General features: G+C 47.0%; 5 protein-coding genes across 9 annotated transcripts; 2 read left to right on the forward strand and 3 right to left on the reverse strand.

The window, feature by feature from the left end:
* Positions 1–533: 533 nt before the first annotated feature.
* On the forward strand, positions 534–20,826 carry RAMP1 (receptor activity modifying protein 1). Its single transcript, XM_021536106.2, has 3 exons — positions 534–614; positions 12,120–12,258; positions 20,034–20,826. Exons 1-3 carry the CDS (start codon positions 575–577, stop codon positions 20,287–20,289), a joined length of 435 nt encoding a protein of 144 aa, XP_021391781.1. The 5' UTR covers positions 534–574; the 3' UTR covers positions 20,290–20,826.
* A 1,316-nt stretch (positions 20,827–22,142) lies between these two features.
* On the reverse strand, positions 22,143–77,030 carry UBE2F (ubiquitin conjugating enzyme E2 F (putative)). Its single transcript, XM_021536107.3, has 10 exons — positions 76,905–77,030; positions 74,566–74,699; positions 65,916–65,945; positions 64,942–65,007; positions 59,846–59,913; positions 56,332–56,402; positions 52,370–52,427; positions 43,536–43,568; positions 41,496–41,558; positions 22,143–23,434 (listed from the first exon to the last, which is right to left on the reverse strand). Exons 2-10 carry the CDS (start codon positions 74,681–74,683, stop codon positions 23,384–23,386), a joined length of 558 nt encoding a protein of 185 aa, XP_021391782.1. The 5' UTR covers positions 74,684–74,699; positions 76,905–77,030; the 3' UTR covers positions 22,143–23,383.
* A 2,828-nt stretch (positions 77,031–79,858) lies between these two features.
* Positions 79,859–81,049, reverse strand: LOC110473502 (interferon lambda-3-like). Its single transcript, XM_077785231.1, has 5 exons — positions 80,891–81,049; positions 80,561–80,623; positions 80,266–80,415; positions 80,090–80,161; positions 79,859–80,007 (listed from the first exon to the last, which is right to left on the reverse strand). The coding sequence occupies exons 1-5, from the start codon at positions 81,047–81,049 to the stop codon at positions 79,885–79,887; spliced, it is 567 nt and encodes a 188-aa protein (XP_077641357.1). The 3' UTR covers positions 79,859–79,884.
* Positions 81,050–86,302: 5,253 nt separating this feature from the next.
* LOC110473509 (putative methyltransferase DDB_G0268948) lies at positions 86,303–91,502 on the reverse strand. 5 transcript variants are annotated; one of them, XM_021536085.1, is made up of 8 exons: positions 91,280–91,502; positions 89,863–89,991; positions 89,457–89,617; positions 89,008–89,221; positions 87,781–87,881; positions 87,524–87,661; positions 86,578–86,714; positions 86,303–86,477 (listed from the first exon to the last, which is right to left on the reverse strand). In XM_021536085.1, the coding sequence occupies exons 2-7, from the start codon at positions 89,971–89,973 to the stop codon at positions 86,624–86,626; spliced, it is 816 nt and encodes a 271-aa protein (XP_021391760.1). In that variant the 5' UTR covers positions 89,974–89,991; positions 91,280–91,502; the 3' UTR covers positions 86,303–86,477; positions 86,578–86,623. The 5 variants fall into 5 exon arrangements, with proteins under 5 accessions (XP_021391760.1, XP_021391755.1, XP_021391756.1 ...); XM_021536080.1 differs by having other exon boundaries at positions 86,303–86,714; XM_021536081.1 differs by lacking the exon at positions 91,280–91,502 and adding an exon at positions 90,942–90,965 and having other exon boundaries at positions 86,303–86,714.
* A 3,653-nt stretch (positions 91,503–95,155) lies between these two features.
* On the forward strand, positions 95,156–108,847 carry MREG (melanoregulin). The gene is made up of 5 exons (XM_021536076.2): positions 95,156–95,257; positions 98,416–98,575; positions 106,082–106,172; positions 107,749–107,912; positions 108,716–108,847. Exons 1-5 carry the CDS (start codon positions 95,169–95,171, stop codon positions 108,845–108,847), a joined length of 636 nt encoding a protein of 211 aa, XP_021391751.1. The 5' UTR covers positions 95,156–95,168.
* The last annotated feature ends 32,312 nt before the right edge of the window (positions 108,848–141,159 follow it).

The raw sequence follows: 141,159 nt of genomic DNA on the forward strand, positions 1-141,159 counted from the left end.
TCAGGCGTGAGAGAAGCGAGCTGTGGGGCAGTGACCCCGCTGCAGCAGAGTCCTGCCCTGCTGCACGGGCGTATCCCGATCCGGAGCACCTGAGGCTCTGCTGCTGGGGCACAGCTCCGCAGCGAGCTGCAGGTGGAGCTGTAGGAGCTCGGGAGCGGTGCTACACTCCAATAAACATTAAAGCGGAAACCACAAAACATTCCTCCTTAAAATCGCCTTCCATGTGTATGTTCAGCCCTAGAAAGGGGGAGAAGGCAGGATGTTTTAGCTAGGGAGAAATCCCCTCGCTGGAGGTGGAACCGGGGTTGAGGAAGGCGGGCTGCTCCGTGCTTTCCTTCGGAACTGTTCGCCCGTGGGCTGCGAGGGGGAGAGGGCGATAAGGAGAGCCCGGGCTCCATCTCCGTCCCGCTGTCCCCGCGGGAGCGCTCCCGCTCCTGCGGCCCGCGCTGCCGCCGGGAGAGCGGAGCGGAGCCGGGCGGGGCCGCGGCCGCCCCGGGCCCGCCCTCCCTCCGGCAGCGCCGCGGGCGCGGAGCCCGCCCGGCCCCGGCAGCGGAGCCGCGGCTGCCGTGGGGCCATGGCCCTGCTCCCGCGGCGCTTCCTCTGCTTCGTGCTGGGTAAGTGCGGCCGCCGCGGCACAACTTCCCCGGGGCCGCCGCGCCAGGCTCCCCGGGACTCCCTCTGCGCCGGGCGCGGGCGTGCATCCCCGGCCGCCTCCTCCGCGCTCCCACCGCTCTCCCTGAAGCCCGGCCAGGCTCCAGCCTGGCTTCGCTGGCGACACAGCAGTAGGGAAAGGAAAAGGAGAAATTATTCCAGGGCGCTTGGCCTCGGGAGCAGTGAGGTGGTGATGCTGTGGGACGCAGCCTGCTTTGTAGGGGGATTCTCTGCTTGCTAGGCGAGCTGGACCGAGGCGGGTTCTGTCTCTGGTCCGTGCCTTTTGTTGGAAATGTTTAATTACTGCCTTTTGTAGTCTGTCTTCCCATTCCTGAGCCGCAGGGAAGAGGAGGTAGCCAGAAGTGCCTCTTCAAAGAGCTGAGGTCGGATGTTCTGGGGTTTACGGGTGGAGGGCTTGGAAACGCTGGAGTTGTGTGCTTGTTTCCATGGGATGCCTCGGTTTCTTCGCTGCTCCTAGCATTTCAGTGCAACAGGTAAAGACTTGTGCCGTGCTTGTCACCTGTGTGCCCTCAACAAAAGCTCGGAGGGGTGGTGATGGTGTTGGTGCTGTGTAAAAGTGTGTTTATTTAAGGTGCTCCAAAGGGAAACCGCACCCCCTCATCTTAAGCTGATCTTCCACAAAAGGTGCTCCTGAGGCAGCACAAATTTTTCCTTCTTTCCCTTCCTTCCCCTGTGCTGGTTTTTTCCCCCCAAACCCTGGGGAGTAACGCAGTGAGCCGTGCTACACATGATGTGCTGATCTGTACCATGTAATTAACTATTTACTACTGTAATTAACTATTTACTACTCCTCAGCTGTGCAGGGCAGGAGCAGCCCGTGCCCTTGGACGAGGCACATTTTCCTGCGGGGTTGCAGGGAAAAGCTGCACAGCCCTGTGCAGAGAGCGCTATCTCCTGCTAGCTAGGATTTCTCTCTGCTCTTTTTTCCCTGCCCCGTCTCCTTTTCCTGACTCTCCCTTCTCTTTGCTGGGGAGCTGTAACTTTTAAAAGTACTCCAGGCTGCTCCTTTCCATCTCCAGTGGGCTCAGGAGCAGGAAGATGCTGCCTCTTGTGTGAACCAGGTGCCCAGTGACAGCTCATCTTGGTGCTGTAGATGTTTTTCACTACATTCTCCTCCTGGGATTTTGTATTTTGAGCACATTTAACAAAAAGACCCACTTACTCTTTTTACACCTTTCTGCTTTTACGGCCCTGCACACAGTCAGGGCTGCCCTGAAATTGCAAGTGGCAACTGAGTGCTCAGAAATCAAGGTGATTTGCACCAATGCAGGTATTTTAAAATGAGATTTTTTTTAAAAAAAAGAGAAGGGTCTGAGAGAAAAACCTTTCTTTTAAAGCTTGAGCTTTAAGAAATTTCACCACTGGCTGCAGTCTTTAAAAAGCAATGGCAGCCAGGGAATCAGTCATCCTAAAAGTCTCATTCAGCAGGCCAGGGATCCAGCTGTACCCCGAGGTAACCACTTCCACTGGGGCTTTTTCTGGGTTTTGACTGCAGCTTCCTGCAGAGGCTGCTCAGGGAGGAGGGGATGAGGCAGGCTCTTGCTGTTACTGGGGCAGTGATGATTGGCACCACACACAGCTCTGTGCTGGGCTGCTTGGATTTTTTCTGGGTGTAGATAACTATTACTGTGAGAGGTAAGAGGCAGTTGCAAATAAGGTTGGTAAAACATTAATACCTTCTTGATTCCCTGCATCTTTTCTCTGTGCTGTACAGCACTGTGTTTGCATAGTCTATAGAAAACGATGCTTTCTTAAAAACAAAACTTCTAGGCAGTGTGTATGACCTTTCCTGGAAAACAGGAATTAAAGTGCTTTGTGTCTTCTCTCAGGCCAAAGCACACTCGGTAATGCCTGCCACTGATTGCAGTTTGAGTGCCTCCTTAATCAAAAGCTAAAGCTCCCTTTAAACTCGAACTTAAGGCTGCTGCCTCTCTGAGAAAATCCCCAATATTTACAGAATGCCTCGTTAGAAATCCCTGACAATAAAGTAAAACATTCCTCCTCCTTTGAGAGCATCTCTGGCATGGAGAGGACTCAAAACTTCCTATGCATCAAAAGAGAAGCACGTGAATAGGAACAACAAAATTGCCTCCACCCTGTAATTCCTTGTACTGCTCCCATAGGTGCCAGTTGTTTTGCTGCAGGAACCAGTGGCAGGTGGGTTTGGTGGGCTGGCTGGAGGCTGTGTGATGTTGTCAGGAAGCCTCTTGGCTTTGAGGAATAGGGTTGCATTTATTAGCTCTGAAACGATGCTGAGTTTAAGTGAAGCACTGGCACAGCAGCCTCCTGCAGTAATGCAAATACAAATGCCATGGCCTGGATGGAATGAAATGAGACCTCATAATGGGTAAAGATGGGCTTGGCATCTTTTACCTTTCCACAGGGCTAGAAATCAACGTTGGGGTTGTGGCAGAGTTGAGGGATGTCTTGGAAAGCCGTGGGTGGGAGTCTGGAGTTGCTGCTCTGCTCTGGCAGCTTTGTTCTGCCTCCCTGACTGGATGCAGAGTCTGGCTCTGTCATTTTTTGGGGGGAAGTTCAGGGCAGATTTGTGCCCCAAGTCCGTGGCTGTGGTCAGAGCCCTTCCCAGCACGGTGCCTGCACCAAGCCAGGACCTAAAGCACCACTGGGTTGGAGCAAGAGGAGCATTAAAAACCCATTAGAGGGGAAATGCAGCATTTTAGCTCACTCAGATAGCTAAATGCCTTTTGCTGCTCTAAAATACAGCCACGGCTGGGGTTTGCCAGGTCAGTTCCTCTATGGATGGGTGATTACCAGGGAATCTTCATCCCTATCTGCCATTACACTGCCTGCAGAGCTGGGTGCTTTTAATCATCAAATCCTCTAATGAAGCTGCTTCATGGTTTCAGTCCCTTGTCTCTGTGCTTCTACAGCATGAGCTTTTGGGGATCTGAAAACACATCCTGACACCTCAGAGAAGCACTCCAGTGGGGAGGCAGGCAGCAGTCTGTGTGAAAACCCCCCAGTTTCAGCCAAGGGTGACCCCCCTGGGCATCCTTGTATCCTTTAGGTGCTGTTTGCTGGGAAAGCAGCAGCGCTGTGTGGGGGGGGAGTTGCAGAGAGGTGCAAAATCTCTGTGTGCTCTTCAGCTGAAAGGGAGGAAAACCACATCGAGAAGTCTCTGTTGAAAAGGAAAACAAATGATTCTGGTGATTCCCAGGCTGTTCATGTGGCTCAGCTGCAGATTTCAGTCTGGAAACTCTGTGCTGAAAGTATTTCATGAAGCTGCTGTCGTGTGCAGCCTGTGATGGGTGCACCAAGGTGACAGTGAGGTTATTTTGGTTTTCTCCCTAACAGATTTTTGTATTTACTCAATATGTGCTTCTTCATGGGAGATCTGTTAGATTGCCCAGACAGTGATTTTTTTATCTTGAAGGTAATTCAATAAAATGTTTGCTAGTCCCACGTAGCAGAAAATCTGTGTTTAACACACGTTGAAACCTGAACCAGCAGGATCACAGTGTGTTGTCTCCAAACCAATGCCAAGCACTTTTAACCTTGGTGTTACTTTTCCCTGTTCTTATTTTAGCCTCAATCAACTGAAATAGCTGAAGGAAAAAATAATCCTGGGGGTGGAAGGAGAGTACATTTGCCTTTAGCACATTCCTGAGGTCTGGAGTGTGGTGGCTGCTCCTTTCTCCCTGGCTTTGTGACCGAAGCGATATCTCTGGCATCCAGTGCTTTGTTGATGATTTAAAAATAACTCTGAACCCGGCTCTAACGTTGGGTTAAGGTGCTGGGATGGCATTGTAGGACACCACAATTCTCCCTGGGAAGGCAGGAGGGATGTGGCTGGTTCCCCTCAGCCCCTGGGTTTGGGTGCACAGAATCCAGTGGGGATCTCTCCTTGCTTCCACCCTGCTCTTGTGAGCAGGGGTTTGATGGTGGCCACGGCCAGAGATGATTTGAGCTCAGGGTGGGCAAAGTCAGTGCTGTACAGACATTGCCATTGCCTGTCTGAAGCCTGTGGTTTGCCTCCATTAATTCAATCAAGAAGAACTATTTTCCAGAAGACCCCGCTGTTCATCAAGGATATAATTATCTTTATAACTAGCAGCTCATGGCACATTTTTCCCTCCCCTGTTGCGCAGTCAGCCAGTGGTTGGGTTTTAGCATGCCTGGCTTGTGATTTCCTTTCTCCTTCCTCCCTTCTCGGCTGCTTTTGATTTTATTTTACCTGGTGAGTGACTTTTGGTGGGCAAATAAAATTGTCATTCTGTCCTCTGCAGAAACAAGTCTAGGGACATGTAAGAAAAATTCCTGGAAATATGCTTGGCAGCCTCTGATGGATAACAAGGCTAAGACATAACTTGTGCTAAGGCAAGTGGGAAACTGAGGCAAGGAGGGATAGACCCTCATCCAGTTCCTTGGAGCAGCCTATTTCAGTGTATTTAATGGTTAATATTTTAACAGCAATGCTGTATGGCAAAAAGTCAACGTGACCCAGCTAAGCAGGACTGCCCTGCACTGGGCTACACAGTGCAAATCCTGATTTTGCATTTTCATTTCAGTCCCATATTCTGCATCTTACAGGAGCTGTTACATGGAGTCTTGCATGGATTGGAATTAAAATTATATTTCCTTTGGGGATGAATTGGATCTTGTAGGTGCTTCATGAAATACTGGACTTGAAAGAGGGGTGACACAGTGCAGTGGTATCTCTGAGCCCCCAAAAGCCCCAGACAGGCTTTGCTTTCAGGCAGCTGGCTCCTACCTCTACTTCCAACTAATAATTCCCTGGCAGTTATTTTTAGGCAGTTTATTTTGTGCCCTCTTATAATGCTTGGAGTAGCTATAGAATGGCAACAAAAACTCAAGTATCCCAAATCCAGCAAAAAGTAAATGCCTACAAATCATCCAAGTACCAGTTTGAGGGATAAATCGGTTCCTTCCTTTGCAGGCACAACAGGATTTGTGCCAAATTTAAAACCTGGGAGATCCTTTTGGGTTTCATGATGATGTTCAGCTGTATGCAAAATACCTCATTAATGCTGGCTGGGAAAAAAAGCAGCTTTCTCTGTATTTTGCTTAGTGTCATAAAATGAAGGGAATAACCGTTCCAGGAGAAGGGATGAAGTCCCCCTTTGCTACACTGAGTTCATAAATCAGATTAAAGGCCTTTAGTTTGTGGGTGCGCTTCCCCTAAACGTGAAAAACTTGTGGGGTGGGCCCCAGAGGGTTCTCCAGGCCCAGCACATCTTGTCCTGCATTCCCTAAGAGGGGGAAACCTTTGGCCCCTTTGGAGGTTTTCCACAAAGCAGGTCCCTAAGAGGGGCCTGTCCCCAGCTTGGCTGAGCAGGGAGTGACTTTCTCTGCTGCCTCTGGATCCGGTGTCCATTGTCTCTGAGGATGTACTTCCACCATGGGCTGTAGCCTAGCTCTGCCTCTTTCCATTTCAAGTTTTTCCCCTGCCATAAGACTTGGTTCCCCTCTCAGCTTGAGTGGCTTCTCTCCCATCCCGCTTTCCTTGAGTCCTTTTGTGGCTTTGTGGCAGTGAAGCTGTTGGACAGGCAGAATTTGGGATGAGCTTTCCATCTGCAGAGCTCCCAGGGGAGCTCCCTGTGTCCGTGCCCTGTTCAAGCAGGAGCTCTGTGCTTTCCTTCTGCTGCTCCATCTGCAGCCCCCCGGAGCAGAGGGCAGGCAGGGAGGGGGGATCCTCCTCTGGGGCTTTCCCAAGTGAGCCTTGGCAGCTTGTCCAAGAAATCCTGGGATCAGCCTTCCCAGTGCTTGGAGATGGGCAGGTCTCCCCTACTCCCAGCATCTGCTCTGCCTCCAGAATCCTCAGTGTGTTGGAAAATCCCCATTCCCTTTCAGCACGTAAAAGCCCCCAGATGCCATGAATTCCCTTCTAATTCACATCCTGAGTGGCTGCCCTGGGAGACAGAGTCCTGCAGGTCAAGGCACCGTGCCACAGCCTGGCAGGGGAGGCAGAGCTGCCTGCTTTGGGGACCTGAGGGTGCTCCTGAAGCCTCCATGAGCAGATTGGGAATGGGATGAGCCCGTGCAGGTCTCTGTCTCCCCCAGGATCCCCCTCAGGGCTCAGACCCCCTCGTCCAGCTCCATTCCTAGGCTGCTGCACACCCCTGGAGCTGCTGCTGCATCCCAGCCCTGTCCTGAGCCAGCTGGGCAGGGAGGAGAGGCTGGAAAACTCCATTCCCTGTGCAAATCCTGGATGGAAATAGCCCTGCCTGGGCTGGCAGGGAGGGCACAGTGCTGGGCCACCCCCCTGCTGTCCCCAGCCCCAACACCTGCAATTTTCTGTCCCAAAAGTGTTATAGCTGAGCACCAGCTTAGTTTATTCCTGGTAAACCAAGAGTTGTTTGCAGGCTCTGAAGCCTCTGCTGAGCTGGTGGCTGCCAGAAGCAGCCCCAGTGGAAGGAATTTTTTAAAACAGAGGGTACCAGACCCTTCTTAGGTTTCTGCAGATGCTGAAAGGGCCAGTTTTTCCATTTTTGTGGCTGCAAACTGTGCTGTTTTTCACGCTCATCTTCTACCTCCTGCCCCATGTCCTCTCCCCACACTCCTGTGAGTGTTTTATTCTGCAGTCAGCTCCAGAGCACAAGGCTTGTTCTGAATAAAACGGCAAAACCACCACCTTGAAGAGGAGAGGAAAACAGCCTGTTTCCATTTGGGGCTTGTTGGGAGCACTGAACATTTCACAGGGGAGCTCTGAGAATTTGGGAGAAGCCCAGGAGAAGATACTGGGCTGTTTGTTCTCAGAGCCCAGAGCTTTGCTGGTGCCACATGTGCCAGTGCCAGCCCTGCTGTCAGTGAAGCCCTGAACAGTTTCCCCCCAAAAATCCCAACAGTCCAGCTGGTGAATTCTCTGCAGGTGTTGTCAAACAGTTTCATCGTTCACCCAGCACCATCAGGGGTACTTGGAGAAGTGCCTGGGAAATGGGAACATCCCTGTGCCAGTGTGAAATCCCCAAATCTGTTCTCAGGCTCCACAGTCCTCCCTGTGGGGTTGGTTGCACATCCCAGCAAGAGAAGCTCAAGAATTCCCAGAATTCCTGGAACACTGAGGAGGGAAAGGCCTGAGAGCCAGGGTTTGTGGAGGAGGATACTGATGTGAAGTGCAGGATGTTTCTGACAGAGAAGGCTCAAGGATTTTTGCAGGTGAACCATCACAGTGACAGATGTGTGGGCTCACAGAGGGGTGGTGTCCCAAAGCTGTTTCTTGGAGGGGTGGCCCCGAGCTCTTGGTTCAGGCTCCAGCTCTGAGAAGTTCAGTGTAAGAAAGTCCAGTTGTTTTCCCTCTTCCTGAATTTTTTGTAACACTTCAGGACCATCACTGTTTTTCTGCTGAAATAAATGTGTGACAGGCTTTTTGCAGCTAACCCTCAGTATGCTGAGTCCTGGTGGATGCTTGCTGGGACTCTCCAGGACATCAATCCCAGGGCAATCGTGAGGATCTGGGATGCCTGCAAAAGCCCTCCCTCCAATCACCTCCTCACCACTGCTCTCCAGGTGTTTCCTGTGAGGAGGCAAACGAAGGGTCCTTAATATTGCATCTTTCACCAGGCAATCAGGGATTCTCTCAGCAGGGAGGGTTGTTCATCAACAATTCTCCTGACAGGAGAAGAGGGAATGGCTTCCCACTGCCAGAGGGCAGGGTTAGTGGGATATTGGGGAGGAATTCTTCCCTGTCAGGGTGGGCAGGCCCTGGGAGTTTGGGAGAAGCCCAGGGAAAGATACTGGGCTGTTGGTTCTCAGAGCTCAGAACTTTGCTGGTGCCACACGTGCCAGTGCCAGCCCTGCTGTCAGTGTCACTTGGCAATTACCTGCCGTCCTTGGGGTTCAGCTTTTGGATGAGTATCTGCTTATTTCCACAGGTGCCCAGAGAAGCTGAGGCTGCTTCTGGATCCCTGAAGTGTCCAAGGCCAGGTTGCATGGGACTTGGAGCACCCTGGGACAGTGGAATGTGTCCCTGGCCATGGCAGGGGTGGCACTGGATAAATGTGAAGGTCCTTTCTGACCCAAACCACTCCAGGGTTCTGTAATTCCCCCTGTCCCTGTGGCACCTAAAGACCAAGCTGGGCTGTGGAGGTGCTGTATGGCTGCAGTGGGATGCTCCCAGAGGAGCACTGCATCCCTGCAGCTCTCAGTGCCATTGTTCCTGAGGGAATGGCAGTGATAGGGCCCATGAGAGGGGAGGCAGCTCAGCCTTGGTCCAGTTGAGTTTTGGAGCTCAGTGTTTCAGCAACTCCTTGCATCCTTCACAGATGGATGCTGCTGAGTGCAGAGCTGTGACTGCTCTGGAGCTGAGTTATTTACAGCTCACTGCAGCTGACTTACACCATCTCCATCAGCAGGGCTGAGGGCAGAAGGAAAACCTTCTGGAATGAGAGCCAGGAGATACAAAAATCCCTCCTTGTTTTTTCCCCCCGCTATTGTTACAAACCCTGAGCCTGAAGTCTGAAGTGGGGTTGGGGGAAAATCTGTGAAGCAGCAGGGATCTGTGGGGTGAGGTGGGCACCATGTGGAAACTTCTCACTTTGACCTTAAATTGTGCAATTACAGCTAAAGTCAGTTCTCCTGGTCAGCTGGAAACAAAAGAGGTTTTCTGCTTCCCTGTGCCCATCTCCATCCTCACAGCACAGACAAAACAGACCCTGCTGGACGTGAAACAAAAGAGCCTTTCACCATGTCCAAAATCCAGTGTCCTTGGGAAAGGACACTGGCTGATGGCTCTGGTTTCCCCAGTCCCTGGGGCAGAGGGATTTGCACAGCCCACCAAAGGGATTTGAGAGCAGTGCATGTTGCCTGCCCAGACTTTGGTGAGGTTTTTGGCACTGTCTCCTGTATAGGTCTGGGAGATGCAGTGGGAGAGGCATCTTCAGGAGCAGGTCCTGGTGGGGCAGGCAGAGCTCCTGGGGAGCACTGAGGAGCTGCCAGGGGGGACAGCAAGGTGCTCACCTGCCTCTGAAGGACCTCCAGAGCTGCATCTTCTGACCTGCTGTGGTTGGCACCTGCTTAAAGCTCCCCAGGGTTTGGGTTTCACTTGGTTTTGGGTTAGTTTTTTTTTTTTTCTTTTAATAGTAGGGTTGATTTTCATGCTGGCTACCAGCTAGCATGCTTGCAGCCAGGTTGTGGTTGCTTCTGCCCCATTGTCTGTTCAGTGTTCCACCTTCTCCACTCAAGGTTAAAGGTGTTCTTGTTGAATTTCCTCAAGTGGCTTCCTATTCCTCATTTTCTCTCTGTGCTTTGTGTGTCTCACTCATTCCTTCCTTCTCTGTTTCCTCCTGTGCTCCTCAATCCCCTTTGCTGCTCATCTTTCTGCTTTTTAATCCCTTCTCCTCCCCTGCTCTCCCTTGTCCTTTTGCTGTGCTCTGCTCTGCACCCGACACATTCCCCAGCAGCATTTTCTCTGCAAGCTGCTTGTCCAGACAAGTGATGGCTGTGGTATTTACATGTCCCTCACAGTCCAGTGCACGGATGTCACCGAGGGGTGACCCCTGGGGTGACTCCTAAGCCTCCTTTGCATGCTGGTGCTCACTCAGCCGTGTCACTCCTTCCCTTGGCTCATCCAGATTGGAAAGGATGGGAAGGGGAGAAAAGGCTCTTGGCCATCCGTCACCCTTGAGCCTGCCTGGACTGAGATTTGCAGTCCATAGATCATTTATGTTTGCCTCATGTAGCAGTACTGCACATTCCTTCTTCTTTCTTCTTCCTTCTTCTTTCTTCTTCTGCTTCTTCTTCTGCTGCTTCTGCTTCCTCTTCTGCTTCTTCTACTTCTTCTGCTTCTGCTTTTTATCTTGGTTCTTTGCTTCATGATGTCAAGCCCTCCCATCTGGGAGCAGGGCTTATCCCTGGCTGAGTCTGTGCTCCTGGCTGGTATCAGCTAGGCAGAGCTTGAGATTTTGATAAACTTAATTTTATTATTGCAACAGTGAGGGTTTAATGCTCTTTTACTTCTCTTGGCTCAGTAACTCCCATGGTTTTATGGGAGTCAGGCCAAAGTGGCTGCTGCTGTCAGAGGCAGCATGGGAGCCCTGCACCCATCCAGGAACATCAGCCAAGGCTCTGGGGGCCCTTCCCACCCAAATTCCCACCAGCTCCTGACTTCCCACCCATTGCCATAGGATGCTGGTACCAAAGTGCTCTAAGGATTTTGGAGGCTGCAGAGGGATGGTGTCCCTTGGTGATGTCCCTTGGCCACTAAATAAGCAGCTCAATTCTGTTGTGTTAAAAAAATCAGATAAAAATAAAGCAGAGAGTTATTCGCACGTAGCAAAAAATAGATGTGGTATGTGGTGCCTGCCTGCAGTGCACTCCAGGAGCTGCAAAGGCACTAGCTGGCACTTTGGCACCAAGGGAAAGCTATTATTTATAGCCAGGCTCACTAAACCATTCCCCCAAAGGATTTTTTTCCCTTCCCTTTGTAGGGAAGCACTGTCCTTATAGCATCACTGTCCTTTCCCTTTCCCCTCACCAGCAACACTGTACTGATTGTGCATGAGGCTGTAAGCAGCACCATTTTCATCCCTGTTTTTAAAGCAGTTGCAGGGACATGTTCCCAGGAGGGAATTCAGTCAGCACTGTGCAGCCAGGGATGGATTTGATGGATTTCCCTGTGTCTGTCCCTGTGCTCCATCAGAGGTAGATGTTTGTTCCCAAGTGTGGCACTGTGCAGATAATTTTTCAGGGGTCAGCAGCAGGCTTCTGTTATCCCCCAGCTTCCCCCACACCCTGAAAACACTTGTGTTTTAAGCCCACAACATGAACATTTGAAGTCCAAAGACAGTAGAGAATAAATCCACATCCTTACTAATTTATGAGTTACCCAACATGTCTTGAATAACTGATTTATCAGCACCAGGCTCTCAGGGCTGTGAGAAGGAGGTTTTGGAGAGCTGGTGTTGCTCTGGTGTCAGTGCTTTGGCAGAAACCTCTGTGTGAGGAGAGGGGCTGTGGTGAGGCTGTTGATACCTTGAGAGGCTGACCTAGAACAGAGGCCAGGCAGAGTTACAGAATAAAGCAGGGATTTATTAAAAGGATCTCCTCCATGGATCCACCTTGGGCAGCACAAGAGCCCAGCCAGGGCTGCACCCAAGATGAACCAAAATGGTCACAAAATGGACAACTGGTCATGGGGTCTCTCACTTTTATAAGTTCTGCTCCATTTGCATATTGGAGTTAATTGTCCAGTTACAGCTTTAGGTTGTGAAGTCCCATCCTGCTTGTTTTGCTCTTTTCAATTCACTATTGTTTGTACTTTTGGGCCTGAGATTCGGATCATTTGTCCTTGGTGCCCAGCTGGAGAAGGAATTGCTCTGTCTCCCTGCTCTGTGCAGAGAGCTCACCATCCCCTAATAGGAAGCCCAGACCCACCCACTAAAGCAGCCCAGAGTGTGAAAAATAGGAAAGCCAAACCTGAGACATGAGTGTGAGCCCAGCAGAGCCTGACAGGCTGGCCTGTCTTGCAGCCCAGCACTTCATCGCGGCCACGGCGTGCCAGGAGGCCGACTACGGCTGGATGATCCGCCACTACTGCCTCAAGGACTTCCAGGACAGCATGGAGGGCATCGGCCAGCGCCTCTGGTGTGACTGGGGCGAGACCATGGGGTAAGTGAGCTCCCTTTGCTCCTCCCTCTCGTCCAGCTGGGATTTTGGGGCGCGGGGGTGTCGGCGCTGGGGTTTGTTTCACTGGGGGGAACACCCTGATGTCACTGTGCTTGGCTGCTGGTGCTGCCCTGCCTCTGTCCATGCTGGGCCCCCGAGGGTTTCTCCAGCCTGGTCACACGTGGAGGGCCTGGAGGGGAGAGCAGTGGATGTTGTTTGCCCAGACTCTGGTGAGGTTTTTGGCACTGCCTGTGTGTGAAGCTGGGGAAGGTGGGCTGGGAACTGCTGGAACAGTCAGGCCTGGGGGTTTTGATTGTTGGCCCAAGCACTGGTTGCAGCACTCAGGGGTCACCACTGCCCTCCTTGATCTCTCTGTGGGTGATGGGACCTAGGGTAACCCCAGCACCTCAGGTGGCACCAAACCAGGAGGGCTGGGTGAAACACCAGAGGGTTGTGCTGCTATCCATGGGGACCTCAGCAAGCTGGGAACCTCCTCGAGTTCAGCAAGGGGAAGGGCAAAGTCCAGCCCCAGGCACCAGGATGTGCTGGGGCTGCCCAGAGAGAAACCAGAAAGGGATCTGGGGGTTCTGGTGGGCACCAGGTTGAACATGAGCCAGGAGAGTGTCCTGGTGGGAAAGCGTGGGCAGAAACTGAGGCATAGGAGGTCCCCTCTGGACACCAGGAAATGTGTTTTCACTGTGAGGGTGGCCAAACACTGGCACAGATCTCCCAGGAAGGATGTGGAATCTCCATCCTCGGAGATACTAAAAAACCAGCTGAACATGGTCGTGAGCAACCAGCTGCATGAGCAGGGGTGTTTGGACAAGGTGAAGTGGGTCTCCAGGGGTCATCTCCAGCCTCAGCCATTCTGGGGTTGAAGGATTTTTTCAAGGACCCCAGCCTGAGCAGGGTTTGGAAGTCAGGGTGGTGGTCATGCTTCACCACACGGCAGTGGAGCTCCAGTAGAAGACCATGGCTCTGCTGTGTGCTGGAAATTGATGGGTTAATGAAGAGGCAGATTGGGATCCCCATCACGGGGGCTTCTGGTGCCTCACAGCTGGATGGCCATATTTCCCAGGAGGTTTTTCATTTTTCCTCAGCACTCTGCTTCTCCAGACAGTTCAAAACTCCCTAGCTCAGCATGAAAACCCCATAACCCACCGAGATGTCCTCAGAGCCTCGCTGTGAGAAAATCCCAAACTGCCCCACCAGAGCTGCTGGCTCAGCCCCTGCTTCCAGAAGCTGTGTGTTGATTTTTCCAAGCAACTAGAGGGAGAGGCTGGAATGGTATGGCAATGGCAGCTGCCTGCTAAGCCTCCTGTTTGTAATCAGTGTCAGGGTGTCAGCTGTGATTTACGACTTGGGAGCAGCAGAGATGCAGCCTTGCTTCCCTGGTGGAATGCTTGGGAGCATCTCTGTGGGATGAGGAGGGTGGAAGGGGATCCCTGCTCAGATTCCACCAGGGAGACTGGGGGGTCACCCCACACACGTGGGGAATGTGCTGCACTGCAGGGGTTTGTTGCATTTTTGGGGGGGAATTTCCTCTGGTTTTATTTTTATTTTTATTGCAAACAGTGCTTTCTTTGGATTAGTTCTTTCCTATTTATAGTCAGCAGAGCTGAATCTTTTGGTACCACCACAGTGTAAATCTGCTGAGAGGGTTTTGAGAGAAGTTGAAAGACAGGTCAGGAGTGGCTGTGTGTTGGTGTGAGGGCTTGAGGGAATAAGCCCCCTCTTTCCCTCTTCTGCTGAATTTCCATGTTGTGCCTTTCCGTGGCCTTTCCCTGGGAAAATGAAGCAGCGGAACAAAAACAAGCTCATGTGACACCAGTAGGGATGGGGGTCAGCTGGAAACAGGGAGCAGATGGTGCTGTATGCCATGAGTATTTTGCACAAAAATTAAGAGGTTTTGTGAGATTTCTGTGGTTTCCTGCTTTGTGGCCCTTTCTTCTGAGTGAAATTAAAACCTACACACGTTTGTGTGTGCATCTTTTGCTCAAAGATTGGGCTCCGGGATCTTGGAGGTCTTTTCCAATCTTAATTATTGGATGATTCTGAGACTGTAAACACTCTGTTGGGTTTTCCTTCCCCTTGATCTGTGGTAGAATGGAGAGGAAGAAAAGAGCTGAAAGACTGTGGGAGGTTTCTGGTCTTGAGAGGTCTCATCTGGTGCTCAAAAACACCCAGGGCTGCTGATGTTGTTCCAGCCCTCAACATCTTGTTCTTTATCTCACATGTCCTGTTTGTCTCCTAAATAGCTTCAGCTGAACTCCTTACCCTTGAGGCACTTGGAGGAAATGTTGATAAGCTTGCAGGGTTTAATTTGATTGCCTGAGTCCCTTTGCTCCGTGCAAACACATGGCTCAGGGTTATTTGAGAGATGACATTCCTCTGATCCTCTTGTGCCCTCAGGACAGTGGAAGAATTGGGTAGAAATTGTTCAGTTACTGCAGTAAATCAGCTGCAAGGATATGGGATTTGGGTGGGCTCAACACCTTGCTCCCTGGATGTGTGGGAATCACCATCCCCTTTTTAGGGAAAGAGATGTCCGAGCAGGAGTGGGCAGGGGGTGGCATAGCTGGCTGGTCACCCCTCCGGCCCTAGGGAAAGGATTTTGTCTTCCACCAGGTGTGAGACAAAGAAATGGAAATAAAGCACCTGCCTAGAGCCTGTTTTCTCCAGATCTTCCCCCAGACCAAGGCATTTTGTTGCTTGAAACCTGTCTGAAAGGAGGAGGAATGTTGGGAGCTTCTGCCTCTGTGCCACCCGCAGCAGCATCGTGTTTGGAGCTCTGATTTCCTGGATGCAGCATTTAGCAGGGAAATGCCCCTAAACTGCATAATTTCCTGCTCAATTGAGGCTGGCACGATGGGAACATCTGGATAAATGAATTGTCTCAGCAGAGTCTGTAATCCTGGGTCACTGGTCCTATTTATAGGCAGTACATGCTGCTCTGTGGATTTAGTAGTTGGTGTGTAGGTTAAACAACTGAGTTAACAGAAGAAGAAACTGATAAAACAAAGAAAGTAAAGAAGTTTTCTCCCTGTAAGATAAAAAGTTAACATATAAACTGCTTTGTCTAATCTTACCTAGGGGGTTTCTCCTTATGCTGCTCCCATCTCGCCTTCAGTGGCATCAGCTGAGCTCCTGCACCACTGCTCCTGTTCTAATGCAACCAGGGGCTCTTTCTGGGGAGGTTTTTCCACCCCTTGAGCTCTGCTGGCTTTCTTAGCATTGCTTATTTAGGGAAAATGGGTGGATTTTGATATACAAGTTCTTCTCATGGACTGAGGGAACTTGTGTGAGCTGTTGCCCACTCCGGCTGCATCTTGGGATCTTTGGTGTCGAGGGCTCCTCCCTTCCGTGCTGGCGACCAAGCTGCTTTGGCCAGGAGCTCAGCTGTGCCCGATGAATTATCCCAAAGAGCAGCTTGGCTATTTTGATTCCAGCTTCATTGGCGTGCTGGCTGAGCCAGGGGGATTAGCTGTGGTCTCCCTTGAGGCAGCTATTTCAGGGATGTGGGGGCTGGGGTGCCACTGCCCAGCCCCAGTGCGTCAGCGGGTGCTGATGACTTGGGGATATTTGTCCTGCTGGGTTTGGCTGGAGGGCTCTGCCAGGGAATGGATTTGCAGGAGGGTTTGTGCACAGGGGGATGCTCAGGGTGCTGAGCGTTGCCACAGCTGCGGGTGTCACTCCGGCCCAGCCAGGCATCTTCATCCCAAATATATCCACGCTGTGGCATTCCTGAAAATCTCCATGGAATGCTTTCCCCTGTTCTGCAGGAAGGAGCTCACCAGGGGGATCATGGTGCTGCTCTCACAGCTGCAGCCAGAGATGGAGCTGCTCTCCCAGCTGTCAGCACACTCACACTGTCTTCAGGTTATTTCTCCATTATTTACAGAAAGCAGATTGATCCATTCTCTTATTATCTCATTATCTACTTATTTATCTTCAGCTTGCCAGGTCCCTTCTGGATACCCCTTTAGCCTGGCTCCAGGCTCACCCTGCAGAGGAGGAAATCAATGTTTTCTTTTAATTTGCAAAGCAGAAGTGAAGCCTTGTGGTGTTCTCTTTTTTCCCTTCTGAAGCAAGGAATTGAGGGAGGACAGGAAATACTGGGATACTCGTGGTGAAAGAGAGAGCTGTCAATCCTGTGAAGCCCAGTCCTAGTGCAACACCATCCACATCCAAGTGCTGTCTAGGAATAAATGCCAGAGCCAACTCCAGTCTTCGCTGCAGTGGTAAAAAACCCCAGAGGAATTCCTTGGGATTTATAGCAGTATAAGCATTCAGATGCCATCAAACCCTAAATCATTCTTTGACTCCTTCCCAGCAGTGGCCCAGCCCATCCCCATCCTGCCTGCCCTTCATCCCCACACAGTCCATCCACAGCATCCTTTAAATCCAACCCATTTCCATGGTGACAGGGACAACAGTTGTAACTGCAGTTCACATTGGGTAGGGAAAAAATATTCCAAAGCACAGCCAAGATTTTCAGGGCCAGGTGTCTGTCTCCTGGCAGTGGTGGGATTGTTTGGGAAAACCTGCTCTCCTCCCAGCGCTATCCTAGAGCGGCTGCTTAGTATTTTTCTGGAGGAGATGGTGTTTGGGAGGTGGAGGCTTTGCAAACAAGCTGTGGGCCTGTCTGAAAGCCAAAAGCTTGACTCCAGGCTTGCTACAGGCAGAATGGAAGCTTGGAACAAAGTTTGTTAGGGAGGTCCTGCTGTTGAGTCAGGAGATGAAGAAAGGACCCCCTAGCTTCCTCTGTTTCCTGGGGTGGGGTCTGGGTATGGCTGCATCCAATTATTTCCTACATAGCATAGAAAGTTATATATATTGCCCTGTTTATTGAAACAATATTGAAGCAAAGCTGTTAAAATGAGCAAAATAATTATTGACTAGAGATTGCTGTTACCCGTGTGGGCAAATCATAACGCCCCCCTTCTCCATCCATGCATGGGAACTTTCACAAACAGGGTAAAGTTCAAGCTGGTTTATCCCTACTTGGGCAGAGCATTCTCTCTCCAGAGAGTTCTAACTCTGTGCCTCAGGATCATGCTTGCAGCCTGAGGGGCTTGGCTCAGCTTTGCCCTGTTCAGCCTGGTGGGTGTGGGGGGAACACGGCGCTCTGGGGCTGGGCTGGGGGGCGGCAGAGCTGCGCAGGAAAACAACCCCCCCTCCTGAGGTATTTCACCACCAGCCCAGGCTGAATTCCCAGTGGGAGCAGGCTGGCCTGGAGCTGTCACAGGAACGTGGCCCTGCTCATGAGCAGAGAGAGAAGCAGATGCTCTTTTGGAGAGGCAGTGGGACACACGTTCACTGCTGTGGCAGGGAAGAGCACACTCAGGCCCAGGCATCAACACTGCTGCTCTCCTGATCCTGATCCTGTCTGACAGGGCAGCGTGAGCAGCCTGGATCCCATGGTTAACCCTGGTTATCCCTTCCCAGCCAAAGGATCCTGCTGGTATCCTGCTGTGACAGGAGAAGGCCCCAGTGCCCCGTGACTGGTGCATTTGGGATGGACAGGAGATGATGGAATCTCACAGGGCCGTTTGGGGGTCTGTGAGGTGCAGTGGAAGAAATGAGAGCAGTTGGGCGTAGCTGAGAGCTCAGCTTGGCTTTTAGCTCTTTGTGGATGAAGTGTGATGGTCAGATGTGCTCTGTGTAAGCCAAGGGCAGAGATCAGCTCCTCAACAGCACCCAGCCTTGCTCTCCCCTGGCCAAGAGCTCAGCAGCCCTCAGTGTCACTTCTGCACTTGGACCTGTTCCTGAAAACAGTTTATTTCCCTCCCACTCACTCCCCACTGGTCTTTGGGGCGTGTGGGGCCAGAGGCTGAGAGTGCCCATGATGCCCCTGCTCCTGCTGAGCATGCATTTGGAGCAGGGGGACTTCAATGAAAACAGCAGAAATAGAAGGGACAAGAGACTTAGGGTGTCTCAAGACACCCCATTAAGGTGGAGGGACCTCCCTCCAGTCAGAGCCCCACGGTCACCTCCCTGTCCCCCAACACTGCCCGTGGGGCTGTGGCTGCCCAGCTCCTCTCATCGGGTCCCTCCTCATGTCCAGTGGTGGCTGAGTGCTGGAATTTGGCTGGAAAGGGCAGTGACAGTTTGGATAGAATTTGGCTGGAATTTGGCTGGAAAGGGCAGTGACAGTTTGGCTAGAATTTGGCTGGAATTTGGCTGGAAAGGGCAGTGACAGTTTATCTCTCATTTGCTGGCACTGCTGCTTTGGTTCCTTGCATGCCTTCCCATGCAGTGATGGGAGCAGTGATTTATCCCCACGGAAGTGCAGCTGGAGCCAGGGAAGGGCTAAGCCAGCTGCACTATGGCCCTTCAGCTTTAAAAATAGCTTTTATTCGCCTGCTAACACTTTTCCTCTGGCTCCTGAAGATGCTGCAGCTCCCAAGATCTCCTAAGGATGCTAATGAACGGGAAATGGTAATTTTGCACATCGGGATGCCAAGCAGAAGCTGCTTTTAGCAGCTGCAGGCTCTGTTAATTAAATCTCTGGCTGTGTGAGCACAGCCTGCCCCAAAACCCCAAACCCCAGCTGAGGAGCTGTGCTGGGGCTGTGCAGAGGGGCTGGGAAGCTGCTTGTAAAGTATTTCTTCCCCCAGGCAGGTTTCTAATTGGAGAGCCGGGGGTTTGCTTTGCCTTGCTTCTCTAGGATTAGACAGTGACTAATTGGGATGGTGGGGGAAATTGTATCTTTGTTTTTATGCATGGCCAGTTTTAAAGCAGGGAGGGTTTAGCTGTCATTTTTAAAGCAGGGGGAATTTAGCTGTCATTCCAGAGGATGGCTGGATGACCTGACACAAGGACAGTGGCTCTGGCTCAGGGCTGCTCCTGCTTTTCCAGGTATTTTTTTAAAAAATGGAAAAATGGACTTGCTGGTCCTAGAGGGGTGGGCCTGCCCAACTGGTTTCTATGCAACTTCCTCAGTTTTGGGCAAATTAAAGGAGATTTAAAGTAGGTTCAGTGTACTTTTTTCTGTCCTCCTTGGACTGAACTCACACAGGCTGGAGGATGGTGCTCTGAAGGCCGAGTTGGGATGGGTTTCCTGAAGGTCTGCTTAAAATGTGGGTCTGCCCTGTATGTTCTAATAGCACCAGTATGGCCAGGAAATTCTGCAAAAATTAATGCAATACAAACAAAAAAACCCTCCAAACTTGCTTCTTGGTGTTCCTGCAACTACTATTTCTGTTTTCATTTCCTTCCATAAATTAAACCACCACCACCGCGTAATTCATAAATGAAAACTGCTTTTGGCTGTGAGTGAGACTTGAAAGTTGCCATCCAAGTGTCAAAACTGGTGGGAATTTAAAACACCCTTTTACCTTTTTAACTCTCTACCTGTGAACTCAAAACCCCATATATTTTTATAGGTTACGTAAATTTCCAAAAACCTGCTATATATTTTTATAGGGCTAGGCATATCTAGCTGCAAACTCAAAAGAATAGCTAAAAAATGTAAGAACACTTATCTGTAGTACAATCTCAAGTACACACCTCTGTAATAGAATATTATTAGAATATTATTGTACAGGGAGGGATGTATTGTAGTAATGATACTATATTTAATATATATATTGGGTATAGGATATATATGATGTATATATGTATGGGATGTATATTGATATTATAGTAATTATAAATTATGTAGTATCTATTTTGTATTTTATATACGGTATATATAATGGATCCTGCTGTACGGGGAGAAGGTGCCGTGGCCGTGGCCGGGCGCTGGTGTCAGCCGCTGTCCCTGTGTTTTGCAGCACCTACGGGGAGCTCACCAACTGCACGGCGCTGATCGCCGAGAAGCTCGACTGCTACTGGCCCAACCGGCTGGTGGACGAGTTCTTCGTGGCCGTGCACAGGCAATACTTCAGGAACTGCTCGCCGTCGGGCCGGGCGCTGCACGACCCCCCGAACGGCGTGCTGTGCCCCTTCATCGTGCTGCCCGTGCTGGTGACGCTGCTGATGACGGCGCTGGTGGTGTGGCGGAGCAAACGCAGCGAGGGCATCGTGTAGGGGCGGCGCGGCCGGCAGGGGAGGGGCGGGCGGGACTCCCCTGGAGCTCGGGAGGAGCCGGCCGGAGGAGCAGCGCCGAGCCCCGGGGCAGGGACGGCGCCGCCGCCGCTGCTCCTCCGCCCGTGTGCCCGCCGGTCCCGCTCAGTGGCCCTGAAGCGGCGGTGCTGGCGGAGCGCCGCTCGCCCCGCGCCGGCCCGGCTCTGCTCCGCCGCTCCCCTCCCGGCAGCGAGCGCCGAGCAGGGGAATTTCGAAGGGAAAAAACCGCAGGGGCGTGTGGGGAGCTGAAATCCTGCCAGCCCCGCGGCGCCAGCGTGGCATCGACAGCGTGAGACCAGCGGGTCTGGGTGTGCCTGAACATCCTCGGCTTCCCCCACGCGTGGAAAGGCATCTTCTCCCCCCGCCACAAGGACCGCGTTCTGCCTGGGAGGTGGGGAACAACGTGGGGAGGAGTGGCGCCGCTGCTGCCCTGGGGCTACTAACAAGGAATGGGAATAAGGTGCTTTTCCTACCTAAATAAATAAACACGAATAAACGAGGTGAAGCGTCCCCCTCAGTGCCCTCATTCTGTGATGCCAGAGACTCCCAGTAGTCCTGAGCCCACCCCACGAGCCCTGGGTGGGCACTGGGGAGGTCCCTGGTGTGGGTGGGCAGGTCGGGGCTCCAGGAGCAGGGTCAGCTCCAGTGCAGGGAGGCTGGGCAGCACCTGGGATGGGGACCCCAACCCCACCCTGAGAGCTCTGGCCACTCCAGACCCCTTCAGTGCCTTGCTGGCTCAGGAAGGGCTTCCCTGGGGACACCCAGCCCACCCAGCCCAGGCCCCCTCTAACCCAAACCAGTCTAGGATTCTGGCAGAAGCGTAAGTTAGCTGCACCTATACAAATACACGCAAAAACACATATAAACAAATATATATTCATGTAAATATGTAACCCTCCCCCCCTCCCCAAATCTCCTTGCCTTCAGGAAAAACTCAGTTTATTTTCCTGACTGTGAGGTGATGAGATCTAGGATCCTCCCCATCGTGTCCTGAATGAGCACAAACCAATGCTCAGACTTTCTTGTACAGTATTTAAGAGTATCCAAACTTTATTATTTTGCTCATCTCCTCCAGGCAAGCAACAATACAGGGAAGGGGTGAGACAGGATTTTTCTGGGAGGCAGGGATGGCTTTGATGGCTGCAGCTCTGTGCTCACAGGGCTGCCTGGCTCCCCTGAGCAGCACCCCGGCTTTGCTCTTCCCTGGGCAGCTTCCTGGCATGAGTGGGGAGCCATCCATGGTGACATCCCAAGAAATGGGGGCTGTGACCCCTCCTCGTGAAGGATGGGACAGTACCAGGGTGCCTCTACAGTAAGAACTACTTTGTTACACCAACCTGATTGAGGTTTTGACTCAAGAATAAGAGAATCCTTTGAATGTCATAGGTAAAATCCAGATGTATTTCCAACCTCGCCATTTCTGTGAGCGTTTTACCCCCTACCTTTGCTGACACATCTGTTTTGGCAGCAGAGATCTCTCACTGCAGGTGCTTGCTTAAAAGACTGGGCTGATCCGTGTTTCCCTGTGAACAGTGCCTGCAGGTGCAGCTCTCCTCCTGCATGCCAGCCCCTGCATTTCACCTCCCTGCTTTCCCAGACCTCCAGCAACAGCTACAGGAGCTGGTGCAGCTGCAAAGAAAAAGGCACAGGGAAACTCAACACACAAGTTTCATGCTTACAGTTTGCACCCAGCTCTGCTGTGCTCTTAAGGAGATTGTTTACATTTCCTCCAGCATCTGCAGCAGAGGAACAGCAGGAGAGAATGGAGGGGCAATAAAACCCAACAGTCAATGCCCAAGTGTCACACACACGCTTGCTCTGCATGAAAGCACACAAACATTTATTTCCTGGTTTGTAAAGCTCAGCTGGGCTCCATCAGCTCCTCTGTGTGATCCCAGTCCTGGAGGATGCTGAGGGAACTCTGGCACATGGGCTGAAGCCTCTCCTCAGCAGGCTCTCAGAGCCACCCAGCTCCTTACAGAAAAGGCAACTGAGGATCACATCCTCCCAAATCAAGAAAGCCAAAGTGTGCACCAGGGGGGGAAATGTGTTGTGGTTCCAGCTGTGTCATTCCCTTTCAGTGCAGGAATCTGGAGAACACAATTAGGTGCTCTCCAGGCAACAGTGCCTATATTTACCTTCATAAGATCAAACAGCATCTGATGCTCCCTCACCAGATCCAGACTGGAAAGCCAAAAGCAGATTTCTTTTTAAAAAAATCTCCCTTTCATTAATTTTTTCACAGAAATATATAATATATATTTTATATATATATATATCATTTCACTAATACTAAACATGTACTTAAGTTACATATTAGCATGTATTTCTTTTAACTACTTCACACAATTAATAGAAACAAAAAAAAACCCAAAAAGCCTGTAGCCCAAATAGAGCCTAAATTAACAATGTAATAATTCCAAACTGTGACAAAAACATACTTACATGAAACAGCATTGAGAACTTCAATACCAGAAGTAGAATCTCATTTTGCACTTCCACTCTGGCAAGCTCTAAGCCTCAGCTGAGTGACTCTTAGAAAAAGCTCATATTGTTTCTGCTCATCAAAGGCAACAGTTTTGTGATTTGGTTCACAGGAGACCATTTATTGCCAACTCAAATTGTTCCAAAAACACACCACCTTTTCTGCTTGGGTTGTTTGGGTTTTGGTTTTTTTTTTTTTTTTTTCTTTTTTTCTTTTTTTTTTTTTTTCCTTTTCCTTCCCTCCCTCCAGATTAGGCAAGTGTTTAAAAAAAAGTGTAATTACAATTTCAATAGTGACTTCTTTTAACTTCTCAAGCATATCTCATCAACAGGATATACAGTACAGTTCAGAAGAGTAAACATTTGTAAAGGAAGCAGACAACTTTTTCAACCAACAGACACAATTTCTTGCTGTATTTATGCTGAACTCTCCTTTGAACATGGACAGGTTATGAAGTTAGTTTTCTTCTTCGGTACAACATGGACACAGGACTGGTACAACCCGGGCTGGTTTGGCTGCTGTTGGAGCTAAGGACAGCTCTGGAGCCGTGGTCCTGCCATCCATCCCCCTTCATCATCTCGCGTAGCGCTTAATGTAATCTTCAACTTTATTGCGAAAGTCCTCCTGGAGGGAAGCACAGCAGGGTTACCCGGGCACAGCAGGGATGGGCTCCCAGGGCAGCGAGCTGCTGGAGCCCCACGCTGCCTCTGCCAGCTGCCCCCAGCTCTCCCCAAGTCCTTACAGTGAGTGCTCCACAGAATCTCCACTGGGCAATGAAGTGGAAGAGTCTGTCTGCCATTACCAGCTACAGCTTAGGTGCACAAAGCCTGCCTGCTATTCCGTAACTTCTGTATCCTGGGAAAACCACAGAGTTCTGGTAGTTTGTGCTTATAAAGCACAGAGATGCTGAGCAAGAGAAATTCTGACATGGTGTGATCCCTGTGCAAGCAGGTCTGCCAGGCAGACACCACATTCCTGGCATGTTACTCTCCCAGCCTGGTATTAAATATGTTCGCCCCAAACACACCAAGGGGCCTGTGCTCCAGAGTGCATTCTGCTGCATTTCCAGCTCCCATTTTTGTGTGCTGCTAGAATATAAAGCAGGAAAACGTGGGAAGTTTATGTACTCACATCTGTTGAAAAAGAAAACAACTGAAAAAATGCACGCAGTAGATGAGGAGGTTATGAACACTGTCCTGGTACACTGGAGATGCCTGGAGAGCAGAGGCCATGGAAGCACTGAAATCTTCTACCAAGGCTCTGCTTTTACTAGGAAGGGCACAAAATCCCACTGCCACGACCCATAGGAGCACAGCAAGGCATGGTCCTGCTTCAAACAATGTCACTTGTCAGCTCCAGGTTTGCCAATACATAAAATGATGCCTTTCAAACACATCCCAAGTGTCTTGGCACAGACCACCCAGAGCTAGATATCACAGCACACCAGGAAGGGGCACTAATATGACCTCTGTGCCTCAGTCAAGCTTGAAACACAACAATATTTCCCTGGCTCCAACACCACGCTTCAAACACTTAAGATCAGCTCCCCCCTTGTGAAGGTTTGGCTTTCTGCTGTTGAGTTTTTCCACCAGTGAAGGGATAAAGGTTATCCCATGGTTAAAATCCAAAAGGATCAAAGAAAACCTATGACCCATGAGAAACTGTGATTTCATTTTCAGCTGATTTATGGACTTCTGTGATGCACTCAAAGTGCAAAGTGCTCAGAATCTCAATGGAACTTAAGGCCAGAAATATCCTATTACAAACAGGGCTGCAGAAATCCCAGTCCTCATTAGGAACAGGCTGCCTGCTCTTCTTTGGTCCAATATGGCAACTACTAATGGCAATAGTGTGTGTAGTGACTTTCCCACTCTGCTGCAAGCCCACCCGTTTCCACACTTATCCAGCTGTGTGCTATGTTAAAAACTGAACACTACAAAGCTAATGCCATCTTCAGCTGCAATAAAGTTCCCAAACCCAGGCAATTTCAATCCATAGATGCAGGTTATGATTGCTGTGGTGCAAACTGAATTCACTGAGGGCTTCTTGCACATTGTTTCCTGTGGGAAATGGATTTGTAGAGAATTCTCCAAGCCTGACAGAAGGCTCACAGATCTGTATGTAAACCTTGAGATAAGAAATGCTGACTTAGAAATGCCATGGAACAGGACAGACATTCTTGAGAGAGAAATGGAACTAGAAATGAGTTCAAAGGATGGCCTTGCAAATAAACTAGATGCTTTGGAGAAACAGAACTATGAAAGATGCACTGGAGTAGGACCCACGAGGGGTAATTTTAGATGATTGGCTTTAAGGCATCTACAGCGAGGTGTGGCAAAAGCTGATAGGCCAAGAAACACTTATAGGGTATTGTAATTAAAAAACAGCTTCTGATTGTCTTGGGTGAATTATAACATCTGTAATGTCTCACCCTTCTCATGAGACTGGAAATGGAATAAAAAGTTTTTAAAACACCTCTCAGTTGCCACATCTATGGTCAGGAAAGGGCATAATCTGAGTTTCCCACTCCTGTGTTTCTCCAAAAGAAGGATCACTACAAGGAACTGAGCATAGGGCTGGGAAACAGCACTGGACACACACACCTGTACAACATCCAAGACCAGGGCAGTGCAGACAGCTCAGAGCATCCTTGGCTTTTCCCTCTGTCCCTACTGAGTTATTTATTGCACAGGGAACTGGGCTCTCACAGTGCCTAAGAGAAGCAAGAGCTCAGTGAGGAAGGCAGAAGGCCCCAGGAAGGCCATTGTCACTCAGCAGCCCGGGCTGAAGGAGCTGTGCTGTTGGCAGGGATGCATTCACAGCGTGTGTGTGTGTGTGTATGAACAGGAGGGGCTCAGCCCAGAGCTGCAATATTCCATCCTCACCTGCCATATGGCTCCTGATTAATGGGGGACACTTCTCTCTGGGCACAGCTGCTTATGTGCAACACTGAATAATCAGAGGCAAAAAAAAATCAGCAGAGCAGGATGTACCCTGCATTATAAAGAGGCAAAATCCTGCTAGAAATGAGAAGGAAAAGGATTCCTCACATCCCTTCAAGGACATAACATGTCCCACAGAAAGTGTCCTCTGTGTTTAAACAAAGATGTTTGGTTTGTACAAAGAGGTTTAATAAATAACCTTTACATGAATAAACATACATAAAATAAACAGGACAGGGGACAATGATCTTAAATGGATAGAGAGAAGGTTTAGATGAGGTATTAAGGAAGGAATTCCTCCCTGAGAGGGTGGGCAGGCCCTGGCACAGGGTGCCCAGAGCAGCTGGGGCTGCCCCTGGATCCCTGGCAGTGCTCAAGGCCAGGCTGGATGGGCTGGGAACAGCCTGGGACAGTGGAAGGTGTCCCTGCCCATGGCAGGGGTGGGACTGGATGAGTTTTGGGGTCCCTTCCAACCCAAACCATTCTGGGGTTCTGTGATTGTATTTAAGAGCACTTGGGAGAGGATCTGTAGAGCCTCAACCCCAGAAGAGAATTCCATTCTACCCTCTCCAAAAGCATGTAGAAACACACACTCAAGAACTAGGCACTGTTTCAAAAACTGACATTTGACCTGATTTGGCAGCTCTGGGAGAGGAGACTTAATTTTTTTCAACTGTTTATACTGCACCAAGTTACGCTTATTAACTGCTTGTCTTTTATTAAGCTTTTAATTTGTAATTTGCTCAGTTATCCAAAGCAAACACAATATTTTGGTGACAGCTACAAGAGCAGTCTGGAAAAGTTCTGAGGGAAACTCCCTTGGGAATCTTTTTTATTTATTTAAAACAAATTATGTATAAGGATTACCCAAAAATAAAATTTAAAAATATGTATTATAAAAAAAAAGAACAAAAACAAAACCCCAAGCAAACTTAGCTCATTTATTACCCTTAACATACCCTCTACTGGTACTTCACACCCTGCACTATTTGGAAAGTCCCTGTAGGAAAATGTGCAGTTTAACACATCTGTCCCTCCACTATGGCTACAGCCAGCAGATACTGTGATGAACTTTCTGATCTACCTTCACATCCTTCAGATGCACAATCCTGCCAAATTCAAATGGAGATAGAAGAGGATCACAGATAACTGCTCCTGCCCTTCCCTCTCCTGTGCTAGTAACCCTAATAGTAGCAATTATTTTTTTAAAAGCAGCTCTATTTTAACAGAACACTATCTCAACATTTATTACCAAGGTTAAATTCCAAACAACTTCTGCTAGGACCTGACTTGTAGGTCTGAAGTCATTAGGAAAGAGGACTTCTGAGCAGCAGTAAAATGGCATTCATTACTCAGCTCAGCCAAGGCTTTAGGATTTAATAACCAGGTAGATCTACCCATTAGCTCTATAAATTATACTGAAAGCCACCTTTTCTTTCTTTTCCCCTTTGCATAAAATAATAAGTATTCACACCCATCAACCTCCACACATCCCCTCCCATTTAAGAAGGAGGTGAATGAAACCTTTGAGTAGTACAGAAATCTCAAGTATGAGGTGGTATTTTACAATTCTTGTTCCTGCCTTCCTCTCATTTTCCTCTCATTGTTTTGTTTAGCTCAGTCTCTACACAGTGTGAAGAGTTTCCCAAGCTCTGTAATTAAATTTTAGTTCTCAGAAGAAAGAGAAGAGTGGGGGTGAAAATCCTATACAAAGGTATCTCTGCTTAGCAGGTGCAGTCAAAGTCACATCCATTTTCATGGCCTGTGATCCCAACTGCAGATTTTTAAAATTCTCCTAGACACCAAGCAATTGTCATTTTGCAAAATGATGAGGAAATGCTTTAGCAGATTTCTTAGTAGCCAAGTCCTAAGGGGGGGGGGGGGAAAAGGTGAAATTTTTACTGCAGGAAAAAAAACAAACGACCAAAGCCAGAACACACCACTGCAGCTATTTGGAAAAGTGCACCATTGTGAGGAAGACAAGAAACACTAAGGTTTGGACTTTTTCTTTTTTTTTTTAAATATCTGCACACAGAGGTAGATTACAGAACTGGTGTGGGAAGCACTGACCTGCCTGCCAGGACAGAAAGAAGCTGAAGATGCCTTGCAGAGACACAGCAATTCATTGACACACTGAACACACTGCACTTGTTTAAGATTTCACATCTTAAGCAGGAACCATTTCCCTCATGCTTCCACAAGTTTTGTGCTGTCTGCCACTGGAGAAAGATAAAGGGAGACAAGGACTCTCTCAAGTTCCTAGATTAGATAAATACACCTAAATCCTGTTTGTGCAAAACCAAGAGAATTGAATCAGATGAAGAGAGCAAAGCAGCTTCCCAAAGAAAATGGTGCCCTGGATCAGATGCAATGTGAGTCCAAAACCCTGCGGGAGCTGGATGGAGATGGAGGCCTGGAGAGTCCTCTGGGGCCAAAGGGATTTGCCCACACTGCCACAGGTCTCTTATTGCCATTTAAGGTTTCACCTGGGCTGCTGAAAACAGAAAATGGGAATTAACCCAGGGAGCAGAGACTGCTGGGTGCCTCAGTCCAGGAGTCCCCTCTGCTCCTCCAAGGCTGGCCCAGGCAGTGATCACCTTGCCAACTATGGCAAAGGGTTACACAAAAGCCCTGCAGGAAAATTACCTGAATTATCCCCATTACTCTGAGGTCAACCTCCTCTGGGCTGCAAACACACTTCCACCCATGAGGATGCCACTCATTCCCAAGAGAGTCCTTGTCCTTGGGATGCAGATCTTGATGGATGAATCACAAGCACAGAGGAAATGGGAGCTGCCTGGCTCTGGCCGGAGGGTTTTGCAAGTCAGGCTCTACTCGAGGCAAATGATGTTCAAACTACCCTGGCAGGGCAGGTGAGGCATGTGGGGAACACAGTTCCAAGAGCTCCTATTCCCTGTGAACAGCCCTGCCATAGGTCCTCTTTCAAAAGCCATGGATGTCTCTGGAGGATGCAAAGCAAAAGCTTTCCTTTTGAGCCACTTAGCTGCCTGAAGCGTCTAAAACAAAAGCTTTCAAACATCTGCATTTCTTCCACATTACCTCAGCAAATCAAACCATCTGCAAAAGCTTAATCAACTTTGCTGAACCTGAGAGAGGCTCCTTCCATAATCAAAGTGTTATGGAAGATGGGTAATGGTTGCTATAAATACTTGCAGCATTAGAAAAGTAAAGGTTTTCCTATTTACATCTGTTAGCACAATTAGCAGCTGTGCTGTTGCTCATTTGCACATGCCATTTAATGCACTTTATGCTCGCTGGGAAAAGCTTTCAAAGGCTGTAACAAGGACACAGAACAAAAAATGGGGAGGCAATCCAAGAAAAACCCCAGTGCAGCTCTGTAAATGCAGAAATGCTGCAGAAAAACAAAGACGTATTCCACCACGGCTGCCACGGTTTCAGTGAGAACAACAAACACCAAACAGGGTTGTTGGGGGAGCAGAGGAAGTGAAGGATTTACTGCAATAAATATGGAGATAAATAAATGCAATGACTCACAGGGAGAATTGTTATGAAAAGATGTTTTTGGACTGGGATGGAACTGTTGTTCTTAATAAGCCATTAAGCTGTAATCAGAGAGCAATAAAAACCCCACAACAAAAGTTAAACAGCTTCCAAAAAACCACATCAAGCTTGAAAGCCTTTTGGGACTACATTCTTTTCCAGTGTGGTAAAAGCTTGGAAAGCTGAGGTTAGCCAAAGGTAAAGATCTACTTCAGTTCTTCAGATACACCTTGTGGGTGAATTTAATTAAAATAATTCTTCATTGTTTCATAACCCCTCTGGAAGAAATCTGGGAAGAGATACTTGATTCAGTAACCAAGAATAAAGCTGAGTTTCTTATTTCACCTGAAGAAGGTTAAAAGCACCATCACACTTTCATCACTGCAGTTTTGTATTGCTGTAAATAAAAAAGTCTTCACACAAATATCTGGAAATAGGAAGAGAGATTTCAGGATGTCAAGGGCTGGTGCAGGGCTAGCAGTTTAAACCAAGGGATGGGGTTAAGTGGAAAACCTCATGTTAGACCAAGGACAGAGACAGATCCCAGCCTAGAGGAAACAAGCACAGTAAGGCTGAGACCGTGTTGATTTAAGCAATAACATTAACTCAAATATTCTACAATGCAAACAACATAAAAAAGTTCCTGACAAAGCCAGCTTGAAGCAAACATAGTGAGAGCCAGCTCTGGGTGAGCTCTGTTGATGTCTGGGTATTGACCAGTATGAACAGCCCTTCTGCTCTCCCAGAGCCATCAACAAAAGTTTTTGACAAAGTCCTACACCAAACAGGGTGAAAATGAAAACATTAATTTGCAACCTACATTCCTGGACCCAGACCAAAATTCAAAAGCCTGAGAAGTTCCTGGTTTTAAACCAGTATTTTTTTACAGTTTCTATGGGTACAGAAGTAGTTGCACCACCCCAAACAGTTTTCTAACACAGCCATGGATCTCACGATAAACTCTCAGGAACTTCCCTTTTTTCACTGTAATTTCGCACTAGGAAAGACTGTGACCTCTCAGACTTCACATCAGAGTAATTCCAAAATCGTGTGGAGGAGTTGAAAATGAGAAATCCAGTTTGAAGATGAGCTGAAAACAACTAAAAATGGTAAGAGGTAATCCAAGGAAATGTTATGAAAAGCAGAGCAGAATGCATGCAAGCAGAGCAGTGTGACAAAGTACATAATTTTACCATGAATTTTACAATGTGACTCTTTCTGTATGCCTTGAGAATTAATAATTCACAATGAAGAAGCAGTACTTCAAAGACTTGATCTCCATTACTTCTTCAGCAATTTTAACAGCATATCTTGCTTTAATGTTGGGAGTAAGAGCCAACAGCAACGAAAATGAAAAAAAAAATGCACAAAATCCCCTAAAAATTCATACATGCAGCAATGTGCCCACTAATTACTTCAAATGCGGCTAAAAAGGGAAGAGGAAAAAAGGTAACTGCAAGTAAAAACATGCAGCTCTTGTGATCAGTAGGAAGCAATGAACACCCTGTGGTGTTTGAATAGCTTGTGGGGAGGTCTCTTTACCAAAATAAAACCTCAGTGTGCAAGAGTCTAGAGCCCTACAGCCAGGGAATGCCTAGCACATGCAAGAAAGGCCTTTATGAGACAAATTTAGCATGGAAAGACAGCAAAATGTGACTGCTCACAGATCTGCAGATCTCAGCACCACTCCCCTGGCACTTTTTACCACCTCAGCCTGAGCAGCAGCCAAGAGCAGAGCAAAGCCTGGGGTCTGCTCCAAGCTGGATGTTCCCACAGAGCCCACCTGGAGCTTTCCTGGAGGCTCCCTCCCAGCCCAGCCTCTCTGCTGGTGCCAGTTTTGGTGACAGCTACAGGAACTGGATGTAAAGACTCTGCTGCTCCGTCAAATCTGATGGAAATCCACGTGTGTGTTTAAAAGCTCCAGGGATTGATGGGGAGGCTAGACAGATGGACGGCATAACTGCGTAAGCCTTGTTCCTCTGCCAAAAACAAACACTACAAAGCAAAGCAATTGCCAAAGGTTCACTTCAGTGAAGCTCCAGGACAAAGTGATTCGGGAAGGATCAGGTGAAGGGGGAGTGGGGGAGTGAACCTGCTGAAAGGCCGAGCTCAGGGGGCCATGAGCAGTGGCAGAGTCACTGCCACCCCCAGAGGTGACTCTGTAAAATACCTCCTAGAAATATCTCAAAGATGAAGTGCTGGAAAAGCTACAGCTACAGAGCAAACACCCCCTCTAATGTGATTCAGAATCTCACTTGGTTCTGCTGGCCCTGAGCAAGAGAGAACAAAGATATGTTTCTATCACATCCTTTAACTTACATTACATTAAAACACAAGATTCTTTTCATACAACCTGACAGCTGCCTTGCCAAGTTTTCCAGAGGCTCCTTACTTTCATCATTATCCATAATTTTATATTTCTTCAAATTATTCTGCTGCTGTTACAAGACTATCAGACTGACAGACTCCAACTTTCATCAGAGAAGTGAAAGGATAGAAAACAGAGAAGCTTTAAAAGCAGCAGTGGCAGTGGGTTGACACATCTGTCCACAGGACAGTGATGTACCAAACACAAGAACATTTTGTTAAAAAGATAGTTTTTAGTCTTGGTGTATGGAGGAGGAAAACATCAGGCTCGTCAACTCAGTACTTCTTTCACCCTTAGCTCCACAGAAGTCCTGTTCTACACCTAATTGCTATTATCTTGTATTTCAGTATGTTCAAGACCACATAGTTTAGTTTATAATATATGGACGGATTCCTTTCCCTCCCCTAAGCAATTACATTTCTACAGTCTAGGAAACTTTAATCATAAATTTACTTTAAACCTGAAGTGCCTGCAGTTCTGAATCTCTCCACTCAAAATAATTGACATTAATCACAGTAAATCAATTGCTTCTATGGCTAAGGCATAACCTTTCTTTTCCTTTTCACCTATTTTAGCAACTATCTGTACTCTAATGCCTTGTTCAGTGTATAACCATCCTGAGCAAACCTTTGCTTCTATTTTTAACAAGATGGCCACGGACTTTAATCCCACATGAAAGAAAATTTCCTTTCAGCCCACGAATTATAGATGGGATTGCCAGTAGAATACAGCAAATAGATCATGGATGAGTGGCCACTCATCCTAAGCCACTGCCAACTGTGATGAGAGCTCCCCCTGAGCAGCACAAGGAGAATGGTTTCAAAAACCCTGGTGGAGCCTCTTTCTGTCAGTGTCAGGCAGTGCCAGAGGCTTCCCAGGAGAGGGAAGGCTTATCTACTCAATTGTGACACTGCCAGTGACTCAGACCTTGGTCTCACACTGAGCTCCTTGCCAAACATTCTTTACTCTCTTTAGCACAAGGCTGGAGGGCTGAAGTTTCCAAGACGTAGCAGAGAAAAGCCCTGGGATGAGAGTCTCAGCTGTGAGTGCAGACAGTGCAGTCCAGCACTGATTTAAGCCACAGCCCAACCTCAGTGCTGAGAACCAGAACAAGGATTTACTTTGCAGGCAGATTAAAAGAATAAAAAGTAGAATGTCAAGATTAAAAGGTGGTTACTTCTTCCCTTGTGCATTTTAGCTTATGTGGGCAATGGGAACCTTTGGCACCTGTGAGTACAAAGGGCAGCACAGCAGAGAAAAGTGGTCGCTACTTATTCCTTCAAAAGAGATCCTGTCAGAGCACAGATAAACAGGTGAGAGAGGCTGTCTGTGTAGGAACATCACAGCAAGACTGAGACATGCAAGGAAAGGGTAAGGAACAGAATGCAATTTAAATGTCAGGCTGTTAATCCAGGACTAAGATGATCCAAATGAATGCCCAGCCTCCCACTGCTCCATTGTCCTGCCCGGGATGAATCATTTCCCTCTGCACAGCACTCCAATTCTCATCAGCAAAGTACCAAGCACCACAACTGCTCTCCATCCTTTCAATTTAGTTTGGTTGCCCACCACTGCAATTTGTGGACATCAGATCCCATTCTATTCACACAAAAGTAAGTGTCAACCCTACAAATTCTAGACTAAACCAACTTTAACGACTTCATGATACTGAAAATAAAACAGACACCTATTTTTGTTTAAAGCTGCTTTTCAGTTTATAACAAAAGATATCTAAATGGAATCACAGTGACTACTGAACACTATAAGGAAAATCAGGACAAGGTGAAAAGCTTGGTTTGCATGTAGCCAATGAAGAAAAAACCCCAAATTTGCAGTGGTAAAACATCAATTTTCATTCCTGGCGAAGCAAATACGACCCTTAAACCAAAGGATCATATTTTTTTGCCACCTGTTACATCTTTCAGTGTTACCTACCTATTTAAACTTTGCTGGCAGACATCTGTGAATTTTCAGAGAATACAAAACCCAGAATATTCCAAGTTCACCCAGACCTGGTTTACTCTCTCCCCTACTAAATGAAATCCCCATTTCTTTTTCCAGAGGGATTTTAACCTAGGGGTTCATATGCTCAATATTACTGAAGAGTCCAAAGCAGCTGTTGTTTTCTGCACCGAGCCCTGGAAGGGCTGGGGGAGTTAAAAGGGCTGTTTTTGAATTGAGGGTTATGTTAATACCCCAGCAGGGTTAGATGGTGCAGGAATGTGAGAAACCCAGCTCCCTGAGCTCACATTTCACTTCTGGGGAGCACACACCCCAAGAGGCTCTTCTGGCCAGCAGCACCATTAAAACTTGTTTCTGTTGATGCAGTAAAAGCAGCTGCCCAATGCTGCAGGATAAAATCTCTGAAATCCAAGCACACAGAGGGCCTGACCAGGAGCTGACATGGTGGAGAGCTCTAACTAATCACAGGAGGGGTCGTGTGATAACCACCATCCTTATGGCATTCCAGATGAGGAAACCCAGGGGGATTCTGGATTAAAGGGCTCTGATCACACAGGACTGGTAAATTGTTCCTGCAGAACTTGTACAAAGTCTGATTTTTTTTTTCCCAGTGCTAAGACAAAATCTGCCAAAATGAATGTGGCTGCCCCATCCCTGGAAGTGTCCAAGGCCAGGCTGGACAAGGCTTGGAGCATCCTGGGATAGAGGAGGGTGACCTATGGCAAGAGGTGGCACTGGATGCTCTGGAAGGGTCCTTCCAAATCACACACATGGAAATTAATTCGGAGGTTACACGGTAAATGTTCTACTACTGAAATAAAGATCTTTCAAGACAGCAGGAAAAAAATATTCTGGCTTGGTAGCTTTTGTTACTGAATTATTCACACTCGTGACAAGGCAGGCAGAACATGATGACAAGCTGAATTTTCACACAGGTTCCTTTCATGTCTGCCAACACAGGGCTGGAGTCCATGCAAAAGCCCCACTCCCTGACAACACCTCACTTGGCAGCTGTAACCAATCCCCTTTTCTCCTGTCACTTTGTCAACATGAATGCAGGCCTAACCCAGCCAACCACCAGCACAGTGCCAGAAATAAATTCCAGAAATTTTTGTTCATTGCTGATTTCCCAACTCCTTTATGCCATGTTCAAGAGGTCCAACTTTGATACTTTGGGTTTTTTAACCCCTCAAAAATAATCCAGCTCAATCTGTTCATGTCTTATGAGAACCTTGTACACACCTCCAGCACCAGCTCAAACACAACAATAATAAAATACTTTAAAAGACAACATTCAAGTAAATGTTTTTGAAGTATTTTTTCTGTTCTAAAGCAAATTTTCCAGCTGCCTTTAGTCATCACTAAACTTTTGACACTTGAGCTTAAAAAATGGTAACAGTAATTATCAGAACTCTTCATATATCACTGTCACTGTTTGAATACAGAACTCTATAGGGATATGTTTGGAGAAAAATTCCAGCTGGCTGCGATGGGAAACCATTTGCAAGGGTGAAAAGCCTGACAAAGAGAACTGGGCTAAAAATAATGCATGAATTAATTAAATGAGCATTATTTCTTAAAAATTCCTTAAGAAAGGCATTAGAGAAAGAAGTTTGCCATTAAAAACCCTTGGAGTGCATTCCCTGGCTGTAATCCAATAAAGAAACATTCAGATAGAAACATGATATCAACTTGGGTCATAGAGGTATTTGACTTTTGAGCCACCCATGTGCTCTGGAATATTAGCAAAAGAAAAGCATTTCAAGTGTTCTGCTTCTTCAGGGACCACTACCCTCCACAATTATCTGGAAAATAAAATTCTTGTTTAGAGCAATTTGTAATGTTTTTTACCACAAATAACATCTCCTCTGAAATGCACAGTCACAGGATGCAGCATCCACAGTCCATGAAATTTTATTATACTTTATATTCTCTAAGTGTTTTATATAAAAATGTGTTTTAGAGAATCTTGGACAATTTTGGTGACTGCTATCCAAACAAGCTGTTTTGCACCCAAATTGGCCAACAATTACTACAGATCAGTGGATAATGTTTCTAATTCCCAGACAGATTTAAGCTTCAAGGAATTAAGCCAAAAATAAACTGGAAAAAAAAAACCCAGAATCTAAGCAGTTTGAAGGTAAGGAAGTGGCAAGGAAAAGACCTGATGTCTTCTGAACAAGAAGAACCCCTGCAGGAGCTAAATATTCAAATATGCCTTTGACATAAAAATTATAAAGATAAAGCAGGTACAACAGAGAAACAAAGAAGCTACTGTAAGATCACTTAAATAAATTATTTTTAAATCCGAGGAAGAAATGCAGAAAATTAATATTTCTTCCCCAAACTTCAGATTTGAATTTTGTGTTAGCTTGCCTGCTTAGAGGATCCTGTGGCACACTGGCATTTATAGCATGCTCTCCATTCAGATGTATCAAATAGCATTTCAAACAGACTGATCTCCTGAGATAAGAAATTACATTAGCAGAAGAAAACCAACTTCAACATGATCAATGATGAGATAAAATAGAATCCAAACATGAAGGCATTATTTAGTTTCAAATGCTTTTCTTCAGCTATACAGAAAAATGAAATTTGAATGAAGACTTAAATCTAAATGTAATTATGCCCTTATTATGTATGAGCACAGAAATAAAAACCCAGGAGAATGAAAGTACAGCTGGCCATGCCATTATTTTGGAGGAGTCTTTAGAAGGATCAGATCTGAAATGACACAGAGGCAGCGAGCTCTGGGACTCTTTAGCTGTCTGAAGGCATCAGCAGTGCAAGGACAAAATTACTCCAAACCTCAGCAGAGATGAAAGGTCCCAAATCTGCCAGCTCCTGTATTTAGCACCCTGGGGAATAACTCTAGAAGAGAGCACCAGGCTCTCAGATTGGTGTTTGATAAAACCTGAGGTGAGACATGAGGACAGGAACCCCTTTCCAGGCAAGAACAAACCAAGAATGAGGAAATCCCTCTTGGTGAAACAAGTTTTACAATCCCAACCTGCTGCTGGTTTCTGGTGGCTCCAGAACTGAGGCAGCTGTGCTGGGCAATGACAGCTTTTGATGCAAATGGAAATTCTGGGGGAGAATTCAACTCGGTGTGTTTCCAAAGGGATGCCTGGAGAGCCTCTACAGAATATCTATATTTATTTCTTACTTTCATTACTTACTTGCTGACAACCTTCTCTTGCCATGGCTCATCTGTTCTCAGGAGGTCCCTGGCCCAGGCCTTGACACTTTGTCAGGTGCTGCTGGTTCTTGCCCAGCTGTCCAGGGGTTTCATGGCATTCCACACTGGTTTGGGTTGGAAGTTCATCCCATTCCACCCTTGCCATGGGCTGGACACCTTCCACTATTCCCAGGCCTTGTTCAGTCTGGCCTTGGACACTTCCAGGGATCCAGGGGCAGCCACAGCTGCTCTGGGCAATGATTGAAAAATTAAGACTCTTCTATAAAAATTCTGAATTGTTTGCTGTTAAAGGACTCTAAAAAACTGCCTACAATTACGAAATGTTATAAAAATTCTTCAGTGAAATCTGTACTCAGCAACTGTTCCGAATTACCAATGGAATTTCTCGTGGAAGTAGCAGTGCTCTCACTAGTGAGGACAACACGACAGTCCTCAAGTAACTTCAGGAAAACGCTCACCCCACAAGACTCATTAGAACAACCTCCAAGGACCACAAGCAACTGAGAGGAGGGACTGGGTATTTTAAGCCAAGTTTCCTAAAGAACTGAGGCTGTGCAGGGCAATTACAATCCTGAGAGGAAACCTTAGGAGGCAGCTTCAGATTCCATAACACCATGAACTTCATAAATCCATCTCCACAGAAACAATCCTGAAATAAAAACTTCATTTTCTTTATCACCCAGAGAAACCTTTACTTAAAATTTAAAAATTATACAAAGAATTGCAGATGTCAATCCAGAGCCTAACTCCTCCACACAAACCTATGCAAAATAATTGAGCATTAAATGCTGCTTTCCAAAGAGGATGCAAATAAAATCAGGGCTCACTGAATTAAGTAAAAAATGTGTTTGAAGTGGGTCCTTGGCAAACACACACCTCTTCCCGTCAGATTTCTCAGCTCTGGCACTTCAGAGCTGCAGGTGAAGATGATAAACTGGATTTTCACAAGGAGGAAGAAAAATTCCCTGCCAAGTGCAATCTATTCCAGTCTTTCACAAGGACAGCACAAAGCACTGAATGCTGACTGATGGGTTCCACTGGGATGGAAAGATCATGCAGGAGGAAAACAACTCAGGGAGATGGAACTCAGCCTCTCCTACAGCTGAAACAACCCCAGCTCACAGGGATGAAAAATAAATGAGTGACTGCTAATCTACAGGATGACAGAAGTGTGCTTGAATTGCACAAATACAGGATAAATATAATTCAAATAGGACACAGCTTTAGGGTTCTTGACACAGCAGGCTTAGGTGAGGAACAAATCTAAGGAATACATGGAAAAACATTTCTACTTTAAACCACACAACTTGTGCAATGAACCTTCTGTTGTGTGTTACACAAATGGCTTTGAAATGGTTTTTTTTGGCAGAAGTGAACAAAACTAGAAAATGTAAAAGCTTTTACATTTTACACTGGGAAATCACAATGTCCTGAGGCAGCTCCCAAACCAGCCATGACAGACGCCATAGAGAAAGTATTTCCTTGATTTTAGCTAATATATCACAGACACAGCACCTCTGCATGAAGAATATCAAGTCCTGAAGAACTAAGCTCACTTGGTTTTTCATTGTTAAGCTCTTCCAGAGCTTGGATCTTCCAAAAGATCCCCATTCTTTCAGTATTCAACCTACCTGGCTGCCACAGAGCAGATCAGTCAAGCTCTGTGTACCTGCTGTATAAAAACCAGCAAATCCTACCATTTTTTAGCTCTCACCATTTTTAAGTGAGTAGTCATTAAAACTTAAACACTTGCTCATTGCTTTAGAATCCATGGAATTGATTGATAATTAATGGTTCTGGCTATCCATAACTACTGACTGACTTCTGTGCTAAATGCAGGGTGCTCCAAGCTCATTAATTAGTAAGAGCTTCTTTAAATTCAGCAAGAAAACTCTTATACCACCAAACTGCTGAGATTGTATCAGTGTGAGAAGACAATGCTGGGTAACTCCTTGCTTAGTTTACATAGAGACATCAACCATTTTTTTATTCTGATTTATTGAACTTTATACCAGGAGAGGATGCTTGTTTATCTTCCAGTGACTGTGACCCAACTGCAGAACAATGTGGGCACCAGGGATGCCCAGCATTTGGGAAAACAGATGTTGCCCAAATTTGTTGTACAGCCTGCCAAAAAATTACTGGCACCTAGTAAGGTGGGTGTGGGAGAAGTGTAGAATGAGTAAAGCTGCATAAACAAACATATTTATTTTTTAAAATAATTTGTAGAAGTGACTTGATACCCACTGACTGAAGGAAGTTGCAAAGGAACTGACAGCTCCTTCCTGGAGCTAAAGGAAGTCCTGAAGGGCTGGAAGCTGAAGCTTGCACTATCAAATATCTCAGGTAAAACAGGCTAATAAAACAATCAATTTATAGAACTTGAGCTCTGAATTTTGTATTATTTTACATCTTAGAACAAGGCTGCTTTTCCAAAAGCTGTGATTATGTGCTCAATTACACACCATAGATTTAATGCAAGAATGGAGAGGAAGGGATCATAAGTGCCCCTTCCACTCTAACACAAATATTCCCAGCACAGCTGTTTCCCAAGAATCAGCAAGAAGAATTTGCTACCTCTGATGTGATTTTTCCAGCATCTGCAAGGGAGGAGCCATTTGTGATGACCTGGAGCTGACCAAAGCCCAGCCTCAGTTCTCAAGAAGCACAAGCAAGGCCTGGGATTAGCTGTTACCCTCTGGGGCAGCCAGGCTCAGCGTGGAATATCAGCAGAGGAATGCCAGGATTTCAGATCTGAAGGGACATCAGTGAAATTCTGAGTCATCTCCCCTGAGAGAGGCACAGGGGACAGCCCTGGGTGCAGTGGTTTGGCTGTCACACTCCCAGGATTCCCCTGCACACAGATGTTTGTGTGCAGAACTGTTTCTGGATGGATGAATTTGCACATCTGTTCATACAGATACTGCACATGCAAACATGTATTACATATCCACTATTTGTATAATCCTATTACACATGCAAACAAGTCTCAGAGGAAAGAAAACTAATTAGCATTCCCATATTAATCCTATTGGGCATTGCAAGTATTTCTTAAGAGCCAGGATGGGACCACAGCAGTCTGACTCCACAACAAAGTGTTCCTATAAAATATGACCTCTCTGCCAGAGGGAAGCAAAAAAACAACTCAGGCTGCAAAGTGCAGCTTTTTCTCTCCGTTGCATTATTTATTCTCTCCACAAAGGCGTATTTGGGTTTTTCTCATATCACCACAAAACACACTACAGAAAATCCACTCCTACCTCATGCTATAAAAGACATATATTAAATTCAGATAAGCTAAAAAAAAAATTAAAATGACATAATATAAATTTTACAGGTACTTATGAAACCACTAGGAGTTTAGTAAACAAAATTGTTTGTTCCCCAAAAAATGGTGATTTAGAAGACTGAAAAAACAGCTCAATTTCATCTTCAACTTCTTCAAACAACTTCCATGCAATTAGTTAATTAGTGTAGCAGTACCTATTTCTGAGGGCTCACCTCTGGTTTTGATGGAGGTGTGTCTTTTAAATCAGGTAGCATTTTCCCTTCTGTGGATTTCCAAGATTTCCAATCTCTCAATGAGGCTGAGAGGTGCAGGACAGCAATTTTAACCACCCAGGCCATGGAGTGGGTTGGGCTTTAAAGTTCCTTCCAACCCAAACCATTCTGTGGTTCCATGCTAAAACAAAACCACCAAGACCCCTCTCTCCCAGAGGAGGTTTGTAGATAATTTTTTCCAGCTTTGCTGTATGTTCTCATCTCAGCCTGCAAACATGGATGAATACCAGAATAGCTACAAGATCTCATTAATGAAAAAATAGCTGGAAAGATGAATTTGCAATCTTGGTATTTCCTCTTGAAAAAATGAGATAAATTAGGTGCACTGCCTGACTGTACTTTCAATGAACTCTTCAAATCAACACTTGCTTACCTGGAAACTTCTGCAATCTTAAAGGTTAACTTTAACAAAAGTGTTGGAAGAGTTTAATTAGAACAAGATGTCTTGAACATACTAGGTGTGAGTTCCATGTGCTTGAGGAATACATCCATGACATGATGGAATTTTGGAGATGGATACAAAGGAGAAATTGGCACTTTTGCTCAGAGGTAAGCAGTACATCTCATTCATGTTCACCAGGCCATGTTCTGCTTTGCTCAGTCCATAATACACACACGAAAATTAAGATCAATAAAAAGAAAATATCAGTTTCCAATCCTGCTCTTTAAACTTGCCCAGATTTCTCCTGGCTTTATAAATACATGCAACATGGAATAGTTCTGAGTAAAAGAGCTGCCTTTGGAAAGATGCGGAGAAAGAGGAGATCTCTTCACAGATCTTCTAAGGCAAAGTTCACTCATGTCACCATGCCAAACCAACTCACCATCAGCATGCTTCACAGCACATGCACAACTATAGGGGAAGTCTCAGACACAAGAAGGGAAAGATTTTGTGGGCCCCCAGCCACATTATGGCCCACAGCCCCAGCACATGGTGACTAACACTGCTGTGTGGAGTTTGCTTTCCCAGAGAAAGCACTTTTTGTTTGAATAACTGGTTGCTGATACAATGAGTCACTCAACTACCTCAAGCAGCAGCTCCAGCACTCTAAAAGGACTGGCTGGGAACTGCTGAGTACAGAATGTGTGCTTGTTTAGGAACAACCTGCCTTAAATAAACCACTGACTCACCTTGTCACGCAAATGATGCTCTGCAGCCTCAATATTCAAAGGATCGTCAAAATTCAAAAGATCCTGGAAAAGAAAGAGAGAACATTGAGGGGCTCCCACTCACTGCATCACCAGGAGCCCAAAGCCTTCAGGAACAAGATAATGGAACAAAGCAAACAGGGCAGCAAGGGCAGTGCCATTTCATCATTGCCTCACTGCCTCACTGGTGCCTCTGCCAAAGGTAAATGCAAATGAGTCATTTGGTAATTGGAAACCAAATCACAGGACAATTAAATGATAACAGCATCAGGGCATTTAAGCCCTTCTGGTGTGGTTCTTATGACACTTCTATCTGGAAGTGAAAGCATTTCTATTGGAAAACTGAATTTTGGAGGAACAGCCAAACTTGCATGAGGCACAATTCCTGTTGATTTTTGTTAGAGGGCAAAGTAAACCCTGAAAAAAACTTCTGCAAATAGTGTGCTGATAAAGAAGGAGTTTCCTTAATTCCGCCTCCACAGAAAATCAATTCCACTCTCTCTTTGAAGAATCCATGTGACCTGGAGTCTGACAGGGAAGTTTCAGTGCTCTGGGAAAAACAAGAGCCTAGAGGAAAAGGAGTGCAAAGATCCTGAGAGCTAAGGACAAGGGGAGTCAGGGAGCAGAAATAGTCCTAACAAACCTCAGGCCTCCCAGTTTAATCTCAAATATTAACTTGGAAGTAGAAAGGGTCTAGGGTTAAAAACAATGGAGAAGAGTAATCATCATTAAAAATAACACAATCACAAGGCTCCTGTTCTGTCTGCAGCCCAGATCTTTCCCCAGTCTAAGGTCAGCCTGTGTGAAGAGTGAAAAACCACTGTCCCACAATGTGAAAGGCTCCTGGCAGTCCCCAGCTCATCTTCAAGCAGCAAAGCCCATGTTTCACTCTAATCAGGACACCAACCCACCTCATTTTCACTCACTTTCTTCAATAAACCCCCCAATGAATCAGCCAGATCAGTGGAATCCCATGCCAGCTTTTCAAAGCCTAATTATTGACAAGAGGCTGGGTTGAGGGGAATCCAGGAGGGAGGCAGAGCTCTCACCAGCCAGGACAAATCCCTGTGGTCCCCTAAGCAGGACCACCCCTCTCTGCAGCTCTTTCCCAATATTTTTATTTTAAGCAGCTCTGCCCCTGAGGATTTTGATCCTTCCACTTACTTGGCATGCACAGGGAGACTGACTGCAAAATGCAATTCACTTTTGCTGGAAAAGCAAATGCTCTCCAAACTCTTACATCAATTTACCAAAGAAGTGTTGAAAAAAAAAACAACTAAGACTTTGGATGCCAGGAAATCCAAGTTTCCTTCTACACTCTGGAGTGCTGGGTAGCCACCACCTTAATGCTGCTCTTTGCTTTCTCCTGACCCTCCCACCCAGCAGCAATGGCTGAGGACAGGAATCCCTAAAAAAAGGTAACTTTTGTAAAGACTTAGCTTCTCTCCACTTTTAGGGCAAAAGCAGCTGTTGCATCCTGCCCTCTCCTCCATTTTCAAGGTGCACCTGCAATTACAGGTTCCTTGCTCCCAAAAATCTTTAAATAAAAGGGGAAGAAATGGGATCCCTGAATAAAATCACATAAATTCTGTGACAAGTTAGGTTTTATGCTAACAAGGAATGAGACTGCAGGACAGTCACTAATTCCTAAATAGGATTTTTTAAAAAGACTAACACCAACACAGTTCTTTCTCAGAGCAGTATGTATTTCTATTTCCTGCAAATCAGCAGGAAGAGTTTCATACTGTGTGGAAGAGCCCAAATAATTTGTTATCAAAATATCCCCTAATATTTCTAACCAAAGCAAAATCCACATACAAAAAGGTGGCATTTCAGACAGTCTGGATGAGTTCCACAAACAAAAGCACAATTTGATTTCATACTTGTCTAACACCCACTGAAGCCAAGGGAAATAATGACCTAAAATTTTACAGGCAACACACAAGGTTGTCATTAGGTGATACTGAAACTAAACCAGGCAGGAAAAAGAAAAGGGAACATGCAAAGTATTCCTTTACTTACAGTAAATAAAGAGTTTAACCCCCAGACGATATCCTGCAAAGAAAAACACAGTTAGACAGGCATTTCAGGAGTTTTGAACAAGTTCACAAACTTTATTTTTCTATTAATCCATGAAATAACTGGGAAAAAAAATCTAGATTATGAGTAATGTTTTACTAATTTAAATCAAAATGTTGAAAAAGCTTTCCCATTTCATGGCCACTTGATATTTAGAAGTCACCAAAACCAAATACTGCATATTCAAACAGAAGTATTGTGTGTATTCCTGTTGCTCCTCCATTCAAGGAGAGGAGTGATTCCTTAGGATATGCCACCAGCTGAAAACTGCACTGCTTATTTTAAAGGCTGGGTAGTGAAAATTATTTTTAACAATAGATTGCTGAATTAAAGAGGGGTCAAACTTGAAACTGTCGAAATATCAGAGAAAAGAGGGTGAGCTGTAGTAGGAGTACAGAGAAATACTATTCTTACATAAGCATATGTCTCAAGTCATTCCACAGCTAAAATGCAAATTTACAATAAAGATAAAGCCTCAAAGTACCAAACTTCCTATGCACAGCAAAGAACTTCAATAAATGAGTGTATTTGAGCTTGCTTCCTGTTCTGGGCCCCGTGCTGAGAGTGTGGACCACAGAAATCCATATCCCTTAAGGACACTGTCCAATTATGCCCTAATGAACAAGACACGATGTCAGCATTCCGCAGCCAACAGCCTCTCATGATCCAATTTCCCTCTGCTCTTGCACAAACAACCCACTCACTTTATCCGCTTTTAAAACATCAAGCTGCCCAGCAGGGATGGCAATGTCAGCCCTTCCAGCCTCAGCACCTTCTCAAGTGTGGCAAAGACAGCAAGTTTCCAATGTGGCAGCACCAACACATAAACTGCACAAAAAGGGTGGCCCAGACATTTAATTCCAGTTATCTGTAAATTTTAAGACTCTAGTGCTAAGCAGTCATCCTCACTCCTAAAGAACAATTCTGCCAGTTCCCTGGCAAGCAGGAGAAATTGAACATTTCAATTTTAATTACTTTATTATTCAGTTATTTCAAAGAAGGGATAGAAATCATCGTTCCACACTTTAAGCTTCTTGCTTGTTCAACTGCTGGAACAGACACCAGGCACAGCAGAGCTCAGGAGAGCATGGTATTAAGAACACCTGTGTTAATTCTTGGGATAAATTATTAGTACAATGCAGTGATGTGCCAAAGTCACAGATTAAAGGAAGATTTGTTTGCATGGAGAGCAGCAAAAGGCAGGAAGGTCTCAATTTTCACTTGATTCTCCCACATCCAGGGATCAGAGGGTGCTCAGCAGTTCTGCGCAACCCCTCTGTGCCCAAAGGTCAGGATCCCATTCCACTGCTGCCCTCCAAGGCTGTGTTGTCCTTCAGGGAGGCAGAGTTGCAGGAAAAAATGACATTTTCAGAAGCTGCCTTCTACCTACACTATGGAACAGCAGGCTGCAGTTGCAGAATGTGCTGCAGAACCACAACACTGCATTCAAACCATCCTGAACAGGTATAAGGTCACCTGAGCACTCTGAGGGCTGGCCATTTCTAACTCCTGAATGCCAAACCTACATTCCCAGGGTTACAAACTCTCCACAGCTGTTCAAACACCTGCATGTCTGAGAAGGAACAAGCCAGGAGCAAGTCAGTGCCTTCCAAAATCCTCAGGAGCTCATCTTCTCCTTACTCTGAGCAGTGCTGACCCCCTGCTCTGACAGAAGCTCCCCAGACACCAGCAGAGCTCCCTGCACACAAAACTCCTTGTCCAATACAAGCTCAAATACTTCACACAAATAAATGCTGCAGCTCAAAAAGGAGAGGTGATATAATAGTTTTCCATTATATAATTAATTGTTCCGGAATTCTTATTTTCTGAACCCTGGTTTTAATGCTTTGGGGTGCTTGACTCATTTGGACTGGTCTTACAGAGTTCTATTAAAAAACAAAGAAGGAAATACCAAATAAAAAACCCAACACAAACTTTTGTACAGGCACAAGTTGTCAAAATGCTGTACATCTCCACTGCCATTCTAGACACGAAAAAGCATAACAATTATTATTATTACTGAATAATTTACTTGTGATAGTCTTAATGCCATTTTTGATGTTTCCATCTATTCAAGCTTTATGATTTGCTGGATTCATTTTATACCCTTGCATGGCTCCATAAGAAATAATGCTAAATTACTACCAGATGACAATTGCTTTTTGTAATGAGCTTGAGGCTAGCCTGGATTTAAATCTAGGATATTGAGAAAGGGAAGTGGGATGGAACAGATGAGCAAAAGTGAAGCAAGTATGTGGTATTTGAAAAACTCAACACTGTTGAACTGCAGAAATAATCACCCTGCACTGCTGACTTCAGCAGAGCTGTTGGCTGCATGCAGATAAGCAGCGGCCTAGGTGCTTGCTTTGGGTTTTCTCGAGGAACTAAAAGGATGTGCAAGCCACTGAAGATCTTGTCAGATTTAACAGCTCAGAAACTTCTGCCCCCCTTCAGTGTAATAAAGCATCAGGCCTGGGTACAAATATTTACTGAATTTGTGGCTTAAATAGCCAGAAAATGATGTTAAGCCCATGTGCAGGAGTTTTTAAAGATGATTTTCACAGGGACGAGTATGGCAGGTGGCCCTGAAAATGTTAATGGTGCACACCTTGACAGTGGTGCACTTCAGTAAGACCCTACTTGTACAAAATCAGACATCTGCACCTGACAAAGCTGCTTCCTTTACAAAGCTGCTTTTCTGAGACTTCTGCTCTGGGTTTAACATCAAAGTTACAGAGGACAAGGGCACCACTGCTGAGGGGCAGCCACAGAGCAAAGCCGAGAGCCTCTGCTATTGTACCAAACCTGCTTTTTGTGATGGACCTGCAGCCTGGGCTGCCAAATTCCTCGAGCTGCTTTATCTGGCTCCTGCTCCAGCCTGCCCAGACTGTCCCTGTGTGGTGCTCCAGAGGTTTGCCATCAGCTCAGATGTCACCTGTGGGTCAGAGTCCAAGGCAGGTCTTGGATATGCAAATGGCTTTAGCTCACATCTATTCTGTTGGCTCAGAGGAGGCAATGATGGTATCTGAAATCAGGAACTGGGGCTCTCAGGCACAGCAGCACCTGGTTAAATCCACAGTAGGTGAGGGGAATACAGAATAATGAGAGAAGCACACTCTGCTCCATGGCACTGCCACCATCCTGGGCTGGAGCATGGGGAAGTCAACACAAGCAAGTCAGAAGATCAACAGACTGCTGTAAACACTCCTTTATAATTGTCCCTTTTCATTCTGCACTATTTTTGTGCTGCATCTGAGTGAAAAGTTACACTAAACCCCTGCCCACAGATTTGTTTACAGCATGCCAAACGAGGAGAAAAAACCTGCTGCTGCAGCAGTGTCTGAAGTTCAAGAGCAGTAACTCAAAATCCTCAATGCAGCTTTTGAAACAGCCTCTCCTGAGGCCAGGGAGTCTCAAAGCTTTGCATTTCTAGGAGGTTCTAACTCAGTCATTGATCATGCCAAGTGACAGCTCTCAGAGCCACTTCACAAAAGCAATGCCCCTGAAACCATGCTACAGACAAGGGGTTCAGAAAGACAAACACAAGCACTTCTGAAGAGAGAGAAAACATGGAAACTGTAAATTAAGATTAAATTAACATTTTCCAGTTTACCTCAATGTTTTTGAGGTATGGAATTAATTAAGATTAAATTAATATTTTCCTTTAACAGGCAAAGTATATTTAATACATTAATTTAAGAAGAGTGCAGACCAGAAAAAAGCACCTAACTTCCAATCAAAGAAATTCCCTTAAGAGATCCAAGAAGCATTTCTGATCTAACAGACTGAATAAAACAAAGCTCATTGCTAAACCATTCTATATAAACAAACAACTTGATCCAGTCAGATGAACAAAAGGAGCAGCAGTCATTTATACAAACGTCTGAATCAATTTTTTTTTGCTTGTTTTAAAAAAGGCTGAAAATGGCCAAATCCTGGGGCAGCTCTCTGCTGTCATGTCTGCCTATTCACCACCTCAAGGTGGTTTTCCTCTTCCCTTCCCTTCTTCCACAATCTGTTAAAAACAAGCCCACCTTCATCTCTTCACTGCAGCCTAAAAAAACAAGCACATACATGCCACACCACGAAATAATCACTGGTCCTGTAGATCAAAAAAAAAAAAAAAATGTTTTCCTTCCAGAGATGGAGGCACTTTTTTAGCTTATGAAAATACTTCTCTCCTAAACTGTCTCCTCCCAAAAAAAATCTTTTCTATTTCGTCTCCTGCTCCTCTCTAATCTTGCCAAAGTTGAAAAACATTGTTTCCACATAGAATAAGGTGATAAAGTGAATGCCACCTTTCTTCAGCCACCCACAAAAGCCACCTCAGTTGTCATGTGTCTGTCATCCCTGCCTGTGCTTCCCACCCAAACACAACAGCAGCTCCCCACAGGGCTTTGAGTAACTCAAAAGGCATAAACTGCTCCAGTTAGCAAGCACAAAACAAGGAGGAAGGCTGGCAAACTATTTCTTTTGTACTTAAATATAGGAGGGGAAAGAAAACGGGACCAATTCCAGCCTGTTCGTGTCCCAGACCAAGGCAGCTGTGAAGTGCCAAGCATGCAGAGCACTCCTCTCCCATCCCTCACTTTGTCACTGACTCCTTGACATTTGTCCCCGTGGTTACTGCAGGGCAAGTGGATAATCCTGTGGAAATTGTTCCCTGGGGAATTCTCTGATAGCTTCTTCATGAACTACATCACAGTGATTAGAACACTGAAGCCATCACCCTCTGGAGACCAGTGTGTTCAGTGCATTAAAGCTGACACTGATTGAATATTCAGAAATCAACAGTTTGGGGAGAATAAGTAGTTTAATTACAATTACTGAAGTATCTCAGCTCTCCTCACTCACATGCTCATAAGAGCAGCTACTGTACCTAAACCAAAAATTTGATTTTGCCAGAGAACATTAAAGACAAAAAAATTAAAATTTTGCAAGTCTTTTTGGAAGCAAAAGCTATTAGAAGACACTGAGTTGTATATTTGCACCAGCCTGGGCATATATGGAGGAGAAAAATAAATCACATCTTACAAAACTGAGAAAGCAAATTTATAATGAAGTTAAAATACAACACAATATATCCTTGGAAAAATATTTCCTGAAGCTTATTTTAAGAAAAAAAAAGAATGTCAAATCTCCACAGAAGATTGTCTTCAGCAGTTTATACCTTCTCTTTTCAAATACTGGGTCTGAAGTTTTTGTCTGGGGCTTATTCAATTTTTAGAGGTGAGGAAGACACATAAAAAGACCAACTCCAAAAGAGAATTTGAATAAATCAATAGCTGCACAATGTTATCATAATGCTGAGAAAAACAGCCTGAGCAACAAGAATTAATGTAACATAAAGCATACAGGTTTCTTTTTTCCCTTCATCCTCAAGACAGTGACAGTTACTTTATTGTCTGTTTCAAACACTTCTCTACACTAATTACAGATGATTTTGACAGCAAACCATCTATTTTCCTTAAGATGATGGGTGAAATTTTGTACTCTCAGAACTCCTCAGGTTGATGCTTAAACATTGAGGTAAACTGGAAAAATGAAGTCAGGACCCTCTGATTTATTTCTCCAAGAGATGAGTTTGGCATTTGGATGATTCCAAATGAAGTCATTCCACTGCCTGAAGACAAGGGCAGAACCAGGGAACCAAACAGGATGAAGAGCTGCCATTTAGAATTAAAGCACTAATTAAATAAGCAAGGCTCCTAAGGATCAACTCCAAGTAGCAATAGTTTACTGGAAATGAGTCTTAATTCCTTTTAGATCAGGTAATCTAATAGCACAGACAGATATTTATTAACCTAAGATCTGGAGTTATGGGAGAGAAATTCCTGAAAAAACAGTGGTTTCCTTTAGGTGGGCATGAAAAGCTGTCTGCAGATCTGCAGTTTAAGACTTACCTGGATGTTTCCTGCTCCTGGCTCTCCTGAGAGCAATAAGACAAAAACGACAAAACCCAGCACTTGGAACTATCTCAGTGAAAAACTGAAGTGCACATACACCTAACAAACATGGAAAGCCTCCAGAAAACAGCCCAGCTAGCTGAGACCAGCTGGATCTCTGTGAGAACACAGCTAGAAAAAGAAGAAAAAAGGACAACTATTCCCTGGGAACATCCATCATACATTTTTAAACACTGGTTTTAATGTTCATATGCTCAGCCCTCCACAGAGTTGCCCAAGTGTGCTTTGATTATATTTCAGGTCCATCAATCAGCCACTGATTTATGAACCCATTTCCAGTTGCAGTGAGTTAGAGGTAACTGCAAAAGGAACCTGACTTTTAGAACCAGTCAGGCATTTAAAATACAGATCCACTTGTTCAGTTCTTAAAATCCATCACCTGATATGTTTTCAGAGCAAAATGAAAACAAGCATTTAGGACAAAGCTGAGGAAAATTAAGAACTATCTGAGCTAGGCAGATGATAACCCTGGCAAATAAGGTATATATTGAGGTTTAACAGGAGCTACTAAAGCACTTTGGATTTTGAAATTGAAATTACTGAAGGGTACAAAGCAGAGTAGCAGAGTAACAGCAACAGTGTGAAGTCATATGAGGTATTTAAAAGCTGCTACTTCCAGTGACATTAAAAAAACCTGAGAACAAAATGGAATTGAAGCCATCTATTTGCTTTCTGCCTGGGAAACTTTCATTTTGACCATCACACCTAAAAACAGGAGAAAACCAAGTTCAGACACTCTGAGCAGGGCCCAAAGTAACTGCAGCAGTTTCCAGCTTTGTGAATAAGCTGCTTTAGAGAGGAAAGTATGCAGTAAAATGATGCAGAATGTGACAGAATGGAGACTGAAAGGTAAATAAGCTTCTGTTGCTAACTCATGTTTAGCTACAAAGGAGCAGAAGGAACACAAAGATCAGCCAGAAAGCACTGCAGCAGTGTTCACACAATGCACAGCCTGGAAATCAACCACTAGCAGAAATTATCCAAGGGTTTGGGATTCTGGAGTGTTTCTATTAATAAAAGGAAGTGATTTTAAAAGTGCATATATAGACAGGCTGGCAGGCTAATGTTTTAAACCTGTTTCAGGGTACGAGCCCAACTCTGCTCAGAACCTGATTTCAAAAAAGCATCTAATGCAGGAATTCAGAAATAGAACTTTAGTGCCTTCACTCACACACAGGCTGCTCTTCACAGTGGTCCATGGAAACATGTTCCCAAGCACAAAGGGAAAAAAGATAAAGCTCAACACTTGGTAACCTGAAGAGAATTCAATCATGGATGAGATGACACCAAGCGCAAAAAAATGCCGGGAAACAAAACTTGAGTTAGGTCTTCCCCCCTCTGAAGAATCCTCCACACTGCTAAAAATACATTTTATCAGGTAAGTTTTCCAGACAATCTAGCAGATTTTCATTTTTATTTCAGAATGTTTCTTCATGTTTCTACCCATTTGATACTAAAAAAAAAAATATTGAAAAGATCACAGCAGTTTATTTTGAAGGATTTTTCATATAGCTCTGCTGTCACCACAACAATTCAAAAATGAGACACAATCAAAAATCTGGAACAGTTTTTGTGGCAGAAGGACATGCCCACTCCCAGTTTAATTCTTTAGGAGTAGTTCAGAGTGCTTTATTGGGCAGGTCTGCATGCTATTCCTCCAGAAAACCAGGCTGACTTCATGTTATTGACAAATTAAATACTGACTTTCAAGTCCATAACAGGCCAAGACTGGATTCCTGACCAAAGTGCTTCTGTGCAAATTCTCACTGTTCCCCTTGTGGTGATGAAAAGCTGTAAAAAGTGAGCTCACAACTGTGGTGCTTCAGTGTTAAAAAATTTAAAAATCCAAGGAGGACATGTGATTTTTCTCTTTTTGAAGTTAAGCTTCTAATTCCTTTTCTGTTGCTGAATCTTTCATTTAAACAACCACAGAAAAACCTCCTGTCTTTTGGGCTTCTTGTCCACTTGTACTATTTTTTTAATGGCTGAAGCTTAGAACTTTGTCTGAATGAATCCAAGGACAGGAACAGAACTAGTAATTTAACTAGTTACCTGGTTAAATTACTCGGTGCCTTGATTTAACCTGAGATGAAAAACAGAAACACACAAGGCAAAACAAAATCACACCAACGGATGAAAAAATTATAGGGAAAGACTGCTTAAGAAAATCCACAAAATAAAACACTCATTTTACGTCTAGAAAGTCACATGCTCACCTCAGGAGACATTTTACAGATGAAGAAAGTCACAGATCTCATTCATAGTGCCAAAGAACAAACCAAGAATCAGATAAAGGTCATTTTCAATTTGCTTTTTGAAAGAGACAAACACCTGATGTGTACCCTTTATCCACCTAATGCTGCTAAAGCTCTGCAAGAAACAATTCTGGCAGCATTCCTGGGAACAGCAACAGGAAGATAAATGCCCTGCTCAGTGCTCTGCACTGATTTTGTCAGGAGTATCAATCCCATGGAAATTACCAGGGTTATGGATTGCTGTTCACAGGATGCTCTTGTCTTTGCTGCCTGGGTGAAAACCAACACACCTTACAGAGTGTGGGTTCTAGAATCACACCAGCCTCCTAAACCTTGGATCTGAGAAGGCTGTGTGCAGCCACACCAGAACTCCCAACATTCCTACAATCAGCACTGTACCTGTTCCACTGCTGCCACCAACACTTGCTGAAAGACAAAAACCTCACCTCAAAAACCTGTTCTTGAGCAAACCACATGAGCTGTTTCTTTCCAAGGCCAGGAAAGGATTTTAAAAGATGTATTTAGTTTGATGGACTTTTCCAAAAGGAAACAGTACCTTTAAGGTTCTAGTTGGGGCCCAGCCAGTGCCATCAATTGAGTGTTCTCTCAACAAACTGGAAAAAAAAGACACACAGATTATACAGAGCAACTTCTGCTTCAACTGCCTTTGTCAGAAACCTGCTCAGAAAACATTAGGAAGTAATTGCAAGATCTGATTCTTGCACTATTTATACCCAGGTAATGGAATTTTAAACCCCAGGAGTTGGGATGTCTACCTAAAATTACCTTCTACACAGTGTCATTACAGAACTCCCCATCTGAGCTCAGCCTCTGTCAAAACATCTGAATTATTTTCCTCCAGCAGCACAAGTGTGACAGAAATGCTTGTGACAGGCTCAACACTGAACCCTTTATTTATTCCCCGATACATCATAGAATATGTTAATCCCTAGTGAAGAGACAGCCTTGCAGGATGACCCATCTCTCACCAAAACTGGCATAAACCAATCCAAAAAAGGGTGTTTTGGGGAGGGATATCTAATCAGCAAAGAGAGGATCATCATCCTCTATTGTGTGAAAGGACTTCAGCTTCCTACAGGTAAAAGATAAGAAAGTGAGAGAGTTTTAGTTTGTCTGCTCTGGAGGTAAAACTTATAAATTTTTATATAGCTATAGACATATATTTAGAGAAATATCTATAGATGGATATAGATAAATATATAGATATCAATATACAGATTATAAAATATAATTTTAATTTTAATATGAATACCAATATATAAAATATAGAATTTAATATAGAATTTCCTATATGCACACATCCAGTACAGATGAACCATATTACTGTACATATTAAGCCCAGTGAAGCTGCTGACCTATTTGCAAGTAGAAACCATTGAGGTGTTCAGGCATTTCTGGACCTTTCAGACACAAACCTCAGCAGTTATGAGAAGGAGATATACTGGGGATCAGAGCACAATTGAGATATAAGCTGAAGTCTTGCTCAGAAAAGTAATAATCTGAATGAAAAAAACTCTATAAAAACTCCTTGAAGCATTATTTTGGAATCACACCTTCCTCTGTAAGGAGTCGTCTAAAATAACTCACACAGCAAAGCACAAAAATTCACCACCAGCTGCAGCTTCTGCTACTGAAATGACAGGGTTAAAGTGAAATAGTCTTAAACTATAAGGTTCTAGCAATTTCCAGGCTGACAGGTGTTAAGTAATTTTTAAATTACAGTAGATGACTAGACCATACAGCTTATGTAGTTATCTAATGAACATGGCAAGTTTATATCCAAGGAAATTCAAATCCTTGTTCAGTGCAGAGATCCTAGGAACAGGATGATCGATCTGGACAAGCCCATTCCACCTTAAGTGTCTGTTCATCTTATTTCTGTGCCTTTCAAAAGATAAAATATGCCATTACCACTTGTGCAACATTCAAAATAATATCTTGTGGCTGCAGTTTGTCTCCATACGACAAAAGCAAAAGCAAAAAAAAGCTTGCTTTTTGTCTGTTCCTTATCAAACTGCATGCAGTGCTTCCATTTGCCTCTCCACACACCCACTGAGAAATTCCAAGTGAGAGGGAAGTTAACACACCAAATAAAATCATAAAAAATATTCAGTGACAGAGCACCTGAGCATGAGCTAAGCCTCATGGACAGCCCTGCAGCTTCCAGGCCTCAGAGCTCTCCTGGCACAGCTCCAGCTGGAACACTACAGCCAGGATTGAGGAGACACCTGCACCTCTCAGAGCACTCTGGCAGGAAAGCAGGGAAGCACAGAAGTGTCCCTTTGGCATGACACTCCTTATTTGCTGATAGAATTGGTTTTAGAGCAGCACCCTTTTTCTTCCAAAGATTGGGAATGACCTTTAAGCCCCTCAACAGAATATTTTCCCAGATCTAGGGAGACCTCCCAGCTATGATTACAATCATACATCAATCTGTGTTCCTATGGGCAGACTGAAAACCATTGCTTTTCAACTTTCAGTAACCAAAACAGCCCCTGATGTGACCAGTCAGCTGCTCAGATTTCATTTCAACAAATATCTCTCATTCTATAACTCCTGAATGCTTTGAGGATTTTTTTTCTTTTTAAATACACACATCCTAAAGAGATCTTTTAAAAAACATCCCCTGAAGTGGGAACTGCATGATTCCAGTAAGTGTAAAACCTTCTGAAACTCCAGCTGACCCAATGTGCAGCTTAAGTGACTACAATTTACTGTAAGGAGAAGATCAGTCTGCAGAAACCTCAATTTTTTCTATCCACATGTGCACCACAGGTGATATCCAGTACGGGCCAGACTTAAATAAGATCTGTCATTAATAATATGGCCCAGGGTAATACAGCACAGAAAAACACAATTTTTCCTGCCCAGAACTGTTACACTTGACCACAAGTTTAACTATTTAGAATGTTTTAATCCAGGGATGATTATCAAACCAACACATACCACAGCAGGAGGTATGTTGGGGGGGGAAAGCACTGATGATTTTCTGCTTTTAAAAATAACTGAAGCTATTTTAATGCAAAGACTCTTGTGTAAGTTGATTGCAGATGCTATACATAGAATGCATTCTCTGACAGGCATAAAGCAATTAAGTTATTTTAGTTTTTCCATCTAATGCCAGACATTTCCAAGGCTGAATATGTTGAGGAATCTGACAATCTAAACTGTTTCAGTGCAGATACTGAAAGAACACCTCCACTTCATTAGAATGATGATGCTCCAAACACCACATTCCTCTCTTTATAATTAAAACCATTTCAGGAGATGGAAAAGTGTGGCTGCCCCATCCCTGGAAGTGCTCCAGGCCAGGCTGGATGGGGCTTGCAGAAACCTGGGCTATTGGAAGGTGTCCCTGCCCAAGGCAGGGGGTGGATGCAGAGGAGTTTTAAGGTCCCTTCCAAGCCCAACCACTCTGGGATTTTATGAATGTGAACCTCAGAAGATGCTGTGCTACAGCTGGAGCTTCAGCTTTGGTTTGGTGCCTGGTATTTGTTCCTCCCTGGTTCAAACACCTCACCTGTTCATTCCTTTACCTGCACTCAGAACATTTAAGTTTCTTAATTCTGATGAGCATAACCTGCATAGGGAGGGCAATAAAAAACTTAATTTTCACCAGGACTTTCAACACAGCACTAAAATGACTTCTCCATCTAGAGGAAAAAATCAGCTTCTCTTTAAGCACTGATTTGCTACACATGGTGACAACCAGGCTGGATTTTCATAACAGCTTTCCATCTCACTTATGGGCTTTGCTTCTGCTTCATCTGCCTTTTCTTCTGTGTGCCAATAACTTGAAAAATGACAGGCAGGCTTCTCACTGCTGTTTCTGTTTGGTTTCTGGCCAATTTCACCATCAGGTATTGAGGATGAAATTGCAAAGTTTCACAGATTCATTTGGAAAAGGAAACATTTACTATCAAGGAAAACCATCCAGCAAGAGAAGCCTCTCTAGCAAGGTAAAGCTTTCAGGCTTCATATCCTGACCCCAACCCTGCTCTGTTATAACTGGCACATGTGTCTGATCAGTGGATATGAAATATTATAATTAACAAATGGCAAACAAAGAATAATTACTGTCTAAGTATAAGGAACACTTTTTCCCTTCCTTTTTGAAACAAAAAGAATTTTCAAGCTCTTAACACACAGGGGCATTAAAAGGTAAAGCCTCAAAGCCTCCCTCAGGGCCTGAGGATGATTCATTTATGAGGGAGGGAAGATAAAACCCAACTACATTTTGTTTAGGCTAGAGTTCACATTTTTACCCCATTTTTTGTTCTACAAGTAGAATAAAACTCTACGTCTGAACCTGAAAAGCCAGGCTCTCCATGATCCCTACAGCACAGCAAAGATGAGACTTTGAGTAGATTTTTATGCTCCTAAAAGTTACATGCAGAATCAGCACAAAAAAAATACTGTCATGACAGGTAGATCCAATATTTTATCAAACAGAGAAACCTCCAAGGTTAAAAACCTCCAACTGAACGTTGTTCCTACCTTAGGCAGATTTCTCCTGTCTCTGTAATGTTTGGGTGCCAGATTCTTGTCAAACATTTTACCTTTGGAGGCTGCCAGGAGACAAAACAAATTACTGTGTTATCCTTTAAGATAAAACCCTGTTATAACTCATAAGACAGAAAAAGGCAAATATATTTGATATTCACAGCATGGGTTTGTATGTTTAGGGCAATGATGCATTATCTACAAGAGCCAAAACAGACTTCTCTGCCCTTTTAGCTTTTCTAAACTCTGCATAAAAACCAGGCTGGTATGAGGCTTTTCCTTAGAAAAAATAACTTTTAAGAAAGCCAAGAAAATTTACTCCTTCAGGGAAAACAAAACACTCATTCAGTTTCTTCATACTTAATTATTAAGAAAATAATTTGAACAAAAAAAGAACTTCACCAAGGTTTGTCCAAATCAGAGATTTGTTAAAAACCAGCAGATGATGCAAAGATAACAAATAAATAATTAATAATAAGTAAATAACTTATTTTAAATACAGACCCTCCTGTTCACAACTGACCAGAAATGCATCAGCAGTGAATCTGAGGCACTAAAATGAAAAGCCACAGGCAAGATCATCAAACTTCTGAATGTCATAGTGGTGTGAAATACAGATTTTTAAAGTACAGTCTCCTTTGCTCTAGTTTTGTGAAGTAAATGAAGAGTGGCACATAAGAATTTCAGTAGCTTAGCAACAGCACGTTGCTCCATCCCTGCTCTCCCCATTAGGACTTGCAGCTTTCAATCAGGCAGATTATTTCTGATAGGAAGTGTCCTGGAATCCATCAGCACACACCAACACCTTGCAGAACTTCAATTAATACCCAGATTATAAATGTGGAGCCATCTCCCTCCACTTTTTCCAATGTCTTGAATCAAGAGGCAAAACAGCTCAAAGAGCTGTATTTGCATGGCAGTACCATGTGCTTTATCTCATCTTGTTCCCAACTTCCCAATTACCTTTTAAAGAAACTTTTTTTAATTAAGACTCCTTGGAAGAGGTAAGAAAATATGCATGACACTGAGTTACCAAAAACAGACCTAAAATGTTGTATAAAAAAAAACCACTCATCACCACAACAAATCTGGGATTGGTAGGGCAGATTTTGCCTTTCCCCCACTTCACTTCTGTGCAATAACTCAAGGGACATCAGGCATGGCATTATTGAAAATTAAGTGGCTCACAGAAAACAGTCTCAAACTTTCTGACCTCCAAAATACCTTAGAAGTTTTCTAACAGCACAAGCTTTTCATTAGCTACACTTTCACATTGTTTTGAAAGATGATGTCTAGTTTTCAAGCAAGGGAAAGCAGCAGAATTTATTCCATGCCATTAGATCACGATAAAAGAATAAATTTCTACCATATGCACCTTCAAACAGGGAATGTATTGATGAGTCAAAAAAAAGCTTTGTAGAAACTCTTTTTGAAAAATCTCCAAATCCTCACAGTGAACTAACTGGTATCTCCTTTTTTGTACTCTGGAAACAAAAGAATTCCTTTATCCTTTCAAAGTGATTTTCATTGCTAAAAGTTAGAAAAACCCACTCCTGACAGTAAGACAAAGGTTTTTCTCGGTCTCCTTTTTTCCTTTTAGACAGAAAGGACAACTGCAGCACCACCATAAAATTTATCTTCAGACAAAACTTCTCCTTGGAACTTGTTCCAAATCATTTTTGAACCCTCCCCAGACCAACAAATCCAGAGATTTCCTCAGGATGATGTTTCACCTAAGCATCTGTGACACTCTGCACAACAAAGCTCCTCAAATCCATTTATTTCCTTGCCCAAACTCATCCTTCCACCCTCAAACACCACCAGCTGCACAGGTAGATGCAGCCTCAGCTGGGGGCACAGCAGTGATCACATTCACTTTCTTCTCCATTTCCAAGTAGCCACTTCTGCTCAAGGGTCCCTCATTTAAAATTAGCGCTCTTAAAGGACAGGTGAACAAATAGATTTTGTATTTTTCAAAAAATTATGTATTATTTATGTATTTAATTCAGTCAGTATCCTGCAGATGTAACTCCTCACTAGTGAAGAAATTTACCTCAAGAAGGAATATGACTCCTAAGAGAAATCTGAAGTCAATGTTATTTGAAACGTTTTCTCTGGACACCAGCTAGTCCCAAAGCATTCCGCTAAAGCACCCTGCAACTGCAGCTCTTCCCTTTACAGTCTGTGGAAAACACCATTTCCCCCAGGAGGCCCTAGTGGGGATACCAGTCCCTGGGGTGAAGTTCACTGCAGCCCTGAGATATTTCTTGCCACCTTCCACCAGCAGTTTCTGGAGAACTTCTCAGACTGGCTGAAAGTGAACACTACACACAGTGAAGCACTGAGCAGTTTGGCTGAAGGCCACAATACCGAATCTTCCAAATTGTTCCTCTTTATTTATTTTATGCTCCTCCACTACCCCACAGTTCCACGTCCACTCCTTTTGCCAGTGCAGGTGTGTATCCCAGCCTTGCCTGTGGGCTGAGAGCCCTGGCAGGTCTGCAGAGCTCTCCTGAAAAGAGGCATCACTTGTGTCAGTCCCATTCTGCCTGGCAGGAAACCAACCTCAGCAGAATTCCCTCAATATTGGGATTAATACTGCATTAATAACCTGACCACAATCCAACACCCAACCTCCTGCATTGTTTCAAAACCTTTTATCTTTGTATTGGATAAGAGGTGCTCAAATTTAAAAATATTCAGTTAACATTTGCTGTAGATTCTCCTACTAGTGCGGAGCAGGGAACCACAACAAAACAGAATTTTTAATTATGGGAATTGAGAATCAAAAAACTCAGATCAACACTGAACTTCAGCTTTTCTGTTAACACACAGCAAACACTTTCCTGCAGCAGTGTTGTTTGGGTGAACAACTGGAATACAAAAATCAAAATTAATTAAATGAATACACAAAAGGTAGTGAGGGTGACCTTCATTTGTCACAGAATTACATTATTTGGTAAAGTTAAGGGGAACTTAAAACATCCCACAACCAAATCCACACAACTGCAAACACTACTTAGCTGTGACTGCAACTACTACACAGAGATAATGCTGAATTTAGGCTCAGCTGAACAGGAACCAAAGATCTTCCCTGAAACTCTTCCCCAGGATCCTCCCTTACAAATTCCTCAGCCTCTCTGCAACAACTCAACTGCCAACAGCAAAAGTAAGACACCAAAGCAGAAGAACGTGGGGGAAAGTTACACAACTGTCAACCTTTTTTCCTTTTGGTTCACTTGTTTCATTCTTAGATGTATAACTTTTTATGAGAATAATCATTAAATGCAGGTCTCATGAATAATGAACAGGAGAGAGCAGAACCTCAGCCAGAAGGGAGGACACTCAGCTTTGACTCATCTGCACTTCCGCCAGACAGTTCCACAGACTTATTTTATTAAGAGACAGAAGATCCTTTCTCAGTCTCAATGCCAAGTTCCTCCTGAAGTCCTGTTACATGCAAAGAAAATCTAAAATGACAACTATGAGACTAATGACAAATACTCACCACCATATTGTAGGCATCAGGAACTTCAGTTTCAAACTGAAACTTTCCCCCTTGGTAATAGCCCTCATCTAGAAAAGGGAAAACAAGGCAAATAGTTAAAAAAGAGAAAAGCACCGAGACTAAAACAACAGCACAGGGTTATCATCAAACACTTCAGCTGACTGCACCACCAGCTGCCACCTAATCCAAGGAGTGCAAGAGCACCGTGTCCTCCTGCACTCCCAGCATTTCTACAGCAGAAATTTGAAGTCAGAAGAGCCAAAAGTCCCAGAAAAATCCACCATCCTGATCACAGGAACAGGGACACCCAGCTAGAGGAACCATGCACTGAACTTCTCATTGTAGGAAGCAAATCCAGGCACGTGGCAGGCAGCACCACATCAGTGACCCTTGGAATGAGCCGGAGAAATCCTGCCCTTGCTAGATGCTGCTCCAGGACTGAGCAGATCTTCCCAAACTTGTGCTGGTTAGTAGTATGAATGATGTGTGCCAAGGGCATGTTTCAGAGTGTACTTCAAAAAGAGCAAGCAGGCTTTTTCTTGCAATTATCTTACTGTGATGTATCTGCTAGGAACACATCTGCCTCTCTGCCAACCTCTGTACTGATATTAAAATGGCTAAATTTTCAAATATGACATATTAAAATACCTACTTGCATTTAAGCAGGGCTAATAGAATGGGATGACAGCTTGCAACTCTTATAATAGCTTGCTTGGAAGCTGAAATGCTTACCAGTGATCTGATATGCACCTGGCATTGCCATTACTGAGGTCTTTTGTGAAAAAAAAAAAAAAAAAAAAAAAAAAAAAAAAAAAAAAAAAAAAACCACCAGGAAACTGGTACCCAGCCCACAGTGGGGTTTGAGACATCTGAGAGATGCTCTGGCTCAAAGCACCTTGAGCACCCCAGCCCCACTGAAGGCCAGGAGGGCGGTAAACCCTGCATCATTCAGTGTTATTGTTTCTTAAACCAACACTGCAAAGAAATATTCTGTGAAACAACCCATAGTTTACAGAAAGATTAAGAAGAAATTTTCTATTATCTAGCTTCTCCCAAACCACAAAAGAAACTAGCTTGTCAATTGTAAGTCATCAAAATCTTCCTTCAGATTGCTGTCTCCTGATCTGCTTTTCAAATCTATCCTCCATTCCCATTCCAATTCCATTCTGAAGTGTGCTGGATTTATTAAGCAAATTTAGGCATGCTATGCTTTACCAGAAAGTAAAGGGACATGCACTGATTTTTCTAGGAAAAAAAAAAAAGCAGGAGAAAAGCATTTTTCTCTTTTGTTTTTAAATATACAGAGGTAAAAATCAGTAAAGCAAGTCATTAGTGAAGAACAGGAAGTAAGAGGTGAGTTACCCTGATACCCTTTGGTGAAACTGTTCCCTGTCAAATGTGCAACACACTCAGAGCAAGACACTGTTCCAGAAAGGAGTCATTGGGAAAATGGTCTAATATCTCCCAGGAGCTCTAACACCACATTTATCCAACAGAACACAGCTGACTGCATTTTATCCACCATCTAGCACTATGATACATTTTAACCAAGTGTCAGGAATTATCACTTTTCCAAGTACAAAAGTTATTTTCCTTGGCTTAATTTCACTAGTTCCTTGATTTGCTGGACTTGGAGCAAAGCATGCAGCAGCTCTTCACATTCCACCCCTGCTAAAATTAAATAAATGCCTGCTGATGGATGTATCCACGTGTGTTTTATGTCAAAGAAAATCCCCAGATTTCATGAACACTCACTGCAATGGTTGTCCAACAGAAACACTCAAGAACTTTCAGATTAAGTCTTCCTCCAAGACAATTCAATATTCATCACTGCCTCACATTACAACTCATTTTATATTTTGGTTTTACCTTGTCACCAATCACTAATCAAAAACCACACTGGGTAATCTAAACCACACTGTCTCTGCTATCAAATAAGCAAGGACATGTTTACACAATTAGGAGGGCAAGACATCTTTCCTCCCCTCTTTTATACAATTCTGCCTCTGTGTTCCTAAAGCAACAATAAAGCTACTCATTACCAGTCACTCAAATATATATTAAAAATTCTGGAGAGCCTCGGTACCCAGCCAGAATTCTTGCACTGCATTAACAAGATAATTCACAATGAAGTCATCTTTCAGCATCTCAAGTAAATAGGTTCTCAGACTGGGAGAGAAATCCTCAATTTTTTAGGCTTGGAAAAGTGGTGGGAAAAAAAGTTGTGGCAGAGTTAACAGTGAGGAAAGAGCTATAAATAAACCCATCAAATCGAACAGCTTTAACACATAACTTAGGAAGTTGGCCACAGAGACACTTGCTAAAAAGGGAAGATGTCTGAGCCACAATTTTCCTCCTACTGTCTAAATTTATGTCTTCAAGCTGTATTAGCAGAGCAAGCATCCCTCCCACTTCAGTCTCAAGTTTCATTACCAACAACCTGACTAATCTTAGCTTGTGTTTGTAAGGTGTTTTAATGCCTGAAAGTGCTCTGGAAAACAACCAAATTACTTCCTCACTTTAGAAGAAAATGCAAGATAATTAGGACAGGCCACAAAGGATGCACTTTGCATAGCTGCTCCCTGAATCAGCCACGCTCACCAATATTTGTGGGCATTTCACCAGAAAACAGGGCCTTTATTAATCCCCCTAGAGTGGCACTCAAATATCCACACCAACCCCAGACTTGTCCAATAGCCTGGGAACTGCAGGGAAATTGCATTTACTCTTCTGGGTTTCTGCACATAAGCTACCTAAAGTCACCTCCTTTCTTTTTTCTCCAGGTCATTACCATGTTTGAATCCTCAGCTTCCAATTTTGTGCTCCAAATATCAGTGCAGCAAGCCTGGATTCTAAGCATCCATCTCCTTATTTTCCTTCAATTTTAATCCAATATGATATTGGTGCAAAAATAAGAACAGAGGCACACAAGGGTATTTTTCAAAGGCAGAAGTTTCAGATGACAAAAGGGAAGAGAAGCTTCAGACAGCAGAGAAAACCAGCAACATCTGCCTTGGGAACATGGAGTTTATCCACTGCAGCAGAAAAATCCAAGTGCTGCTAAATATCCACTGATGGTGCACTGCAGAAAACTGGAGCATACAGAGATTGGAATTTCTTCAATTATATGAAGCAGTCACCCTCATCAAGATTTTCTACAACATCATTTTAAATTAAAAACTTCCTGTCAGGATAATTTTGTGACATTACATATGGGCTGAGAAAGGTTTTTGTGAGAGGAGCTGAGCAAAGGACCTGAAAGGATTTCTCATTGGTGGTCAAGTTAATTTTCTTATTCAAATTAGTCTTTCTGTGAAAGCCTAAGGAAGCTTCTTTACTGTCCTTTCAAGAGCAGCCACGTTCAAAATGACTGCATAGAACGAAGTCAAGATTCATGCAACATTGTTCAGAAAATACAGAAAGAGTTGGCTCAAGCCTGCTTGAGACATAGAACTCCTATGACAACCATTCTGCTGCCTCAAGGAAAACTAAGATTTAGCATACACTAGAGAAAACTTCAGTACTGAATAGAGGCAGAAAACTACAAAGATTTTCTTGGTCTGTGCTGTGTTCTGCCTTTACAGTGCTAAACTATGGCTGATCACAAGATTCTACACCTGAATTATGCACAGCTGAAAATAGATGTTTACTTGGGTCAGGCTGCAACTGCAGAGACTTCAGCTGTGCAGCTATATTTAGAGTAACAAAATGTTAATTAAGATCATTGGCAAGATCATTGGCAGAAAACCCATGCTCTGCATTCAACAGCTGGTTTCTGCCTACAGCATCCTGCTGCACAGCAGAGAGCAGACAAAATACTTCCTGGGATTTAGACACCTTGGAGTTAGGACAGCTTTTTCACACATCGCTCATTTGCATAGTGATGCTCCTGTAAAGTCAACTCCTTTCCAAAATAAAATAAAGCAGCATCCTGTAAAGTGAAGGACATTTGGTGCAAGCAGAATTAACACCCACCAAGTAAACGTGAGCACAACTCCTACAGAGAATGACAGGGGTGAAGTTTTAGATTAGCTCTTGCATTTATTTTTAATTACACTGACAAGGCAGCCTCACTCATTTTTCCATCACAAAAGGGAGTCACATGAATGGACATGTTAACAGAGACCACCCAAAATTTCTGCTGGAGGAAGGGCCAGTTGGTTTGGGCTAACGAACAGCAACAGTGACACCTAGTGCTGCTCTGGATTACAGAAACATCCCAGGCACTCCATTAAGTGCACACCGCTGCTTCTCCAGGTCAACACCAGGGTGACTGACACACCTCACCCAAATTCTGCTGTCAGAAAGCATCTACAGAAAATGGGCACCTAGCAGAATGAGCAGGCAGAGGGACACTGATCCAGCACACCTAACTCAAATCACTCAGTGCACTGCACACAGCAATGTTCTCATTTGAGCAGCTGCAGTCTCAAACACAAGTGCATGTGAAGTTTATTTAAACTTCCATGCAAATTCATCAATAAAGCACACCATTCTGTTCTAAAATGCACAGAAGACACTAATTTCAGGTGGTTATTAAGAAACTTACATGGAAATGATAATTTATGGAAATGCTTTTATTGACCAGCCTGCCAGCAAGAGCTTCACAGGATACTCAAGTTGTGTTAATAATAAAAAATCTGATTTCACATATATTTGAGCAGTCAAAGACTCAGACATTCCTTCTTGTTGGGGAACTGCAGGCACACCTGGGTTTGAAGTTTTCCAGCTGTGTTACACTGGTAACCTCTCTCTACACCTCTGCAGAACCAAGCTATCAGTGCAGGGGAACACACAACCTAACAGGGATGTGATGCAAAAATAAACCAAGGTGGTTTGAAGTTGCTGAGAGGAAAAAAGTTCTCAAAGTAAATAAAAAAGATCTGAGTATTTCCTCACCCTACTCATTTTTTGAAGGCCTTTTTATTGGAATCTGGTTGTCAAAACTCAGCACAGTTTCTCCACCTCTGTAATGAAATAATCACTACTACAGCCAGACTTTCTTTGACTTGATGCTTTATTGGAATTCCTCTTGGAATTACATTTCCTAAACACCAACACACAGAAAAAAAAAGGAACATGTTGAAAAAAATTACCTGGGGTTACAGTTAGCTGAAAGTAATGGAGCTTGTTTGGGTCAGGAAAGTTCACTTTACATGTACCTGTGAAGCAGAATAATAATTTACATGAGAAATGAGTTCTCCACTGTTGTCTGGCATGAGGAGACAAGTCTATCATGGTTATTTTATCACCCATACTATGCAGTCTTTAGCTTCTTAACGCATCAAGCTGGCTGCTCCTTTTCTGTAGCCAAGGAGCTAAATGGTATCATCGTTATAAATCCTATTTGCCTGAAAAAACCTACCTAGAACTGTACACAAACCCTAGTAAAGCATTCACATTGTAGTAACTGAAAGTACACACTCTGGTATTTGTTACCCTCTAACAGAACCTACACTGAAAAAAGTTTACCTACAATTACTCTGTGTAAAATATCTTTAAAGAAGGCTTATATCTCAAGTAAGATTCCAGGTCCAAAATAGCCTTTTTTTTTTTTTTTTTTTTTTTTTTTTTTTTTTTTGAGAATATGCATTTCTTAAAAAAAATTAGTTTTCAAGAGTATTTTCACTATCAAGTTACATCTGGAATTGAAAAAACTGCAGGTTGACTTCATGTTTCCTGAGAGCTGAGCTATTTGCTCTGCCCCTAAATCAGAATCGCCTGTTTTGAAAATGAGAGAATAAAGAAAAAACAGGAGTGAGACACTAATTGGACCCTTGTCCAAGGAACCTTTTGGGCATTTTATGAATGTTTTGCTGCCACTGCCCACCAATCAAAAACTGGAGGCAAATTATCAATTCTCCTTCCTTCCAAAGGACACTAATGAGTCCAGTTCTCCACAGCCCCACAAGAGGAAGCAACAGAGAAAATCTGTTCAAGGCAGTGTGGTGGAGATTTACACAGCTTTCCCTGAGTTAACAAATACCATCAGCATTCATACTTCAGTCAAAATGTTCACTTCAATGTTCCTTCCCCCTTTAAAATGCATACTATTAAATGTTATACTCACAAGGTAAATTAGCCTCAAGGTCTGCAACCTCTGTTGAAAAAAAAAAAGAAACAAAACCATTATTTATGCAAGTTTAAAGCCCTTCTTCAAGTCCAAATTGGCAGATCTAATTTAAACCACCCCGTAAATCCAATTTTACTTAAAAATATAATTAATCTGCAGTGGAAGTTTACCTTGAAATTTCTCTTTAAGCCATTCAATTCATTACTAAAAATGCTCATCTGCCCTACAGACATGGCAAATGCATCCTGCTTTGATAGGGAGTTCAGCTCTGCCAAGACTGGAGCACCAAGGCTGCTACCACACAGAGCACTGGCATTTCCAAAGCACAGGTTTTGCTACTGATATGCACTCCTATTCAATTAAAGTCTCCTTTCATTTATTTCCTGAGCTTAAAATTCATAAAAGAAAGGAAGTATCCTGATTCTATTCCACAGCCCCCAGGAAATGAAGTGTATTCCTAAGCCTGCCAAGTCACTTTCCCTGGAGAAACCCTGGTTTTGTGTATTTTATTGAAGTCTTACTTTCAATTTCTTATGAACAAGATGCACCAGCGTATCTCCCCCTTTATTTCTAAAGTCCTAATAAATAAAATGGAATATATTTTTGGCTTTTCCTGTGGTCTTATTTTCCATTTCTAACTTTGCTTGCAGGCCTCCACAGACACAGCCCATTTATTTGGGCTGACAACATGCTAGATTTTATTTCCCACTCTCAAAAAACACATATGTGAAGAAAACTGTCATTCACAATTCCTGGCACTGAACCCAAACCGATCTCATCACAACTCCCACTAACTCTCCAGACCTGCTCCTGCCATCCATGCTTACCAAACCTGCCATTTCTCTGCAGTGGGAATGTCTCCCACTTATTTGACTCCCATCTCCCTTGTGCTTGGCACACCCTGCATCTGCAGCCTACTATACCAAGAGAAGAAAACACCAAAACAGAAGCATTGTGCTTCCCACTTACCTAAAATATTCACAACTTCACTCTTTTAAAATCTCACACTTGCAGCCAGAGCTGATTTAACCAAAGCCATGCACTGAAAGACAACACTGGAGCCATACTTTTGCTAAAGCACTGTCTTTATATAGCACACACACAAAAATGTAATTTCAGCTGTAATCAAGGACTTTATTTCAATTTTCCCTTCCTGGTTGATAAAAAAAGATGTGACAACCAACCCCTGAAGTCTGGAGCTATGAAAACTTTTCCTAAGATCATTCCCTCACTCCTTTCTTTAAATTCACCAGCCTTTCACAGTGGGAGGCACATCAACCTTCACTACAGTGCAAAGTTTAGGACCTGGTTCAATTATTTTAAGGTGTGACTGCTTTTCTTTATTGCCTTCTGTCCTTGTGTGATGTTCACCTTAATGAATCCTTCATGCCCTTTCCTGATCCCAAAAAGGGAGGCATTTAAGGCATGCTCAGTCCCAGCAAGGGCTGAGCTGAGCAGTTCTGCCTCCTGCAAGGCTCAGTAGAGAGTTTAAAATCATCAGAGATCCTTTGAAGGGGGGAAATGCCCTGTAATGTGTTCACACTCCTGTGTTTCTCTCTGTCCTGGCACAAGAATGAGTGTTTTTTCTCATGAAAACATGAAAACAAAATGCTCGCACCCAGCAGAAGGGAGCAGTGTGCTCCTTCCCTGAAGGTATGCAAACAGGTGGGAATGCTGTGCTAATAAGCCCACACAAAAGTTCTGGAAACAAAGGCAAATGAACCAAAATTGAGGTTTCAAATGAACTCTACAACAAACCACTGAAACTAAGAATGAAACAACTTCATGAAAACAAAGCAGACAAATATCTGCTTCAATAATTTAAATGTTTAAAGCAATATCAAGTAAGGCAGCAGATGTTACTATTAATTGTGCCATGTGAACAAACACTAGTGATTCACCAATTAACAAGCACATTTAACAGGCCAAAGCTCAGTGTTTGAGTGTTTTCCAAATTCTGTGTCTCTCTGGACATTAGAACCATTTCTGTATGTTGCTATTCAGAAAGCAAACATTTTGACCAGAGCATTCAAACTCCATTGACATTCTGATGTTTTAACTCACACATTTTCTGCACAAATCAATACCTCTGGCATGAGCATTCTCTGCCAGAAAATGCCCCTTGTGCAGCCTGTCAACTCATTGAACAGATCTGTAAATGAGCAAAGCATGGAAGTGACAGAGCTCCAATGCACTGAACTACCAAGAGTCCTAAAGTTGCACTAAATTAAAGAACAAACTTTCTTCTAACCTATTTCCTAGTTACAATACCTTACATTTATCAACCTATTAACTTTTACCCCACAATACTACTATTACTTCTAACACTAATCACCTATATTTTTTCTCATGTAGTCCTACAATACATCTCTCACAATTCTAATTCTCTAAAATATAGTCTTTCTACAAGCCCATCTTTTAAAACTTGTTAAAACTTATTTCTAGCTCAGTCTCTCTCAATAATGTCATCTTTATTCCATAACCTCCCTAAGTCAACACACCTTATCTCAGTGTTTACATACAAATATACAAGACTGTACAAACTTGATAGAAAGTTTTAAAAAGTCTTTACAAATCCATTTCCCACACAAATTTAGAAGTTTTTCTGAGCTCCTCTTTCAAGAAATTATTGTCACTACAGCTAAACAGTGAAGAAAATTCAGTCTGAGTATTTTCCATGGTCATTTCATGGAGAATCTGCATCTGTGTCTCAATTCACACCATAAAGATGAGGAGACAACCAGAAAACTCAAGTGGCAGAAAACTCCAAATAGTCCATCCGGTGTTCCCAAAGCCTGGTGTGATCTGCTGCAGGAGCAGCCCAAGTGGACATGAGTTTGCACAGACCTGCTCTTTACCCAGAACACACCTGCTTGAACAGTTCCAAATGCTGCTTTAAACCATAAAAAGGCAAGGCTTAAACCCAACACAAACACTGCCAGAGTTGAATGCAAATGAATTGTGTCTCAGCTCTTCTCTCTTCTACACAGTTCCTGAGCTGCTTCTAAGCCTAACACAAGCAACCAGAGTTATTTATAAATGATTTCACAAACAATAACTCTCCCTACCCATGACAGTTCTCCAGACAGAAATAGGAACACTCCTGCTGTGTGTACAAGGTTTATGAATGTTCAACGCACACACCACAGCCCCGCTGCTCTGCTGCCTCACTTCCCCAAGCCAGAATTTAGCAGCCCATCGTTTACTAAGTCTCCCACAAAAATCAGACTCTATGCTTGATTTTGGAGCTGGAGTTTGGTTTTAAGTACACCAAATAAAAAACATTATTTCCTCAAGTGAGCAGTCTCATCCACAGCAGCATTACTTCTCTGGTTTTGTTCAAAAAAGCCCCCTCTCCTGTTTAGGTCCCTCTTCAATTTACTTCTTTAAGACTTCCAGAGATGAAGATTAAATACTTTGACATTAATAAAAATTCCATTTTCTAAGTATTAATTCTAATACTCTATTAATTCTGGAAATGCTGTTTGCCTCCTAATTCTTATCCATCTATCTTTATAGCATTCCCTACTTAGTTCCTCTGAACTGTACACACCAGTATAAGGAAAAAAAGTATTTTCTCCCCTCTCAACTTTCCTCACCTGTTTTTGTGAGGAGGGATATTACTATTTTTGAAGGCTTGAAGAAAGCAAATAAATGGTTTCTCTAATTTTTAGTTACAATGGATATTCACCTCGTTTTCATCATCAGTTTCCCCCTTCCACTCTATCAGGCTTAAACAGAGGCACACAAAATATTTTCTGGTTACATAAATCTGGTGGTAAAAGCTACAGATATTGAAGATAACCAAAGAATAAACCCTGTTAACTCATTTTCACGTATATCAAGTTATTTCAAGTTGCCGTAATCAAACTAAGCAGTAGTAGTAATATAAAAGTGAATGATGACGTTTCTGTGCACTACCAAAAATGCAGTGTAAGGGACAACCTTTGTGATCCATGAGCTGCTAATGCCATCCAGGATGCTCTCTATCTTCAATTCCATTTAGCACTCACCTTCATTGTGTAATAGTAATCTTAAGCACTACCTTGGTTTGTCCTCAGCCCTTTTTAAATTTCAGAAGGATTTGCCTTTCAAGTTCAGCACTACATGCTTGCTACAAGGAGCAGTCATGTGGCCCCTGCTCCCAGCTTAATGAAGTTCCCCTTAGAGATGAACAGAACATTAAAAATTGCCTCTGCAGCACAGAACAAAATGAAAGCTGCTGAAGCAATTGCACTGCTTGCTCTATTTTAATTTGGATCCTAAGTTTACAGAATTAGGGCCTTACTCTCCAACTGAGCCTAGACAGAAATGCAGTGAAAACAGATGTACAGATGAGTCACACAGACTTTTGAACAAAGCTGTGCTTTACTAGACCCTCTCTACAGCTGGAAGAGAATATCCAAATGACTCAGAATTACTTCCCTAGATATAAAACTTCAGTGATAGAGAGATTTCCATTCATAATACGTCCATAAAATAGCCCAAGTGTCCAGAGACATAACTGATATCTTAATCTGTGACAATGCTGGATACAAGCAGTCAAAGGAACAACTTAATCAAAAACTAACAAAGAGCAGCAGTGTTTTAAGAGCAGCTTTTCTCCAAAAGTGGAACAAATCCTGTTTAACATGCATCCATCAATAAAGTCAAGGTCAGTGCCTGACACCACTATTTCAAACACCAACTGAGATGTTTCTTCACACCCACAGTGCAAATGGATATAATACCTAAATTAGCACTTATTTTTCCTACTTTCAAGCAGCATGCATTTGGCCTATGCCAAGTCTTCAAATGTTTGTAAGCATCACCTACACTTGTCAGTGGCTGGGGCCATGGTCATCACCTCAATCGAAACAGAATTGATCTACTGACCAGGTAGAGGACACAACACAACTGAGGGCTGCAGGGCTATCAGTGTAACAACACATCCTTGAGAGATCCTGCACTGGACTCCCTATCAGCACAAACAAGGCTGTCTGCAATTTATCTCCAGAAAAACAACCGTCTGTATCTGGACAATACCCTTAGCAAAGCTGGCAGACATCCATCTGCACGATTTATTAGATGATCCCCCATTTACTGTGGAGCAGGGATAGAACACTCTGGGCCTTTTCTCATCTCCTCCTCCTCCCCTTCTGAAGGCCAGGATTTATCTTCTTTTATGCAAGAGAAATTATTTTCTTACTTGTTGCCAAGACACTGACCTGATGGAGCCCTTCCCCTGTTCTGCCACTGTCACCTGTTTCTAACTCCAGCCAAAACACACATCAGTGACAACTTCTACTTACAGCTACTCTTCCAGGCTCCCATGGGCTTTGGGATCCAGTACAACAGCCTAAATTCAAATTACAGTTCCACAAACAAGCAATGAAAGCACTGGTGCTGATCCAGCTGCAGCAGCATCCCTACTGTGTGCACACCTTTAGCAGGCAGCTCTGCACTCCTGTCCAAACTCATCCTGCAATCTTTACATGACCTAGAAACACCATCAGTATCAGGAGTTCACCTCCATTCAGGCTCACCACATCATATGTGCTGCTGCAGCTCATCTACCTGAAAGTATTGAAGCAAATTCTAGAAACTTTTGTACACAAATGGTCTACATTTAACTTAAGCAGCTTAAAACAGAACACCCCCAACAAGTCTTTCCCACTACTTTCTCCTCTCACTTTCAGCAGTTACACTGGAATGATCTGCTTGTCCTGTCAGCTCCCATTTCACCCAGAAATCACCCTCAGCACACTGACAGCTGCTCCCACAGCTCTTTTGGGAGAGTATCATGATTGTGCTGCTGCGTCCTCTCCCCCAGCCTCTGGCCTGCTCTGCAATTTCAGCAATTCCTATCAGGCCCTGGCCTTTGCACAAGAGCTGTGGTGAAGCATTCCTCAACTGTACCAGGAAGTCCTGCAGCCTGGACAAGGTGGGAGATGGGAATAGGAATAATCAGTCACTCCCTGATGGCTTTGGAACATTCCTTGGCTGAAGTGTAGCCTGAGTGAAATGGTACCGTTCTCACTTGAATTTCAGTAATCAGAAAAAAAAAAAAAATGCAGTAATCCCCAAAAAGGAATAAACAGGACTATTTCATTGATTCTGTGGGGGAATTTTTAATATGTCTTCCCATGTATACATACAAATCCATACATGTATGTGTTACCTTTGCACATTTGTGTGTGTATATATACATACATACATATATATATATATAGGTATATATATATATTTTGTGTGTGCATGATTTAAACACACTATAAAACAGCATATATCTTATTATCTTGAATCTATATTATGTTTATAGCTGATTAATAATTAATGCTTTTATGATTAAGTTCTGCTGCATCTTTTACACATAACTGTTGAGTCCAAGCCTGAGACTGGGTCCAACTGCACTGAGACTCCTCCCTGAGTTTAGAAAGGAAGGGATTTCACTCTGAACCTCCTGACTCAACCAAGAGTTTCCTTTACCTTTTACCCTTTCCTCTTTTCATTCCAGCCTCTGCATATATCACTCTAAATTGACTCTTATTTTCCTTTACATGTATTATCCATGCAGTAAGCAGTAGTGTAAACCCTGCCAACAACCTCTGTTGTGCTTTTGCAAATTTATATTAAGGCACATTTTCACCAATGCCTTTGATGGTGACTCTTTAAGTGACCCACACCACTCATTTCACAGCAGGGATGCAACTTCCATGCACAATCAGATCAGGATCCAGCACTCAATGCTTGTCAGAGCCATGTGAGCACTGACCTGCTTTCAACATTTGTCAGTCTGGGACTGTTCAATATTTAGCTTGAACTTACCGAGTTTAAATACTTAGCTTCACTTAGCTGGTTTGCTATCACAGCCACAGCAATTACAATGTGAATACTAACTTTCTGCAATTACATTCTCTTCCTCTCCTGCAGACTTGGGTATCGTTTTGAAAAACATGATTGCTCTAAGGGTAGAGTAAAATTTCTCTGGCACCTCACATGAAGGGTATTTATTTCACAATGCTATCTCCCCCTCAAGTCTATACCTGTAGGTTAGGGAAAATCTCAGATTATATATATTTAGTAATTTGGCTTTGTAGCTTAGCCTGGTTAAAGAGCTTATTTCTTCTGCCTGAATCATTCCCCCTCAGAACTGAAGTTAAATGAGGATTTCCAAACCCGAAGTGTAAGAGTGATCAAAATCATGATTTAAAGCACGTAAAACTTCCCTGTCCTTAAAACAATACAGGGAGAAAATTGTGGCTACAACATTCCCACAGTCCAGCTGAGGCACTTCCCAGTGCACTGAGGCAGCAGCATTTGCAGTGACACCTTGCTCCAGATATCTGCCAGAACTTACCCTAAGTTGGAAAAAGCCATATGCACTGCTAGTTAGGTAATATCAGTCAGGCAATTACAGCCGTGTCAGCCTCAAATCATTCTGAAACAAGGACAGGAAATGTGGATTTCCTCTGACTGGCATGAATCCCAACAGTGGCAGCTTACACACCAGCAGCAGAGTATTTGCTACAGATCATTTTCAGCAGAAACTTCAACCTAAACAACACATTCCTTTGCCACTAATATTCAACTATTACCAGAGGGAGTGAACCTGACTTCAAATCCATAGTAACTGCAAACATCTATGGATTTTTAAATATTATATTGTCTATGCTAAAAAAAAAAAAAAAAAAAGAAGTGCAGGAAAGAGCTGTCCCTGATTTAACAATAAAATAGTTTAATTATTGTCTCTTTAACTACCCCATTTACCCACAACTGCCAAGCAGTAGTTTTGGGGCTTATTTCCCACCAGCTGGTAAAAATCTACAGCATCCTTCCTAAAACACACAACACTGCAATACAATCACTGGTTTATTATTCACAACTTCACATTTAACTTATAGTGACTCCAGGCCTAGAAAAATCTCCCTCTGCACCGCTTTTTAAAATATTTTTAAAGTGTGCTACCTATGACCTGTGCCATTAAAAGCACCAAAACACTGCTGTGACTTTCAGGACGTTTTTGCCTGTGACAGGCAGTTACGGTTTTGCTCAAAAACCACCTTCATATTAAGGGAAATAAAATTCTGTTGACATTCTCCTCTTCTACATTCAATGCCACTTATGTGGCAATGTTTTATCACGTTTTAATTGATGATGGACTAGTTTTCAACAGAATAAGGAGGACATTTGTTTTTAGTTTCATTATTCAATAAATGTAAGTGTTCTATTGTCATCACAAGGCATCCCCAGTCAGGTTATAATTGACATAGACTCCATGTATTTTAGAAGGCTAATAATAGTTTTCTTTATAAAGAAACCCATTGCTTTTTTATACCTTGGTTCACGACAGATAGACCTAATTGGTCCTTCAATTAAAACACCATCACCATTGGCTAATTAAGAAACCACCCTTTGGCAAACAAATCTCCCTAACATATTCAACATGTTCACAATACCAGGTGCAGCAAGTACAGCTAAGAACTTTTCTCACTCTCTTCTCTGATCTTCTCACAGCCTTTCCCAGAACAATGCCTGGGAAAGTTGCTGCTCTCTGTGACCAGAGACCTGCTGCCACATCCTACAAGACATCTGAAAAATACCTGTGGAAACTCACAAACACACCCAAAAGCAGTAAATCCCAACAAATTTCAAGATACTCTTTCACCTTTAACGAGTAACTTGTCCCGGACAGACACCCTGCGCGTGGAGTCAGACGCTGGGTTGGACGCACGGGGGCCTCTGACGCCATCATCCCGCTTCAGCTTGCTTGCCAGAGTTAGCATTACTGCTGCTTCCCACCTGGAACACAACAGAGGGCAGGACAGTCACCAGAAACCAGGGCGAGGAGGAAAACAGCTCAGGGTGGTTGTGATGGCTTAACTTTTGGCTTTTGTATTTTCCAGTCTGTGCTGATTTAGTGTGTAACTCTGAGTTGCATATTAAGTGCTAGCAAGTTCTCTTCACAGGGTAGGCAGACAGGACAATCCTCTTCCAGCTTGTCCAAGGACAACTGTTACAAGCTCCAGGCCCAAAAGGTATAAACAATTGTGAATTGAAGAGAGCAAAACAAGGAGGATGAACTTCACAACCTAAAGCTGTAATTGGACAATGAACTCCAATATGCAAATAGAGCAGAACTTATAAAAGTGAAGAGACCCTGTGATCAATTGTCCATTTTGTGTCCATTTTGGTTCCTCTTGGGTATAGCCCTAGCTGGGCTCTTGTGCTGCCCAAGGTGGATCCATTGAGGAAATCCTTTTAATAAATCCCTGCTTTATTTTTTAGCTCTGTCGAGCCTCTGTTCTAGGTCAGCCTCCACAAGGCACCAGCTGAATAAGGAGTGAAGGACCTTACCAAGGCAGAGGTGCTGCACAAGGCAACAGCGAGGTCGTGAAAGGTGGGGATGGCCCTCAGCACCTGAAGAATGAGCTTGTTTGGGCTGGGGATACTGAGGGAGGCACAGTGCATCAGGCCAAGAGGAAATTTAATTTTCTGGAGAGAGGTCAGGATTACATCAGTGTTTACAACCCCATTCACTGCCTGACACTGCTCCTCTGAAAGACCAGCTGTGAAAACACCCCCTACTCTCCTGCACACCTCCCAGGACAACATTCACAGCTGCCTTTTGGCTGGCCAAAAGAAAAAAATAAATTAAAAGGAGAAAGGGGAGGGATTCCTGGAACAACACTCTAACTAGGAAGTGAGCTTTGAGACAGCTCCCAGGGCACAGGAAAGGAATTGAGGCTGCAAACAGTGCAAACACCTACACAGCTGCACAACGCTAAAAAACCCAACACACGGAGACCAAGTAACTGAAATGAAGAGACACTTCTGCTGTGCCAGCCATCCACTCTAGAAAATAATCACACTGATAAATTAATTACAGTAAAAGGTGCTCAGAATGCCAAAGCCATGAAGCCAGAACATCCAATCTGTCATGGCTTCGTATGTTTTCAAGCTACTCCCAGCTGAAGGCAACTGCTCCTTCTTGAATATTTTGGCTAAAACCAACAAGGTACTGACAGAACCCAAACCCTTCAGGCTCCCCAACAGCTAAAATGGTAGGGAAACTGCTTATATTTTAAGTCATATAAATTAATTCAACCAAATAAACGGGAGAAAAATGCAAAAAGCCAGGGTATAGTCTTTACTTAGAGACTGAGAAGAGCTTAACAGAAAAGCGAGCAACAAAGCTTAAAAAAAGAAATAATGTATTTCACAACAGTCCCTAACAGCAGGAAACTCCAGTGAGATCTACATGAAGGTCAAGCTCCCTGACGCTGACAAGGGATGTGAAGCCGACCGCTTCAAGATGTATGTTTAAAAACAAAAGTACAGTTCAGGCTAAGTGTGAAATCCAGCTGGCTCAACCGAAACAAACTGTAAGTTTCACCCCGGAGGGAGAAAGAATAAGCAGAACAAAAAGCTTCATTTTTCCCCTGGAGAAGGAAGAAACAACAGCCGCTAAAAAAAAAAAAAAAAAAAAAAAAAAAAAAAGGGGGGGGAGCAGGATGCTGAAAAGTAATGAATGCGGCCATAAATTAAGCAAAAGAAAAAAAAATACCTGTAAGCTGCAGACCAGCTGTCCCCTCAAAAATACTCTCATCTTTTAGGCGCTCATTTTAGATAAACTCAAAATCGATGGACATTAAATGCCTAAATACCTTCACAACTTATCTCAAACAACCAGGCAACCCAAGAGGAGCAGGCTGGAAAACAAATTATTCGCTTCGGCTGCATCCCAAATTCTAATGAAACACAGCGAGAAAGTACTCTCAAATCACAGGTAAAGCTTTACCGCGGAGGCACAGGAGGAAGGGAGAGGTGCTGTGCTTATTTCTGAGGAAGGCAGCGAGAGGCCGGGGAATTCTGCAGCTCCCCCGGGAGCCAGGGCAGCTCCTCCGCCGGGCACGGGGAGCCCGCCGGGAGCCGAGGCCTGGCGGGCCGGCAGATGTGGGGCCAGCGGGAGCGGCCAGGCCCGAGCCAGGGGCAGCCCGCACGTACCTGAGCGCGGCGTCAGGGCCCGGCAGCCGCGGCCAACACCATCCCCGGCGCCGGCCCGGGGCAGCGGCGGCGGCGGCGCCTTCCTCCTCTTCCTCCTCCTCCCACAGCGCAGATCTCGCGAGAGCCTGGGCGGGGCCGGGGGCGCCCCCGCCGCGATCTCGCGAGAGTTTGTGGCGGCGGCGGGGCGGCCGTTAGCCGCCGGGAGGGCGGCGCCATGTTGGGGCTGCCGCGGGGGGTCCCTCAGGCGGCGCCGCCATCTTGGGGCAGTGCCTGAGGGGAGCTGGTGTTGTGGAGTTATCTGTGCCCGGGCTGATTCTATCACCTGTTGTAAACACAAGCACAGGTTTATGGTTAGGGAAGACCTCTGAGATCACACCTTTGACGGATCCTCACCGTGTCACCCAGACCGCGGCACTGCACCTCGTTCCTCTTTAAGGAACAAGTGGTTCCTTAAACACCTCCAGGGATGGCGATCCCACCGCCTTCCTGGCCATTTCCAATAAATTGCATTCTTTTTCCTGTGCCCTCACACTGCTGTGGAAAGGGGACAACATAAATTACACCGTGTCAATGGGAAATAGGAACACACCGAGAGGGAAAAAAACCAGCAATTTTCAGGATGATTTCAGGAGCAAAGCTTAGCCAGGCTGCAGCGTTTGCCCTGGTGCCTGCTGAAATTAATCGACTATTTGTACATTCCAGCAGCAGATGAGTGGAAGAACTAGTGAATCAGATGGAACAGTCAATCAATGTGTCAGTAATGTCAATATGCAATAGTCAGTTGTAAGAAACACGACTCATTATTTAATTTTATAAAAGTTTATTAAGGGATAAAATCCAGCACTGGGGTGTTTGGCTATTTGCCAAATAAAAAATAAAAAAACAAAAACAAAAACAAATTAAATTTTAAACCATGGTCTCTATATACTGTTACATTACAGGGATTACATGCATATTCATAAGATTTTATACATATTCAAACATTCTTTTGAGTTCAGATGTTCTTTTGCTTGGTTTTAACCTTTGACTTGTCTTCATGCTATCTTGTAGATTAATCTAATATATTTTATTTCTTCTTGTGGTTCCATCCTGTTGTATTTTCACTCCCTGATAATAGGGGTTAATAAATTCTTCTCTTTTTTTCGGTGCTCTGCTTTCTGTTTCCATTATCTTGTCTTTAAGATAAGATAGTCCCTAATATGGGAAATCACTTAATTGTTTTACACCATTTTCTGATTTGGTTACATGAAGAAGCATTTTAACATTTCACAGTCTATTATGCTACAGTCTAAGATAATATATATTACACTGCTATTTATAAAAGCTATATGGTGCATACATAAATGGACAGATTATACTATATGTAAAGCAATAATTACAAATTGTACTATATCAGGAATTTTGTGATCAATAATAATTTGCAAAAGCTAATACATAAAGGCAAAGCCAATAACTATATTTGTTATCTATAACATCAGTCAAATAGAAATATCAATCATATAGAAGGACAAGTCCACCAGATAGAATATGTGTAAAAAATTACTGTAAGAGTGCATTTAGTAATGGAGAGTGAATAGTTGGGTATTGTAATTAGACTGCCCAAAAACTTCATAAATTTTCACAGTTCTGTTAAATCATCTGTAAAACAGGTGCATAAATTTAAGTTCTTCCATTTGGTAGCGTTCACTAAGTAAGGGAACCAAAACTTAGCCATGAAAGCAGCACCCAGGTGAGGTGTGGTAGGGCAGAGCTGGAGACCTGACACAAGGGAATTTTGGCAGCCAGCTACTGAAATACCCCCTGAATCCTGAACATTCACTGCAGCGATACCAGTGCCCCTTCCCCAAAAATAAACTGCAACCGAGCTCACTGAAATCCGCTTACACCAGCACAGAACTGCTGCTTAGAGCCCTTTCTTCCCTCCTTAGGCTTTTCCTTCCAGATCCAGGTGTCCTTTGGATAAGACAGCACGGCGGCTTTGGACAGAAATGTCCTAGAAACATCCTCCTCCCACAGCTGCTGGCTGTACGGAGGTCCCAGAGAGAGATTTCTCGCAAGCTTCAGAAGCGAGGGGTGAAATCGGGAGCAGGGCCAGGAGGTGGCTCCCAAAGGAGCTGTTGGTGGCATCTGCTCCCGAGCTCACGGAGCAAAGCCTTCCTGCAGCCCGGCGTTTCGGGGGAAGGAGCAGCCGATCCCGGGGGCCATGGGGCATTCCAGACACGCCTTCGGGGCTCTCCCCGCCCTTGGGAGGTGTTGGCCCAAGGGCGTTTCCCTCTGGTTGGATTTTCATTGCCCCGGGCGCTGCTCCTGGCATTGCACGGCAGCACACGGGCAGCGCCTGGGGCGCGGCCGAGCGACAGAAGCTATTAAAGCTCTCCAAGAAACCCAACATCCAGGCTTTTTTCCTCTCCCCGCCCCCAGATTAAACGCGAAGAGGTTCCTTTTGGGCAATATCCTTGTGCGGGCGACACCTGTGCTGCGGTATTGCAGAAAAGCATGCTAAAAGCACGTAGTGGCAGCTTATCTGCTTATGGCAGATCAGTTAACTAATTCAGTTTCCGTATTAAATAGCACAAAAGAAAATAATTTATACAGGCAAGTATGCAGAATGTACTCTTTAATAAATAGCAGGTAAAAAAATAGATTTCCTTAAAAACACTTTCAGAACAAGAAAAACAAAGGTACCTTATAAATACACAATATTCGCATTTTTTTCGGGAAGGGCATTACTTCGCCTTATCCCAAGCCAATAATTTAAAAGACCGTAAAAAAAACAAAAAAAAAAAAAAAAAGAAAAAAGAAAAAAAATATTTCCTCAGCTCGCGTAAGTGAGAAGGAGGGTTAAATAGGTGATTAAATATAGGTTAAATAGGCAGTAACAGCGCAGCGCAATGGTTTTTCCCGGTTCTCGGGGCGTCCCCGGGGGCGGTGCCGCGGGCCGGGGACTGCGGGCAGTTCAGCACTTCAGAGCTTCGGCACTTCAGCAGTTCACTCCAGCTCGGCAGCACTTGTCCTGGAGGGCAGCGCAGCGCAGGTTGTCCAGCACCTGCAGGACGTGCAGGATGGTGGTGGCCCTGAGGCACGCCGTGCTCTCGGGGCTCTCCTGCGGGGGGAGACGGGCTGGGTCAGCTCTGCAGCGGGGCTCGGGCGCTGACACCCCAAAAGCCTGCAGAATCCCCACTTACTGCTCGCATGGCCGCCTGCAGCTTGTGCAGCCAGTGCCTCAGCCTGCCCGAGGGCTGGTGCGAAGGATCCACCTGCAAGGAGAGCGGCGGGGTGAGGGGGGCACCGCGGGGAGGCGCGGGCAGGGCGCGGGGAGGCGCGGGGAGGCGCGGGGAGGCGCGGGCAGGGCGCGGGAGGCACTCACGCAGCCCCGCACGTCCTCCTGGGCGTGTCTGAAGAAGTCCAGGGGCCGCCGGCGCGCCTCGGCAAAGCTGGGGGCAGCGGGGAGCTCCAGCATGGCAGTGGTGAGGTTCAGCTCGGCCGCCACCAGCACCACTCGGTCGGACATCTGTGGGTGGGAGTGTCCTGGTTAGGGACCCGAAGCAGCAGGGCTGGAGGGTGGGGGGCTCGGAGACCTGCCCGGGGGTGCGGGTGGGTGGAACCGGCGGACAGGAGAGGTGTGCCCCCTTTTTACAGCATCACCTCACTCTTACCGGCAGGTCTACTGCGTTCCATTTCCGGTGGAAGAGCCTGGTGTTGCATTTGTGGTTCTTCACCTGCAGGCATAAACCAAGAGACAAACTGAAAAACTCTCATCGTGACTTCTGGCTATATTGAACAACCCCGGCCAGCCTTGAGGGCTCTGAAACCAGGATGAAATGTGGCCCAGCATCCTTCATGTCCCCAAATACCCTTGGAAAACATCTTCCTCATCCCCAAACTGCTGCAGAAAACATGCACCTTGTCACTCAGCTCTTGAATTCAGCATCCCCTCTGCCTTGCCCCCTCCCAGCCCACAACCCCCTGTTGCCAGCAGTACTCACAAATGGTCTCATCTTGTCCGCAGCCTGCTGCTCCTCCTGTACAATGTTCTGGTACTTGGACAGCCTGCAGTCCTTACTCAGGGTGTGATGGGGAAAGGCAGCCCTCAGGCTGACCCCCAGCACCAGCACGAGCAGTGGGGTGAGGCTGGGGTGCAACATTTCGGCAAGGAAAGGTTGACAGTCGGCGATAGGGTACGATGGGGTGAGGAGGCTGTGGTGCAAGATGCCAGAGAGGATGAACTGGAGAACTCCGAGCAGGATTCACTAAATTTCAGATGCAGAGGTGCCTGACAGGTGCTACAGGTGGCTTGTTCAGATGTGGAGATGCTGGGCTGGTGGCTGTCCCAGAGATCTGCTTTGCCTTGCTTGCTGTAGCTGCCTTGCTGCTCCATCTCCAGCTTTTTATTCCTGCCTAGTGCTTTCATCTTCATAGGAAAACCCAGGCTGGTAGAGCTGGAAACAAGAAAATGAAAGTGGTGTAGGGAATCTCCCCTCCCCTCCGTTACCTGCCCTGCTGCCTCCGGCCCTGCTGCCTGCTCCGCCTCAGCCCAAGATGCCAAGGGATGCTGGGGCTGGGGGTGGCAAGTGGTGGGGTCACCAGCACGACCCAGCCCCACCCTGTTCTGAAAGCTGTGGGGGACACCTGAGGATAACAGGTTCACAGCCGACAGGAGGGTTCTGGTGCCTCCTGAGCAGCAGCAGGAGTTCTGGCCTCAGTTTCCTTGTGGGAAAGGACATGGTGGGTTGGGGCCATAAGCAGCAGCCAGGAGTGGGCACTACACAGTCCAGGCTGCAGGCATAAGCTTTTATGGCTGTGTCATCCTGAGGGACCAGGTTCACCACCAAAGCCAGGAAAAAGGTGAAAGCAGAAGCACTTCCACCTGAAGTTTTCCAGGTGCAACACAGTTGTGGAGGGAGATGAAGATGAGCAGGGCTGACACCCTACAAACCACTGGAGCTGGCTGGGGTTTCCTCCCTGTTCAGCCTGGAGACACAAACAGGGTGTATTGCCATCCCTCTGCTGACAGCTGGAACAGTACCTCTCAGCAAACTGTCCCTTCATCAAGGGAACCTCCTGTGGGTGGTCACTGTTGTGCTTTTAGTCTCACACGTTCACCAAGCATTAAATATAAAAAAATAGGGAAGTGCCTGGATTTGAGAAGCATGGACAGTAAGAAAGTAAAAGGCATAAATGGACTTTGCAACGCCTTGCATGGTGACCATGGAACACTCCGGGAGGACCCAATTTTAATGTTCATATTTGTAACTGAAGTGCTGATTTTGATGAGTCCAAGAAAAGAAGAAAAGTTCTTGTGGAAGCATGTGGAAAGGTACACCTGTGGGTGAGCAGAGTGGCAGGGATGTGGTCATGGAGGTGGGCTAGGACCTCTCAACATCATCCAGTCCAATCCTTGCTCTGGCAGGATCAGCTGGCATGGGCTGCCCAGGACAGTGACCAAAGATGGAGCAGACACTTCACCGTCTCTGTTTTTGTGTTTAGATGGACTTTTCCTGGTTCAGCTTGTGCTGTGCTGTCACACCACCATGAGCCCCTGAGCCTCCTCTCTCAGCCTTTCCTCATAGCAGAGATGTTCCTATCCATCATCTTCATGACCTTGATTGGACTCCTCCAGTCCATGCCATGTATCTCTCCCACGGAGGAGCCCAAAACTGGACCCAGCACTTCAGGAGTGGCCTCACCAGTGCTGAGGAAAGGGGAGGAATCACCTTCCTCAGCCTTTTGGAAACACTCCTCCCAGTGCAGCCCTGGATACCATTCACCTTCTTTCCCACCAGGACACTTTCCTGGCTCATGTTCAATTAATGAAGAGGTCAAGCAGGACCAGCTGTTGACTCACAGGGTCCATCCAACCCTTCTTGAGCCCTTTTCCTGCTCCAGCAGCATCCCAGAGGGCTCAGATCTTTCCTGGAAAACCTTAGTAGAGATGAAGAATGGGAGGGGGCAGTGGATTGGACAGTGGTTCATTCAATTTTGTCCAAACTCTATGCAGACACAACTTAGAGAAGAACCAGGACAGCAAAACGTGGTGCTAAAGCAAAGCCCCAGAGCATGTTTGGCACAGGTTTTCCAGTCATGGATGTGGCCACTGGACCAGGCTCCCATGACAGCCTCCCTCACAGCAGCCTGAGCCTGGTGTGGGCTGGGGTCCCTTGTCTGCCTTTTTGGTGAACAGGACAATTGCTCTGTCTTTCCTTTTTCTCCCATTAAAGAAACCACAGGAGATTAATTTTTATTCAACACAACAAAGTTCATGATCGATCAATATAACTGTGAAATACAAGTCCAAACCAGCATAAATAAGACCACTTCTGTCATCCAAACAGGCACAACTCAGCTGGAATAGAGGGCACTTTAGCAGAAAATCCCAGTGAGAGAGGAGTGATCCACCACCAACCACAGTCCCACACCACCGATCCCTGCCGAGACACTTTCGGGTCACCCATCGGGTCACAGAGCAGCATCACATCTTCGTGGGACAGCTTTGGCTCCTGTTTCCCATGGCTGTGGCTTTTCTCTCCCAGGTGTCATTTCTGTTTGGAGAAGTAAAGTGAAACCTCATCTCTTCACACATGCAAAAGGAAATTCAGAGGCACCAAAGAAAAGCTAAAGCTGTGGGGTGAAGCCGGGCCATGAGCGCAGCCCCTGGCACCCATGGTGGCTGGGATGGAGGGATGAGGATCTCTCCTTGGCACCCTGCTCAGATGTTTGTGCCAGCCATAGCTGAGCCCCCAGAAACCTGGCTGAGCAGCAGTGAGGACTTTTTCTTCATGGGATGGGACGTTGCCATCCTGGGCTTCAGTGCATGTCTTGCCCAAAAATGTCATGCTCCACCATAGCTCAGCTAGCAAAGGATGGCTGCATTGACCACAGCTCCTCCAAACCGTGCCAGTCCCAGCTCCCTGGCAGTGGAGAGTTCCTCAAAGCCAGCATGGGCTGGGGACATCACACTGTGCCAACAGAGTCTACGGGGCACTGGGGACCCACCACAATCAATATTCCAGCCCCGGTGATGCCTTGTGAAGGCTGACCTGGAGCAGAGACTAAATGGAGCTAAAGAATAAAGCAGGGATTTACTAAAAGGATCTCCTCAATGGATCCACCTTGGGCAGCACAAGAGCCCTGCCAGGGCTGCACCCAAGATGAACCAAAATGGTCACAAAATGGACAACTGGTCATGGGGTCTCTCACTTTTGTAAGTTCTGTTCTATTTGCATATTGGAGTTAATTGTCCAATTACAGCTTTAGGTTATGAAGTCCCATCCTGTTTTTCTCTCTTCATTCTGCCTTTGTTTATGCTCTTGGGCCTGAGATTTGGATCATTTGTCCTTGGTCTCCAGCTAGAAAAGGAATTGTTTTGTCTCCCTACTCTGCAGAGAGCTCACCATCCCCTAATCTGAAGCTCAGAAGTACACACTAAAGCAGCACAGAATCTGAAAAATAGCAAAGCTAAAACCTGAAGTATCACCAGCTGCCGATGGTGCTGTACCAGGAGAGCAGCACAGGTGGTGATGATGGAGCTCCTTCCTTGGGTTCAAGGAACCTTGCTTGGAGCAAGAAATCCCAGGTGTGGGATTTCCAGGTGCGAGAACAAAAGTGAAACCTGACTGTGGACAGGGTTGGCGTCAGCACCGGGTGAGGCAATCGCTCCATGGTGACTCACGGGTTCCTGCATGGCACGAGCCTGGGAAAGCTGCTCCCCACAGGCCATGGCACTGGTGTGGGTAAAGATGAGCCCAGATGGCTCCTGACCCCAGTGGGCCAGACTGGGAGGAAGTGACTCCTGCTAAACTGACTAGTCTAGGTAGAGAAGATAGAACAGAAAGCATGCCCCAAAAAAGCCAGGTTTAAAAATAAACAGCTGGGTGACGTGTGGGAGCCCTGCCCACGGCCCGATGGTGCCAGGACAGGGGCATCAGGTGGGCTCTGCTCGTCAGCCACCACTGGACCCGTCCCTGCCAGCCCAGGGTGTCAGTGTCACCAAGGTGCCCCCAGCCCCACTGCATCCCCCAGAACCCTTCAGCACCTCCCAGCACGTGTGAGCTGCAGCAGCCCCTGCAGTGGCTGGTGCCACTCTGCTGCACCACCGTGCATGCTGGCGATGCAATCCCTGCTTTACCTCAAGGCTGGGCACCTGCCACAGGGAGGGAAGGGCTTTTAAATTAAATCACAGCCATAATTAGCGAGCAGACTTAAACTTGTTGCAAATGTAAAGTGAGGAAAAAACCCACTTTTCCCCCAGAGCCTTTTTGCCAGCCCTATAGGGACACTGGATGTCACCTCCTGCGAACCCCTCCCTGCCCTGGAATGTCTGCAGGGATGCACCTCACAGGGACAAGCCCTGCCAGCAGGGCTGCCCCAGCCCAGGCAGCCAGACAGGCCCTCGGTATGGCAGCAGTTGTGCCACCCAGTGCCAGCCTGGGCAGGAGAGACCCCTCGTGCTCACCCAGCCTGAGAGCTGCTGCCCCAAACCCAAGCTGCACCTGGAGCAGCCCCTCAGCCAGTGAGATCAGGGCCTGATCCAGTGTCACTGCTCCAGCACCTGGCCATGGACACAGGGACCAGCCTCCCATACATGATGGGCTTCCCATTCCATAGCTGTCCTCCCAAGACCCCATCACCCTCCTGGGGGACCAACTGGGGCAAAGCATTTGCCCCTCACCCTGGGCAAGCTGAGGGCAGCTCAGCCAGGACCCTGAGAGCCCTGGATCTCAGCAGAAGTATTTCCAGCTCCTCTCAACCCCCTCTGGGGCCAGGAGCAGAGGAGGCACTTCACCTTTCTTAACAATGCACCGATGTAGAAGAGAGTAAGGGCACAGCCCTTCCCATGGTGTCAGGGAAGCTTTCTTGCCAAGGACAGGAATTACAGGAAAGAGAAAGATCCCTGCAGAGGGTGGGTCTGGACTTGAAATATCCAGAAGGCAAACAGAAGGTGACCTGTGCCAGGGTATATCCAGCTTTGAGACCTCATGTCTCCCCTTGCCCCTCCCAAAAATTGCAGCCTCTAATCTTCCTTAAGATTGCAGTGTGGGTGGGTGATAGGGGGCACAAACCTGCTCCCCTTCAGCAGTGATCCCATCAAGGCTCCTGAGCTGTTCTGAGGGGCCTCACTAGGGCCAAGGCACTCCTGGGGCAGGTAAGGTGCTGATACCTGCACCAGGGATGGGAGCACACTGTGCGTGAGAACAGCCCCTTTCCAGGGCAGCCCTCAAAGACAGTGCACTCGCTTAGCTGGGGCAGGAAAAGGGGTCAATGGCCCTTCCTACCCAAAACCCACCCTCCCCATGGAGCAGAGGGGCACTGAGGGCATCAGGACACTCAATGGAGCACAGTTATTCCCACACCAGTGAGTACTCCACAGCCTCTTTGTAAAACAGGAACCACAGGAAACATTTTCTCAACTTGTGTTTTAATTATTAATTGTGTAAGAAATGCAGTGAGTTTCTCAGCTGTTCCTGTGATTCTTTTTCCCATGTGTTATTAAACCAGCAATCCACAATGGGACACTTCCAGTGCTGAGGGAGCAGCATCAAGGTGGACAGGAACCTGAGGGGCACAAAACCCCATCTGCTTTCCATAGGAGACCAAAATTTCAATCAGCAAAATCAGCAGTAATCTTCCCAAAGAGTCAGAGCAGTTACAAGCAGGGTTTTAGGAGACAATCTACCTTCCTCTCCCATTGTAGCAGCAGATGAGGAGAAGGGTTTGCTCTCTCAGCATCCCTTGCACCCCAGCACACAGACATGCCTCACCCAGAACTCCACCGGGGTCTCACGAGAGGAAACTCCCATTGTCTCCAGCATCCTGAAAGGACAAGCAGAGGAAAGGTCTCACCCTGGCCAGACAGCTCCCACCACCCACAGCACACAGGGGGGGTGGCAGATGCTTCCAGCTGCTGCACAAGGGCTGTTCTGCTCAGTGAATAAATAAGCAGGCACCCTTCCCCACAGGCCCTTGCTGGGCTGAAACAGATGGGTGAATGTTGGAATGCAAGTTTCCCTGAGGAACTCAGAGAGGGAGATGAATGCAGGGATTGAATTAAAGCCTTTAGAGAAATTAAGATATATTAAACCACACAGATATGAAGTAGAAGTGTAGGTTTAAGTTTTAAGTAAATAGAAGTGTGAGTTGTAGTTTTAAGTAAGTTTAAGCTTTAGGTTTTAAGTAAGTAGAAATACATTTCAAGTGCCTAAAGAAGCTAGCAAAGGCCCTAAGGCCTAAAGTTCAGCAACTCAGCCCTAGACATAAAAACATAGCAGAACCTTGTCACTAGAATAGATAGAATTCTTCACATAAAACAGCTAAAATTACATGTGTAAGTAGACAGAACTACTCACATAGATATATGAACTTTTAAGTATGAAAACAGGTAGTATATTTGCATAAATAGATAATATTATATACAGTGCAAGTACATCCTCCTGCTACACAGGCCTAAAATCTAAAGATCTGCTGTTGAAGCCCTGACAAGTGTCCACCCCTGGGGGAAGAGAACGAGCACATCCCTGCACACTCCCTTGCAGCTCTGAAAAGGTCTGCACAACCTCCATCTGCATGCACTGTGCAGGACAGGTCCTCCACACTCTGCTTGTTTTCCCAAGGAGTTTTCTCACCTCTTTTCAGTCTCTTGGAGGAGGGATGTTGCAGCTGTAGGGTCATTTTTCTTAAAGGTTTGATAAGGAGAGGTAGACTCCATGTAACCAACCACACCCTCAACAGTCATGGGAATTGGGTCATAGATATCAGTGACTCTGCAAGAGACATGAGCAAGAAAGGAACATTGGCAAGTTAAATCTCAAAGGCAGGGGAACATGGACCACAGGTTGATGTGGTGGATAAAATATCTGACACCAAAGGTGGCTCTGCTCACCTCTTCTTGTCTGGGAATGGCAAGGCCTCAAAGATCTCTTTGTAGTCATCCAAGACGTATTTTAATCTATCATTTGAGTATTTTAAAATCTTGTCCCAGCACTGTAAAGACAGTGTATTGAAAACAAACAAAAAACCACTTGACGTTCTCAGATGCCACTTAACTCGGGTTTGGGCCTGCATCTGATACATTCATCTATGTCCTTCTTTTTTTAAAGACTTGTTGCATTAAAATACACCAAAATCTTCCTTAATGTCAACAATTCAAGGATCCTATTCTAAAAATGAGGCTTCTGTCCTCCCTACACAGCTCTTACTCATAGTGGAAAGTCTCCTTTTATCCAATTGTTAAAACACCCTTTGTCCAGAAAGATTCCTAAAAAAAGGACTTATTCCCAACAGTTTCTACTCCCCATTCTTTTCACTGTCATCAGGGCAACATGAAAAGTCTCCTGGACAATACCAGCTCCCAGATCTGCCCTGGCACCCTTCCCACCCTCACCAGAGTCTGCCCCATCAGTCCTCAAGTCTCTCTCCTTATGATCCAGCCACCCCAGTGTGGAAGTCTCTAAATCCCTGCATTTACCCCATTCTGCATTAGGATTCCTCTCATCACACCCCCTCAATCCCAGATGTTGGGGAAGATGAAATAGGAAAGCCTTATAAATATGATTGCCTGGCAAAAGATTTGGAAAACACAGAAACTATAAGCGAGATTGAAATGAGATACCAAACCTTAGTTACTGAACAACTATAAAACAATAGTACAGTCACCTAAAGGCAATCCCCCCTTTGATTAAAGAATGCCCTCTACCTACAGACAGGTCCAAGGGTCAGATGGAATGTTGTGCTTCACCCCTCAAAATGTATGGTTCATCCCACATCTGTAACCCTCCTCTGAAGCATCAGTATCTGTAATCCCATTGGCACAAGTCTTGTTCCAGCCCACTTTGAAGCCCCCTGATAAGGTGTGCCTGGGGGACTGGACGTGCTCTTAGCATCCTCTCCCGCACTCTCTATCTCTCCCTGCTCCTGCTCCTTGGGGCCTGCTCTGAGCTGCAGCAGGCAGCTCCAAGCAAAGCCCCACATCCACGCCCTTTGCAATAAACCCTATATTCCAAGACCCAACTTCAGAGATCTCTCATCTCCATCCATCCAGGACACCACCAGCACTCGCTACACCGTTCCTCCCTCTCTGCGCCCCAGCACTGCGCGTTTCCCTGCTGACCTCCCTGAAGGCTCTGGTGAGCTGCTGGGAGCAGTCCCCGCAGCGCAGGCTCATGTCCACGGTGTAGGTGCTGATGGCCACGCAGCCGCCCGGCCTCACCACGCGCTGCGCCTCCCGCATGAACCGCTCCGTGTCAAACCAGTGCGCGGCCGTGAACGACGCCAGCACGTCCACGGAGCCGTCCTCAAACGGCAGCTCCTCCGCAGGGCACACGCTGCAGGGCAAGGGGAGAAGCCACGTGTGATGGGTTCAGAGGGTGTTTTTGGATGGTTTGGGATGCAAGACCATGCCTTCTGGGAGTCTAGGATAATGCCTAATCACACTGGGAATTCCATCAAATGGAGTCTTTGGTGCCGGCTGGCTCTTAAAATAGTCATACTCACAAACAACCACCTCCACGTGAAGACCTGAATTCTGCCTTTGGCTGAGCTTGCTGTCCTGGTACTCACAGGTAGGAGATGTTAGGCATGCAGGGGGTGTCCTTGGCCTCCTGGATCTGCGCTTCGCTAATGTCCGTGCCCACCACCTTCTTGAAGTGCTCCCCAAGGAAGTGGGTGCCTTGTCCAGAGCCACAGCCAACATCCACCGCCAGCTCCGCAGGGATTGCTTTCTGCAGGGAGATGTGGATGTGTCTCAGTGGGCAGCCACCCAATTCCTGTGCTTTTACCCTATTCCTTCCCCAGGCACCCACTCTGGAACAGCCTCGGCACAGCAGAACCCGTAGAAAGTCTCTTCTGTGCCCCCATCTGGCCACGAGGCAACCAACCAAGGTGACACTCCCAGCAAGGTAAACACTGCCACCCACAGTTAAACACTCCCTGGATTTTTCCTCCAGCCTGGCCGTACCCCGCTCACCTTTTCCCGCAGGTAGGAGAGGATGGTCTGCTGCAGCTCTTTGCCCGGTGCAAACCTGTATTTCTGGTAGACGGCCGCATGCCCTCTGCCCTCGAACATCTGGGTGGCCATGCTTGGCTGACCTGGCACCTGGGAGGAGGCAGCAAGCCGGGGATGTCACACGGGACCAAACTCCTGCCGCCTCCCCAGCCCGGGACCGCAGGCACTGAAGCCTCCCCGGGGCCACGGGAAGGACTTTGCCCGTGAGGCGCCAGCAAGGGAGACTGAACCTGCTCTCCAGGAATCCCTCCCACAGCCCTAAGCTCATCACAGGAGCAAAGCAGCGGTGTCCAACAGGAAAAGCTTTCTAGGATTTTACACACCCCATAAGGAGTGTTTAACTCCATTGCATCCCTCACCCACCCGACTGTTTCCTCAAATAATTCACTGAGCAGTGAGGCAGGAAAACAACCAGTAAAACATGGGGTTTTTTTTTGCTGGCTGGAATTTTTTTACCTTTCTTTTACGGAAATCAATTTTCTCCTATTACCAACACAACCACAACTCCACCTTGCGCTTTCCCAACCACCTGCTGCTTTTTGGCCCCAAAAGCCACCCGAAGTCTCTTAGGGCACTGAACCCATCACCACGCGTGGAGGCGAGCGGGGCCCTTCGGCCTGGGCGCGGCTCGGCCCCGGGAGCCGGGGGAGCCCCCCGGGAGCCGGGGGAGCCCCCGGCACGGCTCGCCCCACTCCGGCCCCGCAGTCCCGGGCGGAGTCCCCAGCGCACCGCCCCGGAAGGCTCCCGGCCGTCTCCTGTGCGTGTGCGAGCCCGAGCAGGCGCTGTGCGAGGCTCGGCACCGACCCCGGGCACTGCCAGGACAGCTCCGTGCCCCGTTTCCCAGGGAAGGACACCCGCTGGTGTGCCCGCGGCGAGTTTATCGAGCGATCCGCAGATGCATCGGGAAATCAAGGGTGGTCCTGCCTTCGCGCAGGAGGGGATGCTCCCCCAGCTCAGGGTGGAGCTCCCGGCAGGGAACAGCAGCGCTTTCTGCAGGGACCCTCCCGGTGCTTCCCGTGCTCCCGGAGGAGCCTCCTTACCGCAGCGGCCGCTCCCAGCGCCTCCGGGATGGGGCAAGGCGGGGATGGCCGGCGCCGCCCCCGGTGCCGCCCCGCAGCGCTGCCCGGTGCTCCCCTGCCCAGCCGGGGCTGCTGAAATCCCAGAGGCAGCTCCGAGAGGGTCAATGCCACCGAGGTCCCGGAGCCGCAGACCCGAGCCGTAGCCTTTACACAGCTCTGTAGTTACCGCTTTCAAAATGCCCACGGATCCTGGGAATGCTCAAGCAGCCTCCTCATCTCAGGAAGCAGATGTGGAGCCCAGGAGGTGCTGCGAAGTAGAACAGCATTCAAATGCTGCATGCAGCCACAGCCGTACTTACAGAGCTCTGCCTGCGCTGAAGTCCCCTCCTGGTGTCCAGCAGAAAGAGAAAATGCAGCAAGAGTCCCCAACAGCAGCACTTTAGGAGCTTAGAATGTTGGTATTTCGGAAGTAGGCAGTTTGCCCTGATTCGGGGCAGGATTGTGCCCCTTCCTCACGAGAGTATTGTTAATTCCATGCAGCTGAGGTAACGGAGCTGTGCTTTGCTGGAAGCACAGTCCCTTCAGTTTGTACTTTGCACAGCAGTCATGGGTCCATGCTAATTAGCACAGCCTTTAAGCCACTCCTAATTTTAAGAGAAATCAGTGAACTTACTCAGGGACTGAAGACAGAGGCTTGAAGCAGTTTGTTAAATCAAAGCATGGTTGTAATTCCTGGGCTTGTGCCCTGAATATTTTATTTGGGCCACCTGCTGCTTAATCGTGCAGGGGTGGTGCCTGCAGCAAGGGAAAACTGCTGCAGGTAGTTTTCTAAAGGGCCCTTTGTTTTCACAACCTGGCTCTTTGGGGTCTGGACACCTCATTTTACCTGTATTTTGCTGAGAGCACCACTACAGACAGGAGGGGGTGATGGCCCAGCCCTGAGTCACCTGCCCAGTTACAAACTGCACAGTTCCTGGGCAATGCACAGGGCTACAGCTGGCACCAAACACCTGCTGGAAAACAAAACACCAGCCAAGCATAGGCTGCAAAAGGCACCAGGCCTTCTCTGAGCTCTCCCAAATTTGGCACACCAGATTCTGCTGCCTTTGGCTCCCTCCTCTGTCCCTCTTGTGCTCCCCAAGGGACAGCTACTCTCTGATGGCCCTGCACCATGCAGAAATAAATTGGTCTCCTCAAGATATGGGTTGCTGAGCCTTAGACCAAATGTGGGTTTAAACACTAGGCACAGAGAATCAGATATTGTCCATTGTCTCTGTCTGCCCATTTATTAAATCCAAAGGCTTTAAGGAATGCCAGAATGCCCTGGGGTCTTTCCAACTTGTTCCCCAAATGTTCACTCTCTGGATTTTAATTCTATAGCAGGATCCTGGATTAATAACACCTCAATTGGGAATGCATCTCACTCTGAAATTTATTAAAACTGAAAAAATGAATCAATCTATTTTAGGAGACAAAAAGGCCAAAGGATATTCCTGTCAGTCCTCCTGTGTCCACTGATACTTTTTACCAACAGGTTTACCTGTGGATGGATTGCTTGGAGCTAAAGGAAGAGGAGGCCAATGACACCATTACCCTGCTGCATTTAATTTACAAATTTAATTGTTTTACATAAATTTCAACTTTAATTGAATCAGAAGCTCTTTGCTGGACCACACAAGAGGGAGGATACCCACAGGGCTGGGTGGGCTGGGGTCCACCTCCTCATCCCCAGGATCCCCTGAAGAAGTCAGTGATACTTCTTCTACCTTGTGGAAAACTTGATTTGATTTTAAGATCCCAGTAAGGCTTCAACTCTCGGGAGAATCTCCCCTGTTTATTTGTTCTCTGATAGAAAAGGAGCAAGATTTATTATCACAACAAGGAATAAAAGGATCGGAAAATAGTTGGTATTTCTTCAAGGATCTTTTGAAACCTAGAGGGCTCAGACTTTAAATTAGTGAAGAATAAAATTCTCTTGTCTTAAAAGCAGTGGGATATGGATAAAGCTCCCTGTAGGGAAGGCATTTATCCACAAACCAGAGATGTCACTGTTGATGAGTTAGAGCTGTGCCTCAAGACCTCAGCTGGCATCAAGGCTATCTCTGCCTGCTCCCTGGCATTCGCAACCCAGGAAAAATCAGTGTTTGTGTCAAAAGCAAGCCCAGATGAACAAGAGACCAGAGAGGGGAGGGAGAAGGGAATTCCCACAGCAGTGACTATTTTAGGGAAGTGTGTCCCTGCCCGTGCAGTTCCTGGATCCTTGCAATGGCAGCGGCTGGTGATTGCCGTGCTCCAGCACGCAAAGGGCTGGAGGGGAAATAAAGGCAGGCAGGGACACGCTCAAGGGCAGAGCAGGAAGCCTGCAGAGGAGAGAGCCCTTGGCTTTGCCATCCTGCCTCGCCCCTCGGCTCATCCGGCCGTAAATCCTTCCTGATGGAATGACTGATGAGCAGCGCTGGGGCCGGAGCATGGGCTGAAAGCAAGCCCAGTGCTGGGGGCTTCCAGAAACAACAGCAGCAACTCCTTCTCTCACTGTTTCACCTTCTAATTGGGGAAGCTGGGAAATCTGGTTGTGGAGCCACTGAATTAAATGAAATTTAGAAGTTACCTGACAATCTGTGGTCGAGCAACCAGAGATATCTCACTCCCCACACAGGGGCCGGATCCAGTGCTGATGAATTTGCAGTTCTGGAATAAAAGGAGGGAGAGAAATGTGAGCTCAGAATGATCTTATTTCACCTTTCCTTGCATGCACTCTCTGGGCATGAGGATGTAGTAGCTGATATTATTATATCTGCTGGCACAAGCAAAAGGTCCAGTGGCGTCAGGAAGCTGCTGTACTAAAATTAAATAACTTTGGGAACATGCATGGCCAAACCAGACTCAGAGCAATCGCTCTGGGTCTGGCTGATGCCTGATGGACTGCTCTGAAATGCAAACAAATTTGTGGCAATTAAACAAGATCCAGGACCATCTTAGTTCAGAGCTTAAGCTTTTCCTTCTTGGGGTCCTAGCCAGGCATGTGATAGAATGTAAGACAGTGAAAGGAATGAGAAGGAGGTGTCTTTGTAAACTGTGGGCCTGATGGTTGGTAAGGACAGATAGGGAGAGGTGAAAGAAGCAATGGGGAAACCATAAATTCCATAGGAAGTTCATTAATTGACCCAGACTGTTACTCACTCAAGACTGTGCTAAATCTCTGGATTTAGAGAAAAAGAACAGAGACACAAAGAAAAATGGGGAGGTGGGGTGGGGTATACATTAGAAAGGGTCTTAGGTATCAGGCTTTTCAGGAAGTCTGTACCTTTCAAGTACCTCAGCCAATGGGGAAAGAGAGAAATGCAGCTAGGAAATTAGGATAAAAAGGAGGCTGTGTCCTCTAAAAATTTGAGAGACCCCAGGGGAAATATCCCATGGCTCTCCCTCAAATAAAACTACAGGACCCCTCTGTATATATTTTGGACATAAACCTCTGGTGTTTGTGGATTAATTTTCCTGACAAAAGGGAAAAAAGGGAGAAGGCAGCAATATTTTAGGCTCTTCTATTCTTCCTCAAAAGCCCCTGTACCAGGAGACAGGCGAGTCCATCCCCCCTGCCCATTTCCCATTGCAGCTCCCAGGATCACAGTCCTGTGTCCCAAAAGCCAGGTGGGAACAGGCCTGGAAGTGTAGTGGTGCAGAGGGTTGGAAAAAGGGGATTTTTGGGTTCTGGCCATGCTGTGGTGGCCAGTGATGGTCTGTTCCAGTGGGGGCACGAGGGCTGGAGGCTGCAAATGCAACGTGGCATTGAGGAGGCTGCAGGAGGGCACAGAAGGGTGCGAGGCAGTGCAGCAGGGTGTGGAAAGGTGAGGATGCAGGATGTGCAGGAGGATGCAGTCGGATGGAGGAGGGCGCGTTAGGATGCAAAAGGGCAGGGAAAGATGCTGCAGGGGACAAGAGGGTACAGGAGGGTTTGGAAGGATGCAGAAGGGCGCTTCAGAATCCAGGAGAGTCCCGAGGGGTGCAGGGGGTTGCAGAGGAGTGCAGGAGGATGGTGCAGGGCAATGCAGGGGGAAGATGCGGGAGGGCGGTTCAATGAGGACGCAGAAAGACGCAGCAGCTCCGTCCCTGAGCCGGCGCAGCGGCCGCTGCTCCGCGGGGCGGGGCCGGTGGGGCGGCGCGGAGCCCGGCCCGGCCCCGGTGGGGCGGGGCAGGGGCCGGCCGTGGGGCCGGCCCTGCCGAGCCCTGCCCGGCTCTCCGGCGGCGCCGATGGGGCTGCGGGCCTGGCTGCGGTCGCTCGGCTGCTGCGGCTGCTGCGGCGGGGAGGCGGCGGCGCCCGAGAAGGAGCCCCTGCTCAGGTGAGACCCGGCCCGGAGCCCGGCGGGGGATGCGCCCGCCCGGAGCCTCTCCCCGCCGCTGTCCCCTGCCCCGCTCCCCGCGCTGTCACCATCCATCCCCGGCCAGAGCGCTCGGGGCTCCGGAGGGATCTTCCCCGCCGGGATGGAGCCGCTTCCCCTCTCTTTCCGCCCGGCCGGCTGCCGCAGGGGCTGGACTCCTCCTGACAGCCGGCGGTGGCCGTAGGAGCCGTGCCCGCGGCATCCCCTCGCTGTTCCCCGGCCGTAGGGACGGTCCAGCGCTTGTCTTTCCACGGTGGGATTTCAGGAGAGGAGATGGGGCGCTGAACAAAAAGGGGGGCACTGCATCCCTGACCGGGGGTCAGGTCCCACTGCCGGCAGCTCTGGGTTGTGCAGAGCTCTGTTCGCAGGCTGGGGTCACAGAATGCCAGAATGGACTGGGATGGAAGGGACATTAAAGCTCGTCTAGTTCCACCCCTGCGTGGGCAGGCACACCTTTCACTATCCCAGGTGCTCCAAGCCCTCTCCTACCGGGCCTGGGACACTTCCAGGATCGGGCAGCCACAGCTTCCTTGGGCAACCTGTGCCAGGGCCTCCCCACCCTTACAGGGAAGAATTTCTTCCTAACACCTAATCTAAGTCTCTCATCGTTTAGTTTAAGACCGTTCCCCCTTGCCCCAGTAAAAAGTCATTCTCCCCTTTAGGCACTGGAAGGGCTCTAAGGTCTCCCTGGAGCCTTCCCTTTTCCAGGTGAACACTCGCAGCTCTCCAGCCTGGCTCCATTCAGGGATGCCAGGGACGAGATGACGATGCTCAGCCCGAGCCGGCTTTAAGGGAGAGCTGCCTGTGCTGGTCTCTGGGGAGCAGATCTGCTCTCCCGCTGTCGGTCGCATCCGCTTTGTGCGCAGAGCGTGAGGTTGGGGCTGTTGAATGAACGGATTCTCTCTGACCCGCGGAGAAGAGCTGTGCAAGCACTTAGAGAGGGTTTGCGTGTGGCGAAACACGGGTGTTTTGCGGGGGCTCTCCCTCCTTCCCCGGTGCAGAGGGTGTCCCAGCCGCGGGATGGAGCCGGGACCGCTCCATCGGTGCGACCGGCGCGTTCGGGGAGGAGGGTGGCACGCTGCCGGCTGTCCTGCATCGCTGCCAGCTAAAGCACAGCTGGCAACACACGCCTTCAAACGCCCTGATTTCGCGCTGGTAAAACAGTTACCTAAATAATAACCGGCTAATCCCAAGCATGGGGCCTCCGGGCCAGGAAATTGGCATTAACCTCCCGGGAGCCGGGCACACGTGCAGAGAGGCTCCTGCTGCTGCCCCTCACCTGGCACCTCGCTTCAGTAACAGGCTGGCGATCCCGTTAATGCTGGCCCTAAGGAGGAAAACTTTTATAAATGCTGGGAGTTGGAAAGGCACCTGCCCTTAGACACGTGTGCCAGCATAATTAATCTAACAGCCTAATCGCCATCCCCAGCGGGCTGTGGGGTCTCATTTCATAGTGGGGATCCTGCAGTAGCTTGCTGGCTTTATTTTTACTGTTTAAAGTGAAGGAATTGCTTGAGATTTCAGCTCTTTTAGCTGAGTTTTAGGTTTGGGAGCTGGTGTTGCAAAGCATCCGGGCTGCTTGGTTGTCTCTTGATGGGTGAAGGTGGAGTCTGGCTCAGATGGTGCACTCAGGATGAAAACAAAGTAAATATTTGGGCTCCAAATGCTAAAATTTAATGTGAACTGAAAGCCCCCTGGAGCAGAAATCTGTTGACTAAGCATTGGTGCTCACCATTTTCTGGGAAAATCCGCCGTGTGAAATGCTCCCTGTCCCTTCTGATGCCACAGAGACTCCTTAACCTGCAAAGCCACTGCTATTCATGTGCTTCTTTTCTCGCTCCCATTTTTTCCTTTGCAACATTGCTTGGAAGAGCTGTTGGCAGAACTCTCTGTGCTGGTATGGATTTGCTGCATCCTGGGCGCTGCCACATGTTTTACAGGATGCTCCATGCTGTGATTTGAAAACGGGAATGTGCTGGGAAATGCCCTTCAAGCTGTGAGGGAGGGAGTGGCTTAGAAAAGCTCAGGTGTGGCAGTGTTATTGCTAAATACTGGTGTTTTAAGCAATTCAAATGTTAAGCATATTTACTGGGGTAAATGCCTGAGTGGGAAGAAGCTGTGGGAGGCAGGGTGGGAGTGAACTCGTAATGGCACAGCTGGCTCCTGAGTGTTCCCTCCCTGTCTGCTCCACCACTGAAAAATGGTTGTGCCCTTCCACACCCTCCAAGTTACCTTTGTTTGCTTGTTTTTAATGAGAGATTATAAGAGATTATCTTTCCCCTTATTACCTGTTGCTCAGGTTTTTGGTTTGTTGAAAGTCTAATTAACCTTCTTGCTGGAATGCTGACGGGAATTATTTTTTTTTCTATTTCATCTATGTGCCGGAGTTCCTCTTAGCATCTTTTTATGGCTTGGTGCCATGGTACTCACAGTGTTACCTGAAGTTTCTCTGGATGAGTTCCTTGGGAAAGGAATGGGGTTTGGGTAGCAAACAAAATAAACAGTGGGTTGTTCTAACAAGAAGTGAACAGGGATTGCTAGAGGGTGATAAGACCAAAAATAGTTCTGCACTTGTATTGTTCTGCTCAAGTGGCTGGACATCTGGCTTAGACACTTTATGGAGATCCCCTGCTACAAGTTCTCTTGGCAGAAGCGTCCTTGCTAAAAAATGGCACATCCCAATAGCAACATAAAGCCATAAAACAGAACTGCCCCAGTGCAGAGAAAAGCTCCCCACCTCCATGGGGATAGCCTTCCCAGAAGATAACGCTCAGCTTTGCTAATCACATAAAGCCTGGAGTTCACTAGAAGGCTGAGGACATTTCCATTTACAAAATAAGATGGGGCTGAATATCCTTTCCATGCCATGTGTGTTGTTGCACAGCTCAGCACATCACTGCAGCTCTGAGGTGGGAGCTGCTGGCTGGGGGGCACCTGGGACATCCCATGGTTTGGTTTGAACCATGGCTTGCCTGCTCAGGATGTTTGCTAAGGAAAAAAACCTCTGTACCCCCATGCCCCCTGCTCCCCTCCCTCCTCTGTGGGAGAGGGAAGGGCTCAGCAGTGGGCACTGGGAAGGCAGCCTGGTGCTGAGGCTGCCTTCCCCTCTGTCCCTGCAGTAACAACAACCCCTACACGTCCTTCGGAGCCACCCTGGCGCGGGATGAGGAGCAGAACCTGTGGAGCACCCCGCACGACGTGACCCACACCGAGGCCGACGACGACCGCGTGCTCTACAACATGATCGTGGTCAGGAACCAGCTGGACAAGGACTCGGAGGTGAGGGCTGGGCTGGGGGTGTTTGGCAGGGTGTGGTGAATTACAGAATCACAGAACGCTTTGGGATGAAGGGACCTTAAACCTCATCCAGTGCCACCCCCTGCTGTGGGCAGGGACACCTTCCTCTATCCCAGGTTCCTCCAAGCCCCATCCAGCCTGGCTTTGGACACTTGCAGGGATGGAGCAGCCACAGCTGCTCTGGGCACCCTGTGCCAGGGTCTCACCATCCTCTCAGGGAACATGCTTTTTTCCTAATATCCCATCTTAACCTACTCCATCAGTTTGAAGCCATTCCCCTTTGTCCTGTCATTCCAGGCTTTTGTAAATAGTTTTGCCTCATCTTTCCTATAGGATTCTCTTCAGGCACTGGAAGGCTGCAATTAGGTCACCTTGTCTTCTCTTCTCCAGGCTGAACAATCCCAATTCTCTCAGCCTTTCCTCACAGCTGCTTCATCCTTCTGATCACATTGGTGGGCTCCTCTGGACTGACACCAACAAGATCAATGCCCTTCCTTCAATTAAGCTGCTGTTGAGACCCCAGAGTCCCCCAGTGTGGCTCATGTAGGGACCAGGTCCTCCCACCTGTTCCATCGCCCTCCAGATTTTATCCTACATCTGGTGTGGATATCTCTTTGGCTATCTCATCCCTGGGAAGCTCAGGAGTATCTCCAGCACCTAATCCAGGAGGAGCTGCCCTGAGGTGTGGTGTGTTTCTCACCTCCATGGTACCCTTGGGTTCATGTCCCTCTATGGCGAGAATCTCTGTGTTCTCCTTGGCTGGGATACTTTAGTGCCCTCCCAGGGCATTATCCCTTTGAGCATAGATTGCCTCCAGAATACTTCCTCCCTTTACTCCCCATCCCCTTTGGAAATCTCTATTTCTGTGCATTTTTGCTCAGCCCAAACCAAAGGTTATGTACTTTCTGTGGAGGAGTGAGGGAACACAGCAGCTGGCACTTAAAAAACAAGGCAGTCAGGAGGTCAGTAATGGGCTGCCTACATGCAGGGATGTGGGAAAACACACAGAGTAGGCTTGAGCTGGAGACAGGGACAAATGACACTGAGAGGAGGAATAGAAGAGACAGAGAAAGGAAAAGAAAGTGACAGGGAACGGAAAGAACATGAGGAAGGTGCTTTACAGTGGCTAGGAAACATTTGTTTCTCACATATCGGGAAGCAGGGAGATTCCAGCAAGGTTTCCCAGGCGTTCATGGCAGCTGGAACATGCTTGGGAATGATGCCCTGCAACCACCACAAGCCACCAAGGTGTGCTGGGAGCTCCAGGGCCCAGCCCCATTTCCTGCCTCCCCAGGCTGCTGCTTTGGTTGGGCATTTCCCTGGTTTGTCCTTTCCGTGGGCAGTGCCTGGGGACGTGCCAAGTTCAGTCCTGCTCCAGCGGGATGCACGGCAGTTCTCGGGAAGCAGGGAACTGCCACGGCTCTTAGTGGGAATGGAAAAATCATGGCTCTTACATAAAGGCTGTTCTGCTGTCCTGATTTCCTTTGCTAAGAAGGCACTTCAGCACAAAGGAGATTGCAGTGGCCTGATTAGGAGCAGACTGTAGCAAACAGTGACACATTTTTCTCTTCTCTGATTGCTTTCACGACTCCAGAATATTTGCAGGAAAGCCTGGGGGCTTCATGTTTAACTTCAACCAAGAGTCTGCAGGAGTGTAACTGTTTCTCCTGTGATAGTCTCTGTAAACCAAAAACCAGCTCAGCTTTATAAGGAGCCTTAAACTCCAGAGAAATCAAAATTACAAGTTGTAATTAGCTAAAAGAGGTAATGGAATGCTTGTGTACAGTTGGTCAGAATCCCCATTTAATGGGGTGTTCTTTTGGTGAGTTTGATTTAATCGTGGTGTTTACAATGGATGGTTTTGTAACAACATTTTCATGCCGGCATGTGACCTTTACGGCTCGGACTGGAGATCTCTTCCCTCCCCACTGCTGCTCTCTCTACCTTGAGTTGCTTGTCTGAGAGAAGCCAGGGAGCTTCATCCATCCCAAAGTGGCTGAAGGAAACAAGGACAGCTCCATTTGAGGGCTGCACTGGTGCACAGCAGTGTTGTGTGTCACCCTCGTTCGGGGGGCAGGGAAGAGCATCAGTTATGGCTGAGCAGGAACGTGCTCCTGCCCCTGCATCTCCCAAACCCAAAGTGCCTGCCGGCCCTAAATCCTGCCCTTTCTCCTGCCCTCAGTGTATCTGTAGGGTTTTTGGCGGCTCTGAGCAGTCCCAGTGCCTGCCAGTGGACAAAGAAAGCCCAAAACTCACGGGGCTTCCTCTCAATAGCAAAGGCAGGATCACACACTCTGCTTCTTCATGCAGTGCAATCAATAAAAAGCCTGGGGCGCACAACATCAGGGCAACAGTAAGGAATGTTTTGAGGAAAGCCAGTGCACTTTATGCTTGCTTTGAGTGTGGCCCCGTGCCCTTTGCAGCCCAGGACTGGCAGGAGCTCTGCTGTCCCCTCTTACAGCTGGGAAACTGAGGCACCACAGGGAAGTCTGGCAGGCTGCTGCAGTTTCCAGCTGCAGCTCTTGCTGTGTGGCAGGACAGGGAGAGACTTGGACAGCAAAGCCAGCATTCCTGTGCTTGGCCCCTGGTGCCAAAATCTCTCCTTACTCCAGCAAGAATTTTAAAATTAGGCCAGGTTGCAGTGCAGTCCCCTCCTAACAAGACTTCAGCTCAGAGACAGAGAAAGAAGTCTGATTGCAGAACAACACTGGGCTGCAAAAGCCATCATCTGCTTGGGGGGCTGCTCTGCTCCTAACATCCCCAGGGAGAGCCTGTGCATACTGCAGGACTGAGGGTGGAGGAACAGTTCTCTTGTGCGGTGCACAAGTGTTAGAAAACCATAGGTACTTGCTGTGCCTAACACTGTCTGAAAGGAGAACTTGCTGCATTTCTGCTCCTTCATTTAACAAAGGAGTTCTGGTGTGCACTCACTATGTGCTTTGCCATTCCCCACCCGTATCTCAGGGATTTCCCAGCACAGGCCTTTGGAAGGATCCCAAAGAGCAGGTTGCTGTCCATCATGTGTTCCTGATCTGCATGGCCCTGTCTTGGCAGTGTTGGTGCCCTCTCTTGGGGTCAGTTCTTTGCCCCCACCATGGGGCAGGACCCACACCTGATCCATGTGGACCTGTGTCTTCCTGCTGTCCCTGCTGGCAGTTCTGCTCTGGGAAATTTGGCAGCTCCAGCCCAAACTCAGTGTGTCCTTAGCTAGCACAGAGAAAACCAGGAAAGCCATTGCTGAGGGGCTGGTCAAGCAGATGCAGCCATGGAAGATGAGAGCTGTCATCACAGCTTTTGAAGGCTGGGATCATATTTCAGATATGGGGGAAATGGGAGGTTTTTTCCCTACTCTGGCTCTGCAGCTTCATTGATCCTGTTGTAGGGTAAAATAAATCTGAGATCTGATGGTGAAAAGAGCAGCAAGGGCTGCACTGGGGCTGTTGCTGGGCCAATGAGTGTGTGGTGCACAGAGTCCCCTCCTTAAGGTTCCCTCTGGAGTGGCCCTGGTTTCTCCACGGCCTCTGCTGGGGTGTGTGGGGTCACCCAGCTGTGGGCAGAGAGCTGTGCACCACTGCTGGCTTCAGAGAAGGAGCCAGGGCAGCTGTGCTGCAGCTCTGGGAACAGAAACTAAAGGTGGCATTTCACATGGTGACTGAGGAAAAACCCCTGTTCTCATGGCTTGCAGTAAATCCACTGTTTCTCTCTTCTCTTGGCTTATTCCCTAGGGAAAGGTGGGATCACAAACCCCATAGCAAAGGCAATTCCTCAGCTTGCATCCCTGCAAGGGGCCTGGCCAGCAGAGCAATGCTGGCATGATCCCCCTGAAAAGCCCATTAATGAGCTGGCAAGGCCTATTTTTCTTTCTCCTTCTGCTCTCCTACAGGATTATTCTTTTCTAAACAGGTCACAGAGAAGGTCAGAATTGTGACCAGCTGTTACTGGGGCACAGAGAGGTGATGGGATTTACCCAGGGCTGGGGTTGCTGGCTGGGGAGCCCAAACCCAACCCTCTTAATGCCTGCATGCCGCTATTAAATTGAATGTTTTCAACATTCTTCTGAAATGTTGATCTTATATTTGTTCAGCTACTTTCAGTGGAGCCAGAGCAGGAGCATCCCTGTGCTGATACTCTGCAGTCTTTCCCTGATAACTCTGTTTTGATCTCATTTCTAAAATAGCTCTTGAACAGAATGGTGACCTCAATTGCTTCTAAGAGAATAAAGTCAATGGATTTGGTAGAGGATTGTTCTGGCAGCATGAAGAAAGCTCCCTAGTAATTAGGAAACTTTCATATGATCAGGGATGAGAAGCTGGACAACATTGCCTGTTCTCTTGGCACATTTTTTCCCAGAGCTCCGAGTTACGTACCAGCCTGGCTTATTCCATGTCATTTGGCATTTGCAGATTTAGTGTTTCACACTAGAGAGTCTGGGGAAGTTTTACAGATAAATATTTGAAGGGCTGAGCATGTACAGAAGGGAGGCAGTGGGGTTTCCCTACTGTTCCTGGGATATTTGTGACTCACACACTTAGGGTTTTCTCAAGCCCCCACTGGTATCTGTCGTGCCTTGCTCTGTAGGTTCAAAGGGCAAAACTGGCTGCAAAAAACAGGTCTGGGAACTGCAACCTGCTTTGGCTTCCTGTGGTTAACTAATGATTTTGGCAAAAGAGTCCATTTCTTAAAGGACTGCTTTTGAGTGCGTGGCTGGGATGTCCCAGGAACAGCCCACATTGGTGTGTCAGTCTCGCCCTGTGCTTTTCCAGTCCCATGTGCAGAAGCCTCTCCCTGGCCCAGGAGTTCCTCTGACTTCCCGAGGAGGCCGAGGGAGAGGGTTTGGTGTGGAGCCCCTGCCCTGCCCGGCGGGGCTGAGCAGCCCCGGGATGCTCCGAGCGCTCCCGGCTGACCCACGGCATCCCTCCCCACAGCCTCGGCTCTCGGCACGGGCACGGCGAGCTGTGCTCTTCCTCTGCTCTGTAGCTCAAGGGAGATGCCTTTTAGAATAATTTTGGGTGTGGAGAGATGCTCTTGAGTTTATTCTCATTAAAGGCACGCAGAGCACTGCCCGTGGCAGTTCAGATGTCTCTGCTGGAAGGAAGTGCCTGGGAAGATCCGGTGGTTTCTGAGACTGATGGAAAGCAAGGCACAAGTCCCTTTGAGAGCTCATCCCAGTCTCATCCTGATAATCTCTGCTTCTTTAGGTCTTTTTCCATGGCTGGGAGCATCCTCCTCCCAGCTTTCTCTACAGAACTATAAACAGATGCAACTTCGTGCTCAAGCAAAATAAATCCCACCAGAACAAGAAGTCCCACGCAGGCACCACAGTTAAGCATAGTTTTGTATCAAAACATGATTCCTTTGCACACTCCCCAAACTTCCCATCGGCAGGATGCTGTCAGAGCCCCCCTGGGACTGAACATTCGCCATATTCACTTCCATAACACAGCTCAGACACTGTGATGTACAAGAAAGCCATAACCTAGATTCCCTTAAAACAAAAATCGACAAGGGAAAACACGCTGCTGTTAATCCAGAGAAAATCAGGAGCAGCTTCCCTGCATGCTAAGCACTGCTCTCCATGCTTAGAGAGGAGTCTGGCTCCTACCACGGGGTAAATCCCCACGGCCCTCAAAGCTGCTGCTGGCTGCCAGGAGGACACATTTTGTGGAGAGGAGCATCTTTCCCAGTGTCCCAGCTCCCTGATTCCACAGCATGAAGCACGCCTGTGATGACAGTGGCTGTCTGGAGGGATTGTCTGCACTAGAGACCTTGTTTCTCTCCATGGGAGGGCAGAGCTATTCCCCAGCAACATGCCCAGACTGGCTCCCTCTCCTTTCTGCCTGTGCCAGGGGGTCACGAGAGGGCCGAGGCGTTTCCAAGGAGCCCCTGCCAGTGGGGACCAAGGCATCATGCAGCTTTTCAGCCTCTTTCTAAAAACTCTCAAGTTTTCAATAAACTTCCCACAAAGCTTTAACATAATAACCCCCCTCCCTCTTTTCTTCTCCCCACAGAGGAGCTCAGTTCCCAGCTCTGAGCTGGGAGAGTCTTGTCCCTGCCTCATTCCTCTGGTGAAGGGCTGTCCTGCTGCCTTGTGCTGAAAGCCAGGTGCTCTCCTGTGCAAACAGCAAAGCTGGTCCAAGTGCCACTTCAGGAGAGAGGGAAATGTGTCTCTGGAAGGGGATTTTATTCTCTGGGAGTGAGTGGCTGTGGCAGAGCTGGTTCCCCTGCTCTCCTGACCTGGAGTCACCACTGTCCTAACCCCACCGGCTGCATTTTCCCAAGTGTAATAATCTCCCAGGGCTTCCTGCAGCTAGTGCTGATCAGCAGGAAAACAGGCTTGGCTTTAAATCTCCACAGTTGTAGAATGTCAGCCACATTCAGGGAAAAAACACTAAGGAATATTCAAATCTTTATGGAATCAAGCCAGCTCTTTGACCAAGTACCAGAAAACAGTGGGATTTCTAACACAGGGCTGACCTCTTTGGGCGTTGTTTTTCTCCTCTAAACCCAGCATGGCCTGTAGGAAAATCTCAGGGTGACAGCACAGATTAACACCTGTTTATTCTTCAGGAGCCCATCTAGGTAATCCCCTGCTGAGAAATGAGATTAATTAATGTTGTTACTGGAAGGAAGTTATCAGGTGATGTTTTGACCCTGCTGTTGGGCTGCTTCTAAAAATGCACCCTTTGCAGTGTGTGTATTGATAAAACTTGGCTAGGAGGAGCTGGGAAAAGTGCTCCTGGTTTTCTTGCAGAACACATGCATTTCCACAGGAATGCATGCTTATGGAATCATGGAATCATTTAGGTTGGAAAAGTCATCTGAGATCATTGAGTCCAGCCATTGACCCAGCACTGCCAAGCCCACCATGAGACTTGTGCAGGTGTGTCTAAATGTGCCGCTGTGACTTTAATAAATGACCCCAAACCCTCCCCTCTTGCCCAGTATCCCATTGTCCAGATCTAAAGCTGGAGGTCCAGTGCAATATTTCAGCTGTGCAGTGAAGTGAGACATGGACTTCAGCACCTGGTAGCCACTGAGTGTTATCATATCAGATGGCTCCACTTCAGCCCTCATCCATCCATGTTCTCCTCTTTCAAAAGAGGATACCCTGATCTTTAAAAAAATAAAAAATCAGTTTTTCTTGTTTTCTAGTACTTTTGAACACCTGCCTGCTCCAGTTCATTCCAAACAGGGCTCTGTGTCTGACTGAGGAGCAGTTGTCACCAATACCTGAGCTAAATTCTGTAATTTCAGGGAAACTGAAAGCTGTTTTAAACAGAGACCAAGTGTCAAGCTAAATATTCTGTGTGGGTCAGTGTAATTTCTTCCAGGGTCAGCAGCAGCCTGGTCATTGACCTTCACAGCCACCACCTCATAGCTCAGTGCCTACGCCAACTCTGCACCTCTGACTCCCTTCCTCAGAGCTGAAATTCCTTGAAAAGCAGCAGATTCCAGTGTCTGAGTGTCTCTCATCCTTTTGCTTTGCAGGAGTGGCAGAAGCTCAACTATGACATTTATACCTTACGGCAGACCCGGAAAGAAGTGAGGAGCAGGTGGAAACACATTTTGGAGGATTTAGGTAAGCTGGAGGCCAAATGGATGTAATTCTAGTGGTAATGAATGCCAGATCCCAGCAGGGCTGAGGATGGGAACAGCTCCACAAAATCAAGCTGGAGAGGAGGGGAGTAAAAGGAGGTTGCTGAGCGATTCCCTCAGGTGTCCCACATGGTATCTGAGGCTCCCCAGGGCTCAGGCACAGCGGGGAGGGGACATGGACACCGTGTCTGCAGGCACATCAAAAGCCCATGAGCCATGATCACCTTCCAAGCCCATAATAGCATGCACAGTCACCCATTCCAAGCTTCCTTGTGGAAACCTTGCAGTGGGAGTTCACCCTGGGTTTTTCTAAACAAGATAAGCAGGAATGAATGAATATTCCTTTCAGATGGGAACACAGATACATCTATTTCGTTTTCTTAGCCAGTGGCAGCTGATCAGAGCTAAGCCACTCACCTCATTTGCTCCCAAGTGGGTTTGAAATATTCTTTCACCAAGTGGAATTGCTCCACAGGAGCCCTCCTACTGCTGTTTGCAGGTGGTGGTGGTGGGTGTGACGGGGTTTTCCCAATTGCCTGGCACACAGCATGTGACACTCAGGATGTGCCAGCACATCCGCTGGGTGACTTCCATCATGCTCTGGAGGTGGGTGGTGGCTGATGAGAGGAGGATGAGTGAATCTATTCTAGGATACCCTCAATGGGAGCCAGAGATGGGTATCTCAGCCACTCCTGCCCTACCTGCTATTCTGGCATTTGGGTGGGAGGAACACCATAAATCCATAACCGGGTGTCAACCCTCATCTTCACCCAGGTGCTCACACAGCCTGAGCAGGCCAAGCTTGGTAGGGATCACTTGGCATCCTTCCATCTCTCACTGCAGGGTGACAAAGGCTCTCCCACATCCCTCTCACATCCACAGTGGCTCCAGAGATGTTCTGCAAAGGCTAGGGAAGCTCAAGGCCAGGGATCATTTGGCCTTAGTGGTGCTAAATGAGAAACCAGGTGTGAAACCTACCATCTTCTGTTATCTAGGCCTCCGCTTTAATCAGAAGCCCACCACTCTTACCTCGTAAGTGTTTTCATGTGAGATGCATCCCCACCAGCCCCCTGGAAGTGAGCACAAAGAGTTAATGGTAGTCATTGCATTTAAAGACCCCTGCAGTCACTCTCCTCCACCTTTCCTCCCCTGGATACCCTTCCTGTAACTGATGCTGACTGCTACAGGAACAATTAGCCTGGTGTATCACTGCCACAGGTATTATCCCTGTTACCCAATTTAGGGAGCCCCACCAGCCCTGAAAGCTCTGGTAGCATCAGGAGCATGGAAGAGGTGAATCAGCACCCTGGGTTGTGCATGTTCACACACCATTTCTCAGGAAAACCAGCAATGAACTTGCTGTGGTTACTTTTGTGATTTATTTTTCCCACCAGCAGGTTTATACCTGTCCCACAGTCTGCCTGAAGGAGTGCTGGTTTGTTTAGGAAGTAGGGATGCAGCTGCCCAGGGTGCAGGGGGAAAAAGGAACCTTCCAAGAGCCTGAAGGGCTCAGGGATGACCCTGCTCTCACGTTTGTTTCTGTAACATCTCTTTCCCAGGTTTCCAGAAGGAAGCAGATTCCCTCTTGTCAGTGACCAAACTCAGCATCATCAGCGATTCTCGGAACATGAGCAAAGCCCGGGACATCTTGTTGAAGCTCTCGGAAGAGACCAACATCTTCCCGACCAGCTGGGAGCTTTCCGAGCGCTACCTCTTCGTAGTGGTGAGTACTGTGAGCTCACGTTCCCCACCATCCAGCTCTGCAGGGAGCTCACAGGAGGGGGAGGAGAGCAAGTGAGCCACAGGATGCTCAGATACATCTGGGGTGATCCCCTCAGATGTTGCACTTGGAGCTTGGTGTTCAGTTTTCTTGGAAATGCCAGTGCTGCAGCACCATGAGTTCCACACCCCTCTGCAAGTTCCCTGCAACTGGATGCTCTTGCATCCCGTACACAAGGTGGGAAAAGGATGTTGAGATGCTTGAATGCATCCAGAGGAGGCAACGAGGCTGGTGAGGGGCTTGGAACACAAGCCCTGTGAGGAACAACTGAGGGAGCTGGGGGTGCTTAGCCTGGAGAAAAGGAGACTCAGAGGTGACCTTATCACTCTCTACAGCTCCCTGAAAGGTGGCTGTGGTCAGGTGAGGTTTGGGCTCTTTCTCCAGGCAGCAAATGACAGAACCAGAGGTCTCAATCTGTGTAAAGGGAAACAGAGGTTGGATATTAGGAAAAAGTTTTTCACAGAAAGAGTGATAAAGTACTTGAATGGTCTGCCTGGGGATGTGGTGGAGTTGCCATCCCTGGATGTGTTAAAAAAAGACTGGATGTGGCACTGGGTGCCAGGGTTTAGTTGAGGAGTTGGGACTGGGTTGGACTGGATGAACTTGAAGGTCTCTTCCAACCTGGTCATTCTGTGATTCTGTGAAAAGATGAGGCCTAATGTCTGAGAGTGGCTGTGGAAGGAGGGCCCTGTGCAGGGACATGCCTGGAGCATCCCACAGTGACCGCAGCCCCCCTTGTTTGGCAGGACCGCCTCATCGCCCTGGACGCTGCGGACGAGTTCTTCAAGGCGGCCAGCGCGGTGTATCCGAAGCGGCCCGGCGGGGACAGGGCGGGCGAGGGCCCGCGGCCCCCGCAGAGCGTCCCCGCGGTGCCCTGAGCAGCGGCCTCGGCGGCGTGACACGGCAGCGCTCCTGACGGGCTCCCTGCCCGGGCCAGCAGCAGAGCTCTCCTGGTCTCCCCGTGGAGCAGCGCGTGGCGGGCGGGGAGGGCAGCGAGCCGTGCCCGGCAGGAGCGCGTGGGAAGGCGGCTGCTGGCCCCACGGGGCTCCCAGCACGGGGCAGTGACCGCTGCCCTGGGGCGGCCCCGGTGGACACCACTGGACAGCAGCGTGTGCGGTGGGCACGGGGGGATCTGCCACGCGAGGCGTCACTGCCAGGAGCCGCAGAGGTTCGGGTGCCTCTGGTTCCAAGGGCTGTGAGGAAATCCACCTTTCCACCTGCTGCTGGTACCTGCCACTGTCCCCTCCCTGGAGCCTGCCGGCCAGGAGGAGCAGTGAGACAGGATAAACACCTCCATCATCTACCACTCTGTGCACTGGTCCTCTTCCTCACCCCAGCCCTCCAGGCAGGTCCCAGGGGATTTGGGAAAGAGGCAGGAGCCGTGCCAGGACAGGATTTACTTCCAGGCAGCAAAGCCTTGCAGCAGTGTCACAGCTGGGTGCTCCATCCCCAGCCCTTAGTGGCTGAGGGATGTTTTTATCAGGGGTGCTCAGCTTGACATCTTAAACGAAGGTAAAGTTTAGGAAGGTGCCAAGTTCAGAGCTGCTGAGAATTTGGCTCCTGGAACATTGGTTGTCCAGCATCTCGACCTATTTTGAAAAGTTTTGGTCTTAATTGCCTAAAAAAACCCCACCACAAAGCTGCATGTACTGGCAATATAAAAATCCTCATTACCAGCAGGGATGGTATAATGAACATCTTTTTAATCTTGTGGTTTTTTCTGGTAACGAGCAATAATTTTTAAACACTGGATTTGATAATTTAAAAACAAGTGGAAGTTCTTCACTGATGAACACACATGCTGTTAATTGGCCAGTTGAAAATGCTGGTTGCACAGGGCCTCCCAAAGTAGCAAACTAGAGCTTTTATTTATTTGTACCTACAGTGTTTGAAAAAGAAGTATTTATGAGCTGTTTTTGTTTGCCAGTCATCCTGGGAAACATTTTTGTCAACTCAGAACAGCAGCGAAAGCTGAGTTTAATAAAGAAAACATTCCAAAACCAGCCTTTCTTACTCTCTCTGTGAACCTACTCAGGTAACAATGTTTATGTTGACTGCTGATAGCAAAAGGGTTGGGATATTTGTAGCGCCTCTGCAGCTTGTTCTCTACACACTTTAAATTGCCTGTTGACTTAGGAGAGTTACATTTGCCAGCCTAAGACCAAAGTCTTTGTAGGAGATGATGGGGATCAAATTTCATTTCAGTGGGATTTGGCATTAGGTACCAATTTCCTACTGATTTGTTTTTTTCTAGCAGGAGTTCAGCTGCTGTTTGGAAAACCTCACGTGTTTTTATAGAAAATAAACTTTGGTCCACGACAAATCCGGGGTTTGATTTGAACAAATTGTCGTGGAACAGAGAGATCCACGCTCTGAGAAGCGCCGTGCCAAGGTGCCCAATGCCACCCAAAATCAGCCCTTGGCACATTGTCACTTACAGTGCAGGCTGTTATTTAAAGCCACCTGATGAGTCTGGAAACCTCAGAGGCAAGAAGAGGAATCCTTTTAGCTGTGCTGCTTGTCTGACCACGGAGGTCAGCGTTCAGCAGTGCCTCGCAGAGCTGCCCCTCGCTGTCACGGCTGTCAGAGCAGTTCTGATTTCGGTCACCGAAATGCGTTTTGTTGTAACTTCATAGGGCAGACTGCCCAAAAGGGACAATAATCAGTATCTCTGAGTGAGTTTAACTGCTGAGTAAGGCCTCGTGCGGGGAAAGCACCGAGTTTCTGAGTGCAGCCACAAGGAGGAGCTGGGATTTGTTGGATGAGAGCGGAGCTGCTCCTTTCCACACTCGGGAGGAGTAACTGGCTCAGAACTTCTGCTTGTGGACTGATCACAGAAGGAACAGAAAAAAGCCTGTCAGTCCCAGTACTCAGCTAAAACTGGTCATGGGGTATCCTGAAAATATTGCAGAACAGCCTTTGGTGAAGTAGAAGGATGCAGAGCTTTGGAAAATCTGCAACTTGAAAAATGATAGGAACCAGCAGAAATTGTTTCCATATAGATCCAGGCTCAACTTGGTCATGGTGTCCACCTCCATAGGAAATGTCCTTTCATGCACTGGGATAGGAGACCAATAAACTGTCTTTCAATTAGCAAAATGCAGAGAGCAGTTTGCCTTTTCTAAATTCCATAGAAAATACCAGGGAGATGCACAACAGTCCTGGGTCCTGGAATTCCTGCCCCGACAGAGCGATTCCCTTCTTCACTAGAAGTGGTTTGGGATTTGATGCACCACCCAGGCCTCCAGCTGCCATTCAGGTGGGCTTGAGCCCCCCACCTGAGACATCTTGGGCATCCTACATGTCCCAGGTGCCACTGGGGAGCCAGGCCCTGTTGGATTCAGTTCTTTTCTGACCCAGAGATGGGACAACTGAGATGTGTTTTAAAAACTTTTATTCCATTTTCAGTCTCATGAGAAGGGTGAGACAATACAGATGTTATAATTCACCCAAGACAATCAGAAGCTGTTTTTTAATTACAATACCCTATAAGTGGTTCTTGGCCTATCAGCTTTTGCCACACCTCGCTGTAGATGCCTTAAAGCCAATCATCTAAAATTACCCCTCGTGGGTCCTACTCCAGTGCATCTTTCATAGTTCTGTTTCTCCAAAGCAACTAGTTTATTTGCAAGGCCATCCTTTGAACTCGTTTCTAGTTCCATTTCTCTCTCAGGAATGTCTGTCCTGTTCCATGGCATTTCTAAGTCAGCATTTCTTATCTCAAGGTTTACATACAGATCTGTGAGCCTTCTGTCAGGCTTGGAGAATTCTCTACAAATCCATTTCCCACGGGCATCCTGCATGGCCCAGGTGCCGCTGGGGAGCCAAACCCTGCCCATGTCCAGGGAATGTCCATCAGCCTCCCGGGAAGCGCTGGCTGCAGGAGAGCCCAGCGAACACCAGATGCCACTGTTCCCTCAGCATGGGAAAAATCCCGTTTACGATGCAGGGGAAATATTCCCAACCTTTTCCTGCATGCATCGGGTCTCTGGAGCCTGCAAGAGCTGGCTTTCTGTTAAAGGTTGGGGTTTAGACATTCACTAATGACTCTGGTGCTTTCCAGGAGACGGTGCCCAGCCCATCTCTCTTCCAGGGCCTGCTCCTGCTTGGAAGTGCCACTTGTTCTGAGGCTGGCTGCTGCAGGGATTAGCATGTTCACTAAGAGCATTTATTTTTCTAAGTAGAGGGTGATTTTGGTATCCCTTCCTTCAATCAGAAAAGGAAAAAGACCAAGAATTATTTAAAATTAGTGATGTGGGAGGGTTTAAAGTACATCTGGGTTCACTTGGCTTTCAGATATTTCTTCCCCCTCAGCCTGACATTGCGTTTAGCTAATATGTCATCAGAAAAGAAAGAAAGAAAGAAAAAAGGGAGTTTTGTTTTTAACCTAAGCCATGGTTATGCTTCACTTGGATTTCTTCTCCTAGAATCACAGGATGGTTTGGTTTAGAAGAGACCTGAAAGATGACCCTGGCCAGGGGCAGGGACACCTTCTACTATCCTGGGTTGCTCCGAGTCCTGCTCAACCTGGCCTGGAGCACTTCCAGCGATGTGGCAGCCACAGTTTCTCTGGGCAAAATATTTTCATATTTTTGGGTCATGGGGAGCAGCACTGGAGAGTTCCCTTCCTCCAAATTAAAGCTAGGAAGTAAGCACAGCACAATTAATAGAGACCAGCTAGGGGAAAAAATCAGTTTACAGACCGTGTTGATTGTGCATATGCATGTGTTGTTTCTTCTTTGTATTCCAAGCTTTCCTAGGACATACATCCTGAATTTGGCAGGATGAGCAAAAGAAAAACCAAAAGTGTGGTGGAAATTCAGCTGTGAGATATAAGCCAGGCAGAAGGTGGCAGTGCAGGTGTTTGGTAAAGGCTGGAGCCGCAGCAGGCAAAGGAGATGGGATGCGGTGGCCTGGAAGGGGTCTGGCTTATCCATTTTGCTTGTTAGGGATGTAAAATCACAGCCAAAGTTCTGATAAATAACGAGAATGGACACGGGAAAGAAAACTGTCATATTTTCAATTTCAGCTGTAGGAAAAATTACCATTTCAAACTGCTCAGTTTCAATCATTTCTAACGTTAGACATTCCAACACTTACACATTCTCCCTGGAGGGAAAGCGTGTGCTTTTTCTGGTCTAATGAGCATCAGTAACGCTGAGTGACTGGCCACCAAGTAGCTCTCCAGAAGCATTCCTTTGAAGACAAGCAAACATTTTTGTGTGGGGAGTCCTTGTTAAGCAAGTTGGGGATTATCAAAACCATTTCTTTGCCTTACAAATTGCAGACCTTGTGGACACATCCACCAGGAAGCTGTCCTTGCACAGGGGAGATGGTGAAGAAATCTCTTAATAAAACCCTAAGGAAGGACTGGCAGAGCAAAAGCCTGGCTGTTTGGCCTGTCTTGTTTGGTCTGATGAAATGTGCTACACCTCTCTCTGTAAGCCTTGTCCTTACTCTTGGGAAGAACAGAGGTTTTCCAGAGTGAGAATAAATTTAAGTGAATATTTTGTTGGACTTGATAGAGATAGAGATAGAGATAGAGATAGAGATAGAGATAGAGATAGAGATAGAGATAGAGATAGAGATAGAGATAGAGATAGAGATGATAGAGATAGAGATAGAGATAGAGATAGAGATAGAGATAGAGATAGAGATAGATAGAGATAGAGATAGATAGAGATAGAGATAGAGATAGAGATAGATAGAGATAGAGATAGAGATAGAGATAGAGATAGAGATAGAGATAGATAGAGATAGAGATAGAGATAGAGATAGAGATAGAGATAGATAGAGATAAATAGAGATAGATATGATAGAGATAGAGATGATAGAGACAGAGATAGAGCCACTTGGCTGGATGGGGCTTGGAGCAACCTGGGCTAGTGGAAGGTGTCCCTGCCTATGGAAGGTGGTGGGCTTGGCAGCCCAATCCAACCCAAACCATTCTGTGATCTCAAAGCAAAGGCAAAAGGGCAGCAAATGGAGGCCCAAGAGGCCCAGGCACTGCCCAAGAGGAGGGCAGAGCATTTATTTGGGTGTGCAGAGGGTACAGCACTGTTGCCAGAATCTCTTGCAATGGTGCAGTGTCCTGTGAGTAGCACCAACAGGATGAAATGTGTTTGTGCATGCCCCAATAACCACCAGCAAAACCCCAGCCCGAGGAGAGTCACCAGCACGTCAGAAAGAAGAGAGACTTATGAAAGGATGTGTTACCAAAAGTTTATCCTTTCCAGAGTGGCAGCTTTATATCTGCTAAACTGCTGGGATTCTTTCCCCTGGCTTGAACTGGGTTTGAGTCAGACCTTGGAGACACAAACAGCAGAGCAAGTCCAGACACCACTGGAGTCATAAACAAACCTCCTGCCAGCTGCTCATCTACTCTTCTGCATCATGTTCAAATGCTTGTGAATGGAATCCTCCCTCCTTTGTCCAGGTGGTTTCAACACTGTGTTGCAATCCCTGTTGCTCACTTGTGTGTATTTAAAAACTTCTTAAGTAGTAAAAACTTCTTAAGTAAGTAAAACTTCTTAAGAGTATCTTAACAGTACATTACTATAAAATATATGACAGTTTTATTTGCACGAATTATCATATCCATATAACAGCATCTTTTAATAATTTTGACTATGTTTAAATGAGATCACCAAGAGAGACTATAGCTCTGCACAGGCATGTGCAGGCATGCCTAGGAATTTGGCTTGCCTGCAGTTTATCTGTCCCAATTAAAGACAGATGCAGCCTTTTGCTTTCATGGACATTGATGAGCTGGTAGATGTGCTAACAGGGAGAGAGCTCACACACAGCAACTGGTCCTGATCTAATCACACACATTCTTACAGTGCTGTTTGGCTCCAACTTGCCCAACTGCAGGAATATTTTCAGTTTTCCTTCCTACCTCCTTGGACAGGGATCACCCAAGTTTGGGTAATCAGGCTGTTTGCAGTTTGTCACTTCTCCCCAGTCTGTGGCTAAAGAGGGGAATTACAGGATGGGAAAAGTGGCTTAGGCTGCAGTTCTGCTTTGCAGATGAAAAGGAGCTTCCCTGGAGTACCTGCAAACATACTGGGAATGCTGGTGAGTGGCTCAGAAAGCCCAGCAGGTACTGAAATCTGCCTCCCTCCCTTTCCTCCCTCCCTCCCTCCCTCCCTTCCTTCCTTCCTTCCTTCCTTCCTTCCTTCCTTCCTTCCTGCCTTCCTTCCTGCCTTCCTTCCTGCCTTCCTGCCTTCCTGCCTTCCTGCCTCCCTGCCTCCCTCCCTCATTCTCTCTCTCTTTTTCTCTCTTTCTCTTTCTCTTTCTCTTTCTCTTTCTCTTTCTCTTTCTCTTTCTCTTTCTCTTTCTCTCTTTCTCTCATTCCCTTCCCTTCCCTTCCCTTCCCTTCCCTTCCCTTCCCTTCCCTTCCCTTCCCTTCCCTTCCCTTCCCTTCCCTTCCCTTCCCTTCCCTTCCCTTCCCTTCCCTTCCCTTCCCTTCCCTTCCCTTCCCTTCCCTTCCCTTCCCTTCCCTTCCCTTCCCTTCCCTTCCCTTCCCTTCCCTTCCCATCTTTCCTTCTTTCCTTCCTCCTTCCCCAGATAAAACTCACTTTCAGATCTGATCATCTTTTATTCCTTTCCTCCTTCTCCCTTCTAGACTCTTTACATTTTGTTCCTAGACAACTTGTTGAAAAGCTTCAGAACAACAGGAGTGGTACCACAGGCAGAGGATGGGGATCAGCCTCTGAGTCTTGCCTACAATCTCCTACCGCTTTTCTCCTTTCCTACAGCCCAAAGTGAGAGTTCTAATTTTTGGCAACAGTATCTTTGTTGATTTTTTACAGTCTGATATTTTCCTTATCCTTTAATTCTTTGCCTGAGTTCTGCTGCTGCACCACATAAGCTCCCTTTATCGCTGAGCATTCTCCACTTGTCTCTATCAGATGTCAAGCTATTGATTCGGAGGTGATGTTGAGGTCATTTGGGATTCTGACACTTTCCTTGAGAGTTCTCCTTGGGAATGCTTGGAAATTTTGGTGACTTTTGGACAGACACAAATGATCTAGTTATTTTCTATTTCTTCTTGACAGCTGTACCAGGGAACAATGTTTTAATGGGAATAATTTAAAATTTTAATATGTCGGTCCCTGAATAAAGAGCGTTCAAGACTGAAGAAATTCAAAACACTATCATATTTAATGCAATCCTCATCCTACCCTATCTCTTATTTCTCTTATTTTTTTAAGAAAATCAAAGGAATGATTTATTCATAGTCTTTGTAAGTGAGTGCTAGCAGTTATGTTAAATGTGCTAATCATGTGCAGCAGCAAAGCAGAGATGGAAACTGGACTATGTGCAAATGTTGCCTCTTTTTTCCCCCCATGCATTCTGATTACTCTGTGGATGTAGCACCCCACAAAATATGTGAAGTTTACATAGAGAGCAACAGACAGAACAAGTTTCAACGAGAATTCCTTTCTTCCTGGCTGAAGTGTATAAACCCAGCAACTGTGCTCCCAACACAAGCTGCAGTTTCCGTGCCTCCTGTACATGTGCTTGTGTTTTTGTGGGGCTTTTCAAAACAAACTGGGCTGAATCACACTGCAGGATCTTCCCAGGCTGTGTCCTTGGCCAAGCCTGGAACAGCAGACTCACACCAAAGCCTCTTGCCTGCAGGCAGGTAGGGATAGCAATTGTTTACTCACTTGCACAAATCTCGAGGGGGTTTTCCCTTCACTTTATAGTCCCATATGGTGATGCTTTTCCTGTTGGGCACTCTCAGCCTCTTCTCATGCACCCAAACTGCCTCCAGGAGCACATCCTCCATCCTCTGACCCACCCCAGCCCCCTCAGGCATGAGATCCTGCTCACTCCAGTTCCCTTCTCTGGAGCCACACTCATCCTGCCTATCACACCATCCTGCACTTCCCCCTAATTTTGTATCCTGACTTTTAATTATGGCAGGTGGGCCAGAATTTCTACCCGAGAGACAGAAGAAGTGACCCAAGAAATCTCCAAGAGACAGAAAAAGTGTGTCTCGCTCTGACAGCTGAAGGATTTGCTCTTCCAGTGCCTGCATTTCCCAGAACACACCCCAGCCTCTCCAGGCAGTGATTTTCCCACATCCCAAACCCCTCACTGTCCATTTCCAGCCCTCCCAGAAATGAGGTCTCGTGGCACTCATTTCCCCAGGTACTAAGACAGACAAAACCAGCCAGTATTTGCAGGTTTGGTTTCATTACAAGGGGTAATTTCTGTTCTTTTTCTAACATCTACTTCTCCAAGGATTTAATCTATACTCCTGTGGGTCTCAGATTCAAAGAGAGAAACGAAGAGTTTATAGCCAGGCAGAAGCCTGGGAAAGAGTTGGAAAAGAATGTAAATAAGAGAGCAGTGAATTTTGAATAAACCGGAGTTTTACTCTCAGCAGCCTTCTGAGTCAGTCTTCTTATTCCCGTCCTGCCTCGACAGTGACATACTCCTGAAGCAACTGATGACCACACAAAATGTTCATTTTACAGGAGGTCCCGCTCTGCCCTTGGAATTCCTTGGAACAAATCCACCCTCACCCAAACCTGGTCTTCCTCCTCCAGTCAGTTTTTCTTTAGTTCAAATAAAAATGGTTATTTTATGGAGCCCTGGACAACTGCAGGTGAAAGTACTGCATAGAGGGCAGCTATAAAAAAATGTTGTTAATATTTGAAGGACCATAAACAACACACACAAAAAAACAAAACAAAACAAAACAAAACAAAACAAAACAAACAAACAAAAAAAATCCCAATTGTTTCAGTTTTCCATCAAACTGTGAGCAGCATCCTGCACCTGTGGGTACAGACCAACCTTCATTATGACAACTCTGTGAAAGTGCATTCAGATCATATGGTATTAGCTGTGTCACAGTTACATTATCAACAAGTACAAGCAGAAGTGGATTTTTACAGCCTGGAGGTTAAATTACACGCCCTCCCCTCGCTGCCTCTCTCACGAAAATCCCCGTTACAAACAGCAGTGCATTAGAACACAAATCAAGGCGGCGTTTGGTCTGGTCTGTTGACAAATATTACCCAAATATCAACCCCAAACCTCAGCGGGCAGCAGAGGGAGGTCACCTCCCAATCAAGGAAAAGCAGGCAGCAAATTGCAGCCAGCTTTGAACACAGCTGCTCTCAGGAAATATTCCCGGGATCAGCCCTCCTGACCCTTTGTTATCTCACCCACCCACATCTTATCTGGGACTCAGCACTCCCACATTGACATGCAGCATTCCAAGTCACTCCTCCCAAACCAGCTCCTTATCAGCCCTGCCCTGGCTCTCGGGTGGCTCTGCTGTCCTTTATGTCCCTCCCCGCTCTGGGGGTGCCACCACAGCCGGACTCCACCTGAGGAGAGGCTCAGGATAAAGCAGAGGTATGATGGTGACAAGGCCCAAGTGCTGGGAGGTCACGGCCAGCACCTGCTGATGGCACAGAGAGGGATCCTTCCCTTCAGCTCACCCAGGAACTTTCCATCCCCAGCCCAGAGAGGGAGCAGGGACAGTCACGAGCCATCTGTGACCTGGCAAATGACGGCCTTGGTGACACCACTGGAGAATGTGGCAAAATGATTTCCTGCTGGATGAAACCCAGAGAGAGCTGGGGAACACCTTCACCTGGGGGTCACCTAAAAAACTCATGTCGGGGGATGAATCCCAGAATCCCGGAGTGGGGCAGGGCTAAGGGAGCACAGAGGCTCAGCTGGTGCCACCCCAGGGCCATCCCGAGCACAGGGCACAGCGGGCTGTGCACAGGGCTCTGGAATATCCCCAGCCAGGGAGGACCCACAGCCTCTCTGGGCTCTGCTCCAGTGCCCACAGGGAAGTTTTGCCTCCTGGGCAGGGAATTGCTGGGCTCAGCCCTGCCCAGGGCTCTGGGGCCATCGCTGGGCCTGGAACAGAGCCTGGGGCTGCTCTGCCCTCCTGCACACAGGGACGGACAGGGACAGACAGGGACACTCAGGGACACCCAGGGACACTCAGGGTCACAACAGGGTCACCCAGAGCTGAGGGCCCCTCTCAGCATCTCCTCAGCCCCAGCTCCCTCAGCCTTTCCTGCTCCAGGCCCTCCCTCAGCTCCACAGCTCTCCAGGAGCTCCCTGGCCCTGCTGTCCCAAGGAGCTGGACAAGCACTCCAGCTCTGCCTCCCAGGGCTGACAGTGTTTATTTTTAATTCTCACTGAAGACAACAGCCTAGATCCCAGCTGATCCCACCCACCCCACATGGAGCCACTCCTGCCTTGGCTCCTTCCTCAGAGGACAAAAACCCCAGAAATGCTCTTGGCTCCCTTCTCCCAGAGGCCCTGGGATGGTCAATAGCAATAAAAATATGCCTGCAGAGCTTTCACCCTCAACGCTTGATTTTCCAGGCACTCTCCTGCAGTTCCTCTGTAATGGCATTTTTTTAATGGCCTGGCTGAAGGAACCTAATCTTGCAATTACTCCATTTAATGCCATGTAATGGCTAAGTAGCTTCCTGGGATATGGGAAAGGAGAAGTGTGGTACAATTGTATTAAAGTGAGAAAAAGGAGTAACTACTCACACTGAAAAGGATGAGGAATGAAAAGCAGCATGGTGTGAATTCTAGAGAAAGGAGTGGGTTTATGACATGTAGCTGAAGGTCTGGCAGCTTTTGAGAGGCACCATTCCCCTCCTGTCCCTTTCACTTCCCATCAGGACAAAAAAGGAGGAAAAGAAGGGAATTGGGAGCATCAAATCCACAGGGCTTGCAAAGGGGATCAATTTGGTTTGAGGACAGAGTGAGCAGGGCAAGGGCAAGGCACCTCCAAGGAGATTCTTCTGCTGCATGGCAGCATTCCCTGGAGAAGTTGGCAGCACAAGGCCCTAAAGATGGGGAACACCTGCTGAGCAGCCCCAATTCCCAGGACTGAGATCTCCCTGATCCCTGAATTCACAGCATGAAAAAGGAGACTGGGGATATATTAAAAAAAAAAAAAAAAAAAAAGTGAATAAAGGATATTGTTTGAAAAACCACCAGGGTGATCCTCAGCAGTGCAGGAGGGATGGCAGGAGGGATGAATTTCTGAGGGGAAGGGCTCCTCACTCCAGCTTGCAAAAGCCAAAAGTCAAATCTCCCAGGCTCTGGACTTCAGGAACAATGGGGAAATGGGGATGCCTGGCCCGTCCTGCTCAGTTTGGGACCCTCTTGTCCCCAGTGCCCTCACCGCTGTCCACCCCAACGTTCCATCCACGGGGGCTCTCCCACGTCAACCCGGGGGCCCAGCACCACGATGCTCTTCCACATCCCATCCAAAGGCCCCACTGAGCGTTCCGCAGGTCCATGAGGCTCCTCCAGGCTCTGGGACAGGAGGGGAAAGTGCTTTGGGAAGAGCATCCCAAACATCCCAGAGCATCTTCAGGTCCTCCTGGCGCGTGCTTCTGCCCTTCTTCCTCTTCATGGCGAGGCACTGCCGGTGGCTCCGGAGGGCTCACCCAGCCTTATGTGGTGCACATGGCCCAGAGCGCCCCAGCTGCGCTCTCAGCACCAAGACGAGTGCAGGGCTTCCCAGCGCCCAGCCCAGGCAGCTGGGGAGCTTTAGGGTGGAAGGGCTGCAAGGGAGGGAGAGAGGTTTTCAGGGCAGCAGGGCGGGTCGGCAGCACCTCGGAGATCACTCTTCACTGTGCTGCTGGGTGGACTTGGCACTGAAGTAGCTGATGAGAGCTGCGTTTTCCAGCCTGCCTGCAGCTCTGAGGGGCACAGAGGTGTAATGACATCTCCCACCAATGCACTCCCCATCCTGATGTCCCCTGCCAGCCTGGTGGCACCTCCTAGATGCTCTGGCGACAGCTGCAGTGCCAGGGTCCTGCAGGCATCAGCCCAGAACCTCTCCTCACCACCACCCACCCCAGCACAAGGGTGAAATGCCAACACAGACATCCCCCCTAACAGATCCTGGGGAACAGCGTCTCATCAAGACTTGTCTTGGAAAGACAGACACTGAAAATCTCAACATCTCATCACAGGTGGGAGACAGCAGCTGCCATTTATCACTCTTGAGGGGTTGATTGGCATCCTCAGTCGTAACTGAATTCTGCGAGCGCACAAGAGAAAAACACCTTCAGTTCTTCACTTCATGTCCCCAAAATGCATGCCCTAGGTTTTGAAGCCTGCTTACCCCGATCAAGCCCTCCTGGAAACATGAAGGAACTCTCCTTATGCCTGTCCAGCTGTTCTGTGCAGTACTTCCTGGAGTGACTTCCCAGTGATGCTAACAGCTTTACCTGGCACCCCCAAGCTGTTAAGGTGGAAGACTGCAGCAGCAATTGCCTTGCCTCCAACCAGCTCCAGTGGAATGGTTTTCCCATAGGAATTACCCTCAGAGGAATAACCCCAGTCCCTCCAGCCAAACTGCCTCCTTTCCAGGGAAGCCAGAGGCTTGCATGCCTTTAAGAAAAAGAAAAATATCTCCAAATCAAGGTAGTATTTCAAGTGGAATTATTGCTCTTTGGCCAAAGATCTGGAAGTTTAGCTGGAACTTATTAGGCAGGCCTTGCAGAAAGGAGGCTGCAAAGAAGGAGGTGTTGTTGCCCTTGGTGCTGCATCCCCCTGCCTGCATCAGCGGTGGCCAAGGGGCCGTGAAACTGGCAGGCAGAGGCAGGTGAAAGAAAAGGCAGCCAGGAAGCAGAGCCCTGACATGCAGGGTCTTCAGCCTTTCTTAGGTGTTCCCTGAGAACACCACATGGGAGAGGCCAGCAGGAGAGGCTGGGAGCCAGCCCGTGCCCTTGCTGAGTAGATTAGCAGCAGTGCTGATCATCCCTCCTTGCCACCCCCAGGAAAGAAGCGTGATCCCTGCCTGGCGCAGAAATGGATCCAGCGAGAGGCTGTGAGGTGAAACTCGCTCAAATATTGAACTAGAAAAATTTTGCTCGATCTGCCTCTCAGTAAACAGTGACTAATTGCTCTGGCTGGAGTTGCTGTACCTTCTAGATTGGAAGGTGCAGATGGAGCAACGATAGTGAAGGCTCCTTACCTGACACCGGCTGTACATTAATCACGAATGTTTGCTATGCAAATCTTGTCATACAAAGCAATTATTGCTGTTCCCATACTGACCTCATGTTTATTTATTACATGAGCTCTTTATTGGAACCTTGTCTGTTCTCTCTTCCCATATAGGCATATTAGTATGTGGCTTCCAAAGGCACCCAGCTGAGAAATTGTAGATTTATTTGTGGCGTGGAGGGATGGCACACGACATGCTGACTGCAATGCAGAGCTGAGAGGCTCAGCTCTTACACCAGTGATCTTCATGCAAAATATTCTCACCCTGAGGTCTCTTGCTGGGATGAAGGACACTTTCTAACCGCACAGGGCTGCGACTCTGGGTTTGCTCTGATGCTGCAGTATTAACCGATGGTTAATGGAGACTGTCAGCCCGAGGAGCCGCACAATAAAACTCTGCTTGGGCTTCTTTAGGATCCGCTCAGTAAAAGTAAAATTTTACACAGTGCTTCGTCCTTGGCTTTGTCACCTTTGCCTACCTCCAGAATGATGAGTTGCAAATAGATTTAACTGTGCCACCAAGTAAGTTGCAAGTGCGCTTTTGAATGTGGTGGTGTTTGGGTAGCTGGAGGGATGGGTGTCTTTAAGCATCAAATATTCTCTTACCAGAGGAGTTTTCTCCATGTGATTTAATATCGGGCAATACTGGCATCCGGTGGGCAGCGGGTTTCCTCCTTAACAGCTTGTGGCAGCTCACTCCCTTGATTTTGTCCTATGGCTTCTCAAGATGATCATTAAATGCAATTTCTACATTAATCTGGGCTTTGTTTTCCCCCTTCCTTCAGTTAGGCTGCAAAGCAGGCAGAACAAGGTATTGTCTGTTTAGTGTTTTCTTTTAAACACGCCCTGTTTTACAGTCTGGGATCTTCTGAAGTCAGCTGCCCCTCCAGGCTGATCAGTTTTGCTGTGCAGGGACTCTGCCCACCGCACACCACAGGGAAGTCTCTGTTCCTCCCTTGAGCGGGACAGGAAGGGTCTCCATGGTTCCTGCTTCAAATCAAACCCTCCTGTCTGACCTCTTTGGGCCCCTTCCTTGTCCACAGACATTATTTGTGCTCTTTAACTAGGGGAAACTGTAGAAAAGCCCCCAGAGCCTGAATGAAATCAAATCCCTCTTACACCCCTCAGCCCTCCCTGACTCTCTCGCTGTTCTTTCTTCTGCTCTCACCTCTGCTTTCAGCTCTTCCCAATGTAGCATCATTTTCTGATGCAATTAATTCTTATTGCTTCCAAATCATTAATAAAGCAAGTAATTGACAGCAGGCTTGACAATGAACCTAGCAATGCCACACGGTGTACTTTTGCCCCTCTCCACCATCACCCCTTCCTTAGGATCTCGGCTGGCTTTCCATCCATTTGACAATTTGCATGCCCCAGTCAATTTGAAATATTCCTCCCCCCTACCCCAGTATTTCTCTTTTATGGTGCAGCTGTAGCTTTTGCTAATTGTTCATTTAATGACTGTCCTTTTTTTTCTTAAAGCAATATTTTTCTTGAGAAGTTGAATTTAAAAGGGGCCATAAATGACTAATAGTAATTAATAAAAATGAAGAAATAATTGGACAATGTCTTTAAATGTATATGCCTTGGGTCAAATTCCTAAATCCCTGTTGCTGTTAGATCAGCTTGGGGTTTTATTCTCCCCTGAAGGAGCAGCAGTGCCCAAGACTGTCAGGGAATACTCCAAGTGATGGAATAACTCTCCAACAACCCCAGGAAGCTGAGGTCTGGGGGTATGTGGTGGACCATGCTGGCAGCACGTAGCTTACTGCTGCTCTCCTCCCTTGCTGACAGGAGAACTGGCTGTGCCAGGGCAAGAGTGGCTTCGGGGACCTGGTGGACAACTTGATCCTCTTGAAAACCACCACCTTTAACCCGTGGAGAGCCCTGCCACTTCCACAAGACTGTTAGAAAGGGATTACACATTTGAGGGCAAGATAGTTACATTAAAATAGAAAAGCAGCAATAAAAGGCTTTTGTGGTTCAGAGCATAAATCAGCCTTTTACTGCTTCCCTTTGCAGGGAGCGCAGCCGCAAGCGCCTGACTCGGGGATTTTTTATATCTAGTGGTGAAATATCTGGGGGACAGCAGTGCCAGGGAGCAGGCACAGGACCCTGTGCCTGAGTCAGCACTGCCCAGCCAAGGATGCTGCAGCATCCTGCTGGCTTCAGGAGGGAGCCTGAGTGTGATGGCATGGAGTCAGGGATGTGATCCCGTCGTGCAAAGCAGGACTTGGAAGTGCACAGAGGTGGTTTTGAGGGCCACTTCACCCTGCTCCCCTCTCCTGATGATATTTAACTGCTGGTGGTTCTCCTTTGCCAGTCTAGACTAGCTGAAACTCAGATCCATTGCCCCAGCTCATTACAAGGTCACATTTTACAAAGTAGCACAGCCACCCTAACCAAAAGTGTGCTGGCTAATTGCCTGCGGTGTGAAATTAGGTTTATGGTTTCTGTGGGATCAAGTGTGACTTCCTCCTCTCCTCCACAACCTCCTTGGTTGTGTTCCCAGTTGCTGATGAGCATTTGATGTGCAGAAAATACCTCAGTTTGCAGCTGAAACACACATTCCAAAGCCCTGGCTTTGCTTACACCCAGGATGGTGCAGAGGCAGGAGGACTGGAGGAGCTGGGACGTAGCAGAGCAGAAAATGCCACGTGGGGCTGAACCTCAGCAGGCAGTTTGGGAGTTGTCAGGCAGGGTAGGTATGAATGCCCTACAGGTAGGGCATTAGGTCAACATGTCACTTGGTTTCCACTGCTCCTTGCAATGTCAAGGGGGACAGAGCTGGCCACTGGGACACGTCTGACCAGCCCTGGGCCCTCCCTCGCTGGACCAAAGGGTATATGCAGCACAGCAGTAAATTGTTTAGCTGAAAGCATGGGAGAACTTGTGCCTTGCACTGCAGCACCTTATGTCATTTAACAAAGCAAGCATGTGTCAGCTGTGGTGACAGAGATGCTCCTTGTCAGCCGTGCTGAACGAGAAGCCCTGGTCCATTGGGCAACATGTGCCAGAGTGCACAAAGCTGGAAACAGGCATCTCTGCACAGTGAGCCACCCTGAAACAAATACAAACACTTGGTGTGACAGAAATATTCAGTTGGGTCTCCTCTTGCCTGCCAGCTCAGCCTTATACATGACAAGCAGCCAGAAGCCCATGCAAGAAGAAAGCTTGTGCAAGAAAAAATGAATTCTCACCTGCAAACAGCTGAGACCCTTGGAAATACCTATTAGCCCACCTCAAACTGATGTCAGGACAATGATGGGGGCTTCTTTATAGGTGCAAGCTTTTCAGTTCCCACCTGGAGAAGCAGAAGAAAAAAACCAGGCTCCATATACGCACAGCTGGGCGAGCAGCTCTTTGGAAGTCCATGGCCTTTGCAGATAGCTGTGGTGAACATCTGTGAGTAGAAAGAGTGGCATGGGGGTGCCCACCTCCTCCATCTCCTGCAGAGATTCTCTGCTGCGTGGCCGAGGTCCCCAGCTCCACGTTTCCAGAAGTGGGACCTACAGTGGGAGCTGTGTGGAGCTCAGCTGTGTTTGCAGCACTTCAGAGATGAGATCATAACCCCAGAGCAGAGCAGAGTTGAGCTCCAGGCAGGCAGGGAGATGTGAGCTCAGCCACTCACTGGGGACAGTAAATCCATCATCAACACTGGGCCCGTTGTGGGGTGGTGTAATGCACTACTTTGTATTTTCTTTTGTGTCTGTGGGTTTTTTTTTCAGAATTATTGTTTGAAGAGCAACAAAAATTCCCCTGAAGCACAAAGAAGAGTACTCTGGGAACCTGAAAGAAGCCACCCAATTCGATAATAGAAAAAATATCTTAAAAAGACAAAATTGCAGAAACTGTCAATACAACACAGGCTTCGTAATTGTATTTTATGTAACTAAAGGCTGATCTCAAGAAACATTTTAGACCATACTTTGGTTTTAGTGGTGCTTATATCTCATTCATAGCAAAAAGATTCAAGTACACTCTCAGTTATTGTAAGAGTCCTAAAACTGGTCTGTGTTGTCCACTTGTAGTATCCTATTCATTTTTCTGGGTTTGTTTTTTTTTTTTTTTTGGTCCTTCTCCTGTATATATCAAACTCCTTGGAAACCTCCTTTGCCAAGGGCCTCACATTTCACAGAATCATAGAATAGTTTAGGTTGGATTTAAAGATACTTTCAAACTCCCTGCAATGAGCAGGGACATTTTAAACTAGATCAGGTTGCTCAGAAGCCCATCCAACCTGACCCTGAATGTTTCCAGGGCTGGGGCATCCACCACCTCTCTGGGAAACCTGTGCCAGAGCCTCACAACCCTCATTCATTCAGCCCAGTACAAGATGCAGTGTTTTTCCCATCACCCACATGCAAAAACATGGGCATTTTTGTTTCCTTCCCAACTCATACATGACATCCAAGCACAGAATTCTCTTGCCTAGTCCTCTCTCACTCATCCTTCTTTCCCACTCTCCCTTACCTTCTCTGTGATTCTGGTGGTGTGTCTCACATCTGAAGCCAAACTCCTCTCAGCTCAATGATTTCCTGCCATAGTTCATGCCTTCTTCCTTTTTAAAAATAGAGGAACATCCTCCCAAGTGGCATTGAGCAAATGCGATAAAGAAAATGTAGATGTGATCCATTGATACTGAGAAGTTTCTGCTTCTTTCTTTCTTCTTGTTGTTGTTGGATCATACTTCAGACTGGTGCTTACTTCTCAAGCCACACAGTACAAGCACATCAACATATGAATAATATTTGCATTTGCTTATGGGTTGCTCAGTTTTGTGAGATGACAGAAGGCAATACCAGCCATGGTTCAGCATTATCGTGCTAAAGGCTGTCAGTAATGGGGCTGGGGTACATCACACATGGTCAAAGCACCCCCCTCTTTACAACACATTCAAGGTTGCATCTGAAAAATGTTAAGGGGGACTAAAGGATACCCACCCATTCTTCAAAGCACATTTGAAGCTCTCAGTCATAATTATTTATGAAGCAGTTTCTCAAGCGTTTCTTTTCCTAAAAAGTCTTCCTATGAAAAATCCATTTATACAGCACAAATTGTGTCTATAAATAATAGACACTCCAGCTCACCTGCCTCTTTACATTTCTATAGGCATTGCAAGCTCTGCTTATAACAAAGTAGAGCAAATTTATGCTGATGTGTTATCAGCACACATCCCCTGTCTGGCACAATTTGCTGGATAGTCCCGTTTGCCTGATAAGTCATTGTTTCTATAGCAATCCTGACAGGAAGAGTTTCCCATTGTGCTCAAGGAAAAGGGCACTCCCAAGACCACAGTAGCTTTATTAGCTCCAAATACCTTACAAATAGAGTCTGTTTATCAAAACTGGTTTCCAGAAGTCACCCTGATTCAAGCTTTGCTGTTAACACGCCCAGGACGAGATGTTCGGTCGCTCACAGGGGACCAGCCCGTTGGCTTAGAAGCTCACACTGGATTGATTTGTAGGAATGCACCAGACAGATCCTTCCAGGTTGCTGTTGCCATGTGAAATAGTTCTGTTATTCTAAATTTCCCATGTAGCTGTAGGAGTTGTGAAGGTGCCGGGGTGACCAGAAGCACTCAATAACAGCAGACTGCAGCAAAGAGGATTTACAGCCCAACTTGTTATAAACTCAGGGACTGGACTCACTTCTCTCACCCGAGTGGCAAGGGCAGGAGTGATGAGGCTGAGGTGGTGTCTGGGGGTGTGGGCACTGCTTGGCAGGTGGCTCACATGGAGGTGCTTCTCCTTGCAGGACACCCCCTCCTTGCCTTCCCTGGGGCCAGAGCCCACCAGGAACCACGGCACGAAGCCGAGCAGCATTTCGGGGTGCTGCTGCCAAGGCAAGGGCAAAACTTCTGCTGGCAGCAGGCGGCAGGCAGCAGGCCAGTGGGCCGCCTTGTCTGCAGGCAGCCATGCAAGTCTGCCCAAATTTTCCTGTTCCTGCCTTCTTCTTTTTAATTTTTTTCTTCTTTGCTGAAATCTAGCCATTTGCAAGGTGAATGCTCTCTTCTTGCACTACTTTTTTTTTTGTTTTGTTTTAAAAGTATGCACTTGAAAAATAAACTTTCAAGAAGTACTAGGTACTATATAAATCTTTTTATTAAGGTTTAAGATCGATTTTCATATTTATTTTTTTAAATTAAAAAATACTTTTAAATAAAAAAATACTGTTACTGTTTTTCTGACTATTTGGTGATCAGGGGAAAAAGAAGAGGACTACTTCAAATTATAACAAATTATAACCCCCCTGAGAAGATTAAACAAAAGAACAGATTTGGCATGAACACTCACAGGAATTAATGCTGCTGCTTTTTGGACTTTTTTTGATGTGCAGAGGGTCTGGCATGTTCCTCACAAAGATGTCATTTCATAGCTCTTGCACTGAAAAAGGGCAAAGGAAGGTGTAGGAGAAATCACAGTACTTTCACATTTCTCCACAGCTTCCCAGCTTATAAAAGTACTTGCAGAAGGAATAAAAGGATTTGTTTTATTTAATTTTTCTCCCTCCCAGTTATTTTTCCCTATCATGCCTAGTGTAGAATTTTTTCTTAGTAAATTGAGATAAAAATAAAAGGTACAAGCAGTTTATTTTATCTTAATATACTAAAAGTGATTCAAATTCAGAAATTGTCCCCTTTTGAAGTTAAAATAAGAATGCCATTGGAAGATCACCCATGGAAAAAAAAATTATCCCCATACACCCCGTTCTGATTTGGAGTAACTTTCACACAAAGGGAAAGCTTCTGTTTTATCACCCCACAAGCTATCCAGTTCTCCCACAGCCTTCTTAAATTCCTAGCCACAGAATGGTTTGGGCTGGAAGGGACCTGAAAGCCCATCTGACCCCAACCCCACAAACACGGACACCTGCCACCAGATCAGGGTGCCCAGAGCCACATCCACCACGGCCAGCTTTGACCACACAAGAAGTGCCTTGAATCCAGATCTTGTCCCATTATCCATGACACGACCACTTGACCACTAACTGGCTTTAGACAGTTTGCTGAGCTTTCCCCATTTTAGTTGTTTCCCTCTTCTGCCATAAAACCTGCCACAAATTCCATCCAACCTTATGAACAGGAAAGGTTGCAAGCTTCCCTCCTAGGGTTTTTAAATTAAGACTTAATGAAGACTCAGAATTTAAGATTAAATGTTATTAATTATGTTTGTATAGTTCAATTTCCTTGGCAAGCATTTGAGATAAAAAACAAAACAAAACAAGCCCCAAACAATATTTGCACATTCTAGAACACCACAAATCCTTCCTTGAAAATGCACAAGAAATCCCTGTAGAGCACTAGTACACTTTCAGCCAGCCTCCTGTCCAATTTCCTGGAGGAAAAGAAACCAAAACAAAATGCAAGTTCACAACCTTGTGATTTAAAAAAAAAAAGTGAAATATCTTAATTATTTGTATTTGTCTGTTCTGGCTGCTCAGTGTGTATTATAGCTACATATGCAATCAACTTCTATTCCACACCTCTGCATGGGTGAAGATCTGAAGTACAAATCCCCTTTGCATCTATTATAGATCACTTTTAAAGAATTGCCTTTAAACTATTACATTAGGCTGCTGTTTGTCTTCCACTTAGGTCTTTCATTACAAATCCAGCCATTGGCTGGATCAAGTTTTCATTTCTGTAATATTTTTTTCTCGCTGTAGCAATGCCTTGTAAACAGCCTCCTTACATATGACTATGAATGAGATGGAAAAGTCAGGGAATATCTTGTGGTATGAGGAAAAAATTGCTGTGCTTAGTGCCTTATAAAATGCACTTGATAAATTTGAATAATTTGAATTTTTATTGCAACAGTTTTTAAAATAAAGAGGTACCATTTCCTTTCTTTTTTTTTTTTTTTTTAAATAATGCACCAACATCTTAATAAACTATTTTGTCTGAACCACAGGGAGAAATGAAAAGCTCTTCTATGTAGTGACTCACTGGATTATTGAAAACAACTATGTGGCTGCAACTGTTTGCCTTCCTGATATGTCTTTTTCCTCTCTTTTTAATAACGAGATCACTGTAGAGCTTTGATGAAAAATGAGATTTCCTTCTTTTCCAGATTAGATTTTTTAACAGAAATATTTACGTGGGTTAGAGAAATGCATCTAAAATGACACAGCTCAAGCCTACCAGGATCAGATTTTTACATACACGAGTTGTGGAAATCTGTCTGCCCGTCTTAATTCTCATAATTTATCCCCTTGTGTGTTTTTTCCTTCTGTGGATCAGACAATCAATTTTTCCTCCCTTTTTGTGAATAAGCCTCTCTCAGAAATGAGACACATGGCTTTAACTTCTGGGGGAAGCGTTGCCACCACTGCCAAGGAAAGGGATGTGAACTGACGGGCTGCTCTGCTCTGGAACATGAAGCAGATCACACTCCCACTGCAAAGTGCCATTGTCAACATTAAACTCACTTATTAATAGCCCACTGGTTTGTTTTTTTTGTTTTCCTTTTCAAGTGTATCTACAGTTAACTGCAAGGAACAAACCCAAACAGCAGAACAGTGCCGAGAAGGGTCTCCCTCCTAAACAGCAGCTCCTCTCAGGTAGCTGCTGTAAGCTCTCCTCTCTCCATAGGTAGGAAGCAGAAATGTGGCTGTCTTAACCCATCTCCAACACCATTACTGACAGTAGATGAAGTTTTAAAAAAGGAATGATTTGCTGTGGGATTCAGGAGGAGATTGTGTGTTTTGGTACTGCTTGACATGCTGACAAGCAGGGGAAAAATGTTGTCCTGTAAACTTGGTTGTCTCTGTTGATTTAGAGATGTCTTATGGAAAGGTTCTAGTCAGTGTAAACCCCAGGATAGCCAACAAAGAGAGATTTCAATAAAAATAGAGAGTCATTAAAGTAGCTCACCCTCTCTTCACAGGCCCAGGTGTAAAGAGAGATGTTACCTATGCATTTCTGTTATCTCCATGCTAAACAAAGCCACAAGCACATGGAGCAAGTAGCATTTCAGATATCACCATATTCCTTTCAATTAACCTGGAAAACCTGTCCAGGGCTGAGCCAGCTTAGCATCACTGACACAGAGAGATATTCCCTCCATTGTGCAATTTGGGGTGTTTTTTTTTTTTTTCCCCCACTATGCAGAACAGGTGAACAACTTTCTTCTTCTTAGGCATTTACGAGACTTTTTAAGGATCAAAACAACCAAACAACCAAGGAAAACAAACTGCACCTGCCAACCCGTTGGACCACTGTAAAATTCAGTGCTGGAAGGGACTTTATTCAGAAGAGTCTCCTGGCCTTCACAAGGCATTCACGTTAGTCTTCCTAATGACCTCTCTGCATTGAGCTCTATTAGCAGAGCAAGGCTTGGGGAGCCATCAAAGGAAGGTGATGGTACAAATGTCCCCACCTTTGTAAATAAAATATCTCACACAATACAGGGCTGCCAATGGTTGCTTTTCTGGCTCTCACACATCTACTCCTCTTTTGGGGGAAGCTGAGGGTGCAAAGGGAGCAGAGCCTGCAATGAATCCATCAGCTCAAAAGTAGGATTCTAAACTGGAGGTAATCCTTGTCCTCTCAAAACTTTAACCTAAGGGAGCACAAAAGGAAAAGTAATCATCTCTTGTTGGTCAATACCTTTGCTCAGTGTCACAAATATCACAGAAAGAGAGGCCATCAGCAAGGTTTGCTTTAGATCAGGAATAACTCCTGTTCCAGGCATTGCTGGGGGCTGTTAAATCCTTCAGGTTTTTGATATATTGAGAAAAGCCTTGACAATGCAGACAACTGCAGTGAAATAAGAGGCTGGCTCAAACACTAATGACCCACTGATTCTATGTGAGACAAACAGATGATTGCACTGTCTGCCTTGGCAAGACCTCTCCTTTCACCCCCCTTGGTAGGCATCCCTTCAGTGACTGCAAGGGGCAGAGCTGGTCCCTCAAAGTTTTCTTCCTTCCCCCCTACTCCCAGCTCCTGTCCTTGTCATAAAGAGTAGGAATCAAAAACAAGCCTGTGGCTTTGCTGGCATAGCAGAAGAAAAATCAATCTCCTTGTTGACCTGGTGAAAGAAAGGTGGAGTACCTGAAGTTCAGTTTTCCCATCTCCAGATGCCGCTTACACTGATAGGCAAACTTTCACAGAAAAAGGAGAGTAATCTGCAAGTGCTCTGCTGTAGTGTGGATTCCTCTGTCCAACAGCAGCAGGTAAAGGTGAAGGCAGCTCACTTCCACACTCACTCCCTAGTTTGCATCTAGAGAAAGTTTTGGAATTTGGGAAAGAAAAGAAGATAATTTGCAACCATGAAAAATGAGATAAAACAAAGCAGTGTAGGGAAAGGGAAACTGTGCAAAGCAAAATAACCTGGTACATTTTTACCTGTTGATGTTGCTGTCACCAATGGGGCTTTTTATTCTCTTCAAGCCAGACAAAACCTGAGGTGCAACCTCTCCTCCTGGGCTCGATATCGAGAGGAGTCACCTTAGGGAGCATGTGGCAGAGGTGGCCGTGATGCTGAGCTTTGGCTGGGAGTCCTCTCAGGAACATGACAGGTGTGGTGGGGCATCATGGAGCTCTTGGCTGCATCAGCTGCCCACCTGTGATTGCAGGGATGCTCAATTGGCAAAGAGTCACCCTTCCAGCACTGGCATGCTTCATAAACTGCGGGAAAGTCTGGGGAAGACGTCACAAACACTGCTTGGAAGGTCTGGGAAACAGCTCAAAAGAAAAGGAGAAATGGGAAAGAAGAGTAGAAAAGAAAAAAAAAAAAGTCAGAAAATTAAAAAGAAAAAAGGAGAAAGGAGGAAAGGAGATTTTGTTGCAAAGAATCCCTGCTGCGAAATACGAAGGCCGGAGCTCCCCAGCAGCAGCGGAGCCGCTCCGGAGCCCGCCGGGCCCGGCGCTGCCCGTGCGGCCGCCGCAGCCGCGGTCCAACACCGCCCTCTCACGGCTCCGCTCTGCCGGAACCCCGCTGCTCGGGGCCGCGCAGATAGTAAAGCAGATAGTTGCCCAGAGCAGGTGTCCTCGATAGGTGACAAGGCAGCAGGTTTGCCGCTGCAGACACTGGGAAAAGCCGATGCTGCCCCAAGACCCTTGAAGATGGCTCAGGGTGTGTAGGCAGCAGACACAGTTGGGAGGGAAGGAAATAAAGAAGGATGGTCTCCCTGTCCCTTCAGTCTGGCACTAAGGAGGGATGAGAGGTCCCCAGGGCATTTCTCGTTCCTCTTCCCCAGAAGCTGATACGCCCTCTGGCCCAGGCATATCAACTGTGCCTGTACCAAACGAGGCATTTTCAGTTCAATGTAAGCAGCTTCTGAATTCACACACCCTGGGCTCCTCAAGCATTTTTATCTGCCCTCCTTACCCCACCCCCCCCGCCAACAAAAAATGCAAGATCCTACTAAATATGGACAATGCATCCACTTTCTGTTGCAGAGCTCATGCACCTGAGATGCAAATACAACTGGCTGGTACAAACATGAGCTACATTTACATTCTGACAGCCTAACAGCAACCCAGAAAGTTTAAGTCTATCCACTCCAGTTCTCTCCTGATCTGCATCTCACTGAACAACTTTGGCCCTCAACATTTACCTTCCTGTTGCAGACTTGTGGCCTCCAGCCCTGTTCCTTTCCACCTCAGCTGCCATCACTGTTGTGCTCCTCAGTGGTCCTGACTGGATGGTGCTTAAACCATATCTTAACTGAGCATCACCAGTGAGCTGAGGGCCAAGGCCTGGCAAAGCAGGAAAAATTACCAGCATGGGTTTCCTGAGAGACCAAGGCCTGCAGGACTTACCCCTGGTAAGAAAAATAAATGGTATGTGAAGAAATCAAAAGGTGATACTGCATTGCTCAGGGTTTTATACAATATTAGCTGCAATGCTACTGTGTGATGTGCTGGCAGTAGCAAGTAAATAGATTATGCACTAAGCTTTGTACACTAAATAGTCCATTACTGAATATATACTTCCCAAATTAATCACTGACAAAAGTTAATGACATAGTCTCAAGCCAAGAGGCTTGAAATGGCTTTGCAGAGGCAACCAGTCTTGATCTCTACTGGCTGCAGAGTCCTCCTGTTCTTGTTTCTCCCAATAAAACCTATTTTGCAGGTGCAATTATTCAATGGCTGGGGTTAACTCAATGTTCTAAGGGATGAAGGTAAGGTAAAAAAAACTATATTAATCTTGGTATTTCTTTTGCATGGTCTAGGATGATAATTACGAGAAAAAATATTATTGTTGGAGTCTGAATTTAACAAGGTATCAGCCAAGGGGACAGGACTTTAAATGCATGGGGATATTATGCTGAGAGTGGGACTGTTGGGGAGCCCCAGAAAAGATGATAGGTTTATATTAGTTGATTTCATCATCTCTGTCAAAATGTGCCATATTCCTGCTGTCAATGTCGTTCCTAACAACAAAGGCTTTTCCCCTCTTCCACAGGCAGGAAAAAACTGGCCCTTATGTTCTTCCTCACTCTACCCTCCCTAACAGGGTTTGAACCAGAGCCCCCAGGTCCTGCTAATGAGAGCACTCAGTGGGAATATGGACACTTACCTGCTCCAAGGCCCTCCACAGCAGCAAGCTCAGGCTGCCAGGCCTATGGATCCTGGATCATCCTTCCCACCAAGCCTTCCATTGGCACGGCTCTTCCATTGGCACACCTGCGCTCAGCTGGGACTACTCCGCTCACCCAGGGCTGCTGGGAAAGGATGGAGAGCAGCCTGGCAAGCTCTTTCTCCAGCTCCCTCTGTGCTCTTGGGGAAGGTAGAACATTCCACAGGAAAGCAACTGGTGCCACAAGGAGTGGGTGGCATCAGGCAGCTCAGGGAAAGCCCCTCAGGAATGCTGTATCCTGAGGGAACACTGTTGGCCTTGACCTGTGGGCACCTGCAAAAGCTTCAAATCAGCTGCCTCAGCTTCCAGGGCCTCTCTTGGCCAGCATCCTGACGTGGATGCAGGACGGCTGCCAAGCACTGCTGGGACCCAGCAGGACAGGACCGGCTGTCTCGTGTCCACGCAGCAGCCCTGACACAGCCAGGGCCATCCCGAGAGCAGACAGACGCTCACGGGCCAGCAGAGAGGAGCAAGGAGCCCTGGGCTCCTCTTGGGGTATCTCAGCTGGGCTCGCTCCACCACACGCCCCCCTTGGAAGGCCTGCTGATGCCCAGCTGCCCAAAATGCCTACCTTGTGCTCTCCAAGATGCACAGGGAGAGCCAAGGAGCAGGACACCTTGGCAGGCAAACCTTCCAAGCCTTTTCTGAGGCCAGGCACACACCAAGATCAGCCAAGACTCTCCACCACACTGCCTGGCCCACCCAGCCCAGCTCTGTGCTGGCCCTGGGCCACAGCAGCTGCCAGGAAGCAGGAGACAAATGCATCTTGCCAAGAGATGCAACACAGCAGACAGGGAAGATGTGAAAAGTGAGCGTGTAAAGGCCTTTTAATTCACAGCTCCCACAGAGAGCTTTGGGGCTCACAGATGGACAGAGATGGTTCTGCTCACCCCTCTGTCTAAAGGGGGATGACACATGCTGCTGCAGGTGCTTGGGTTGGTCTCTGCAGGTCCAGGTGGATGCCAAACCTGCTCTTCACAGGCTTCTCCCTTCCCCTGCCCCTGTGCCAAGTCCAGCGGGCCTCAAGGACCGAAAGGAGCACAGAGAGCCAAAGGGGGACACTTGCACCTGCCTCACTGGGAGCTCCCTGGGAAGCACTTTCCTTGAGAAGCAAGCCCCTGTCCTCCAAATGCATTACCCCAAATGTGCAGCTTTTCTGCTCAACACCAACACACCCTTGAGAAATGCTGGCAAGGCTGAAGGACTTCATGTCCTTTCAGCACAGGCACTCCAGCTCTAGCTGGTATTCTCCCAAGTGCCTTTCCAGGTGGAGGCTCAGACGTGCAGCCCCAGGCCCTCTACAAACACCAGCTGCTCACTGCCTCTTCACCTGCCTCAACTCCTGCCTGCGCTCCCGGCACCAAGACCAGGCTGTTCCCAGGCAGAGCCCAGAGCCTTGCTCCCGCAGGACGCTCTTGCCAGCACCTTCCAGGCCTCTCCGCTGTGCACGCAGCGCTTTTCATGCCCGCTCCCAATAGGCTGTGGAAGGCAGAGCACAGCCTGGCTGCCTCTGCCACCAGCACGCCCCAAACACAGGCGGAGGAAGAAGCAGCAGGGGCTGTTTTGCGGCCATGCCCAAGAGAGACTGCAAGGGTGCCCTCCCTCTGCTCTCACTTGGTTGGCTTTCTGACTGGCTCCGAGCCTGGGGTGGCCATTCCTCACTTGTGGGGACCAGAACCACAGCCGGGATCCCGGCACTGCCTGACAGCGCTCCGGGAACTGGCAGGGTCGCGCGTCCCAGTCTCGAGCACCGCTCTGCTGCTTCGTTTGCCCTCAGGCACACCCAAAGCTCCCTGCTAAGCCCGGATGGTCGCTGGTTCTGCCCTCTCCCTGATCCTGTGCAGGGATGGAGCACTGCTGAGCTTTCAGGAAGCTATTCCTGAAAACTTCCAGCATTCCAAGCTTCTTTGCCCTCCATGGAAGCTTGCCATGGAATCCCTCACAGCTGGCTTCCGAGCATACTCAGGTTGGCTCTTCCAAATTCCAGGGGCTCCAGGCTGCTCAGCAGGATCTGCAACTCCACAGAGTTGTGGAACTGCACCTTCAGCACAGGCACCTTTCCAGCCTCATCTGCCCTCGTTCCTCTGTGTGTGTATGCATAGAACACGGCGTGGAAGAGAACAGCAGCAGGGGCCTGCGTGTCGCAGGGCCCGGGATTTGTGCCAATTCAGCTCCACAGAGATGCAGGTAAGGGGGAGAAACCAAACTTTATTAATGGAAGGGAAAGGGAAGGGATGAGATGGGGGCAAAAGAAAGGGGATGGGCAGGGTCTGAGGGCTGGAGGGAGGGAGCTGTCAACAGGCAGGGGGAAGGCAGCAGCTATGGGAGCTTGCAGCAGGCGCAGCAGTGGCCAGCATCAGGTGTGCCTGGACGTCCAATGACATTGAGTCCTGGTGCTCTCTTCACTGTTTCCTGGTACTCTGCTTGGGACCCTGGTTCTGTGAATCCAGCAGATGACCTTAGTTCTGCACATCTTTGTGCAAAAATTTCCTGAATTTCCAGGTTAGTGGAGGATGGGATGGGATGGGATGGGATGGGATGGGATGGGATGGGATGGGATGGGATGGGATGGGATGGGATGGGATCTCCGCGGGCTTTTGCACGGAGCTGCTGGAGGAGAGGAGTTTATGGGGAGCTCCCGGGGCTGTCTCCTGGAAGGATGGTGAGCGCTTTGGACAGGGTCCGGGGGATCACCTGGATCCCCACCTGGATACGTGGAGCATTGCTCAAAGGAGGAGCCGAGGGACAAACCTTTGTGCCGAGAAGCAGCAGCCAAGCAGGTGAGCCGGTGCGCCTTTGTAGTGGGGATTTTTCTCCTTTCCCTTTGAAATTTCGTCATCTTGAGGTTGAATTGGAGGGGGCAGTCCTGTGGTCCCGCCTTTTAAGGGGTTTGGATTGAGGTAAGAAGCCCCCTTTTGCCACCATTTGAGGCAAGCCGCTTCTTTTCTGCTCTTCTAGTGGACGCAGTTGAAGGGGAGCGCACATTTCTGTGCCCTTGTTGGAGGGAGGTGAGCCCCGGAGCGTGGCGTCAGTGTTGGGGCTTCAGAGGAAGGGAGCTGCAGCCGTGGCAGCGCTGGCAGGGCGGGGATCAGGCTGTGCCGCTGCATTCGGGGCGCTTCTTCTGCCCCCGGCCCGGCAGCAAAGGGTCCGGCACGGAGCCCTGCCGGCAGTGCCGGGGCTGGCCGGGGCGGAAGGGGAGCTGGGCGCGGCTGGGCTGCCGCGGGCCCGCCGGAGCCGCGCCGGTGCGAGCCGTGCGGAGCCGAGCGGAGCTTTGGCCGGGCCGGCGGGCGGGGGAGGCGGCGCGGGCGCTGCGCCGGTGCCGGCCGGTGCCGCCGCTCCGTCCGCTCCGGGCGCGGGGCTCGGGCGCCGCCGGGGCCCCCCGGGCCCGGTGCCGGCCCCGCCGGGCCGGGGGCAGCGGGCGGGGGTCTCCCGGCGCGGCGCCGCCTCTGACTGCCGGAGGAGCCGCTTTCCTGCCGGAGCCGCGCTGCGCCCGGGGCCGGGAGCGCGGCTTCGCATTTTCCAGCCTTACTCGCTGCGGTGGTTTTTTAGGGTCTTATCGATGTGTTTTAAGGATTTTGGAGCTATTTTTAGAGCTCTTTTAGGAATATTTACAATTTTTTTTTAAGGTTCTTTGGGGGTTTTTAAGGGTGTTTTAAAGTAGGGTATTTTTATTGTATTTTTAGAGGAATTCTGAGGCAATTTTTATGTTTCTGTGGGGGTTTTAAGACATTTTGATGATAAGGACATTTTTAGGGCATTTTTATGTTTTTTTAGGGTCTTTTCATGGCATCGAGGCTGAGGGGCAGCTTGAGGGGCACTGTGGGGGCTTGAGGGTGACAGAGGCTGGGCCTGAGGGGGGAACAGGGGAGGGGACAGTGGGTGAGACAGAGAGATGCTGAGGGGGGCAGGGGCAGCTGGAGGGTGACACAGAGAAGCTGGGGGCTGAGGGGCAGAGGAGAGGGATTAAGGGTGGCACACAGGAGCTGAGGGGCAGCTGAGAGGGGGCTTGAGGGGCAAAGGGGGGCTCGAGGGTGACAGCCAGAGCCTGAGGGCTGGGGGGCAGAGGGAGGGGTCAGGGGTGAAGGGAGAGGGTCTGAGGGCTGGACAGTCCAGTGGAGATCAGGGCTACAGGGTGCAGCTTAGGAGGCAAGTTAGGGTACAGGTGCGGCACCCCTCACCCCAACACTAACCTCACCCTAAGCAGCCTTTTCCCTTTTCATGCCCAACAACAGCAGCACAGCACAGCAAGCCTGACAGCGAGACCACACCGGAAGCCTCCCACTGGGACAGGGCAGCGACCCTCGCACCAGGACAACGCCAGAACCCTCAGAGGACAACAGGACCTGCTGCTAAAAGGTAGGGATGACATCTGTGGGCTAGAGAGCAACAGGAAGGGGTTTGGAGGCTGAGCAGGCTTCCTTGAGTGGTTTTTTTTTTTTTTTTTTTTTTTTTTTGCAGGGCTATTAGGAATATTTAGGGGAATTTTGAAGGCTTTCTCTGGTGTCTTTTAGAGAATTGTTATACCTTCCTAATGGCTATTTTAGAATTCCTTGGTGCATTTTTAGGGTCTGGATGTGAGTCAGACAGGATGCCCACTGAAAATGCAGAGTACTACTGGAATGTAGTGGAATGCTTTGGGAAGGTGCCAGTGGAGGGCCAGTGTGTAAGGTGCCATGATGCTGGTCTGAAGGTTGTGATTTCTGAGCAAAACGAAGTGGTTGTGGTTAGGGTTTTATGGTGGAAGATTTCTTGAGGTGAAATACAGAAGAGAAAATATCAAGCCCCAAGCTTTGTCCTGTCAGTTTGCAACAGGAATTCAGTATGAAGTAAAAAACGCTGAGTACTTGGGGATGGGAGATTTGGACTGGGAGAAATTCTGTGGCGTTTTGAAATTGAGGAGGCAAAAGGAAACTTGGGACCTGACAACCGAGGGGCATTGCAGGGCCCTGTGAATAAATGAGGGATATCTACATGGTGAAAGCAAATTCAGCAGCCCAGGTTCCTAGCATCAGTTTGTAGGGCTCCCTTGGGACTGTCAGGGAAGCACAAGATTGGGGCGGGGGCAGCAGAGGTCTGAATATATCCCTTAGTATTCGGATTATTTGCAGTCAGCCTCACCCTAAGACCCAGGGAGCTCTAGGCACAAACACAGGCCATTTTCCCTGGGAAAGAAAACTCACCAGTTCAGGTCCCTGATGTCAGTTTGTATGGCTCCCTTGGGTCTATCAGAGCAGCAGAACTTTGAGGTGGGGAAATCTTTGGTCTGGGGTACATCCTTCGATGTATGGACATTTCCCAGCCCAGGGCCTGGGGCCCCTGGGCAAATATTTTGGCCATTTTCCCTGGGAAAGAAAACTCACCAGTCCAGGTTGCTGATGTCAGTTTGTAGGGCTCCCTTGGGTCTATCAGAGCAGCACAAGTTTGAGGTGGGGACAACTTCGGTCTGGGGTCCATCCTTCGATATAAGGATTTTTTGCAATCTGGTCCCAGCCCAGGACCAGGGGCCACTGGGCACATCCTTTGGCCATTTTCCCTGGGAAAGAAAACTCACCAGTCCAGGTTCCTGATGTCAGTTTGTAGGGCTCCCCTAGGTCTATAAGGGCAGCACAGCTTTCAGGTGGGGACAACTTCGGTCTTGGGACCATCCTTCGATGTATGGACTTTTTGCAGTCAGGTCCAGGCCAGGGCCAGGGGCCCCTGGGAACATCCTTTGGCCATTTTCCCTGGGAAAGAAAACTCACCAGTCCAGGCTCCTGATGTCAGTCTGTAGGGCTCCTTTGGGTCTATCAGGGCAGCACAAGTTTGAGGTGGGGACAACTTTGTTCTGGGGTACATCCTTCGATGTATGGACTTTTTGCAGTCAGGTCCCAGACCAGGGCCCCTAGGGACATGCTTTGGCCATTTTCCCTGGGAAAGAAAACTCACCAGGTCCAGGTTCCTGATGTCAGTTTGTAGGGCTCCCTTGGGTCTATCAGGGCAGCACAAGTTTGAGGTGGGAAGAACTTCGGTCTTGGGTCCATCCTTCGATATAAGGATGTTTTGCAGTCAGGGCCCAGCCCAGGGCCAGGGGCCCCTGGGCACATCCTTTGGCCATTTTCCCTGGGAAAGAAAACTCACCAGTCCTGGATCCTGATTTGAGTCTGTAGGGTTCCTTTGGGTCTATCAGGGCAGCACAATTTTGAGGAGGGGACAACTTCGGTCTGGGGTCCATCCTTCGATATAAGGATTTTTTGCAATCTGGTCCCAGCCCAGGGCTCGGGGCCTCTGGGCACATCCTTTGGCCATTTTCCGTGGGAAAGAAAACTCACGAGTCCAGGTTCCTGATGTCACTTCCTAGGGCTCCCTTGGGTCTATCAGGGCAGCACAAGTTTGAGGTGGGGACATCTTTGGTCTGGGGTACATCTTTCGATGTATGGACTTTTTGCAGTCAGGTCCCAGCCCTGGGCCAGATGCCCCTAGGCACATTCATTGTGCCATTTTCCCTGGGAAAGAAAACTCACCAGTCCAGGTTCCTGATGTCAGTTTGTAGGGCTCCCTTGGGTCTATCACTGCAGCACAAGTTTAAGGTT

The sequence above is a fragment of the Lonchura striata genome, chromosome 8 (assembly GCF_046129695.1).
Source record: "Lonchura striata isolate bLonStr1 chromosome 8, bLonStr1.mat, whole genome shotgun sequence".
Taxonomy (NCBI): domain Eukaryota; kingdom Metazoa; phylum Chordata; class Aves; order Passeriformes; family Estrildidae; genus Lonchura; species Lonchura striata.

Bases quoted from the DNA above. Each gene is read 5' to 3' on its own strand.
- MREG (XM_021536076.2), top strand. From the start codon at position 95,169: ATGGGGCTGCGGGCCTGGCTGCGGTCGCTCGGCTGCTGCGGCTGCTGC. The intron at 106,173-107,748 runs GTAAGCTGGAGG...TCTCTTTCCCAG, and splicing joins ACACATTTTGGAGGATTTAG to GTTTCCAGAAGGAAGCAGAT. The intron at 107,913-108,715 runs GTGAGTACTGTG...CTTGTTTGGCAG, and splicing joins AGCGCTACCTCTTCGTAGTG to GACCGCCTCATCGCCCTGGA.
- LOC110473509 (XM_021536085.1), bottom strand. From the start codon at position 89,973: ATGGCCACCCAGATGTTCGAGGGCAGAGGGCATGCGGCCGTCTACCAG. The intron at 89,618-89,862 runs GTGAGCGGGGTA...ATCTCCCTGCAG, and splicing joins TCTCCTACCTGCGGGAAAAG to AAAGCAATCCCTGCGGAGCT. The intron at 89,222-89,456 runs GTGAGTACCAGG...CTTGCCCTGCAG, and splicing joins ATGCCTAACATCTCCTACCT to CGTGTGCCCTGCGGAGGAGC.
- LOC110473502 (XM_077785231.1), bottom strand. From the start codon at position 81,049: ATGTTGCACCCCAGCCTCACCCCACTGCTCGTGCTGGTGCTGGGGGTC. The intron at 80,416-80,560 runs GTAAGAGTGAGG...TCCCACCCACAG, and splicing joins GGAACGCAGTAGACCTGCCG to ATGTCCGACCGAGTGGTGCT. The intron at 80,162-80,265 runs GCCTCCCGCGCC...CTCTCCTTGCAG, and splicing joins ACGTGCGGGGCTGCGTGAGT to GTGGATCCTTCGCACCAGCC.
- UBE2F (XM_021536107.3), bottom strand. From the start codon at position 74,683: ATGCTAACTCTGGCAAGCAAGCTGAAGCGGGATGATGGCGTCAGAGGC. The intron at 52,428-56,331 runs GTAGGAACAACG...TTTTTTTTCCAG, and splicing joins ACAGGAGAAATCTGCCTAAG to TTTGTTGAGAGAACACTCAA. The intron at 23,435-41,495 runs GTGAGTCAGTGG...GCTTCCCTCCAG, and splicing joins AGCATCATTTGCGTGACAAG to GAGGACTTTCGCAATAAAGT.
- RAMP1 (XM_021536106.2), top strand. From the start codon at position 575: ATGGCCCTGCTCCCGCGGCGCTTCCTCTGCTTCGTGCTGG. The intron at 615-12,119 runs GTAAGTGCGGCC...CCTGTCTTGCAG, and splicing joins CTTCCTCTGCTTCGTGCTGG to CCCAGCACTTCATCGCGGCC. The intron at 12,259-20,033 runs GTAAGTGAGCTC...TGTGTTTTGCAG, and splicing joins GACTGGGGCGAGACCATGGG to CACCTACGGGGAGCTCACCA.